We start from the raw sequence: 138,949 nt of genomic DNA on the forward strand, positions 1-138,949 counted from the left end.
CTACTTTATATAGGCTGTGTACTTTTACGCATTATTTGGTATGATTTGGCAGCTTCATAGCTTAAACGTTACTGGAGAGAGTGTTTCTGCCGAGAGCACTTGCGCTGTGTTTCTGCCGAGAGCGCTTGCGTGAGATTTTCACTATGGAGAACAGTGCAGCAATGATTGTAGAAAAGTATTTCTACTTTATATAGGCTGTGGATTTATCATATCATTCCTGCTTTTACTATATGTTACTGTTATTTTAGATTTTATGTGTTATTTAGCATGATTTGGTAGGTTATTTTTTGAGTCTGCGAACGCTCACAAATTTTTTCCATATAAATAAATGGTAATTGCTTCTTCACTTTACGACATTCTGGCTTACGAACCATTTCAGAGGAACGCTCTACCTTCAGATGGTGGGGGAAACCTGTATATTGTTCATGAAAAATCTGATAACGATGAGAGTGACACAGCACTGAGGAGATTTACAAAGTTAAAACTAACAGGAGACAAGGAATATGGCTTACACCAGAAGTGCACAGCAAATTAGTTAAAATGGAACTGGACACTGGCTTAGCCATTTCAGTCATTCCACAAAATAAATTTGAATGGCATTTCAAAGAAACTGAACTGAAGCCTGCAGATATCCAACTAGAACATACTGGAGAAATGGTAAGTCCTGTGGGAATGACATTCATAACAGTGAAATACAGCATCCAACACACCACTTTGAGCCTATATCTGATAAAAAAAACAGGAGGGCCAGCATTGTGGGGCTGTGAGTGTTTGAGAAAACAACTACTACTTGATTGGAGATCAATCCACAATTTGCATGCCACATCCCCTACAGCAGAATCAATCAAAGTGAATCAACAAAGCTAAGCTGAAATGCTGAGGAATGAGGCCTCCTCTACCCAGCATCTTGCTGGAGAATAAAATTGAGGATCTAAGGGCAAGACTGCTGTATCAGACATAGATGAAATTCTGCTCAATTGTTTGCTGTATCGAAACATTATTTATGGACACACTGGATGCAGCGGTCAGACCTGATAGATTTACGATTTACAGAATGGATCAACTTGGGGACTCGGGTAATTCAAAGGGAGTAGGTGTGAGTTTTATGGTCAGTTCTCAGTGCGTCAAAGTTGTGGTTCTGTCGAGTTTGTGTTCCCTCGACTTGGAGTACCTTGGACTCAAAAGCTAACTATTCTATTTGCCTCTGGAGTTCTCAAACATGGCCTGATGGTAGCTTAGATACCACCAGCAGCCAAGGATAATCAAGCACTCGCAGCGCAGGAAAATGTTGTCTGAACACAAGAAACAGCCCATGCCGACGCTTTTCAAATAAGACCTGGAGACCAACCAGGCTTGTTTGAAGAAAACCCTGCCCAATTATCACCAGCATATAACCTGCAGCACCAGAGGTCCCAACACACTAGAGCACTGTTACACTAAGATAAGGAATTGCTCGACCAGATTTTGGTAAATCAGGTCACTTGGCTGCCACCCTCCTACCTGTATAAGGGCGGAGACTAAAGAGCAAGGCTCTAGAATTCAGACTACTAAAAAATGGTCGTGGGAGGCGGAGGAATTGCTTTGAGTCAGTGAACTGGGACGTGTTCACACGCTCATCTAGAGATCTGAATGAGTACACCATGGTTGTAACAAGACTTTATTAAACAGAGTGTGTCCCCATTAAATCATTTAGAGTCAATCGCAATGAGAAACCCTGGATGAACCATGAATCCAGAAGTTTACTGAGGGCTGGTTCAGAGGCATTCAAGTCTGGAGACCAAGAAAGCTACAGGGGGTGCAGGTATGATCTCTGGAAAGCTATCTCACAGGCGAAGTAGAGATGATGGTCCAAACTTGAATCAACGAGGGTTGCTCAACAGCTGTGGCAGGGCTTGAATCTCTTACAAAGTTAAATGAAGCAATATGGGAGACAACAGGGCTTTGCTTCCAGATAAGCTCAATGCTTTCTATGCCCCTATTGAACATCAGAACATGGAGGAACCATCGTGAACTCTGTCAGAGTGATTATTGGGCTTAGGACATATTCTGTACATTTAGCAATTGACTTTGGCTACCAGTCTTCATATCTGAAGATGTATTACAGATTTAATTTGGAGTGCAGCTCTGAAAAAATGGTTCAGAACTGTGAATCCCAGTCCAGGCAATGCTGATTAAAATTCATGTGGATGTCTGGTGTGGATGCGAATCAGGAGGCGTGAAGGTTGTATGTGTTTTCAAAGAAAGCATTGTCCATACTTTGTAAATATGGAGTTATCCTTTGATGTTTGGCACAGAAAATATCAAGTCCATGTTAGGCCAGCAAAACCTTTCCACCAAAGGTGTCTCCATGTTGTGCCTACTGTACCTTGTTTTGTCAAATAAAGAAGCTGCTTTGTATCTTGGCTGTGGAGGCCAAGTCACTGGGTGCTGTTAAGGCAAAGATAGATAGGTTTTTGATTAGCCAGGGCATGAAAGGGTATGGGAAGAAGGCAGGGGAGTGGGGATCACTGGAAGAATTGGATCAGTCAATGATTGAATGGCAAAGTAGACTTGATGGGCCAAATGTCCAACTTCCGCTCCTATATCTTATGGTCTTATCTACCAGTAATTTTCTCTGGTGACTTAATTCACACAACAACAAAGCCCCACATCTCCCGATGTTCCTTTGATCTCAGTACCTGAAGAAAACGTGAGGACTGTTTTCAAGGGGGTGAATCCAAGGGAAGTATCTGGACCAGGCAGGGTCCCTGGCCATGTACTAACGACCTGTGATGACCAACTGGCTGGAGTGTTCGCTGAGATCTTTAACCTCTCACTTCAGCAGTGTGTGGTATCCACCTGCTTCAAGCAGACTTTAACTATACTGGTGTTCAAGAAGAGCATGGTGACCTGCCTTAATGACTATTACCCAGTTGCACTTATATCCATGGTGATGAAGTGTTTTGAGAAGTTAGTGTCAGCTCCTACTTGAGAGGCAACTTGGATCCACTCCAGTTTGCCTACCAGAGCAACAGGGCCACAGCGGATTCATTCTTATTTGCTCTTCACTCAATCCTGGAACATCTGGACTGCAAAGGCACATACTTCAAGATGCTCTTTATTGACTACAGCTCAGCATTCAATACCATCATCCCCTCTAATCAATAAGCTTCAAGAACTTGGCCTCAATACCTGTTGTGCAATTGGATCCAAGATTTCCTCACCTGTAGACCCAGTCTGTTTGGATTGGCAAGAACATCTCCTCCACAATCTCCATCAGCACAGGTGCACCACAAGGCTGTGTGCTTAGCCCCCAGATCCACTGGCTTTACACTTATGACTGTGTGGCTAAACACAGCTCCAACACCATACTGAAGTTTGCTGATGATAGCACTGTTGTGGGCCGAATCAAAGGTGGTGGTATCAGAATACAAGTTGAAGATTGAAAACTTGGCTGACCGGTGTCAAAACAACAACCTCTCAATCAATGTCAGCAAGGCCAAGGAACTGATTGTAGACTTCAGGAGAGAGAAACCAGAGGTCCATGAGCCAGTCATCTTCAGAGGATCAGAGGTGGAGGCAACTTTAAATTCCTGGGTGTTTCAATTTCAAAGGTTCTATCCTCGACCCAGCATGCGAGTGTAAATGCAAAGAAAACACAGCAGTGCCTCTACTAGGAGTCTACGCCAATTCAACATGACATCTAAAACTTTGAGGTTTAGTGGAGACTGTATTGACTGGCTGCATCACCCCCTGGTATGGAAATGTCATTCCTTTGAATGGAAAATCCTACAAAAGATAACTGGATTCTGCCCAGTACATCATGTGTAAAGCCTTCCCAATTTTGAATGCATCTATATGGAGCAGTGTGGTAAGAAAGAAGCATCCATCTTCTGAGATCCCCACCACCCAAGACATGCACTTTTCTTGCTGCTGACATCAGGTAGAAGGTACCAGAGCCTCAGGACTCACACCACCAGGTTCAAGAGCAGTTACTACCCTGCAACCTTGAACAAAAGGGGACAACTATACTCATTTGCCCATCCATTGAGTCATTCCCACAGCCAATGATCTCACATTTAGGGCTCTTTATCTTGTTACTTCGTATTCTCAGTATTTGTTCACATTTGCATTTGCAGTTTGTTGTTCTCTGCATTCTAGTTAATTTTTCATTAATCCTGTCATAGTTATTATTCTATAGATTTACTGAGTACGCCCACAGGAAAATGGGTATACCTACCTACAGGTGGAGATGGAAGAAGAGTTCATAGTGTTTCTCACCATGAAGACTCACAAAGGGCTTTGTTGCTATTATAGGCTTATTTTTGGAGTAGCATCTGCACCTCACTCTGAAAGAAATCTTTGGACCAAGTGCTGCAAGGCTGCTCAGGCACTCAGTGTTACCTGGATGACATCATTGTTACCAGTAAGAATGATAAGGAACATCTCCAAAATCTCAAGACTGTGTTAAAAAGATTGGAAGATTATGTGCTCAGTGCTCAACCTATCAAGTATGACTTCATTAAACCAAACATCACTTACAGTGGTCACGTCATTGACGCATGAGGATTACGCAAGTGTGTTGACAAAATGCAAGCAGTGCATGCCCCATGGCCAAGGGACGTGACACCGTTGTGGTCCTTTCTAGGAATTGTCAATTATTAAACAGGTTCCAGACAAATGTGTCGACTGTGCTGCACCCCTTGAACTCAGTACTGTACTAGAGATCGGGAAGATATGCAAACGGACAAAGCAGTGTGAGGTGGCTTTCAAAAATCATGATCCAATTGTCAAGTGAAGCTTTCCTGTGATGCCTCACATTATGGTATATGTGCAGTCACGTCACATGTTAGGAGTGGTGGAAATAAATGTCCCATATCCTTGGCATCGCATTCCTTTACTGCTGCAGAGAAAAATTACACACAGATTGACAGAGAGGCCTGGAGTATGGCTTGTGGTGTAAAACTTTTTAATACATATTTGTGGGCAAGAGAGTTTAGCCGTATTACTGATCATCAACCACCGATGTCCATTTTCAATCCACAGAAGGGTGTTCCACTAACAACAGCAGCGCGAATGCGGAGATGGGCTGTTTCTTGGAGGACACAATTACGATATCAAATTCAAGAGGACGGCTAATCCTGGAAACGCTGATGGATTGTCCTGTTTTCCCTTGGAAAAGGAAATACCTGAAACATTTAGAAAAGTGGACAATCCTCTTGATGTACTCTCCCTAACAAATCTTAAGTCTCCCTATTATGGCAAATATGATCCAAGGAGAAATCAGAAAAGTCTCAGATCTACAAGGCCACCAAGAATGGTGAAATGTGTAGCAGAAACTCCAATTCCCCCATTTTTTACAAGCACAGGGATGAATTTGCCTTTGACAGATGTTGCCTTATCTGGGTATTGAGAGTAGTTGTACCATCCAAGCTGAGAGCTACAGTGTTGGAGCAACTACATGACTGTGACATCTAGACATAGTGAAAATGAAAGCATTGGCTCAAAACTTTGTTGGGTCCTGGGATAAATCAGCAGATTGAGGAACTTGTCGTACACACTTTGGGTGCCAACATGTCCAGAAGTTACAAAGGGCATCATAAAGAAGAAAGGGGATGAGGTGCCAGAACCACTTCCTGCAGTCCCCGAGTCAACCCCTACAGCTACCACGGAGGTGGCCCCAGATCCACAGTTTCACAGTGACCAGTCTCACCTGCCAAGCAGAGTGACTCTCCCCCCACAACCACCACCACCACCACCACCCCCCCTCCGGTGTATGCCTCACTAAAGTAAGAATGAAGTAGAGGCATTATTCCCAACTCCGTGTTTTTACTTTGATTAGATTTTGCAGTTACAAAACATAACAGATACTTCAAAATCATCAATTACACTAAGGTGAATCATGCCAACATCCGTTGTCTGATGTGTGTGATTCAAGAGGAAATGGTCTCAATCGGGTTAAATAGCCTCAGATGACATCTGCAGTCTTTTGTTCATTTATGCGTTTGTTGGTAAAATGTCGTGTGAAGCTGGCCCTGGTTCTGTACTTGTGCAAAGTTCACACATTCACATTTGTCACCAGAATCCATGAGAAAGGATAAGACTGCATATCATCTCAATACTTCTAGTAATGGTGAATGTGGTAATTCTCTCAGACACTTGAGGTCAGATCAACATTTACACAAACTAAAGGTTAAAATTCCCTCTACTGTACAAAGGACAATGCATAGAACATAGAACATACAATAGTACAGCACAGTACAGGTCCTTCGGCCCACAATGTTGTGCCAACTCTCAAACCCTACCTCCCATATAAGCCCCCACCTTAGATTCCTCCATATACCTGTCTAGTAGTCTCTTAAATTTCACTAGTGTATCTGCCTCCACCACTGACTCAGGCAGTGCATTCCACGCACCAACCACTCTCTGAGTGAAAAACCTTCCTCTAATATCCCCCTTGAATTTCCCACCCCTTATCTTAAAGCCATGTCCTCTTGTATTGAGCAGTGGTGCCCTGGGGAAGAGGTGCTGGCTATCCACTCTATCTATTCCTCTTATTATCTTGTACACCTCTATCATGTCTCCTCTCATCCTCCTTCTCTCCAAAGAGTAAAGCCCTAGCTCCCTTAATCTCTGATCATAATGCATACTTTCTAAACCAGGCAGCATCCTGGTAAATCTCCTCTGTACCCTTTACAATGCTTCCGCATCCTTCCTATAGTGAGGTGACCAGAACTGGACACAGTACTCCAAGTGTGGCCTAACCAGAGTTTTATAGAGCTGCATCATTACATCGCGACTCTTAAACTCTATCCCTCGACTTATGAAAGCTAACACCCCATAGGCTTTCTTAACTACCCTATCCACCTGTGAGGCAACTTTCAGGGATCTGTGGACATGTACCGCCAGATCCCTCTGCTCCTCCACACTAACAAGTATCCTGCCATTTACTTTGTACTCTGCCTTGGAGTTTGTCCTCCCAAAGTGTGCTACCTCACACTTCTCCGGGTTGAACTCCATCTGCCACTTCTCAGCCCACTTCCGCATCCTATCAATGTCTCTCTGCAATCTTTGACAATCCTCTATGCTATCTACAACACCACCAACCTTTGTGTCGTCTGCAAACTTGCCAACCCACCCTTCTACCCCCACATCCAGGTCGTTAATAAAAATCACGAGAAGTAGAGGTCCCAGAACAGATCCTTGTGGGACACCACTAGTCACAATCCTCCAATCTGAATGTACTCCCTCCACCACCACCCTCTGCCTTCTGCAGGCAAGCCAATTCTGAATCCACTTGGCCAAACTTCCCTGGATCCCATGCGTTCTAACTTTCTGAATAAGCCTACCATGTGGAACCTTGCCAAATGCCTTACTAAAATCCATATAGGTCACATCCACTGCACTACCCTCATCTATATGCCTGGTCACCTCCTCAAAGAACTCTATCAGGCTTGTTAGACAGGATTGCCCTTCACAAAGCCATGCTGACTGTCCCTGATCAGACCATGATTCTCTAAATGCCTATAGATCCTATCTCTAAGAATCTTTTCCAACAGCTTTCCCACCACAGATGTAAGGCTCACTGGTCTATAATTACCCGGACTATCCCTACTACATTTTTTGAACAAGGGAACAACATTCGCCTCCCTCCAATCCTCCGGTACCATTCCCATGGACAACGAAGACATAAAGATCCTTGCCAGAGGCTCAGCAATCTCTTCTCTTGCCTCGTGGAGCATCCTGGGGAATATTCCGTCAGGCCCCGGGGACTTATCTGTCCTAATGTATTTTAACAACTCCAACACCTCCTCTCCCTTAATATCAACATGCTCCAGAACATCAACCTCACTCATATTGTCCTCACCATCATCAAGTTCCCTCTCATTGGTTAATACCGAAGAGAAGTATTCATTGAGGACCTCGCTCACTTCCACAGCCTCCAGGCACATCTTCCCACCTTTATCTCTAATTGGTTCTAGCTTCACTCCTGTCAACCTTTTTTGCTTCACATAATTGAAAATGCCTTGGGGTTTTCCTTTACCCTACTCGCCAAGGCCTTCTCATGCCCCCTTCTTGCTCTTCTCAGCCCCTTCTTAAGCTCCTTTCTTGCTTCCCTATATTCCTCAATAGACCCATCTGATCCTTGCTTCCGAAACCTCATGTATGCTGCCTTCTTCCACCTGACTAGATTTTCCACCTCACTTGTCACCCATGGTTCCTTCACCCCACCATTCTTTGTCTTCCTCACCGGGACAAATTTATCCCTTACATCCCACAAGAGATCTCTGAACATCAACCACACGTCCATAGTACATTTCCCTGCAAAAACATCATCCCAATTCACACCCGCAAGTTCTAGCCTTAAAGCCTCATAATTTGCCTTTCCCCAATTAAAAATTTTCCTGTCCTCTTTGATTCTATCCTTTTCCATGATAATTATGAAGGCCAGGGAGCGGTGGTCACTGTCCCCCAGATGCTCACCCACTGAGAGATCTATGACCTGACCCGGTTCATTACCTAGTACTAGATCTAGTATGGCATTCCCCCTGGTCGGCCTGTCCACATACTGTGACAGGAATCCATCCTGGACACACTTAACAAATTCTACCCCATCTAAGCCCTTGGATCTAATCAGGTGCCAATCAATATTAGGGAAGTTAAAGTCACCCATGATAACAGCCCTGTTATTTTTGCACCTTTCCAAAATCTGCCTCCCAATATGCTCCTCTGTATCTCTGCTGCCACCAAGGGGCCTATAGAATACCCCCAGTAGAGTAACTGCTCCCTTCCTATTCCTGACTTCCACCTATATTGACTCAAAAGAGGATCCTGCTACATTACCCACCCTTTCTGTAGCTGTAATAGTATCCCTGACCAGTAATGCCACCCCTCCTCCCCTTTTTCCGCCTTCTCTATCCCTTTTTAAGCACTGAAATCCAGGAATATTGAGAATCCATTCCTGCCCTGGTGACAGCCAAGTCTCTGTAATGGCCACTACATCATAATTCCACGTATGTATCCAAGCTCTCAGTTCATCACCTTGCACTTCTGTTAAAGCGTATTCTAGTTACTGATCAATATAAAATTGTGAAAGCAAATCCAGTCATGGAGACAAATGAGTTCAGCCTATCTTTTATCCTGCAAAAATACTCTTAGCAACCATTTATAAAATAATTTAATGATGTTTTCCTATTATATTGGTTGCTATGTGTGTGGATAAATAGTACATTCTAATACCAGTCTTAAAAATAACTTTATAGTGATAGATCAATTTATCTCCACAGATTTTGCCTCCCTACTGAGTGCTTGAGGTCCTGTTTTATTTTGGATTTCCACCATCAGAGGAGTTTTGATACAGGTATACAAAATTATATAGGATCAATGCAAGCAGGCTTTTTCCACTGAGTTTGAGTGGGACTACAACCAAAGGTCATGGGTTAAGGGCAGGAGATGAGAAGTTTCGGGGGGTCATGAGGGAAAACTTCTTTGCTCAAAGGGTCGTGAGAGTGTGAAATGAGCTGCTAGCAAGTAAGCTCGATTTCAACGTTTAAGAGAAGTTTGCATAGGTACATTGAATTGACTTCATTACTTACGTCCTTCAAATAAATGAGGAGTAAAAATCATTATGTTACATCTCCGTTCAAATGTGCAATGTGTAATTATAGTAGTTTATAATAAATGTTATGTACAACAGGATAGTCAATATAACATAGAAATACAGTTGTGTCAGCGTGAATTAAGCAGTCTGATGGCCTGGTGGAAGAAGCTGTCCCGGAGCCTGTTGGTCCTGGCTTTTATGCTGCAGTACCCTTTCTTAGATGGTAGCAGCTGCAACAGTTTGTGGTTGGGGTGACTTGAGTCCCCAATGATCCTTTGGGCCCTTTATACAAACCTGTCTTTGTAAATGTCCTGAATAGCAGGAAGTTCACATCTACAGATGCGCTGGCTGTCTGCATCACTCTCTGCAGAGTCCTGCGATTGAGGGAAGTACAATCCCCATACCAGGCAATGATGCAGCCAGTCAGGATGCTCTCAATTGCACCCCTATAGAAAGTTCTTAGAACTTGGAGGGGTCATACCAAACTTCTTCAACTGTCTGAGGTAAAAGAGGCACTGTTGTGCTTTTTTCACCACACAGCTGGTGTGTACAGACCACGTGAGATCCTCAGTGATGTTTATGCCGAGGAACTTAAAGCTGTTCACCCTCTCAACCCCAGATCCATTGATGGCTTATAGGGGTTAGTCTGTCTCCATTCCTCCTGTAGTCCACAATCAGCTCCTTTGTGTTTGCAACGTTGAGGGAGAAGTTGTTTTCTTGACACCACTGTGTCAGGATGATGCCTTCCTCTCTGTAGGCTGCCTCATTATTATTTGAGATTAGGTCAATTAGTGTCGTGTCATCAGCAAATTTAATTAGCAGGTTAGAGCTGTGGGTTCCGGTACAGTCATGGGTATTGAAGCACCTTCAATAACTCCAAAAGACTGAGGTTTGGTAAAAATACTGAAAGGCTTTTATTCGCTGTACAATACAACCTCCACGATCTCCACGGTGAGTGTCTGCCCCCGGACTGAGGGGAGGGGCAAGGTGAAACACCTTTATACAGGACTCTGTGGGAGGAGCCACAGGGACAGTCAACAGAGGGGCATGTCCAGACAGTTAACCCAGTCACAACATATATATATGGTTTACCACGGGTATACAGAGAGTGAAGGAGGCTTAGTGCACAGCCCTGAGGGGCACCTGTGTTGAGGGTCAGAGGGTCAAAGGTGAAGAAGCCCACTCTTACCACCTGCCGGGATATGGAGGGCTATTGTCCTGGTGCAGGTCAATGGGAGTAGGCAGTTTAAATTGTTTATTGCATGGACTAGATGGGCTGAAGGGCCTGTTTCTGTGCTGTATTTCTCTATGACTTTGACTATTCTCCTATTTTATTTTGTTTTTATTCATGCCTTAGGCTTTTGGTAGATTTGAGTTTGATCCTTTTTGCCACTTTAATTTTTAAAAAATTTTGATTTACGTTTTCAGTTCGGAAAGCATGCAATTGAATAATCGAATAACAACAGAACAATGCTTAATAATGATCTTAAACCTTCCTTTACAATAATATTAAAAAAGTTAGACACACTAACCTTTTTGAAAAATCAATGTATAAAATTTCAAGGAATTCATATTGAAAGGAGCCAATATCAATGATGTCTTACCGATACAAAATATTTTACAGATATTTTATGAGTAAAATTATGCCAGAAGAACTATGCTGGGCTTTTTCTGTTTTTTTCCTCATCTTTCTCAAGATTGTTTAGCGTCGTTTCTAGTATAAAAGGGTGATGGAAAACAAAATAATTATTAATCCGGATCCAAGACAGCACAAAAAAACACAATGGATATAAATAGATAAGATAGTTTCTATACATCTGAGCTGATAGTATGTTTATAAAGTGACGCCAGGTAGACAAGGTGACTGACAGGAAAAGATAGTGTTGGTGGGATTACCATACTGTGCACATATATACAGCTAGGGTACCTAAGACTTTAACACAGTACTGCATTAATTTTGTTTTGCACTGTACTGCTGCTGCAAAACACAAATTTCATGACATACGTGAGTGATGATAAGCCTGATTCTGATATGGGCCTCCTGTGGACTGAGATTGGGAAGGGGAACCGGAGAGGGGAGGAAGTGAGAGATATTCTGTAATGATCAATAAACCATTTGTTTGGAATCAAAGGACCTTGCCTGGTATCTCGGGGTTGGGTGTGTCTACATTTAAGGACCCCCGTCCCTAGCACTCGTTCTATGCCGCTCGTCCCACACCCCTCCCGCGGCACTCCACCCTCGCCATTCCCAACGTGCTTTGCTCCCGTCAACTTTACAAACTCTTCGCTCCACATTGACAAAATGCAGAACGGTGCAAAAGTCTTTGCACCCTCACTATATACAAGTACCCAAGACGTTTCCACAGTACTGGGCATCCTTGTATTGACCTTCCCTAATTCTTAAAGGAAGGCAACTGGAGGGAGAACTGTGCGTTTAACTATATCATAGGCATCAATTGGTATTTCCCAACATGTTCCGGAGAGTATCGCAAGTGGAACTGTCTCCCCCCACCACCAATACCCAATCGCGTTTTGCTCTGAGTTCCCCAATTCACAGGCGTCATTGAAATCGATCTGAAATGGTCAAAACGCTATTCACGTGTTAATTTGCAGCGCTTAATGCTCTGCTGTGGGTTTTGTAATTTCTAAAGTGGTCTTTAAGATAGTAGGGAAAGACATGGTGCTGTTCGATAACGTGGACAGATGGATTGAGGAGGACAAACCAAATTTTAATCCTCCTGTTTGCAACAAACTCATGTAAATTGTGCAGTTATCTTAATAGAGCAAAGGCTCCGAAAAATGCAGTAAAGACGATGCAAACACGGTTTCATAATTTTTGAACGGTTGCTTTCGAACCATGCTTTTCGTCAATCGGTCCTTAAAAATCGAACATAATTTCGTCTGGAACTGATTCCTGTCTACATTATAGGGAGCTAGGAAGGGAATTGAGAAAAGGACCGCAAAGGTAGTAATCTCGGGATTACTGCCTGTGCCACGCGACAGTGAGAGTAGGAATGCGATGAGGTGGAGGATAAATGCGTGGCTGAGGGATTGGAGCAGGGGGCAGGGGTTCAAGTTTTTGGATCATTGGGACCTCTTTTGGCGCAGGCGTGACCTGTACAAAAAGGACGGGTTACACTTGAATCCTAGGGGGACCAATATCCTGGCAGGGAGATGAGCAGGGGCTACTGAGGTGACTTTAAACTAGAATGGTTGGGGGGTGGGAATCAAATTAAAGAGGCTAGGAGTGAAGAGGTTAGTTCACAACAGGGGGATGGGAACCAGTGCAGAGAGACAGAGGGGTGTAAAGTGAGGGTAGAAACAAAAAGTACTACGGAGAAAAGTAAAAGTGGCAGGCCGACAAATCCAGAGCAAGCATTAAAAAGGGCCACTTTTCAGCATAATTGTATAAGGGCTAAGAGAGTTGTAAAAGAGCGCCTGAAGGCTTCGTGTGTCAATGCAAGGAGCATTCGTAATAAGGTGGATGAATTGAAAGTGCAGATTGTTATTAATGATTATGATATAGTTGGGATCACAGAGACATGGCTCCAGGGTGACCAGGGATGGGAGCTCAATGCTCAGGGATATTCAATATTCAGGAGGGATAGACATGAAGGAAGGGGAGGTGGGGTGGTGTTGCTGGTTAAAGAAGAGATTAACGCAATAGAAAGGAAGGACATAAGCCGGGAAGATGTGGAATCGATATGGGTAGAGCTGTGTAACACTAAGGGGCAGAAGACGCTGGTGGGAGTTGTGTACAGGCCACCTAACAGTAGTAGTGAGGTCGGAGATGGTATTAAACAGGAAATTAGAAATGTGTGCAATAAAGGAACAGCAGTTATAATGGGTGACTTCAATCTACATGTAGATTGGGTGAACCAAATTGGTAAAGGTGCTGAGGAAGAGGATTTCTCGGAATGTATGCGGGATGGTTTTTTGAACCAACATGTCGAGGAACCAACTAGAGAGCAGGCTATTCTGGACTGGGTTTTGAGCAATGAGGAAGGGTTAATTAGCAATCTTGTCGTGAGAGGCCCCTTGGGTAAGAGTGACCATAATATGGTGGAATTCTTCATTAAGATGGAGAGTGACAGAGTTAATTCAGAAACAAAGGTTCTAAACTTAAAGAGGGATAACTTTGAAGGTATGAGACGTGAATTAGCTAAGATAGACTGGCAAATGACACTTAAAGGATTGACGGTAGATATGCAATGGCAAGCATTTAAAGGTTGCATGGATGAACTACAACAATTGTTCATCCCAGTTTGGCAAAAGAATAAATCAAGGAAGGTAGTGCACCCGTGGCTGACAAGAGAAATTAGGGATAGTATCAATTCCAAAGAAGAAGCATACAAATTAGCCAGAGAACGTGGCTCACCTGAGGACTGGGAGAAATTCAGAGTTCAGCAGAGGAGGACAAAGTGCTTAATTAGGAAGGGGAAAAAAGATTGAGGGAAAACTGGCAGGGAAAATAAAAACGGACTGTAAAAGCTTTTATAGATATGTAAAAAGGAAAAGACTGGTAGAGACAAATGTAGGTCCCCTGCAGACAGAAACAGGTGAATTGATTATGGGGAGCAAGGACATGGCAGACCAATTGAATAATTACTTTGGTTCTGTTTTCACTAAGGAGGACATAAATAATCTTCCAGAAATAGTAGGGGACAGAGGGTCCAGTGAGATGGAGGAACTGAGCGAAATACATGTTAGTAGCGAAGTGGTGTTAGGTAAATTGAAGGGATTGAAGGCAGATAAATCCCTAGGGCCAGATGGTCTGCATCCTAGAGTGCTTAAGGAAGTAGCCCAAGAAATAGTGGATGCATTAGTGATAATTTTTCAAAACTCGTTAGATTCTGGACTAGTTCCTGAGGATTGGAGGGTGGCTAATGTAACTCCACTTTTTAAAAAAGGAGGGAGAGAGAAACCGGGGAATTATAGACCGGTTAGCCTAACGTCGGTGGTGGGGAAACTGCTGGAGTCAGTTATCAAGGATGTGATAACAGCACATTTGGAAAGCGGTGAAATGATCGGACAAAGTCAGCATGGATTTGTGAAAGGAAAATCATGTCTGACGAATCTCATAGAATTTTTTGAGGATGTAACTAGTAGAGTGGATAGGGGAGAACCAGTGGATGTGGTATATTTGGATTTTCAGAAGGCTTTTGACAAGGTCCCACACAGGAGATTAGTGTGCAAACTTAAAGCACACGGTATTGGGGGTAAGGTATTGGTGTGGGTGGAGAATTGGTTAGCAGACAGGAAGCAAAGAGTGGGAATAAACGGGACCTTTTCAGAATGGCAGGCGGTGACTAGTGGGGTACCGCAAGGCTCAGTGCTGGGACCCCAGTTGTTTACAATATATATTAATGACTTGGATGAGGGAATTAAATACAGCATCTCCAAGTTTGCGGATGACACGAAGCTGGGTGGCAGTGTTAGCTGTGAGGAGGATGCAGGGTGACTTGGATAGGTTGGGTGAGTGGGCAAATTCATGGCAGATGCATTTTAATGTGGATAAATGTGAAGTTATCCACTTTGGTGGCAAAAATAGGAAAACAGATTATTATCTGAATGGTGGCCAATTAGGAGAAGGGCAGGTGCAACGAGACCTGGGTGTCATTATACACCAGTCATTGAAAGTGGGCATGCAGTGATAAAGGCGAATGGTATGCTGGCATTTATAGCGAGAGGATTCGAGTACAGGAGCAGGGAGGTACTACTGCAGTTGTACAAGGCCTTGGTGAGACCACACCTGGAGTATTGTGTGCAGTTTTGGTCCCCTAATCTGAGGAAAGACATCCTTGCCATAGAGGGAGTACAAAGAAGGTTCACCAGATTGATTCCTGGGATGGCAGGACTTTCATATGAAGAAAGACTGGATGAACTGGGCTTGTACTCGTTGGAATTTAGAAGATTGAGGGGGGATCTGATTGAAACGTATAAGATCCTAAAGGGATTGGACAGGCTAGATGCAGGAAGATTGTTCCCGATGTTGGGGAAGTCCAGAACGAGGGGTCACAGTTTGAGGATAGAGGGGAAGCCTTTTAGGACCGAGATTAGGAGAAACTTCTTCACACAGAGAGTGGTGAATCTGTGGAATTCTCTGCCACAGGAAACAGTTGAGGCCAGTTCATTGGCTATATTTAAGAGGGAGTTAGATATGGCCCTTGTGGCTACGGGGGTCAGTGGGTATGGAGGGAAGGCTGGGGCGGGGTTCTGAGTTGGATGATCAGCCATGATCATAATAAATGGCGGTGCAGGCTCGAAGGGCCGAATGGCCTACTCCTGCACCTATTTTCTATGTTTCTATGTTTCTATTGCAGTTTCAGGCCACTGGTGATATTGCTTCTTTTTGAAGTGAAATTTATCAGAATTGTTAAGTTGATTTTTTAAAGCAAATACACGAAGTTCTAGAAGTGATCTAGCAGTATTTAAGGCAATGACATTTGTTGTAAGTGAAACTATTCTTGTTCTTAGCCTTGGCTTATTTCTGTTTTGCCGATCCTTTGTATCACAAACAGGATTTTCTCTTATCACAGACTAAAGTGTAAAGATTCAGAACTAAGGTTTTGAAATGTTGTTAACTGCGAATCATGTCTTCAAAATTGTTCAAGTTTTTGTTAATACTTTATTCCAAAATAATGTCAACAGGCACTTTGGTCAGCTGAAAGTCATGTTTGTTGGAGGACCCAATGAAAGGAAAGATTATCATATTGAAGAAGGAGAAGAGGTAAAATGTAACTACTTGGTGGTGTGTATATATTTGGAAATATGTTTAATGTAACTGGACCATTTGCCCCAAAGGGTTTTGCTCACGTTTGTGTTGGAGACAACCGTCGTCCTTTTGCATTTACCCCATCAAAGCCATTCTGTGTATCATTCTATCCAGCCTTGGAATACTATTTTCTTTTGAAGGCAAAGCAACCAATTACATCAACTCCTGTGGTAAGCAGTTTAATTCTAGTTAAAAGAGCACTTACTCAGTATCAGGAACAGCTTCTTGCCCTCTGCCACAAGACTTATAAATGAATACTGAACCCATGAACACTACCTCACTAACTTTTTATTTCTGTTTTTGCACTATTAATTTAACTAATACACATTCACTGTAATTCAGTTTTTCTCTGTGTTTGTCATGTATTGCATTATATTGTTGCAAAGTTAATAACTTTCACAAAATATGCTGGTGGTTCTAGATCTGAGAATTGTGTGTTGAATGTATAATATAGTTTAGGGTGTCTGAAACAGCATTGTGTATTTTTTTATCTTTTGTAGAAACTTAAACATTACAGTTGTGATTTGTAGAGCCTTTTGGACTGCACGGTTTGATCAACAGCAAAATTCCTGTAGCTGCAGGTGCTAAGCGCAGCAATTGTAATTTTGGCAGCAGCCCAAAAGAGAGAATTCGTAATACACTCTGCCCTATAATGGTACTTGGAAAAATGTTGTCAAGCCTACTTACAAAGTCAAGAATCGAAAGGTTGAGCATGGTGTGAATAATGTTCTCTAATTTGTGTGTATTTCACTGCAAGAAGTATTGTTGGTAAGGTGGATGAGTTTAGGGGATGAATCAGCATGGGAATTATGGTATTGTAGCTATTAGTGAGACTTGGTTGCAGGCGAGGCAGAACGTTCTGAACAATGTTCCAGGATTGTGTTTTGTACAACAAGATGGATCGGGGGGATTAAAAGGGGGAAAGGTGGAATTACTAGTCAGGGAAAATGTCACAGCTGTACTCAGACAGGACAGACTGGAGGCCTTATTGACTGAGGGTGTATAGAGGAACTGAGGAACAAGGAAGTGATGACCATGTTAATGTGACTATATTTGACCACCCAAAAGTTAGCGGGATTTAGAGGAGCAAATTTGTAGAGATAGCGGCAGTTGTAACAAAAAATAAGCTTATGATAGGTGATTTTAACTTTCCACATATTGACTAGGATTTTCATTCTGTCAAAAGCTGGATGGGATAGAGTTTAGCAAGCGTGTTCAGAAAAGATTTCTTAATCTGTATGTAGAGATCAAAGATAGGGAGTGTGTGATACTGGAACTGCTATTAGGGTTCAAGACAGGGCAGGTGACAGAAGTGTGTGTAAGAGAACACTGGATCTTGTGAACATAATTAACTTGAAACTCATGAAATTATGGAGAAGGATAGGTCTGATCCTTGGGTAGAAATTCTAAATTGTAGAAAGACCCATTTTGATGATATCAGAAAGGATCTGGCAAGTTTGGATTGGCGTAGGCTGTTTTCTGATGGCAAAGTTTCCTTGCTAACCGCAAAGCATTCAAAAGTAAAATTTTGAGAGCAGAGTTTGTATGTTCCTGTCAGAATAAAAAGCAAGGCTGCTGAGTTTAGCTTTCAAGGAATATTGAGACCCTGGTAAAGAAGAAAAAGGAGGTGCATAACAGCAAACAACAGGAATTCTGCAGATGCTGGAAATTCAAGCAACACACATCAAAGTTGCTGGTGAACGCAGCAGGCCAGGCAGCATCTCCAGGAAGAGGTGCAGTCGACGTTTCAGGCCAAGACCCTTCGTCAGGACTAACTGAAGGAAGAGTGAGTAAGGGATTTGAAAGTTGGAGGGGGAGGGGGAGATCCAAAATGACAGGAGAAGACAGGAGGGGGAGGGATGGAGCCAAGAGCTGGACAGGTGATTGGCAAAAGGGGATACGAGAGGATCATGGGACAGGAGGTCCGGGAAGAAAGACAAGGGGGGGGGGGACCCAGAGGATGGGCAAGAGGTATATTCAGAGGGACAGAGGGAGAAAAAGGAGAGTGAGAGAAAGAATGTGTGCATAAAAATAAGTAACAGATGGGGTACGAGGGGGAGGTGGGGCCTAGCGGAAGTTAGAGAAGTCGATGTTCATGCCATCAGGTTGGAGGCTACCCAGACGGAATATAAGGTGTTGTTCCTCCAACCTAAGTGTGGCTTCATCTTTACAGTAGAGGAGGCTGTGGATAGACATGTCAGAATGGGAATGGGATGTGGAATTAAAATGTGTGGCCACTGGGAGATCCTGCTTTCTCTGGCGGACAGAGCGTAGATGTTCAGCAAAGCGGTCTCCCAGTCTGCGTCGGGTCTCGCCAATATATAAAAGGCCACATCGGGAGCACCGGACGCAGTATATCACCCCAGTCGACTCACAGGTGAAGTGTTGCCTCACCTGGAAGGACTGTTTTGGGGCCCTGAATGGTGATAAGGGAGGAAGTGTAAGGGCATGTGTAGCACTTGTTCCGCTTACACGGATAAGTGCCAGGAGGGAGATCAGTGGGGAGGGATGGGGGGGACGAATTGACAAGGGAGTTGTGTAGGGAGCGATCCCTGCGGAATGCAGAGAGAAGGGGGGAGGGAAAGATGTGCTTAGTAGTGGGATCCCGTTGGAGGTGGCGGAAGTTACGGAGAATAATATGTTGGACCCGGAGGCTGGTGGGGTGGTTGGTGAGGACCAGGGGAACCCTATTCCTAGTGGGGTGGCGGGAGGATGGAGTGAGAGCAGATGTACTTGAAATGGGGGAGATGCGTTTAAGAGCAGAGTTGATAGTGGAGGAAGGGAAGCCCCTTTCTTTAAAAAAGGAAGACATCTCCCTCGTCCTAGAATGAAAAGCCTCATCCTGAGAGCAGATGCGGCGGAGACGGAGGAATTGCGAGAAGGGGATGGTGTTTTTGCAAGAGACAGGGTGAGAAGAGGAATAGTCCAGATAGCTGTGAGAGTCAGTAGGCTTATAGTAGACATCAGTGGATAAGCTGTCTCCAGAGACAGAGACAGAAAGATCTAGAAAGGGGAGGGAAGTGTCGGAAATAGACCAGGTAAACTTGAGGGCAGGGTGAAAGTTGGAGGCAAAATTAATAAAAGTCAACGAGTTCTTCATGCATGCAGGAAGCAGCGCCAATGCAGTCATCGATGTAGCGAAGGAAAAGTGGGGGACAGATACCAGAATAGGCACGGAACATAGATTGTTCCACAAAGCCAACAAAAAGGCAGGCATAGCTAGGACCCATACGGGTGCCCATAGCTACACCTTTAGTTTGGAGGAAGTGGGAGGAGCCAAAGGAGAAATTATTAAGAGTAAGGACTAATTCCGCTAGACGGAGCAGAGTGGTGGTAGAGGGGAACTGATTAGGTCTGGAATCCAAAAAGAAGCACAGAGCTTTGAGACCTTCCTGATGGGGGATGGAAGTATATAAGGACTGGACATCCATGGTGAAAATAAAGCGGTGAGGGCCAGGGAACTTAAAATCATCGAAAAGTTTAAGAGCGTGAGAAGTGTCACAAACATAGGTCGGAAGGGATTGAACAAGGGATGATAAAACAGTGTCAAGGTATGCAGAAATGAGTTCGGTGGGGCAGGAGTAAGCTGAGACAATAGGTCGGCCAGGACAGGCAGGTTTGTGGATCTTGGGTAGGAGGTAGAAACGGGAAGTGCCGGATGTGGGAACTATAAGGTTGGTAGCAGTGGATGGGAGATCCCCTGAGCGGATAAAGTCGGTGATGGTGTGGGAGACAATGGCCTGGTGCTCAGTGAGGTCACGATCGAGGGGTAAATAAGAGGAGGTATCCGCGAGTTGTCACTGTGCCTCGGCAAGGTAGAGGTCAGTACGCCAGACTACAACAGCACCCCCCTTATCGGCGGGTTTAATAATAAGGTTAGGATTAGTGCGGAGGGAGTGGAGAGCAGAGCGTTCGGAAGGAATGAGGTTGGAATGGGGACAAGGTGCGGTGAAGTCGAGACGGTTGATGTCCCGTCGACAATTAGCGATAAAGAGATCCAGAGCAGGCAGAAGACCAGAGCGGGGTGTCCATGAAGAAGAGGAGGGTTGAAGAGGTCATCGGTGGGGGTGTAAGAGTCCTTGCCGAAGAAGTAGGCTCGGAGACGGAGACGGCGGAAGAAAAGTTCCGCATCGTGGTGAACACGGAACTCGCTGAGGTGTGGGCGAAGGGGGACAAAGGTGAGGCCCTTACTGAGAACAGAGCGTTCTGCCTCCGACAGTTGAAGGTCAGAGGGGATGGTAAAGACCCGGCACGGATGAGAGCTGGGATCAGAGGGGGGAGGCTGGGGGTGTCAATGGAGAGGGGAGGGTTGGGGTGAGAGGAAGATGGAGCCTCCGAGGGCCCAGGAGTTGACAGTGGGATCTGAGGAAGACAGGGCTGCGGAGTGGTGGTGGGGGAAGGGGAGACGGGAGTCACAACAGCAGCACATAAAGACCCGGCCTGGAGTTCAAGGCTGGAATCTTGAGAGCTGGGATCAGAGGGGGGAGGCTGGGGGTGTCAATGGAGAGGGGAGGGTTGGGGTGAGAGGAAGATGGAGCCTCTGAGGACCCAGGAGCTGACGATGGGATCTGAAGGAGACGGGGTTGCAGAGTATTGGTGGGGGAAGGGGAGACGGGAGTCACAACAGCAGCACTTGAAGACCCGGTCTGGAGTTCAAGGCTGGCGTCGCAGTTGGTGGTTGCGCAATCGCTGTGAAGGTGTCCATGGTCGTTGCTGGAGTCCGGGTTTTGAATATGCCCTGAGGTGTTGGAGCCGGCGAGATCAATGGCAGGGGCCGCAATCTGAAGTTCATGCCTGCTAGTGTCAGGGCCGGCAGGCTCTGGAGTCCGTAGATGTAGGATCTTGCGATCTTTGCCTAACATGACAAAGTCAAAAAAACGGCGATTGCAGGCGTGAATCCGATGGAGGATGAAATAACGGGTAGGACCATTACAGACGGCGAAGAAAGTGTCCCGAAGGTGTGGAAGGGTCTGGGATAAGGACACCATAACAGGTACAGGCAACAAGAAACAAATGAGGTACTTGAGGATATGAAATGCAAGAGAACATTTAAGAGGGAAATTGGGAGGGCTGAAAGAAGTCATGAGGTTGCTCTAGCAGACAAGTTGAAGGAGAATCCCAGGGCTTCTACAGATATATTTAAAGCAAAAGGATAGCAAGGGACAAAATTGGATGCCTTAAAGGTCTGTGTGATTACTTATGCATGGAACCCAAAAGAAATGGGTGTGATCTTAAACAGATTTAATGTATCTGTATTTACTGAGGAGGCAGACAGAGCATGGAGAACTAAGGCAAAATGGCAGTGAGGTCATTGACCATATATGGATTACAGAAGAGGAGGTGATTGCTGTCTTGAGGCAAATTAGGATGGATAAGTGTCCAGGATGGAACAAGGTCCCCTCAGACCTTGTAGGAGACTAGTGCAGAAATTGCAGGGACCCTAACAGAAGTATTTAAAACATCCTAAGCAAGAGGTGAGGTCCTGGAGAATTGGAGAGTAGCTGATTTTCCGTTGTTTAACAAAGGCTCTAAGAGTAAACTGGGAAATTGTAGACCAGTGAGCCTGACATCAGTAGTGTAAGTTATTGGAACGTATTCTAAGGGACCAGACAAAGAAGTATTTCAATAGACAGGGCCTGATCTACATGGTCACTCAAAATGGCTGGAATGTGCAGGAGAAGTACGCAGACCCAGTAGCTTGTCATCGTAGTCACGAGGAAATCTGCAGATGCTGGAAATTCAGCAACACACACAAAATGCTGGTGAACGCAGCAGGCCAGGCAGCATCTACAAGAAGAGATACAGTCAACATTTTGGGCCGAGACCCTTCATCAGAACTAACTGAAAGAAGAGATAGTTGGAAATTTGGAAGGGGGAGGGATGGAGCTAAGAGCTGGAAAGTTGATTGGCAAAAGGGATACAAGGCTGGAGAAGGGAGAGGATCATGGGACGGGAGGCCTGGGGAGAAAGAAAGGGGGAGGGGAGCACCAGAGGAAGATGGAGAGCAGGCAAGGAGTTATTGTGAGAGGGACAGAGAGAGAGAAAAAAATACTAAATAAGGGATGGGGTGTGAAGGGGAGGAGGGACATTAATGGAAGTTAGAGAAGTCAATGTTTATGCCATCAGGGTGGAGGCTACCTAGATGGAATATGAGGTGTTGTTCCTCCAACCTGAGTGTGGCTTCATCTTGACAGTAGAGGAGGCCATGGATAGACATATCAGAATGGGAATGGGACGTGAAATTAACATGTGTGGCCACTGGAAGATCCTGCTTTCTCTGGACAGAGCATAGGTGCTCAGCGGAACAGTCTCCCAGTCTGCGTCGGGTCTCACCAATATATAAAAGGCTGCATCAGGAGTACCAGATGCAGTATATCACTCCAGTCGACTCACAGATGAAGTGTTGTCTCACCTGGAAGGACCGTCTGGGGCCCTGAATGATGGTGAGGAAGGAAATGTAAGGGGATGTGTAGCACTTGTTCCACTTACAAGGATAAGTGCCGGGAGGGAGATCGGTGGGAAGGGATGGGGGGGGACGAATAGACAAGGGAGTCGCATAGGGAGCGATCCCTTCGGAAAGCAGAAGTGGGGGGGGGGGGGGAGGGAAAGATGTGCTTGGCGGTGGGATCCAGTTGGAGGTGGCGGAAGTTACGGAGAATTATATGTTGGACCCGGAGGCTGGTAGGGTGGTAGGTGAGGACAAGGGGAACCCTATCCCTAGTGGGGTGGCAGGAGGATGGGGTGAGAGCAGATGTGTGTGAAATGGGAGAGATGCGTTTGAGAGCAGAGTTGATGGTGGAGGAAGGGAAGCCCCTTTCTTTAAAAAAAAAGGACATCTCCCTCATCCTGGATTGAAAAGCCTCATCCTGAGAGCAGATGCGGCAGAGACGGAGGAGTTGCGAGAAGGAGATGGCATTTTTGCAAGAGACGGTGGGAAGAGGAATAGTCCAGGTAGCTGTGAGAGTCCATAGGGTTATAGTGGACATCAGTAGAAAAGCTGTCTCCAGACATAGAGACAGAAAGATCAGGAAAGGGGAGGGAGGTGTCGGAAATGGACCAGGTAAATTTGAGGGCAGGGTGAAAGTTGGAGGCAAAGTTAATGAAGTCAACGAGCTCAGCATGTGTGCAAGAAGCAGCGCCAATGCAGTCGTTGATGTAACGAAGGAAAAGGGGGGAACAGATACCAGTATAGGCTTGGAACATGGACTGTTCCACAAAGCCAACAAAAAGGCAGGCATAGCTGGGACCCATACGGGTGCCCATAGCTACACCTTTAGTTTGGAAGAAGTGGGAGGAGCCAAAGGAGAAATTATTGAGAGTAAGGACTAATTCTGCTAGATGGAATAGTGGTGGTAGAGGGGAACTGGTTAGGTCTGGAATAGAAGGCCAGGTGCAGCCTTTTTTATATTGACGAGACCCGACACAGACTGGGAGATCGTTTCGCTGAACACTTACACTCTGTCCGCTAGAGAAAGTAGGATCTCCCAGTGGCCACACATTTTAGTTCCATGTCCCATTCCCATTCTGATATGTCTATCCATGGCTTCCTCAACTGTCAAGATGAAGCCACACTCAGGTTGGAGGAACACCACCTTATATTCCATCTGGGTAGCCTCCAACCTGATGGCATGAACATTGACTTCTCTAACTTCCATTAATGCCCCTCCTCCCCTTCTTACCCCATCCCTTATTTATTTTTTTCCCTTTTTTGTCTCTGTTTTCTCTCTCAATAACTCCTTGCCTGCTCTCCACCTTCCTCTAGCGCTCTCCTCCCCCTCTCTTTCTCCCCAGGCCTCCCGTCCCATGATCCTCTCCCTTCTCCAGCCTTGTATCTCTTTTGCCAATCAACTTTCCAGCTCTTAGCTCTATCCCTCCCCCTCCTGTCTTCTCCTATCATTTGGGATCTCCCCCTCCCCCTCCTCCTTTCAAATCTCTTACTATCCCTTCTTTCAGTTAGTCCTGACGAAGGGTCTCGGCCCGAAACGTCAACTGTGCTTCTTCCTATGGATGCTGTCTGGCCTGCTGCGTTCCGCCAGCATCTTGTGTGTGTGGCTCGTCGTCGTGCAAAGCCGCTTGGTGGTGGTGGCATCCGTTAGTCTCGCGAGACCGTGGATCTGTGCCTGGAAGGTCTTGCTTCAGTCTGTGTTAGAGCAGTGTCTGTTGGGACTGTAGAGACCCACACGGGAGTGACAGTCTCAGCTGCATCGACTGCTCATGAAGTGTTTCTACTGACAGAAGAAGGGGCGAAGGCGTATCCTGGCGCCTTAAAACCAGTGCTTCAGGTAGATGGAGCTCGTCAGCCTGGGAAGGCAGTCCATCTAAGAGAGGGAACCTCTGATTTCAAACCTCCGCTGCCTTGCAGCCATACCCACTGATGGGAAAGGCTTCGGGAGTAAACCCTGAGGACAAATCCGGAGCTGGAGACCCTAAGGCAGTCCGACGTTGCTTTCAACCTCGTTCTGGCAACTCCTGCGATGACACTGGTGCCAAGCTGCATTGGCCCTTCCCTTGGACAACATCAGCATCGTGGAGAGGGGAGACTTGCAGCATGGGCCACTGCCGGTCTTCCATACAACCTTGCCCAGGCCTGCGCCCTGGAGCGGGCGCTCCAGCGTCGCCTCACCGCGACGGCACAAGGCCGCTTAGAAGATTTAAAAAGCAAGGAAATATGATTGGGAGAAGTGTGCAGACACAGTCACTCATCCTCGTGCAAGGCCACTGAGAAGATTGAAAAAGCAGAGTTTCTTTTAGCAGGCGATTTGTTTGGGAGAAGTGGATGGAAATAGTAGCTCATCATCGTGCAAGGCTGCTGAGAAGATTCCAGGATAAGGGAGACACTGCCGAGTGGAGCGGTCATCGAAGGAACGTGAGTCAGTGTAGTAGGGCTTTGGCTAATCGGGGCTTCGGCGAGGATGGGCCTAGGTGAGGTAAGTTAATTTCATATTTCTTTTTTTTCTCTAACTTAAGAATAGTGGGTAGGACTGCAAGGCTGGTTTTCTGCTCTGGGTGTCAGATGTGAGATATCAGGGAGACTTCCAGCCGCCCTGAAGGCCATGTCTGTACCAGGTGCATCAAGCTGCAGCTCCTTGGAGACAGGAGTTAGGCATCTGGAGCTGCAGCTCGATGACCTTCGGCTTGTTAGGGAAAGTGAGGAGGTGATCAATGGGAGCTACAGGCAGGTAGTCACACTGGGGCCACAGGAAACAGATAAATGGATGACTGTCAGTAAAGGGAAGGGAGACCATGTACAGGAGAGCATCCCTGTAGCCATCCCTCCTAACAATAAATACTCCATTTTGAGTACTGTTGGGCATGTGGCCAAGTGGTTAAGGTGTTCGTCCAGTGATCTGAAGGTCGCTAGTTCAAGCCTCAGCTGTGGCAGTGTGTTTGTGTCCTTGAGCAAGGCACTTAACCACACATTGCCCTAGTGTCTGTGCAAGGAGTGGTGCCCCACATACACAGCCCCACATGGGACATGAAAACGACCAACACAGGCCTCTTATGGTCTGAGTCAATGTTTCTTCCCCTCCCTGGGTGTTGGGGGATGTGAAGCTTACCTGGGGGAAGCAACAGTGGCTGTACCTCTGGCACTGAGTCTGGCCCCATGGCTCAGAAGGGTAGGGAATGGAAAAGGATGACAGCAATAATAGGGGACTCTATAGTTAAAGGGACAGATGAGTGATTCTGTGGGCACGAAACAGAAACAAGGATGGTAGTTTGTCTCTCAGGTGTCAGGGTTTGTGCTGTTTCTGAACACATCCACAATATCCTGAAATGAGAGCAGCCAGAGATCGTGGTACGTATTGGTACCAACAACAGGTAAAAAAAGGGAGGAGGTCCTGAAAGCAGAATACGAGAAGTTTGGAAGGAAGGTGAGAAGCAAGACCTCAAGGATAGTAATCTCAGGATTGCTGCCTGTGCCATGAGACAGTGAGTATAGGAATAGAATGAGGTGGCAGATAAATGCGTGGCTGAAGGATTGGAGCAGGGGGCAGGGATTCAGATTTCTGGATCATTGGGACCTCTTCTGGGGCAGATGTGACCCGTACAAAAGGGATGGATTGCACCTGAATCTGTGGGGTCCAATATCTTGGTGGGGAGGTTTGCTAATGCTGTTGGGGAGGGTTTAAACTAGATTTGCAGGGGGTGGGAACGGAAGTGAAGAGGTAGAGGATAGGGTGGTTGGAACACAAGTAGAGAAGGCTTGTAGGGAAAGTGGGAGCCTCCCACTTTCAAATCTCTTACTAGCTCTTCTTTCAGTTAGTCCTGACGAAGGGTCTCGGCCCGAAACGTCGACTGTACCTCTTTCTAGAGATACTGCCTGGCCTGCTGCGTCCACCAGCAACTTTGATGTGTGTAGAAAATCTAGTTAAGAAAAGAAACGCTTATGAAAGGTTCAAGAAACTAGGTACTGATAGAGTTCTAGAAAATTACAAGGTTTCCAGGAAGGAGCTTAAGAAAGAAATTAGGAGAGTTGGAAGCGGCCATGAGAAGGCCTTGGTGAGCTGGATTAAGGAAAACCCCCAAGGCATTCTACAAATATGTGAAGAGCAAAAAAAAACTGTGATAGTGGAAATGTGTGCATGGAGTTGGAGGGGGTAGCAGAGGTACTTAATACTTTGCTTCAGTATTTACCAGGGAAAAGGACCATGGCACGTGTGGGAATGACTTACAGCGATCTGAAACACTTGAGCATATAGGCATTAAGAAAGAGGATACACTGGAGCTTTTGAAAAGCATTAAGTTAGATAAGTCGCCAGGCCTGGATGATATACCCCAGGCTACTGTGGGAAGTGAGGGAGAAGATTGTTGAGCCTCTGGCGATGATCTTTGGATCATCAATAGGAATGTGAGAAGTACCGAAGGATTGGAGGGTTGCAAATGTTGTATCCTTGCTCAAGAAAGGGAGTAGAGATAACCCAGTAAAGTATAGACCAGTAAGTCTTACTTCAGTGGTGGGCAAGTTGTTGAAGATCCTGAGTGGCAGGATTTATGAGCATTTGGAGAGACATAATCTGATTAGGGATAGTCAGCATGGCTTTGTCAAGGGCAGGTCGTGCCTTACAATCCTCAATGAATTCTTTGAGGATGTAACAAGACACAGCTGTGACGATAGGGCAGTGGATGTAGTGTATATGGCTTTCATTAAGGCATTTGATAAGCTTCCCCATGCAAGGCCCATTCAGAGAGTAAGGAGATATGAGATCCATGGACCTGAAAGAGGTGTATAATATGAGAGGCATTGATCGCTTGGATAGCCAGAGGCTTTTTTCCATGGCTGAAATACCTAACACTAGGGGGCATAGTTTTAAGGTGCTTGGAGGTAGGTACAGAGTGGATGTCAGGGGTAAGTTTTTCACACAGAGTGGTGGGTGCATGGAATTCACTGCCGGTGACGGTGGTGGAAGTGGACACAATAGGGTCTTTTAAGAATCTTTTAAATAGTTACATGGAGCTTAGAAAAATAGAGGGCTAAGTGATAGGGTAATTCTAGGCAGTTTCTAGAGTAGGTTACATGGTCGACACAACATTGTGGGCCGAAAGGCCTGTAATGCACTGTAGATTTCTCAAACTCCAGTCCCCCATTTTTCCCAGCGCCGGGGTGAACTTGCTCTTGACAGGGTTGCCTTATGTGGAGATTGAGAGCTATTGCACCATTCAAGGATTTTGGTAGATTTGAGCTTGAACCCTTTTTCTTTGCCATTTTACTTAAAGTTTTTTTTAAAAAATGTTCATTTACATTTTCACTTCTGAAAAAGTATTTAGTGAATTCCTGTAAAGATTAAAATGTTATGAAAGATAACCTCAGAAACCTATGTTTTACAATGTAAATCTCTTAACACAATCAAATTAACAGCTCTTTCCCAAACCATTCAGTGCTTAAATATCTCCGATGTGCCTTGTTGACCACTTTTGAATGTCGTGTTAAAGGTGTGTTTTGCAGAATGTTGTACAATTTTTACACAAATTTTACTGTTTGTGTCTTTATTTGAAGTTCAGTATTCTGTTAGACATGTGACTTGCTATTCCAAAGTTCAAAGCCCAAAGTAAAATTTATTATTAGAGTGCATCCTTGTCACCACATACAACCCTGAGATTCTTTTTCCTGTGGGCATACTTAGCAAATATCTAGAACAGTAACTGTAAACAGGGTCAATGACAACAAACTGTACAAATACAAATATAACTAAGTAGCGATAAATAACAAGAGCATGGAGGAGCTTTGTAAGTTTTGTATCTTCTAGAGTACTTTCATATTTTCTGATAACACCTGTAGAGAAGTGTTATCTATTCCTTTCCCATGTCCATTACTTTATATTGAACCGTAATTATTTTTTCATCTGCTGTTGATTTGTGCAACTTACTCCATCATTCTTCCATTCTGCCAGTTTTTTGTTATGCAAAGTTTTTGAGTCATAACCAGTCATCTGAAAAAGAAAGATGTGGCCCAACTCTGAGCTGTAAGATAATCCTCCAAATACTTTGCTCAGTTAACAAGAATTCCTCTTCAAAGTACTTTTCTTACAGTTAGTTTGTTATCCTTGTCCACTTTTATCTTGAATCTACACTATTGAGATAAACTAGTAGCCTTTCATGAAACTAAAATTGTTTTCTCTTGCAAGTTCATGATCCAGTGTGTTTTCCTTTGCTTTCTAGTTGTTTTACCAGTGGAAAGGTGACATGTGCCTGAAGATTCTAGAAAAAGGAAAGCATAAAGATATACACATTCGAGAAGGAGAGGTCAGTGGAGCCTTAACAAAACTCTTAAGAATATTTATTGGAATTTCCAGCAGTTATTTTTCAAACTTGGCACTTAGAAACCATAGAAAAACTACAGCACAGAAACAGGCCTTTTGGCCCTTCTTGGCTGTGCCGAACCATTTTCTGCCTAGTCCCACTGACCTGCACACGGACCATATCCCTCCATACACCTCCCATCCATGTATCTGTCCAATTTATTCTTAAATGTTTAAAAAAAGAACCTGCATTTACCACCTCGTCTGGCAGCTCATTCCATACTCCCACCACTCTCTGTGTGAAGAAGCCCCTGCTAATGTTCCCTTTAAACTTTTCCCCCCTCATCCTTAACCCATGTCCTCTGGTTTTTTTTCTCCCCTTGCCTCAGTGGAAAAAACCTGCTTGCATTCACTCTATCTATACCCATCATAATTTTATATACCTCTATCAAATCTCCCCTCATTCTTCTACGCTCCAGGGAATAAAGTCCTAACCTATTCAACCTTTCTCTGTAACTGAGTTTTTCAAGTCCCGGCAACATCCTTGTAAACCTTCTCTGCACTCTTTCAACCTTATTTATATCCTTCCTGTAATTTGGTGACCAAAACTGAACACAATACTCCAGATTCGGCCTCACCAATGCCTTATACAACCTCATCATAACATTCCAGCTCTTATACTCAATACTTTGATTAATAAAGGCCAATGTATCAAAAGCTCTCTTTACAACCCTACCTGTGACGCCACTTTTAGGTAATTTTGTATCTGTATTCCCAGATCCCTCTGTTCTACTGCACTCCTCAGTGCCTTGCCATTAACCCTGTATGTTCTACCTTGGTTTGTCCTTCCAACGTGCAATACCTCACACTTGTCTGTATTAATCTCCATCTGCTATTTTTCAGCCCATTTTTCCAGCTGGTCCAAGTCCCTCTGCAGGCTCTGAAAACCTTCCTCACTGTCTACTACACCTCCAATCTTTGCATCATCAGCAAATTTGCTGATCCAATTTACCACATTATCATCCAGATCATTGATATAGATGACAAATAACAATGGACCCAGCACTGATCCCTGTGCCACACCACTAGTCACAGGCCTCCACTCGGAGAAGCAATTCTCTACTACCACTCTTCGGCTTCTTCCATTGAGCCAATGTCTAATCCAATTTACCACCTCTCCATGTAGACCTAGTGACTGAATTTTCCTAACTAACCTCCCATGCGGGACCTTGTCAAAGGCCTTACTGAAGTCCATGTAGACAATATCCACTGCCTTCCCTTCATTCACTTTCCTGGTAACCTCATCGAAAAACTCCAATAGATTGGTCAAACATGACCTACCATGCACAAAGCCATGTTGACTCTCCCTAATAAGTCCCTGTCTGTCCAAATGCTTGTAGATTCTGTCTCTCAGTACTCCCTCCAATAACTTACCTACTACCGACATTAAATTTACTGGCCTATAATTTCCCGGATTACTTTTCAATCCTTTTTTAAACAACGGAACAACATGAGCCACTCTCTAATCCTCTGGCACCTCACCTGTAGACAGCAACATTTTAAGTATTTCTGCCAGGGTCCCTGCAATTTCAACACTAGTCTCCTTCAAGGTCCGAGGGAACACCCTGTCAGGTCCCGGGGATTTATCCACTTTAATTTTCCTCAAGACAGCAAGCACCTCCTCCTTTTCAATCTGTACAGTTTCCATGATCTCACTACTTGTTTCCCTTAACTCCATAGACTTCTTGCCAGTTTCCTTAGTAAATATGGATGCAAAAAAACCTATTTAAGATCTCCCCTTCTAGTAACATCTATATTTGATATCTCAGTTCCCGTTCTGAGCAAAGGGTGGGTGGGGGGGGGATATTAACTGTAATGAACACACTTGCACTGTCCACACCACCACCACTGCTTCTGTCATTCCGTCTCTCCTGGCGCCATATTTATTCTCTCCAACTCCTTCCTACCTTTTGCAGCTTAAAATGTTCCCATTTCCTGAATTCTTCTAATTTAAAAAATCAGCTAGCTTAATTATTGCTTTAACTCTGTTCCGCCCTCCATTAGATTTTGGGTTGATATATCCTCTGGCTTAGGGAATGAGGGACCAGATATTGCAGTCTCAAAGTATTGCATCACATTGCATCGTGCATTCAGGACCACTATGACAGATGTTTTTTGTTCATTTAGGTGGTAGGGAATCTTGTATTCTCAATACTCCGGGGTCTCAGTTGCTGAGTACATCTGAGACGGTGATTAATAGATTTTTTTTTTTAAAATACACATTCATTCAAGGGACGTTGGCTTTACAGGCTGAGCCATGACCTAATTGCCCATCCAGAGTTGCCCTTGAGAAGGTGATGGTGAGTGATGTTCATGGACTGTGACAGTGTTGTTGGTAAACCCACCACTCAAGGGCTGTAAAGGACAGAGTTCAGCATTTAACCCAACAATGCTGAAGGAACAGCAATCGATTTCTGGAGGGAAGTTCTTGGCATACTTTACTGGCCTTTTCCTTCTAGCTGGTAGAGGTCGTAGGTTTGATAAGGATTCTTGGTGAGTGCTTGCAGTGCATCCTTTAGGTAGTATAGACATTTGTTACTGTGCATTGGTGGTGGAGTAAGTGTATGGTTGTGAGGATGATGTCTCAAGTGAGCTGCTATGATGTTGAGCTTCTTGAGTGTTACTGAATCTCTGCCCCTCCCTGTGAATCTCCTTGCTGACGTGAGCCTTGTAGATGATCGGCAGCATTTGGAGATGAATTACTCACTGCAGGATTCCTATTCACTGACCTGCTCTTGTAGCCAAATTGTGCAGATAGTTGCTCCAGTTTAGTGTGTTTTCATGTCTTAAAGAAAATTGAGGAATATCAATTTCACATAAGAAAGTTATGCTGTGATGAAAGATTACAGGTGTCCCCTGCTTTTCGAATGTTCGCTTTACAAAACCTCACTGTTATGAAAGACCTACATTAGTTCCCTGTTTTCACTAACAGAAGATGTTTTCACTGTTACGAAAAAAGGCAGCGCGTGGGGAAAAGGTAGCGCGCGATAAAAGGCAGTGTGCGGGGGGGAAAAAAAGCAGTGTGCGCCCCGAGCACTGCTCTCCCCTGGACTCGGAACGGCATTCTCGTCGGCATTGCTTAAACACATGCCTGTGAGCAGCCATTTGCAAGATGAGTTCTAAGGCATTGAAAAAGCCTAAAAGAGCTTGTAAGGGTGTTACACTTAGCATAAAACTAGACATAATTAAGCGTTTTGATCGTGGTGAACGAAGTAAGGACAAAGTGAGTTTGGCTTGTGGAAGTTGACGAAGATGATGTTGAAGAGGTTTTGGCATCCCATGACTAAGAACTGATGAAGAGCTGATGCAACTGGAAGAGGAAAGGATAACAATCGAAACCGAATGAGTAATAATAAAGTACGACTTTAATTTTGAAAGGGTACGTCGGTTTAGGGCATATTTGCGAGATGATTTGAGTACTTACAAAGAACTGTATGATCTAAAAATGCGCAAGGCTAAGCAGTCAAGCAAGCCTTCCACATCAGCCACAGCAGATGACGAACCTCGACCTTCGACATCAAGGCAGGCAGAAATAGAAGATGAGCTGCCTGCCCTCATGGAAACAGATGACGATGAGATGACAGCCCAGTGTCCCACCACCCCAACCCCCAGACTGTGGACAGATACTGATTCGTGGAGAATGCAGCGGTAGCCGGGAGGCACACAGCACATCTTTAAGAAAAAAGCCGAAATAAACATGCTAATTAATTAGGTGCTGCCCGGTACGTAAGTGTCAGCCCAGATCAGAGGCGATGTGCTGGGTACGTTCCGACTACCACTGTACCCCTGTATGCTTCGCGGATCGGTATCGGTTTGCTGCCTGGAGGGTGGGGGCCACTGCACCACCCCAACCTCCGACAACTCAGCCTAACACACCATCAGTGTGCTCGGGCTGTCTTCCCGATTCCCGTAAGTGATACTACACTGTACATACATTATTTCTACCTTATATCGGCTGTGTATTTTTGTGTTATTTGGAATGATTTGGCAGCTTCATAGCTTAAAGGTTACTGGAGAGAGTGTTCTTGCTGACGGCGCTTGTGTGAAATTTTCGCTACGGAGAACAGTTCAGGCAGTGATTGTGGGAGAAGTATTTCTACTTTATATAGGCTGTGTATTTATCATATCATTCCTGCTTTTACTATATGTTACTGTTATTTTAGGTTTTGTGTTATTTGGCATGATTTGGTAGGTTATTTTTGGGTCTGCAAACGCTCACAAAATTTTCCCATATTAATAAATGGTAGTTGCTTCTTTGCTTTACGACGTTCCGGCTTACTGTTTCATAGGAACACTCTATCTTTGGATGGCGGGGGAAACCTGTATTCATGATTGCTATAGAACAGTATGACAGGCACACGACCAAATGGCCTACTCTTTTACTACTTGTGCTTTTGTGCTGAAAGCATCTGTGCAAAGAGCTGAAGGTACATACAGCACTCAGCTGAGGCTGGATTAGATTGTAGAGTCAAGGTATTAGTTTGATATAATCTGCCAATGATTGCAAAAATGTTTTATTCAATTTCATTGAAGCAGCCTGACTGGGGTGTAAGAAGTAACGTAGTTACTGGAACTAAAGACAAATTGAGGCTGGATAGTGAAAGAAGCTGTAGCACACTAGATGTTATGTGCATGGTTTTGTTTCTTTATTTTGTGAGTTTCTGGAATAATTATGAACTTCAAACGAAGAACTGTTATCTATAGGTGACATTTTGATGAAGGGTCTCGGCCCGAAATGTTGACTGTTTACTCTTTTCCAGAGATGCTGCCTGGCCTGCTGAGTTCCTCCAGCATTTTGGTGTGTTACTGACGTTTTATAATTTGCTTTGCAGAAAATGATGTTCTCATTTCCAATTTAATACATCATGCGTCAGCAGTTTATATGTACTACATAGTGTAGAGCAGAAGGTCAGAAGGAGGTGGATGACAAAAGATAAACTGGAACTTCATCAATCCAGTGAAGTATCTCAATGGAAGGACCAAGGAAGGCCAGGAGATTAAATGAAAAAGATGTTTTGATCAATTGAGTTCTTAAATCCAGAATGTCAAATAGATTTTCTTTATTCCCTGTCCCTCCAACCCATTATCCAATTCAGATGTTCTTGTTGCCAGCACGAATTCCCCATTCTCCACAGCGTCAGGCAAACACAGTTGGGCTGGTTTTTGAAAGGACTAGACTGAAAACAGAACTGGATGCCCTCAGGTAATGTAGGAACTGCAAGATTCAAAATGTGGTGTCTCAGCTTTTTGTTTTATCTAAGGCAGGGGTCCCCAAACTGTGATCCATAGATCCCTTGCTTAATGGTATTGGTCCATGGCATAAAAAAGGTTGGGAACCCCTGATCTAAGGTAAGAGTGAATGCAGAGGTTATGCTAAATAATGGACTTTGCCTCTTATGAAAATTGATTAATTTTTTAATTAAGATCTTTTCATATATTGGTAACAGTTTTATTTCAATTTATTTGAAATTATTTCTAATTTTTGAACCACTGTCTTGAGATTTGATGCTGGCCACTAGATTGACGATAACAAAAGATAGGTACACTGGCATGCAAAAGTTTGGGCACCCCGGTCAAAATTTCTGTTACTGTGAATAGCTAAGCGAGTAAAAGATGACCTGATTTCCAAAAGGCATAAAGTTAAAGATGACACATTCCTTTAATATTTTAAGTAAGATTACTTTTTTATGTACATTTTTTTTACAGTTTCAAAATAACAAAGAAGGAAAAGGGCCCAAAGCAAAAGTTTGGGTGCCCTGCATGGTCAGTACTTAGTAACACCCCCTTTGGCAAGTGTCACAGCTTATAAACGCTTTCTGTAGCCAGCTAAGTCTTTCAGTTCTTGTTTGGGGGATTTTCGCCCATTCTTCCTTGCAAAAGGCTTCTAGTTCTGAGAGATTTTTGGGCTGTCTTGCATGCAGTGATCTTTTGAGGTCTATCCACAGATTTTCAATGATGTTTAGGTTGGAGGGCCATGGCAAAACCTTCAGCTTCTGCCTCTTGAGGTAGTCCATTGTGGATTTTGAGGTGTGTTTGGGATCATTATCCTGTTGTAGAGGCCGTCCTCTTTTCATCGGCTTTTTTTTTACAGATGGTGTGATGTTTGCTTCCAGAATTTGCTGGTATTTAATTGAATTCATTCTTCCCTCTGTCAGTGAAATGTTCCCCATGCCGCTGGCTGCAACACAAGCCCAAAGCATGATCGATCCACCCCCGTGCTTAACAGTTGGAGAGGTGTTCTTTTCATGAAATTCTGCATCCTTTTTCTCCAAACATACTTTTGCTCATTGTGGCCAAAAAGTTCTATTTTAACTTCATCAGTCCACAGGACTTGTTTCCAAAATGCATCAGGCTTGTTTAGGTGTTCCTTTGCAAACTTCTGACGCTGAATTTTGTGGTGAGGATACAGGAAAGGTTTTCTTCTGATGACTCTTCCATGAAGGTCATATTTGTGCAGGTGTCGCTGCACAGTAGAACAGTGCATCACCACTCCAGTCTGCTAAATCTTCCTGAAGGTCTTTTGTAGTCAAACAGGGGTTTTGATTTGCCTTTCTAGCAATCCCACGAGCAGTTCTCTTGGAAAGTTTTCTTGGTCTTCCAGACCTCAACTTGATTTCCACTGTTCCTGTTAACTGCCATTTCTTAATTACATTACGAACTGAGGAAACGGCTACCTGAAAACGCTTTGCTATCTTCTTATAGCCTTCTCCTGCTTTGTGGGCATCATTTATTTTAATTTTCAGAGAGCTAGGCAGCTGCTTAGAGGAGCCTATGGCTGATTGTTGGGACAAGGTTTGAGGAGTCAGGGTATTTATAAAGCTTTGAAATTTGCATTACTTGGCTTTTCCTAACGATGATTGTGAACAAGCCATAGCCCTAACAAGCTAATTAAGGTCTGAGACCTTGGTAAAAGTTATCTGAGAGCTCAAATCTCCTGGGGTGCCCAAACTTTTGCATGGTGCTCCTTTCCTTTTTTTCCACTCTAAAATTGTACAGAACAGAAATAATACCCCAATCTTGCTTAAAATGTTGAAAAGAATGTTTCATCTTTAACTTTATGACTTTTGGAGATCAGGTCATCTTCTACTCACTCAACTATTCACAGTAACAGAAATTTTGACCGGGGTGCCCAAACTTTTGCATGCCACTGTATATACTTAATTGATGCCAAAGGAAATTACAGTATCACAGTAGCATTACAAGTGCACAGATATACAAATATGAGAAGTAAGAAAGAATTTAAAAACAAAGAATACCTCAAACAGTTTAACGGGGTTGGGGGGGGGGTGGTTGTCACTCCCCCGGCTATAGGTTGACTCATTATAGAGCTTAATGGCAGAGGATGAGAATGACCTTGTATAGTGCTCTTTGGAGCAGCACAGTTGTCAGTCTATTACTAAAAGTACTCCTCTGTTGAATCATGGTGGCAGGCAGAGCATGAGAAATGTGGTCCAGAATTATCAGGATTTTCCGTAGAGTTCTTTGTTCTACCACAGCCTCCAGTGTGTCCAGTTTCTCTCCTATGACAGAGCCAGCCTTTCTAATCAGTTTACTGAGCCTGTTGGCATCACCCGTGTTGATGATGCCTTTGCCCCCCAACACACTACTGCAATGCAGATTGTACTGGCGACAACAGACCAGTAGAACATGTGAAGGAGAAGGCTGCATACTTCAAAGGACCTCAGACCCCTCAGGAAGTAGAGGCAACTCTGGCCCTCCTTGTACACAGCCTCTGTGTTGGTGCTACACTCAAATCTGTCATCCCGGTGCACTCCTAGGTACTTGGAGGTCCTCACCACATCCATGTCCTCACCATCAATAAGAACAGTGAGCAATGCAGGCTTAGTCTTCCTAAAGTCCATCACCATCTCCTTTGTCCTATTGATGTTAGCTGCAGATGACTCAGCTTGCACCATTTGACAAAGTACACCATCAGAGCCCTGTACTCATCCTGCCATTCTCCCTTTATACACCCAACTATTGCTGAGTCATCAGAGAATTTCTGCAGGTGATGTGACTCAGTGTTGTATCAAAACTGTTACAAATCCATAAGTTTTCCATCTTGTTGTAGCCTGGAAGAACCTCTATGTACCACCCAGTCAACAGTCATTGAACCTTGCAGAGCATGAGTTCGAAGCTCAAGAGAGATGGACAAGGTCTATCTCCTGATTTTAATCAATTGAAAAACAGAGACTAGAGAGTGGGAAGGAGGAAAAAAAGCTTAAGGAGAAAGGAAACAAAAAAGACAGGTAGGGGGTGGGGGGGGCGGAGATGGTGGAATATACATTCAAGTGTGGGGCTTTTGACATTAATTCCATACACCAGTAGAGGGCAGAGGTGTTGCTCCTGTATCTTCAATTCCATTCTGCTTCCAACTAGTTGGAAATGATTTGGGCGCCATGGTAGTGTAGTGATTTGCGCAGCACTGTTACAGCTCGGGGCATTCCAGAATTCAGTTCCCAGCGCCATTCTGTAAGGAATCTCTATGTCCTCCCTGTGGAATGTGTGGCTTTTCCCCTGGTGCTCCTGTATCTTCAATTCCATTCTGCTTCCAACTAGTTGGAAATGATTTGGGCGCCATGGTAGTGTAGTGATTTGCGCAGCACTGTTACAGCTCGGGGAGTTCCAGAATTCAGTTCCCAGCGCCATTCTGTAAGGAATCTCGATGTGTCCTCCCTGTGGAATGTGTGGCTTTTCCCCTGGTGCTCCTGTATCTTCCCACAGTCCAAAGATGTACTGGTTAGGTTAATTGGTCATTGTACATTATCCTATGAGTAGATTAGGACGAATCAGGGTTGTGAGTTTCTAGGGCGACATGGCATGAAAGGCCAGAATGGCCTCCTCCATGCTGTGTTGCTAAATAAATAAATAACTTTGGCCGGAGGGTGTATCTTGTCCTGCTTCTTGCCGAAATAGAGTTGAAATACTACAACTTTATTCCAGTTTTTCCTGTGAAATCAAGTCACAAGATGAGAAAATTGAGCAAGCTACCATGCAGTAAATTTGATTGATTGTGTGAACAATATTTGCTTTTAATGTTTATAAATCTCGGACACTGAAGAACTTTCATCTTTGATGTCTGGCAATGAAAGACATGGTTCTAATATTAGAAACTCCCAACAATTCACACCACAGATAAGTCGTCATTTGCTTCTGATCAGCATTTACCAGCTTGGTAGCATTGAGAAGTTATAAGTATGACAGCTTTGAGTCGGTCTGTAGATAATTTATGGTCCTGGTTCATCCCCCATTCTAGTTGTTAAGAATCATCTGCCATGATGTGGGTGGGTTTAAGGCATCAATGCTGATGCAGTTTTAATTTGTTTGTGGAAAAGTGTAATTGAAGAATGTTTATTATAATTCTTTTGACAGATATTACGTAGAAAATTCTACTGAGGTCCTGTTTGAGAAATGGTTCTACTGTGACGATCTGGGTACCCAGCTGGCACCGGTTATAAGAGAGTAAGAGTTCTATGATTTTAGTTTTTGGGATCTAGGAGTGAAATGTACTGCTGGTATTTGCTGAGTTGGCACGTAACTATTGCCCTTTTATTTAAAGCCAAAAATTTGGCAAATTTAATTAGCAGATTATAGCTGTGGATGGCAACACAGTCATGGGTATACAGGGAGTAAAGGAGCGGACTTAGTACGCAGCCTTGAGGGTCTCCTGTGCTGAGATTCAGAGGGGTGAAGCTGAGGGAGGCCACTCTTACCACCTATCGGTGATCTGACAGGAAGTCTTGGATCCAGCTGCACAAGGCAGGGTCAAGTCCAAAGTCTCCAAGTTTCCTATCGAGCCTGGTTGGAATGATGGTGTTGAATGCTAAACTGTAATCCAGGAACAGCATTCTCACATCATAAAGAGAGGAGGTAGATCTGCAGTAATAATTGATACCCTGGAGGGCAGGACAATGAGGGGAGATTTGATAGAGGTATACAAAATTATGAGGGGCGTAGACAGATATCCGCGGGCTTTTTTGCACTGTGGTTGGGTGAGACTAGAACTAGAGATAATAGGTTAAGGGTGGAAAGTAAAAAACGAGGGGGTACTTATTCACTCAGAGGGTGTGGAATGAGCTATCAGCAGAAGGAGTGGATATGGGTTTGATTTGAATGTTAAAGAAAAGTTTGGATAAGTACATTAATAGGTGGGTTTTGGAGAGCTATCGTCCAGGTGCCGGTCGATGGGATTGGGCAGAATAATAGTTCAGCATGGACTAGATGGGCCTAAAGGCCTGTTTCTGTGCTGTACTGTTGTGTGACTCTACAAGGGGCTTCCATTATGTGGATAAACTTGCAGGTTGTTCTCCCACCTGACAGGAGTGATGTGAGAAAATCTGACAGCCACAGAGGAACTGTTTCCAGTTCCAGATGCCATCCACTCCCACTGACAGACTTTGTCTGAGCTGGTTACTCACACGGACTCTATTGAAATTAATGGTCCTTTGTATTTTACACCAGTTTAGATCTAGCTCAGCGTCTGAAAATGAGGAATCCTAGCGAGACTGGGGCCCATTACTGTTTTCAGCAGCTAAGACATCCAAAGGATTTCTTTGGTTACAGACAGCCAATATAACTGGGCTGAAATTCATTATTTGGCCAGGTGAGGGCTATCCCTTGCTGTTCTGCAGTCTCAAGAACTTTTAAAGAGATTGGGCAATTCTTGTAGAATTTGCTAAAGCAAGATGACATGAAAAAGGATCTAGTGCTTTCCCTGCGTATATTACAAATAAACTCTTTTCAGGCTTCCTTCAAGGTACAGGTATTAATTTTAACCAACATTTTGATGACAGACTCTGCCACCTTCACCAGAGGTGATGCCTGGTCATGACTGGTCTGGTGGTATTCATACCCCGGTCGTCTGTCCCTCCTGACGTCCAACGTCCAACCAGGTTCTGTAGTCCCAGCTTGCTTACAATCGAATTCCAGTTAAAATCCTTTTTCTCTAGTTTTATTACACTGGCCGCGTTCTCCAGGCGATCCTAAAAGCCTGGTGAGAAAGGGGGATGGATGATGGGGGTATAAATACCACCAGACGAGACATGCCCAGGCATAATCCCTGATGAAGATGGCAAGAGTTTGTCATCGAAACGTCAGCAAAAAATCGATACCTGTGCCCGGATGGAAGCCTGAGAGGAGTTTATTTGTCAAGAGACATGATTTCATTTAATTGCAGGTTGCTTGTTTCCTGTCTCCAGGCAAAATGCGTTCCACCTACAATCACTTCCTGCCTTCTGTGGGAATGCCAATTTTTAATCCTAGTCTTATTGTCAAGATCCCTGCCTGATTTTTGTTTCCTGAACCTTAAGTATGCTTCCCCCCCTTTCTCTCGACTCTCCCCCCCCCCCCCACTTGTCAACTGTAGTTCCTTTCCCCACCATATTTTCCCCCATCTCCATGGAGCAAACCTATCCACAACCCCATGCAAGTGCTCCTGGAACAACTTCCATATGTCTACTGTGCATTTCCCTGAGAACATCCGTTCCGAATATGCACCTAAGTTCCATCACGATACCACCCTCCCCACATTAAATACTTTCCCATATCATCTGTTCCTATCCTTGTCCATGGCTGTGTTTAAAGGTCAGGGAGTTGTGCTCACTATCTCTGAAAAGCTTGCCCATTGAGAGGTCTGTCATCTGACCTAGATTAGTCATCTTACCAGACCCAGTATTGTCCCTCCTCCAGTCGGCCTGTTGACATACTGTGTCAGGACCCCTAACAAATTCTGCCCCATCTAAACCTTTAGCATTAAGGAAGTACCAATTCATAATAGAAAAGTAGAAGTCATCCATGACAACCCTGTTATCGCGTACCTTTCCAGTGTCCCATGGCTATTGGGGGCCTATGGAATACTTTGAATACAGCGATTGCTTCCTTCCTGTTTCTGACTTCTACCCACACAGACTCAGTAGGTAATGCTTCTACAGTGTACTCCCTTCCTGCAGCTGTGATGCCATTAGTGATTCCTCTAGCCCCCCTACCCCTTTTACCTCCCTCCTTGTCCCTTTTGAAACATTTAAACTACAGAATGTCAAGCAGTCAGTCCTACTCATGTGACAACCAAGATTCAGTAAGCATCATAATTCATAATTCCATGTAGTGATCCATGCTCCAAGTTCAACACCCTTCTTAATACTACTTGCATTAAAGTAAACACGTTTCAACTCATCTAACTGACTGCATTTATCTCCAGCCCTCTGCCAACACACTGACAATACTATTGACTTCCCAATGGCCAGGAGGAGATAGAGGAACAGATACACAAGTTGTTCATTGAAAGATGTAAAAAAGCAACAGGAGAATACTGCAATCTCCCAATATTGGCTGTTCTCCCTTATTGCCAGGGGCTTAGATGGGGTAGAATTTGTCAGCTGCATCCAGGAGGGTTTCCTAACATAGTGCGTAGATAGTCCAACCACAGAAGACAATAGTTTCGGAAAATAAGCCTGGCCAGGTGATCAGAGTTTCAGTGGATGAGCAGTTTGGGAAATGTGATCGTAAATTCCATAAGTATTAAGATAGTTATGGATAAGGATCAGACAGGACCTCAGAGGAAAGTGGTAAACCAGGGAAAGTCTAATTACACCATTCCTAGGGATGAGCTGGGGAGAGTAGATTGGGAGCAGCCATTAATGGGTTGCTCCACATCTGGCACATGGTGTTGTTTAAAGGAGAGCTGGTCAGAATTCAGGACCAATTTGTTCCTGTAAAGAAGAGAGACAAGGAAGGTAAGGACCAGGAACATCAGATGATGATAAATAATACAAATTTAGTTACAAAGGAGAAGTATATAACATTAGGGATGCTGAAATCGGACAGTGCCCTTGAGGATTATAATGGAAACAGGAAAGAATTTAAATAGAGAATCAGGACTGCTAATAAGGGAGTGAAATGTCCCATGAAGTGTCAGTAGGATTAAGGAGAACCCTGAGTTATACAAGGTATTATGTAGAATGTTATACTTTATCGACAAGGGGATAGGATAGGATGAGAACACACAGACACACTGTGAAATGAAACAATGTTCCTCTGGACCACGGTGCCCCCCAAAACATTTTACACACAACACCTTAAACCAAAATATTACCATAAATACATTAATAAAATATAATTCAAAATGCATGTAATGCACAGTACTGGTAAAGAATAGACAGTAAATAGCTCTCTGTCCTAGTGACGAGACCTCAGTGGTGGCAAGGTACTCATTAATCTCACAGCTGGAGGGAAGGAGCTGTTACTCAGTCTGGCAGTCCTAGTCCTGATACTTCTGTACTTCCTTCCTGATGGCAGTGGATCAAAGAGATTGTGGGATGGATGGGCGAGAACCCCAAAAATGCTTTTGGCCCTTTGTCTGCAGTGCTGCAGTAAATTTCACAAATAGGGGAGCGGGAGACCCAGATGATCCTCTCAGCAGTTTTTACTGTTCTTTGTAGGGCCTTGCGGTCCAATGCCTTGCTGCATCAATACCACATCATCATGTAGTCAGAAGGGACAATCTCAATGGTGCTCCTGTACAAAGTTGTTAGAATGGGGGTAGGGAGGCTTGCGCGCCTCAATTTCCTCAATGACCTCTTGACTCGTGAGGTGTCGTTGTGGATCCAGGAGAGACCAAGGAACTTCATTCTCTCCATGGAAGAATCATTGATGTGCAATGGAGAGTAGTCGACCTTTGCCTTCCTGAAGTCACAATAATCTCTTGCCTTGTTCCTGTTGAGACTCGGGTTGTTATTGTCGCACCATTTAATGAGCCTCTCTTTCTCTTCTCTGAATGTTGACTCACCATTGCTGTTCATGAGGCCAACCACTGTAGCGCAGTTGTGAGTCAGCAGCGGACTGAGCAGTAAGTCCTGGGGGGGCACCAGTGCTCAGCATGATGGAGCTTGAGATGTTGCTGTCAACTTGGAATGACTGAGGTCCTTCGTCAAAAAAGTCCAAGATCCAGTCACAGAGAGGGCTGTTGAGTCCCACCGAGGATAGTTTACCCATCAGCCTCTGAAGGCTGGTCGTGCTAAATACTTGAGCTGAAGTCGGTGAACGACATCCTAGCGTATGAGGCATCATACTCCAACATAGGAGGAGGCTATGACATCATTGGTGGATATTTGAGCGGCAGGCGAACTGTAAAGATTCAAATGTAGCTTCAAGATGGGATTTTATACAAACCATCGCTAGCCGCTCGAAGTACCTTATGATTGTTGAAATGTGACACTGTCAGTAATGGTTTAGGCCAGTTACTGTCACTCTCTTAGGCACCGGAATTATGGTTGTGGCACTGAGGCCTACAGGGAAAGTGGACTGTTTCAAAGAGAGATGAAAGATGTCCTTTAGGACCTCTGTTAGGTGGATGCACAGACCCTCAGCACCTGACCAAGTATGTATTCCGGCCATGTAGTTTTGCGTGGGTTTACCCTGGATAGGATCTTCCTTACCTTGGCTGCAGACAGAAAGGGTGCCTGTTCCTCAGGGAGAGAGGAGGCTTTCCTCGATGTCACATCATTCAATGCATTAAATCATGCACAGAAGGGATTCGCCCTATCTGGAATGGGAGACGTTGCTATTGTTGGCATGCAGGGTGCACTTGTAATCAGTTATGTTTTTTATTCCTTGCCACATGCGCCACATGTCCATAGTGTCACAAAGGTGTCTGTGAATTTTCTGTGAGTACATGCGCTTTGCTTTTCTGATGGCACAGGAGTGCGCAGCTCTCACCGACCTTAGAGTCGTCCTGTCCCCCAATCTAAAGGCAGCATCCCAATCCCTAGGTAGTGTACAAAACTCTGCAGTGAACCATTGTTTCTGGCTTGCCCTAGCTGTTGTTGTGTGAGTGAAATCACTGGAGAGAGTGACTGGTAGTTACAAAGCAGCTTCTTTATTCGACAAAACAAGGTACAGCGGGCATTGTACGGAGACGCTTTTGGTGGAAAGGTCTGCTGGCCCATCATGGGGCTCGACATTTATTTGCTAAACACAAAGGACAATTGCATATTTACAAAGTATAGACAATGCTTTCTTTTGAAGCTACGTACAAACATCACACCTTCTGATTCGAATCCATCCCGCAGATGCCAGCAGGTCTGTGGACTGGGATTCACAACTTCTAGGAATGCATTGTTCCAAGTTAAATCCACAATATATTTAGAAGGAACAGAAGACTGGTAGCCAAAGCCATTTGTTCAATGTAAATGACCGAAACCCAAAAATCCCTCTTAACAGTCCCACCTCTTGGCCCTTCTGGACCAAAATAAATTTGTACCAGGAAAGGCCAATCTAGGAGGATCTACTCAAATAGGGCTGCAAAAATGCCCTGCCTCAAAATTCTCCCCCAATTTTTGTGTGCCTCGATATCTACCCTAGCATTCTCTAATCGCTACCTACCAAATGTTAAGAAGAGAGGCTGTTCCAGAAATTTGAACAAGTCTTTAGAAATGTGGCTGCTTTTGTGTGCCTGTCGCCTCTTTCCCTGCAGGTTGATTGCAGCTTAATCACATTCCTTTGTCTTCTCCCCTTCATGTGATAAGACTGCTGAACGGATCCTGACCCGGATCTGGGCCGTACCCTCCAAATATACGGACCTGCCTCTTGGTTTTTTTGCTCTACCTTACTTTCCATTTTTCTATTTTCTATTTATGATTTATAATTTAAATTATATTGACTAATTTTTACTATTTTTAATATTTAATATTTGTAATCCAGGGAGCAGGAAGCGCAGAATCAAATATCGCTGTGATGATTGTACGTTCTAGTATCAATTGTTTGGTGACAATAAAGTATAAGTATTCTCTGGTCGCTGAAACTCTCTTTCCAGGAACACCCACAGGCCCTCTCATCAATGTACGGGAAGGGGTTGGGGTGGCCTCTATGTAAATGTCTGCAAGTACCTCTCCCCGATGCACCCCCTTCCAAACTGTCCATTCGATCACTGGCCCGACAGCTGAAAGGGCCCAGCTCCTCATTCAGACTGAGGGTGACTGCCTTCAGATGCCATGTGCAGTCTGAAATGTCATTGAAGTTGTGGAACTTGCTGTCTCTGCTTTAACTTAAAATCCCTCCCCATCTATTTTCCAATCTTTTCTATTCTATGCTACGAAACTAGTCATCTACCTTCAGCTACCAGCCTTCATTACAGAGTGCCATCATCATCACAATTTAACATGCTATTCTGGGTTTTCTGTCACGCTGTCAGTGTCTTCTGCCATGCTGTCTGGGTTTTCTGCCTTTGTGTTTCCTCCGGGTATGTTTTCATCAGCTGTGGCCAGGTCTGGCATGGCAGGCTGGTGTTTCTCTCTTAGTTTCTCTGTAATTACATGGTTACTGGGTACACTTGATTCCCCGCTCTGTCTGTGGGAGCAACAAGAGGGTGAGTTGTATGCTTTAACCTGGGTCTGGTGTTTCCACTGGCTGCCTCGCCGAGTCTGTACACAGACACGCGTATCATTGGTTAAGAGTACCATCTATGGTCCTATCCACCTGGGGGCAAACCCCGGCCTTTTCGGCAGCACCTTCACCATGACTTGGTCGCCGAGCTGTGGAAGAACCATCTCCTTTCCCTCTGGCTCTCTCTGATTAGGGATTCGCTGCTGTTGTTTCGCTTCGTCCTTTAAGTTGGTTTCAAAGATCTTTCACATACTTTGTCATTCTATCCCTGTAAGCCCCAGGCTCCCCGCAACTCGTAATTACCCCATAATTACCTCAGGATTGTTGCAGGGCCCACCATTGTGGGATGCAATCTCAGCTTGGTCTTAAGGGTGGTATAGCCTGTTGTTAATGGACATGATCCACTGGGCTTTACTGGCCATGCAGGCAAGTTAGTAGTGGCCATAGTCTCTCTGAGTATCCCCTGGTGTTTTTGTTCCTTCGCTATACCCAGAACAGCAGTCAGTGCATCAGTTTTTATAGGGTACTGCTTATAGGGTTTATACAGACCCTCCTCTATTTTAACTGGCAACACACATAAAAGTTGCTGGTGAACGCAGCAGGCCAGGCAGCATCTCTAGGAAGAGGTATAGTCTACGTTTCAGGCTGAGACCCTTCGTCAGGACTAACTGAAAGAAGAGCTAGTAAGAGATTTGAAAGGGGGAAGGATGGAGCCAAGAGCTGGACAGGTGATTGGCAAATGGGATATGAGAGGATCATGGGACAGGAGGCCCAGGGAGAAGGAAAAGGGGGAGGGTGGGAACCCAGAGGATGGGCAAGGGGTATAGTGAGAGGGACAGAGGGAGAAAAAGGAGATTTTTTAGACCTGATGTGTGACAGCTGTGAAGCAGTTTTGTGCATATACCTATGGAAGCAAACCACCTATGCACCAGTAGTAATTCCACCTCTTGCGAATGAGGCTGTTGTCAGCAAAGGAATTTGCTCAAGTATAAGCCCAGACTGCAAATGTCTACCATCCCCACCCCAGCTAACAATGGAAAAAATGTTTTGATGCAACACTGTTCCAAATAGGTTTTGTACTTTAATCTGTTTTTTTGCAGCAGATTATGATCAATGAACATGTATTATAAGTTATGAAGAACAATATTGGAATAAAAATTATGGACAGGTAACAAATTCTTATATTGCTGGCAATACCTGCACCCCATGAAAGAATTTAAGCAAAAATAATTTCTTTCCAGCTGGGTGTCAATGTGCAAAAATTAGATGCAGAAAACCCACTTGATTATTTTTCTTCTCTTACCTCAGGCTAACTCCAGGTAAATTGTTACCATCCTGCTGTCACCTTGGCTGAAGACTGTTAACTCAGAGGGATTAGGAGGTTTTCAAGATCCTATTCCTGCTCCACATTCCAGAAATAAAACCATAATGCTGCTGGGGAAAGAAAATGCATGCGTATTCAGTTTAAGCCTGCTAACATTTTGTTTATATTCCAGGTACACTTGGAAAAGGGCTGAAGGAACCGTTGCACTTCGTGTCATTCAGGACCCAGCAAGGAAGAGACCCTGTAATAAATAAGACACCTTCATCACAGAGTAACCTTTATCTAGTTTACTTGAATAATTGGAAATTAATATTTAAGATTCCAAATACAAATTTTGGATAGATAAATCCATTAATACCAAGGGTTTAAAATTATGAAAAGGAAGAGAAACAATTACATTATTCTATCAATCATGTTGTGAACAGAATTAAAAATATTTCAAACAAATTAGATCTAACTCAGTTTGCAATCAAATATCTTAATTGCGAGTCGTTGCTTTGTTGTAATACTGTAGTATGTAATTTGTTATAGCTAATTGCATCATATGCAAACTATGCAAGTAAACTTCTCTCAATTGTAAAATAAAAATCACAAGGTCTGAAAAATAAAACAACACTGCAACTATGAAGAAGCTGAAACAAAACAGGCAATGCTTAAGGAATTCTCAAAAGGTAAGGCAAAATCTGTAAGGAAGAAATGAGTTACATAACACATCAGTTTGATGGTCTTTCATCAGCTCCAAACAAGGAAAAGATCCTGTGATCAGTAAGTTCTTAAGGCCCAGCTGGTCCTTCATCAAATTAGTAAATGAATCGAGAAAAAGGTTCTTTGAAAACTGAAAGATCTGAAGGTAGGCAGGTCACTTGGACCAGATGGTTTAGATCATATATGCCTATATGATATAGGAGCAGAAGTAGGCCATTTGGCCCATTAAGGCTGCTTGCCAGTCAATCATGGGCTGATCCAATTCTTCCAGTCATCCCCACTCCACTGCCTTCACCCCATACCCTTTGAGGCCTTGACTAATCAAGAACCTATCTATCTCTGCCTTAAGTACGCCCAATGACATGGCCTCCACAGCCGCTCATGGCAACAAATTCCACAGATTTACCACCCTCTGACTAAAGGAATTTGTCCACATCTCTGTTCTGAATGGACGTCCTTCAATCCTGAAGTCATGCCCTCTTGTCCTAGACTCCCCTACCATGGGGAATAACTTCGCCACATCTAAACTGTTCAGATCTTTTAACATTCAGAATGTTTCTATGAGATATCTCCCCCCCCCCCATTCTCCTGAACTCTAGGGTATACAGCCCGAGAGCTGCCAGATGTTCCTCATACGGTAACCCTTTCGTTCCTGGAATCATTCCTGTGAATCTTCTCTGAACCCTCCCCATTGTCAGTATATCCTTTCTAAAATGAGGAGCCCAAAACTGCACACCATACTCCGTGTGGTCTCACGAGTGCTTTATAGAGCCTCAACATCATATCCCTGCTCTTATATTCTATACCGTACTTTTCTATGACTCTGGAAATGAATGCCAACATTGCATTCACCTTCTTCACAACAGAGTCAACCTGGAAGTTAACCTTTAGGGTATCCTGCACAAGGTCTTCCAAGTCACTTTGCATCTCTGCATTTTGAATTCTCTCCCCATCTAAATAATAGTCTGCCAGTTTATTTCTTCTACCACAGTGCATGACCATACACTTTCCAACATTGTATTTCATTTGCAACTGCTTTGCCCATTCCCCTAAACTATCTAAGTCTCTCTGCAGGCTCCCTGTTTCCTCAACACTACCTGCTCTTCCACCTATCTTTGTATCATCGGCAAATTTAACCACAAATCCATTAATACCGTAGTCCAAATTATTGACATACATCGAAAAAAGCAGCAGTCCCAACACCGACCCCTGTGGAACTCCACTGGTAACCGGCTGCCAGCCAGAATGGGATCCCTCTATTCCCACTCTGTTTTCTGCTGACCAGCCAATGCTCCACCCATGCTAGTAACTTCCCCTTAATTCCATGGGCTCTTAACTTGCTAAGTAGCCTCATGTATGTCACCTTGTTAAAGGCCACCTGAAAATTGAAGTACACCACGTCCACTGCATCTCGTCTACTCTGCTTGTAATTTCCTCAAAGAATTGTAGGTTTGTCAGACAGGATTTTCCTTTCAGGAAACCATGCTGGCTTTGGCCTATCTCATCATGTGCTTCCAGATACTCCATAATCTCAGCGGACCTGAGGGACCGGGAAGTAGAATAAGGGGTTAGGAGGTCTGTGATGTGGGGGGTGGGGGCAGCCCATTTAGGACTTTATAAACAAACAGGACAACCTTAAAATCAATTCTAAACAGTACTGATAGCCAGTGGAGTGAGGCCAGGATAGAGGTAATATGGTCCCTCTTCTGGAGCCTGGCGGCAGCGTTCTAAACCAATTTCAGGTGGGACAGGGACGACTGACTAATCCCAGCATACAGGCAGTTGGTATTGTCCAAGCAGGAGGATATAAGGGCGTGGATGACTTTCTCGAGAAGGGGAGTCCACTTCAGCTTGCGTGGCTGAATTGAAGGGATTGTCAGTTCAAAGATGCACATAGACCGTTTAGTTTGTGGAATCTTACAATCAGTCAAAATGGCTCCAAACTGTGGGCTGCAGAAAATTGTTCCAATATTCCCCCTAAATATTCTTTTAAATTACATCAGTGATTGATCTTCAAATCTCAGGCTGTTACCTGGACCAATCAGGTGCGGTGGCTTTACAGCTCATAGCTAGGCTGAAAGGTTGGCAGCAGGGCAAGCTAAGCCAGGCTGAAACGCTGAGGACCGAGGCCTCCTGTGCCCAGCATCTTGTTGGTGAATGTCAAGCACTGGCAGCGCAGGAAAGTGTTGTCTGAACACAAGAAACAGCCCATGCCGACGCTTTTCAAATAAGACCTGGAGACCAACCAGGCTTGTTTGAAGAAAACCCTGCCCAATTATCACCAGCATATAACCTGTAGCACCAGAGGTCCCAACACACTAGACCACTGTTACACTAAGATAAGGAGTGCCTAGACTACATTTTGGTAAATCGGATCACTTGGCTGCCACCCTCCTACCTGTATAAGGGCGGACCCTAAAGAGCCAGGCTCTAGAATTCAGACTACTAAGAAATGGTCGTGGGAAGTGGAGGAATTGCTTTGAGTCAGTGAACTGGGACGTGTTCACACACTCATCTAGAGATCTGAATGAGTACACCATGGTCGTAACAAGACTTTATTAAACAGAGTGTGTCCCCATTAAATAATTTAGAGTCATCCGCAATGAGAAACCCTGGATGAACCATGAATCCTGAAATTTGCTAAGGGCCAGATCAGAGGCATTCAAGTCTGGAGGCCAAGAAAGCTACAAGAGGTGCAGGTATGATCTCTGGAAAGCCATCTCACAGGCGAAGTAGAGATGTTGGTCCAAACTTGAATCAACAAGGGTTGCTCAACAGCTGTGGCAGGGCTTGAAACTCTTACAAAGTTAGATCAGGTGACACAGGAGACAGCGGGCTTCAAATATACCGATGCCCAAGAAGAGCATGGTGACCTGCATCAATGACTATTGACCAGTTGCACTTATATCCACAGTGATGAAGTGTTTTGAGAGGTTGGTGATGAAGCATATCGGCTCCAACTTGAGAAGCAACTTGGATCCGCTCCAGTTTGCCTACCAGAGCAACAGGTCCATAGCGGATTCATTCTCATTTGCTCTTCACTCAATCCTGGAACATCTGAACTGCAAACGCACATACTTCAAGACACTCTTTATTGACTACAGCTCAGTATTCAACAGCATCATCTCCTCAAAACTAATCAATTAGCTTCACGAACTTGGCCTCAGTATCTCCTTGTGCAATTGGATCCTAGATTTCCTCACCTGTAGACCCAGTCTGTTTGGATTGGCAAAAACATCTCCTCCACAATCTCCATCAGCGCAGGTGCACCACAAGGTTGTGTGCTTAGCCCCCAGATCCACTCGCTTTACACTTATGACTGTGTGGCTAAACACAGCTCCAACGCCATATTGAAGTTTGCTGATGATAGCACTGTTGTGGGCCGAATCAAAGGTGGTGGTGAATCAGAATACAAGACGGAGATTGAAAACTTGGCTGACTGGTGTCAAAACAACAACCTCTCAATCAATGTCAGCAAGGCCAAGGAACTGATTGTAGACTTCAGGAGAGAGAAACCAGAGGTCCATGAGCCAGTCATCTTCAGAGGATTGGAGGTGGAGGCAACTTTAAATTCCTGGGTGTTATAATTTCAAAGGATCTGTCCTCGACCCAGCATGTGAGTGTAAATGCAAAGAAAACACAGCAGTGCCTCTACTAGGAGTCTACGCCAATTCAACATGACATCTAAAACTTTGATGTTTATTGGAGACTGTATTGACTGGCTGCATCACTCCCTGGTATGGAAACATCATTCCTTTGAATGGAAAATCCTACAAAAGATACTGGATTCTGCCCAGTACATCATGTGTAAAGCCTTCTCAACTATTGAATGCATCTATATGGAACGCTGTCGTAAGAAAGCAGCATCCATCTTCTGAGATCCCCACCACCCAAGACATGCTCTTTTCTTGCGGCTGACATCAGGTAGAAGGTACCAGAGCCTCAGGACTCACACCACCAGGTTCAAGAGCAGTTACTACCCTGCAACCTTGAACAAAAGGGGACAACTATACTCATTTGCCCATCCATTGAGTCATTCCCACAGCCAATGATCTCACAGTTAGGACTGTTTAGCTTGTTACTTCATATTCTCATTATTTGTTCACATTTGCATTTGCAGTTTGTTGTTCTCTGCATTCTAGTTAATTTTTCATTGATCCTGTCATGGTTATTGTTCTATAGATTTACTGAGTACACCCACAGGAAAGTGAATCTCAGGGTTGTAAATGGTGACATATATGAACTTTGAATTTCAGCTGAGGTCTACCTACAGATGGATATGGAAGAAGAGTCCAAAGTGTTTCTTACCATAAACACTTAGAAAGGGCTTTGTCGCTATAAAAGGCTTATTTTTGGAGTAGCATCTGCACCTGTACTCTGGCAGAAAGATATGGACCAGGTGATGTAGTGCTGCCCGGCACTCAGTGTTACCTGGATGACACTGAGCATGAGAAGGAACTTTATAGTGATAGATCAATTTATCTCCACAGATTTTGCCTCCCTACTGAATGTTTGAGCTCCTTTTTATTTTTCATATCCACCGTGAGAGGAGATATTATGGAGGTATATAAAATTATGAGGGATATCGATAGGATAAATGCAATATGGCTTTTTCCATTGAGTTTGGGTGGGGCTACAACCAAAGGTCATGGGTTAAGGGTGAAATGTGAGAAGTTTAGGGGGAACATGAGGTGAAACTTCTTCACACAGAGGGTTGTGAGAGTGTGGAATGAGCTGCCAGTACAAGTAGTGCATTTAAGAGAGGTTTCGATAGGTACATGGATAGTAGGGATATGGAGGGCTGTGGTCCCAGTGCAGGTCAATGGGAGTAGGCAGTTTAAATGATTTCGGCATGGACTAGATGGGTCGAAGGGCCTGTTTCTGTAATGTACTTCTCTATGACTCTGACTATTCTCCACTTTTCTTTTGTTTTTTAGTCACATCTAAGGCTTCTGGTAGATTTGACGATACTTTTTTTTGCCTTTTACTTTAATTTCAAAAAAGGCCTATTTACATTTTCAGTTCTGAAAGCATGCATCTGAATGACAACAGAACAATGATTAATAATGATCTTAAATCTTCCTCGCCAATAACGTTAGAAAAGTTAGACACACTAACCTGATAAAAAAATTGATGTATAAAATTTGATGTATAAAACAAAGTGACTGACAAGAAATGATAAAGTAGTGTTGGTGGGTTTACAATACCGTGCCAACATCTTAGGCACATATATACAGCTAAGGTGCCTATGACTTCAACACAGTACTGTATTAATTTTATATTCTGTACTGTACTGCTGCAGAAAAAAAATCAAATTTCATGACATATGCGACGATAAACCTGAGAGGGGAAGAACTGAGAGACACTCTGTAATAATGAATAATCCATTTGTTTGGATTCAAAGGATCTTGCCTGGTGTCTCTGGGTTGTGTGTGCCGGGATCTCACGACCGTCGTCCCTAGCATTCTATATCTGGCACCCCACCCTTGCCATTCCCCACACGCTTTGTTCCCGAAAGATTTACAAGCTCCCTCTCCGCTGCACATTGACAAATACAATACGATTCTCCACAGTACTATACATGTTTTTATAGACCGTTGTTTAACTCTTTAGGAAGGCAAGTGGAGAGAGAACTGTGCGTTTAACAGAGGCATCGATTGGGTCTTCCCAACATGATCCAGACAGTATCGCAAGTGGAACAGTCTCCTCCCACCACCAATACGTAATCGCGTTTTGCTCTGAGTTCCCCAGTTCACAGGCGTCATTGAAATCGATCTGAAATGGTCAAAACGCTAATCACGTGGTAATTTGCAGCGCTTAATGCTCTACTTTGGGTTTTGTAATTTCTAAACTGGTTTTATCAGGGCAAAGACATGGCGCTGTTCTATAACGTGGACACCTGGATTGAGGCGAACAAACCACATTTTAGTCCTCCTGTTTGCAGCGAACTCATGTAAGATTTGCAGTTAAGTCTTCATGCAGCAGGGGCTAAAATTCCTCCGAAAAATGCAGTAAAGACAACGCAAATACGGTTTGATAAACTTTGAATGGCTGGTCGCGAACTATGTGTCCCGTCGTCGATAGTAAAATTCCAACATAACTTTGTTTGGCACAGATTCATCAACTGGCGATAATGCTTTTTTTTTCCCAAGTGAAATTCCTCAAGATTGTTCAATTGTTTTTTTAAAGCAAATGCACCAAGTTCTAGAACTGATCTAGCAGTCTTAAAGGCAATGATTCTAAACTATAAGGTTTGCAAATGTTATTAACTGTGAATCACCTCTTCAAAATTGTTCAAAGTTTTGTTAATAATTTATTCCAAAATAATATTATGCAGGCACTTTGGTCAGCTGTTGGTGATGTTTGTTGGAGGACCCAATGAAAGGAAAGATTATCATATTGAAGAAGGAGAAGAGGTAAAATGTAACTACTTGGTGGTGTGTATATATTCAGAAATATATTTAATGTAACTGGACCATTTGGCCCAAAGGGTTTTGCTCATGTTTGTGTTGGAGGCAACCGTCGTCCTTCTGCGTTAACCCTATCAAAGCCATTCTGTGTACCATTCTATGCCTCCAGCCTTTGAGTACTATTTTCTTTTGAAGTCAAGGCAACTGATAACATCAACTCCAGTGGTAAGCAGTTTAATTCTAGTTAAAAGTGCACTTACTCAGCATCAGGAACAGCTTCTTACCCTCTGCCACAAGACTTATAAATGGATACTGAATCCATGAACACTACCTCAGTACATTTTATTTCTGTTTTTACACTACTTATTTCATTTAACTATTTAATATTTGCATATATTTACTGTAATCAGTTTTTTCTATGTTTATCATGTATTGCATTTGCACTGCTGCAGCAAAAGTTAGCAAATTTCACCACATACGCTGGTGATATTAACCTTATTCTGATTCTGTGGGTCGAACTTAATTTATACACATTTTAGGGCGTTTAAAGCAGCATTGTGTATTACCTTTTTATCTTTTGTAAAAATTGCTTAAACATTGCGTGTGATTTGTAGAGCCTTTTGGACAGCACTGCTTGATTGATCAACAGCAAACTTAAGACCATAAGATTGGAGCAGAAGTGGGCCATTCGACCCATCGAGTTTGCTCTGCCATTCAATCATGGGCTGATCCAATTCTTCCAGTCATCCTCACTCCCCTACTTTCACCCCATACCCTCTGATGCCCTGGCTAATCAAGAACCTATCTATCTCTGCCTTAAACACACCCAGTGACTTGGCCTCCTCAGCTGCTCATTGCAACAAATTCCACAGATTTACCACCCTCTGACTAAAGGGATTTCTCCTCATCTCAGTTCTAAAAGGACATCCTTCAATCCTGAAATGGTGCCCTCTTGTCCTAGAATCCCCTACCATGGGAAATAACCATAGACCATAAGACAAAGGAGCAGAAGTCAGCCATTTGGCCCATCGAGTCTGCTCCGCCATTTTATCATGAGTTGATCCATTCTCCCATTTATTCCCACTCCCCCACCTTCTCACCATAACCTTTGATGCCCTGACTACTGGGATACCTATCAATCTCTGCCTTAAATACACCCAGTGACTTGGCCACCACTGCTGCCCGTGGCAACAAATTTCATAGATTCACCACCCTCTGACTAAAAAAATTTCTTCGCATTTCTGTTCTGAATGGGCGCCCTTCAATCCTTAAGTCATGTCCTCTCGTACTAGACTCCCCCATCATGGGAAACTACTTTGCCACATCCACTCTGTCCATGCCTTTCAACATTCGAAATGTTTCTATTAGGTCTCCCCTCATTCTTCTAAACTCCAAGGAATACAGTCCAAGAGTGGACAAACGTTCCTCATATGTTAAACCTCTCATTCCCGGAATCATTCCAGTGAATCTTCTCTGTACCCTTTCCAACATCAACACATCCTTTCTTAAATAAGGAGCCCAAAACTGCCCACAGTACTCCAAGTGAGGTCTCACCAGCGCCTTATAGAGCCTCAACATCACATCCCTGCTCCTATACTCTGTTCCTCTAGCAATGAATGCCAACCTTGCATTCGCCCTCTTCACCACCGACTCAACCTGGAGGTTAACCTTAAGGGTATCCTATACGAGGACTCCCAAGTCCCATTGCATCTCAGAACTTTGAATTTTTAAATAATAGTCTGCCTGTTTATTTCTTCTTCCTAAGTGCATAACCATACACTTTCCAACATTGTATTTCATTTGCCACTTCTTTGCCCATTCTTCCAATCTATCCAAGTCTCTCTGTTTCCTCAGCACTACCAGCCCCTCCACCTATCTTCGTATCGTCAGCAAATTTAGCCACAAAGCCATCTATTCCATAATCCAAATCGTTGATGTACAATGTAAAAAGAAGCGGCCCCAACACAGACCCCTGTGGAACACCACTGGTAACGGCAGCCAACCAGAATAGGATCCTTTTATTCCCACCCTCTGTTTCCTGCCAATCAGCCAACGCTCTATTCACGTATGTAACTTACCCGTAATTCCATGGGCTCTTATCTTGTTAAGTAGCCTCGTGTGGTACCTTGTCAAAGGCCTTCTGAAAATCCAAATATACAACATCCACTGCATCTCCCTTGTCTAGCCTATTTGTAATTTCCTCAAAAGATTGTAATAGGTTTGTCAGGCAGGATTTTCCTTTAAGGAATCCATGCTGAGTTCTGCTTATCTTGTCATATGCCTCCAGATACTCTGTAACCTCATCCTTGACAATCGACTCCAACAACTTCCCAACCACCGATGTCAAGCTAACAGGTCTATAATTTCCTTTTTGCTTCCTTGCCCCCTTCTTAAATAGCGGAGTGACATTTGCAATCTTCCAGTCCTCCGGAACCATGCCAGAATCTATCGACTTTTGAAAGATCATCGCTAATGCCTCCGCAATCTCCAAAGCTACTTCCTTCAGAACACGAGGCTGCATTCCATCTGGTCCGGGAGATTTATCTACCTTTAGACTATTCAGCTTCCTGAGTACTTTCTCTGTCGTAATTGTGACTGCGCACACTTCTCTTCCCTGCCACCCTTGAGTGTCCGGTATCCTGCTGATGTCTTCCTCGGTGAAGACTGATGCAAAATACTCGTTCAGTTCCTCCACCATCTCCTTATCTCCCATTACAATTTCTCCAGCATCATTTTCTATGGGTCCTATATCTACTCTCACCCGTCTTTTACTCTTTATATACTTGAAAAAGCTTTTAGTATCCTTTTAGCTTCCTTTCATAGTTAACCTTTTCCCTCTTAATGACCTTCTTGGTTTCCTTTTGTAAGCTTTTAAAAACTTCCCAGTCCTTTGTCTTCCCACTAATTTTTGCTTCCTTGTATGCCCTCTCCTTTGCTTTAACTAAAAAGCAGTGGTCCCAACTCTGACCCCTGTGGAAAATAATGAGTGCAGTGGATCGAGGGGAACAGGTGGATGTTGTGTACTCGGATTTCCAGAAGGCGTTCGATAAGGTGCTGCACACGAGACTTATAAATAAGATATGGATACACGGAGTTGGAGGAAATGTGTTGGCATGGATAGTGGATTGGTTAACCAATAGAAGGCAGAGAGTTGGTATAAATGGGTGTTTCTCCAGTTGGCAGTCAGTGTTGAATGGGGTGCAGTCGGGATCAGTGCTGGGTCCACAGCTGTTTACCATATAAATTGATGATTTGAGTGTAGCGTAGCAAAATTTACTGATGACACTAAATTGAGTGGAAAAGCAAATTGCACGGAGGATGTGGAGAGTCTGCAAAGGGATATAGATAGGTTAAGTAAGTGGGCCAAGGTCTGGCAGCTGGAATATAACGTTGGTAAATGCAAGATCATCCACTTTGGAAGGAATAGTAGAAGAGCAGATTATTATTTAAATGGTGAAAGGTTGCAGCATGCTGTTGTGCAGAGGGACTTGGGAGTGCTTGTGCATGAATTGCAAACAGTTGGCTTGCAGGTACAACCGGTTGTTAAGAAGGCAAATGGAATGTTGGCCTTCATTGCTAGAGGGATTGAATTAGACAGCAGGGAGGTCATGCTGCAACTATACAGGGTACTGGTGAGGCTGCACCTGGAGAACTGTGTGCAGTTCTGGTCTCCATACTTGAGGAAGGATATACTGGCTTTGGAAGCAGTGCAGAGGAGGTTCACCAGGTTGATTCCAGGGATGAAGGGGTTAATCTATGAGAGATTAGTCCCAGGCGACTCATACTCTCTGGAGTTCAGAAGAGTGAGAGGGCATCTTATAGTAACATACAAAATTTTAAGAGGGATAGATAAGATAGGAGTAGGAAAGTTGTTTCCATTGGTAGGTGAGACTAGAACTAGGGGACATTGCCTCAAGATTCAGGGGAGAAGATTTAGGACGGAGATGAGGAGAAGCTGTTTTTCCCAGAGAGTGGTGAATCTGTGGAATTCTCTGCCCAAGGAAGGAGTTGAGGCTTCTTTACTAGATATATTTAAGATACAGTTAGATAGATTTTTACATTGTAGGGGAACTAAGGGTTATGAGGAAAAGACAGGTAGATGGAGCTGAGTTTACAGACAGATCAGCTATGATCTTGTTGAATGGTGGGGCAGGCTTGATGGGCCGGATGGCCTACTCCTGCTCCTATTTCTTATGTTCTTATGTTCTAACTCCACTGGTAACCTGCAGCCATCCAGAATAGGATCCCTTTATTCCCACTGTCTTGTTTTCTGCCTACCAGCCAATGCTCCACCCACGCTAGTAACTTGCCTGTAATTCCTTAGGCTCTTACCTTGCTAAGCAGCCTCGTGTGGCATGTTGTCAAAGGCCTTCTGAAAATCCAAGTACACCATGAAAGCGGCCAGTGCGTGTGTGGGTCAGTGAAGGAGTGGAGCTTTGAGGTTTCGACGAGAAGAGGCGGAGGACAAGCTAGCTTGCAGTTAGTTTTTACAATGTCTCCTGAGACGGTGATGTGCCTCTCATGTGAGATGTGGCTGTCTTGGGGGAACGCCCCTCTCCTGCAGAGTCACATCTACCAGAAGTGCATACGGCTGGGCGATCTGGAAGACCGTGTAAGGAATCTGGAGCAGCAGCTGGATGACCTTCGACTAATAAGGGAGAATGAGGCAGTCATAGATGAGAGCTACAGGGAGGTAGTCACACCTAGGCTGTCGGAAGCAGGTCGCTGGATGACAGTCAGAGGGGGGAAAGCAAAGGTGAGCAGACAGGTAGTGCAGAGCACCCCTGTGGCCATTCCCCTGAATAATAAGTTTACCGTCCTGGATACTGTTGGCGGGGACGACCGACCAGGTGTGAGCCACAGTGGCAGGGCCTCCGGCACTGAGTCTGACCCTGTGGTGCAGAAGGGTGGGACGGAGAGGAGGAGAGCTGTCGTCATTGGAGACTCTATAGTCAGGGGAGCAGACAGGAGATTTTGTGGACATTAGAAGGACACCCGCATGTTTTGTTGCCTCCCGGGTGCCAGGGTCCAGGATGTCTCTGACCTGGTGCACGACATCTTGGTATGAGAGGGAAAGCAACCAGAAGTCGTGATACATGTTGGGATCAATGACATAGGCAGGAAGAGGGATGAGGTCCTGAAGTGTGAGTTTGGGGAATTAGGCAGAAGGCTGAAGAACAGGACCTCAAGGGTGGCGTTCTCAGGATTGCTGCCAGGGCTACGTGACAGAGATGGTCAGAATTGGAGGAGATGGCAGTTGAATGCGTGGCTGAGGAGTTGGTGCAGGGAGCAGGGTTTTAGATTTTTAGATCATTAGGATCTCTTCTGGGGAAGGTGGGACCTGTACAGATTGGATGGGTTGTACCTGAACTCGAGGGGGAGCAATATCCTTGCAAGTAGGTTTGCTAGCATGGTTTGGGAGGGTTTAAACTAATTTGCGAGGGGGATGGGACCCAGAGTGATAGAGCAGTGAAAGAAGTGCATGGAGTAAAGCCAGATCTAACATACAGAGAGGCTTTGAGGAAAGAGAAGCAGAATAAACGGTGTAAAGACAGTAAGGTAGAAGGGCTGAAATGTGTGTACCTCAATGCAAGAAGCATCAGGAACAAAGGTGATGAATTGAGAGCTTGGATACATAGATGGAATTATGATGTAGTGGCCATTACAGAGACTTGGCTGGCACCAGGGCAGGAATGGATTCTCAATATTCCTGGATTTCAGTGCTTTAAAAGGGATAGAGAGGGCGGAAAAAGGGGAGGAGGGGTGGCATTACTGGTCAGGGATACTATTACAGCTACAGAAAGGGTGGGTAATGTAGCAGGATCCTCTTTTGAGTCAACATGGGTGGAAGTCAGGAACAGGAAGGGAGCAGTTACTCTACTGGGGGTATTCTATAGGCCCCTTGGTGGCAGCAGCGATAGAGGAGCAGATTGGGAGGCAGATTTTGGAAAGGTGCAAAAATAAAAGGGTTGTTATCATGGGTGACTTTACCTTCCCTAATATTGATTGGCACCTGATTAGTTCCAAGGGTTTAGATGGGGCAGAGTTTGTTAAGTGTGTCCAGGATGGATTCTTGTCACAGTATGTGGACAGGCCGACCAGGGGGAATGCCATACTAGATCTAGAACTAGGTAATGAACCGGGTCAGGTCACAGATCTCTCAGTGGGTGAGCATCTGGGGGACAGTGACCACCACTCCCTGGCCTTTAACATTATCATGGAAAAGGATAGAATCAAAGAGGACAGGAAATTTTTTAATTGGGGAAAGGCAAATTATGAGGCTATAAGGCTAGAACTTGTGGGTGTGAATTGGGATGATGTTTTTGCAGGGAAATGTACTATGGACATGTGGTCGATGTTTAGAGATCTCTTGTGGGATGTAAGGGATAAATTTGTCCCGGTGAGGAAGACAAAGAATGGTGGGGTGAAGGAACCATGGGTGACAAGTGAGGTGGAAAATCTAGTCAGGTGGAAGAAGGCAGCATACATGAGGTTTCGGAAGCAAGGATCAGATGGGTCTATTGAGGAATATAGGGAAGCAAGAAAGGAGCTTAAGAAGGGGCTGAGAAGAGCAAGAAGGGGGCATGAGAAGGCCTTGGCGAGTAGGGTAAAGGAAAACCCCAAGGCATTTTCAATTATGTGAAGCAAAAAGGGATGACAGGAGTGAAGGTAGGACCAATTAGAGATAAAGGTGGGAAGATGTGCCTGGAGGCTGTGGAAGTAAGTGAGGTCCTCAATGAATACTTCTCTTCGGTATTCACCAATGAGAGGGAACTTGATGGTGAGGACAATATGAGTGAGGTTGATGTTCTGAAGCATGTTGATATTAAGGGAGAGGAGGTGTTGGAGTTATTAAAATACATTAGGACAGATAAGACCCCGGGGCCTGACGGAATATCCCCCAGGCTGCTCCACGAGGCAAGAGAAGAGATTGCTGAGCCTCTGGCTAGGATCTTTATGTCCTTCTTGTCCACGGGAATGGTACCGGAGGATTGGAGGGAGGCGAATGTTGTTCTCTTGTTCAAAAAAGGTAGTAGGGATAGTCCAGGTATTTATAGACCAGTGAGCCTTACATCTGTGGCGGGAAAGCTGTTGGAAAAGATTCTTAGAGATAGGATCTATAGGCATTTAGAGAATCATGGTCTGATCAGGGACAGTCAGCATGGCTTTGTGAAGGGCAGATCGTGATAAACAAGCCTGAGAGAGTTCTTTGAGGAGGTGACCAGGCATATAGATGAGAGTAGTGCAGTGGATGTGATCTATATGGATTTTAGTAAGGCATTTGACAAGGTTCCACACGGTGGGCTTATTCAGAAAGTCAGAAGGCATGGGATCCAGAGAAGTTTGGTCAGGTGGATTCAGAATTGCCTTGCCTGCATAAGGCAGAGGGTCATGATGGAGGGAGTACATTCAGATTGGAGGATTGTGACTAGTGGTGTCCCACAAGGATCTGATCTGGGACCTCTACTTTTCGTGATTTTTATTAACGACCTGGATGTGGGGGTAGAAGGGTGGGTTGGCAAGTTTGCAGACGACACAAAGGTTGGTGGTGTTGTAGATAGTGTAGAGGATTGTCAAAGATTACAGAGAAACATTGATAGGATGCAGAAGTGGGCTGAGAAGTGGCAGATGGAGTTCAACCCGGAGAAGTGTGAGGTGGTACACTTTGGAAGGACAAACTCCAAGGCAGAGTACAAATTAAATGGCAAGATCTTGGGGTACGTGTCCACAGGTCCCTGAAAGTTGCCTCACAGGTGGATAGGGTAGTTAAGAAAGCTTATGGGGTGTTAGCTTTCATAAGTCGAGGGATAGAGTTTAAGAGTCGCAATGTAATGATGCAGCTCTATAAACTCTGGTTAGGCCACACCTGGAGTACTGTGTCCAGTTCTGGTCACCTCACTATAGGAAGGATGTGGAAGCATTGGAAAGGGTACAGAGGAAATTTGCCAGGATGCTGCCTGGTTTGGAAAGTATGCATTATGATCAGAGATTAAGGGAGCTAGGGCTTCTCTCTTGGGAGAGAAGGAGGATGAGGGGAGACATGATAGAGGTGTACAAAATAATAAGAGGAATAGATAGAGTGGATAGCCAGCGCCTCTTCCCCGGGGCACCACTGCTCAATACAAGAGGACATGGCTTTAAGGTAAGGGGTGGGAAGTTCAAGGGGGATATTAGAGGAAGGTTTTTTACTCAGAGAGTGGTTGGTGCGTGGAATGCACTGCCTGAGTCAGTGGTGGAGGCAGATACACCCATGAAGTTTAAGAGACTACTAGACAGGTATATGGAAGAATCTAAGGTGGGGGCTTATATGGGAGGCAGGGTTTGAGGGTCGGCACAACATTGTGGGCCGAAGGGCCTGTACTGTGCTGTACTATTCTATGTTCTATGTCCTATGTCTACGGCATCTCCTTTGTCTACCCTGCTTGTAATTTCCTTAAAGGATTGCAGTAGATTTGTCAGGCAGGATTTTCCTTTCAGGAAACCATGCTGGCTTTGGCCTATCTTGTCATGTGCCTCCAGGTACTCCATAATCTCATCCCTAACAATCAATTCCAACAACTTCCCAACCACTGACATCAGGCTAACAGGTCTATAGTTTCCTTTTTGCTGCCTCCCACCCTACTTAAATAGCAGAGTAACATTTGCGATTTTCCAGTCAAGTGTTACAATGCCAGAATCTATTGATTCTTGAAAGGTTATCGGTAATGCCTCTACAATCTCTCCAGCTACTTCCTTCAGAGTTCCTGTAGCTGCAGGTGCTATGCACAGCAATTGTAATTTTGGCAGCAGCCCAAAAGAGAGAATTCGTAAATACACTCTGCCCTATAATGGTACTAGGAAAAATGTTGTCAAGCCTGCTTACAAAATCAAAAATCAAAAGGTCGGGCTTGGTGTGAATAATGTTCTCTAAATTGTGTGTATTTCACTGCAAGGAGTATTGTCGGTGAGGTGGATGGGTTTAGGGCATGAATCAGCATGGGAATTATGGTATTGTAGCTATTAGTGAGACTTGGTTGCAGGCGAAGCAGAGCATTCTGAACAATGTTCCAGGATTGTGTTTTGTACAACAAGATGGATCGGGGGGATTAAAAGGGGGAAAGGTGGAATTACTAGTCAGGGAAAATGTCACAGCAGTACTCAGACAGGACAGACTGGAGGCCTTATCGACTGAGGGTGTATAGAGGAACTGAGGAATAAGGAAGTGATGACCATGTTAATGTGACTATATTTGACCACCCAAAAGTTAGCTGGATTTAGAGGAGCAAATTTGTAGAGATAGAAAAATAAGGTTATGATAGGTGATTTTAATTTTCCACGTATTGAATAGGATTTCTGACAAGTTAGTCCCAAACCAGCATGGTTTCATGAAGGGAAGATCCTGCCTCACCAACCTATTGGAATTTTTTTGAGGTAATCTTAAATAAGATTGACAAGGGAGAGGCTGTGGATGTTGTGTGTTTGGATTTTCAAAAGGCCTTAAACAAAGTGCCGCATAAGAGGCTGCTCAATAAGATGAGAGCCCATGGAATTACAGAAAAGATATTGGAATGGGTGGAGCATTGGCTGATAGGCAGAAAGCAAACGGTGGGAATAAAGGGATCCTATTCTGATTGGTTGCCGGTTACTAGTGGTGTTCCGCAGGGATTGGTGTTGGGACCGCTTCTTTTTACAGTGTATATCGATGATTTAGGTTATGGATTGAATAGCTTTGTGGCTAAGTTTGTGGATGACACCAAGATAGGTGGAGGAGCAGGAAGTGTTGAAGAAACAGAAAGGTTGCAGACAGACTTGGTCAGTTTAGGAGAGTGAGCAAAGAAATGGCAGATGAGATATAATGTTGACAAATGTACGGTTGTACATTTTGAAAGAAGAAATAATCAGGCAGATTATTATTTAGGTGGGGAGAAAATTCAAAAATCGGAAGTGCAAAGGGACTTGGGGGTCCTCGTGCAGGATACCCTAAAGGTTAACCACCAAGTTGGATCGGCGGTAAGGAAAGCGAATGCTATGTTGGCATTCATTTCAAGAGGAATAGTGTATAAGAGTAAAGAGGTGTTGATGAGGCTCTATGGGGCATTAGTGAGACCTTATTTGCATTACTGTGTGCAGTTTTGGGCCCCCTATCTTAGAAGGGATGTACTGATGTTGGAGAGAGTTCAGAGAAGATTTACGAGGATGATTGCTGGAATTCAGGGGCTAAGATATGAGGACCGTTTGTCGGCTCTTGGACTGTAGTCGTTAGAGTATAGAAGAATGAGAGGGGATCTCATAGAAACTTTTCGAAGGTTGAAAGGGTTGGACAGAGTAGATGTGGAAAGGTTGTTTCCCTTGGTGGGTGAGTCCAGGACAAGAGGCCACAGTCTTAGAATTAGAGGGTACCCATTTAAAACAGAGATGAGGAGAAATTTTTTTAACCAGAGGGTCGTGGATTAATGGAATTCGTTACCACATACAGCTGTGGAGGCCCGATCATTGAGGGTGTTTAAGGAGGAGATTGACAGGTATCTAATTAGTCAGGGTATCAAGGGATATGGGGGAAAAGCTGGAAACTGGAACTAGATGGGAGAAAAGGTGGAGTGGCGGAGCAGACTCGATGGGCCGAATGGCCTACTTCTGCTCCTTTGTCTTGTGTTCTTGTGATTTCCATTCCATCAAAAGCTGGGTGGGATAGTGTTTGTCAAGCGTGTTCAGAAAAGATTCCGTAATCTGTCTATAGAGATCCCAAATAGAGTGAGTGTGGATTAGGGTGCAAGACAGGGCAGATGACAAGTGTGTATAAGAGAACGTAATTAACTTGAAACTCATGGAATTATGGAGAAGGATAGGTCTGGTCGTTGGGTAGAGATTCTAAATTGTAGAACAACCAATTTTGATGATATCAGAAAGGATCTGGCAAGTTTGGATTGGTGTAGGTTGTTTTCTGACGGCAAAGTTTCCTTCCTAACTGCAAAGCATTCAAAAATAAAATTTTGAGAGTAGAGTTTGTATGTTCCTGTCAGAATAAAAAGCAAGGCTGATAAGTTTAGGGATGCTTAGCTTTCAAGGGATGATAAGGCCCTGGTTAAGAAGAAGAAAAAGGAGGTACATAGCAAGTACAGGCAACAAGAAACAAATGAGGTGCTTGAGGAATGAAATGCAAGAGAACACTTAAGGATGAAATCGGGAGGGCTGAAAGAAGACACGAGGTTGCTCTAACAGACAAGTTGAAGGAGAATCCCAGGGCTTCTACAGATATATTAAGAGCAAAAGGATAGCAAGGGACAAAATTGGACCAATTAGAGGCCTGCGTGATTATTTGTGCATGGAACCCAGAACACATGGGTGTGATCTTAAACAGATTTTATGTATCTGTATTTACTGAGACACAGACAGATTAGGGAACTAAGGCAAAACAGTAGTGAGGTCAGAGGTATTTAAAACATCCTTGGCTATAGGTGAGGTCCCAAAGAATTGGAGAATAGCTGATGTTGTTCTGTTGTTTAACAAAGGCTCTAAGAATAAACCAGGAAAATATAGACCAGTGAGCCTGACATCAGTTATTGGAATGTATTCTAAGGGACCATACATACAAGTCTTTGAATGGATTGGGCTTGATCTGCATGGCCACTCAAAATGGCTGTAATGCTAAGTAGAATCTCCAGTTTCCCCATCTTTACCAGTGCAGAGATGAACTTGCCCTTGATGCCTTTTGCCTTATGTGGGATTGAGAATCGTTGTACCATCCAAGCTGAGAGCTAAAGTCTTAGAGCAGCTACATGATGGTTATCTTGGCATTGTCAAAATGGAAGTGTTGGCTTGAAGCTTTGTCTGAGGCCTGGGATAGATCAGCTGATTGTGCAACTCACCATGTACTACTCGGGATGTCAACCTGTCCAGAAGATATGAAGAGCATTTTGAAGAAGAAAGGGGAAGATAGGTGCTCAGAGCTGCCAGAACCACTTCTTGGAGTCCCAGAGTCAACTCTTATAAGCACCTAGGAGGAGGCCTCAGGATCTGAGATTGTTTCACAGCCACCAGTCTCACCTGCCAAGCAGAGTGACTCTGCCCCCATCCCCCCACACCCATCAGGAAAGACATCCCACAAGAGTAAGGTATATGAAACCTGACAGCAATATGTTACATTTGAGTTGAGATATGTTATACATTGAGTTGAAGTTTATAGCTAAGTTGGGAGTAGTGTGTATTCAATATTTCAGAAATATTGTAAATATACTGTTTGATTAAGCATTATTGTTTATATAATTCACTATGGGTGATAGGTAAGTTTCTGAGCTCAGATCAGCATTTACACAAACTAAAGATTAAACTGCCAACCTTCCTCTACCGTGCAAAGGCCAATGTACTTATTGTCAAAAGGTATTCTAGTTACTGATCAACATAAAGTAATGAAGGGAATTCCAGTCATCGAGGAAAATATGTTCAGCCCATCTTTATCTGTGCCAAAATACTCTTGGTATCCATTCATTAAATAATTTCATGATTTTCTCCTATTATATTGGTTACTATTTGTATGGAGACATGGTTCATTCTGATATCAGTCTTAAAAATATTTTTTGAGTGATTTATCAATTTATCAGATTTTGTCTCCCTACTGAGTGTTTGAGGTCCTGCTTTATTTCAAATTTCCACTATTCTCATATTTTCTTTTGTTTTTTTTTTTATTCACGTCTAAAGCTTTTGGTAGATTTGAGTTTGAACCTTTTTTTGCCACTAAAAAAAAGTCTTCATTTACATTTTCAGTTCTGAAAGCACGTAGTGAATTCCCGTGAAGATTGTAATGTTATGAGAGATATCTTAAAAACTATATTTTATAATGTAAATCTCTTAACACAATCAGGTTAACAGCTCTTTCCCAAACCATTCAGTGCTTAAATATCTCCCATGTGCCTTGTTGACTACTTTTGAATGTCATATTAAAGGGTGTTTTGCAGAATGTTGTGCAATTTTTACACAAACTTTACCGTTTGTGTCTTTATTTTGAAGTTCAGTATTCTGTTAGACATGTGACTTGCTATTCCAAAGTTCAAAGCCCAAAGTAAAATTTATTATCAGAGTCCATCCTTGTCACCACATACAACCCTGAGATTCTTTTTCCTGTGGGCATACTTAGCAAATCTATAGAACAGTAACTGTAAACAGGATCAATGACAAACTGTACAAATAAAAATATAACTAAGTAGCAATAAATAACAAGAGCATGGAGGAGCTTTGTAAGTTTTGTATCTTCTAGAGTTCTTTCATATTTTCTGATAGTGCCTGTAGAGAAGTGTTATCTATTCCTTTCCCATGTCCATTACTTTATACTGACCCGTAATTTTTCAACTGCTGTTGATTTGTGCAACTTACTCCATCATTCTTTGAACTTGCATTCAGCCAATTTTTTGTTATGCAAAGTTTTTGGGGGATAGCCAGTCATCTGAAAAAGAAAGACGTCGACCAACTCTGAGCTGTAAAATAATCCTCCAAATACTTTGCTCAGTTAACATGAATTCCTCTTTGAAGTACTTTTCTTCCAGTTAGTTTGTTATCCTTGTCCACTTTTATCCTGAATCTACACTATTGAGATAAACTAGTAGCCTTTCATGAAACTAAAATTGTTTTCTCTTGCAAGTTCATGATCCAGTGTGTTTTCCTTTGCTTTCTAGTTGTTTTACCAGTGGAAAGGTGACATGTGCCTGAAGATTCTAGAAAAAGGAAAGCATAAAGATGTACACATTCGAGAAGGAGAGGTCAGTGGAGCCTTAAAGATGTCAGAGTTAACAAAACTCTTAAGAATATGTATTGGAATTTCCAGCAGAGTTTTTTAACTTGGCACTTCTAGTAACATCTATATTTGATATCTCAGTTTCCGTTGTTTGGAACAAAGGTTGGGGGTGGGAATCTCCCTGTTTATTCCTGCAGTGAGATTAACTGTAATGAACACACTTGCACTGTCCACTCTCAGCCAACACCACCACTGCTTCTGTCATTCCATCTCTCTTGTCACCACATTTATTCTCTGCAGCCCCTTCCTACTTTCTGCAGCTTAAAACATTCTGGTTTCCTGAATTCTTGTAATTAAAAAAATCAGCTAGCTTAATTATAACTCTGTTCCTCCTTCCATTGGGTTGATAGATCCTCTGGCTTGGCATAGGAGGAACTGGAAATTGCATCACATTGCATTGTGCATTCAGGACCACTATGACAGATGTTTTTTTGTTCATTTAGGTGGTAGGGAATCTTGTATTCTCAATACTCCGGGGTCTCAGTTGCTGAGTACATCTGAGACGGTGATTAATAGATTTTTTTTTAAAATACACATTCATTCAAGGGACGTTGGCTTTGCAGGCTGAGCCATGACCTAATTGCCCATCCAGAGTTGCCCTTGAGAAGGTGACGGTGAGTGACGTTCATGAACTGTGACAGTGTTGTTGGTAAACCCACCACCCAAGGGCTGTGAAGGGCAGAGTTCAGCATTTAACCCAACAATGGTGAAGGAACAGCAATCGATTTCTGGAGGGAATCTCTTGGCATACTTTACTCGCCTTGCCCTTCTAGCTGGTAGAGGTCGTAGGTTTGATAAGGAGTCTTGGTGAGTGCTTGCAGTGCATCCAGTAGGTAGTATAGACATTTGTTACTGTGCATCGGTGGTGGAGTAAGTGTATGGTTGTAAGGATGATGTCTCAAGTGAGCTGCTACGATGTTGAGCTTCTTGAGTGTTACTGAAGTTCCGGCCCTCCCCGTGAATCTCCTTGCTGACGTGAGCCTTGCAGATGACCTGCTCTTATAGCCAAATTGTGCAGATAGTTGCTCCAGTTTAGTGTATTTTCATAAAGAAAATTGAGGAATATCAATTTTGCATAAGAAAGTTACGCTGTGATGAAAGATTATTCATGATTGCTATAGAACAGTATGACAGGCACACGACCAAATGGCCTACTCTTTTACTACTTGTGCTTTTGTGCTGAAAGCATTTGTGACAAAGAGCTGAAGGTACATACAGCACTCAGCTGAGGCTGGATTGGATTGTAGGGTCAAAGTATTAGTTTGATATAATCTGCCAATGATTGCAAAAATGCTTTATTCAATTTCATTGAAACTGACTGGGGTATAAAAAGTAACGTAGTTACTGGAACGAAAGACAAATTGAGGCTGGACAGTGAAGGAAGTTGCAACACACTAGATGTTATGTGCATAGCCTTGTTTCTTTATTTTGTAAGTTTCTGGAATAATTATGAACTTGAAACAAAGAACTCCCATCTATAGATGACATTTTGATGAAGGGTCTTGGTCCAAAACACCGACTGTTTACTCTTTCCCAGAGATGCTGCCTGGCCTGCTGAATTCTTCCAACATTTTGTGTGTGTTACTGACGTTTTATAATTTGCTTTGCAGAAAATGTTGTTCCCATTTCCAATTTATGACATGATACGTCAGCAGTTTATATGTGTTACATAGGCAGAGGGTTAGAGGGACAAAAGATAAGCAGGAACTTTATCAATCCATTGAGTATCTCAATGGAAGGACCAAGGGAGGCCAGGAGATTAAATGAAAAAGATGTTTTGATCATTGAGCTCTTAAATCAAGAATGTGAAATAAATTTTCTTTATTCCGTATCCCTCCAACCCATTATCCAATTCAGATGTTCTTGTTGCCAGCACGAATTCCCCATTCTCCACAGCGTCAGGCAAACACGGTTGGGCTGGTTTTTGAAAGGACTAGACTGAAAACAGAACTGGATGCCCTCAGGTAATGTAGGAACTGCAAGATTCAAAATGCTTTGTGTCTCAGCTTTCTGTTTTATCTAAGGCAGGGGTCCCCAAACTGTGGTCCATGGATTCCTTGCTTAATGGTATTGGTCCATGGCATAAAAAAGGTTGGGAACCCCTGATCTTAAGGTAAGAGTGAATGCAGAGGTTATGCTAAATAATGGACTTTGCCTCTTATGAAAATTGACTAAATTTCACAAGATCTTTTCATACACTGGTAACAGTTTTATTTCAATCTATTTGAAACAATTCCTAGTTTTTAAACCACTGTCTTGAGATTTGAGCACAGCTCAATGTTATTACTCCAGGCCACTAGATTGGCGATAATAACGGATAGATAGATAGATACTTCATTGATCCCAGTGTCACAAGTGCACAGATATACAAATATGAGAAGAGATGTAAGAAAGAATAAAAGACAATAACTTGCCTCAAACAGTCTAACAGGAGGGAGTCATCACTTGCCTGGCTATGGGTTGACTCATTATAGAGCCGAATGGCTGAGGATAAGAATGGCCTCATACAGTGCTCTTTGGAGCAGTGCAGTTGTCTTCGTCTATCACTAAAAGTACTCCTCTGTTCAGTCACATTGGGTGAGAAAAATTGTCCAGAGTTACCAGGATTTTCTGTAGGGTCCTTTGTTCTATGTCAGCCTCTGTGTCCAGTTTGACTCCTGTAACAGGGCCAGCCTTTCTAATCAGTTTATTGAGCCTGTTGGCATCACCCATGTTGTTGCCATTGCCCCAGCACACCATCACATAGATGAATGTACTGGCGACAACAGACCGCTAGAACATGTGAAGGAGAAGGCTGCATACGCCAAAGGACCTCAGACCCTTCAGGAAGTAGAGGCAACTCTGGCCCTTCTTGTACACAGCCTCTGTGTTGGTGCTACACTCAAATCTGTCATGCCGGTGCACTCCCAGGTACTTGGAGGTCCTCACCACATCCATGTCCTCACCATCAATAAGAACAGTGAGCAGTGCAGGCTTAGTCTTCCTAAGGTCCATCACCATCTCCTTTGTCCTATTGATGTTAGCTGCAGATGACTCAGCTTGCACCATTTGACAAAGTACACCATCAGAGCCCTGTATTCATCCTGCCATTCTCCCTTTATACACCCAACTGTTGCTGAGTCATCAGAGAATTTCTGCAGGTGACATGACTCTGTGTTGTATCAAAACTGTTACAAATCCATAAGTTTTCCATCTTGTTGTAGCCTGGAAGAACCTCTATGTACCACCCAGTCAACAGTCATTGAACCTTGCAGAGCATGAGTTCGAAGCTCAAGGGAGATGGACAAGGTCTATCTCCTGATTTTATTCAATTGAAAAACAGACTAGAGAGTAGGGATGAGGAAAAAAGGCTGCAAGTGAAAGGAAATAAAAAAGACAGGTAAGGGGTGGCGGGGGGGGGTTGGAGATGGTGGAATATATATTCAATTGTGGGGCTTTCAACGTTAATTCCATACACCAGTAGAGGGCGGAGGTGTTGCTCCTGTATCTTCAATTCCATTCTGCTTCCAACTAGTCAACTAGTTGGAAATGATTTGGGCGCCATGGTAGTGTAGTGATTTGCGCAGCACTGTTACAGTTCGGGGCATTCCAGAATTCAGTTCCCAGCGCCATTCTGTAAGGAATCTCTGTACATCCATCCTGTGAAATGCATGGGTTTTCCCTGGGTGCTCTGCTATATTCCCACAGTCCAAAGATGTACTGGTTAGGTTAATTGGTCATTGTACATTCTCCCATGATTAGAGTTGATCAGGGTTGTGGGTTGTTGGGACAAAATGGCTTAAAGGGCCAGAATGGCCTCCTCCATGCTGCGTTGCTAAGTAAATAAATAACTTTGGCCAGAGGGTGTATCTTGTCCAACCTCCTGCCAAGATAGAGTTGAAATACTACAACTTTATTCCAGTTTTTCCTGTGAAATCAAGTCACAAGATGAGAAAATTGAGCAAGCTACCATGCAGTAAGTTTGATTGATTGTGAGAACAATGTTTGTTTTTAATTCTTTATAAATCTCGGACACTGAAGAACTTTCATCTTTGATGTCTGGCAATGAAAGACATGGTTCTAATATTAGAAACACCCAACAATTCACACCACAGATAAGTCATCATTTGCTTCTGATCAGCATTTACCAGCTTGGTATCATTGAGAAGTTATAAGTATGACCCCTTTGAGTCAGTCTGTAGATAACTTATTGTCCTGCTTCATCCCCCATTCTAGTTGTTAAGAATCATTTGCTGTGATGTGGGTGGATTTAGGGCATCAATGATGATGCAGTTTTAATTTAACATAGAATAGTACAGCACAGTACAGGCCCTTCGGCCAACAATGTTGTGCCGACCCTCAGACCCTGCGTCCCATATAACCCCCCACCTTAAATTCCTCCATATACCTGTCTAGTAATCTCTTAACTTCTCTAGTGTATCTGCCTCCACCACTGAGTCAGGGAGTGCATTCCACGCACCAACCACTCTCTGAGTAAAAAAAACCTTCCTCTAATATCCCCCTTGAACTTCCCACCCCTTACCTTAAAGCCATGCCCTCTTATATTGAGCAGTGGTGCCCCGGGGAAGAGGCGCTGGCTATCCACTCTATCTATTCCTCTTATTATCTTGTACACCTCTATCATGTCTCCTCTCATCCTCCTCCTCTCCAAAGAGTAAAGCCCTAGCTCCCTTAATCTCTGATCATAATGCATACTCTCTAAACCAGGCAGCATCCTGGTAAATCTCCTCTGTACCCTATCCAATGCTTCCACATCCTTCCTATAGCGAGGCGACCAGAACTGGACACAGTACTCCAAGTGTGGCCTAACCAGAGTTTTATAAAGCTGCATCATTACATCGCGACTCTTAAACTCTAGCCCTCGACTTATGAAAGCTAACACCCCATAAGTTTTCTTAACTACCCTATCCACCTGTGAGGCAACTTTCAGGGATCTGTGGACATGTACCCCCAGATCCCTCTGCTCATTCACACTACCAAGTATCCTGCCATTTACTTTGTACTCTGCCTTGGAGTTTGTCCTTCCAAAGTGTACCACCTCACATTTCTCCGGGTTGAACTCCATCTGCCACTTCTCAGCCCACTTCTGCATCCTATCAATGTCTCTCTGTAATCTTTGACAATCCTCTACACTATCTACAACACCACCAACCTTTGTGTCATCTGCAAACTTTCCAACCCACCCTTCTACCCCCACATCCAGGTCGTTAATAAAAATCACGAAAAGTAGAGGTCCCAGATCAGATCCTTGTGGGACACCACTAGTCACAATCCTCCAATCTGAATGTACTCCCTCCATCACCACCCTCTGCCTTCTGCAGGCAAGCCAATTCTGAATCCACCTGGCCAAACTTCCTTGGATCCCATGCCTTCTAACTTTCTGAATAAGCCTACCATGTGGAACCTTGTCAAATGCCTTACTAAAATCCATATAGATCACAACCACTGCACTACCCTCATCTATATGCCTGGTCACCACCTCAAAGAACTCTATCAGGCTTGTTAGACATGATCTGCCCTTCACAAAGCCATGCTGACTGTCCCTGATCAGACCATGATTCTCTAAATGCCCAGAGATCCTATCTCTAATAATCTTTCCCACCACAGATGTAAGGCTCACTGGTCTATAATTACCTAGACTATCCCTACTACCTCTTTTGAACAAGGGGACAGTATTCACCTCCCTCTAATCCTCCGGTACCATTCCCATGGACAACGAGGACATAAAGATCCTGGCCAGAGGCTCAGCAATCTCTTCCCTTGCCTCATGGAGCAGCCTGGGGAATATTCCGTCAGGCCCTGGGGACTTATCCGTCCTAATGTATTTTAACAACTCCAACACCTCCTCTCTCTTAATATCAACATGCTCCAGAACATCAACCTCACTCATATTGTCCTCACCATCATCAAGTTCCCTCTCATTGGTGAATACTGAAGAGAAGTATTCATTGAGGACCTCTCTCACTTCCACAGCCTCCAGGCACATCTTCCTACCTTTATCTCTAATCGGTCTTACTTTCACTCCTGTCATCCTTTTTTTCTTCACATAATTGAAGAATGCCTTGGGGCTTTCCTTTACCCTACTCGCCAAGGCCTTCTCATGCCCCTTCTTAAGCTCCTTTCTTGCTTCCCTATTCCTCAATAGACTCATCTGATCATTGCTTCCTAAACCTCATGTATGCTGCCGCCTTCCACCTGACTAGATTTTGTACCTCACTTGTCACCCATAGTTCCTTCACCTTACCATCCTTTATCTTCCTCACCGGAACAAATATATCCCTAACATCCTGCAAGAGATCTCTAAACATCGACCACATGTCCATAGTACATTTCCCTGCAAGAACATCATCCCAATTCACACCCGCAAGTTCTAGCCTTATAGCCTCATAATTTGCCCTTCCCCAATTAAAAATTTTCCAGGCCTCTCTGATTCTATTCTTTTCCATGATAATGCTAAAGACCAGGGAGTGGTGGTCACTGTCCCCCAGTTGCTCACCCACTGAGAGATCTGTGACCTGACCCGGTTCATTACCTAGTACTAGATCTAGTATGGCATTCCCCTAGTCGGCCTGTCCACATACTGTGACAGGAATCCGTCCTGAACACACTTAACAAACTCTGCCCCATCTAAACCCTTGGAACTAATCAGGTGCCAATCAATATTAGGGAAGTTAAAGTCACCCATGATAACAACCCTGTTATTTTTGCACCTTTCCAAAACCTGCCTCCCAATCTGCTCCTCTGTATCTCTGCTGCTATCAGGGGGCCTATAGAATACCCCCAATAGAGTAACTGCTCCCTTCCTATTCCTGACTTCCACCCATATTGACTCAAAAGAGGATCCTGCTACATTACCCACCCTTTCTGTAGCTGTAATAGTATCCCTGACCAGTAATGACACCCCTCCTCCCCTTTTCCCGCCCTCTCTATCCTTTTAAGAGCACTGAAATCCAGGAATATTGAGAATCCATTCCTGCCCTGGTGCCAGCCAAGTCTCTGTAATGGCCACTACATCATAATTCCATGTATGTATCTAAGCTCTCAGTTCATCACCTTTGTTCCTGATGCTTCTTGCTTTGAGGTACACACACTTCAGCCCTTCTAATTTGTTTGTGAAAAAGTACAAATGAAGAAACAAAGAAATGGCAGATGAACTTAATGGGTTCTTTGCATCTGTCTTCATTGTGGAAGACACTAGCAGTGTGTCAGAGGTCCATGAGTGTCAGGGAGCAGGATTGAGTGACAAATGAAAAAATGCTTGGCAAACTCAAAGGTCTTGTGGTGGATAAGTCACCTGGGCCAGATGGACTACATCCCAGAGTACTGAGAGAGGTTGCTGAAGAGATCATGGATGCATTGGTCATGATCATTTAAGAATCACTGATTCTGGCATGGTCCTGGAGGACTGGAAGATTGCAAATGTTACTTCTGTCTTTAAGGAGGGAGGAAGGCAAAAGAAAGGAAATTATAGGCGAGTAAGCATAACTTCAGTGATTGGGGAAAGTGTTGGAGCCTATTATTAAGGATGAGGTTTCAAGGTACTTGGAGGCTAATGATAAAGTAAGTCAAAGTCAGCATGGTTTCTGTAAAGGGAAAACTTGCCTGACAAATCTGTTGCTCGAGTTCTTTGAGGAAGTAACAAGCAGTATGGACAAAGGAGAGGCAGTGAATGTCATTTACTTGGATCTTCAGAAGGCATTTGATAAGGTGCCACACATGTGGCTGCTTAACAAAATAAATTCCTATGATGTTGCAGGAAAGATACTGGCATGCATAGCGGAATGGCTGACAGGTAGGAAGCGGCTAGTGGGATGAAAAGGCCTTTTCTGGTTGGCTGCCGATGACTAGTGGTGTTCCTCAGGGGTCAGTATTGGGACAGCTGCTTTTCACATTGTTTGTCAGTGATTTAGATAATGAAATTGATGGCTTTTTGGCAAAGTTTGTGGATGATATGAAGAGGGGTACGTACTGCTGAGAGAACAATGCGATTGCAGCAGAACTTAGACAAATTGGAAGAATGAGCAAAAAAATGGCAGATGGAATACAGTGTTGGGAAATATATGTGTAACGTTCCGTTATATTGGCTCGTGTATGTCTAGGGGAAATCCCGCCCAGCATCTGCCTCAACACTCCCCTCAGGGTCAGTCGCCGCTGGAATCAATCACAAACATCAATCATCAGCCAGCACACCCAGTAAATTTTAACAAATACACTTTATAGATATTACTAATTCTATGACATTAATATGCATTCGATACAGAGAGGAAAGTAATGGAAACAAAAGGTGCCAACACTTATCAAAGTCCAAGTTCTTCGCGCGCTACAGTTGGAGCTCAATTCGATGTCAGACGACCACCCGAATTCCGTCGACTCACGGCTCGGGACCACCCTGAGTGATCAACCGGAACCTCTCCGCACGTCCACGGTCCTCTTCGTCTCTCCTCCGACTCCCCGCCAAAACTCAGTCCACAGTCATATCATACAGCATGGCATCCAAAAACAAAACGATACATAACCACCCATTGGCTAATAGAAGGTGGCTTATCTACTTTAAAGTAAAACAAACTGCTAGCACAAACTCTCTTCAGTGTTAAAGCACCACAAAGCCGCATTCCCCAGATTAACATAACAAAGGCGCCATTTTAAATGTAACAAAAGAAAGACCCCGTACATATGATTGTGCAGTTTGGTAAAAGGAACAATAGTGCAGACTATAATCTAAATGGGGAGAGGGTTCAAACATCAGAGGTGCAGAGGGATTTAGGAGCCCTCGTGTAAGATTCCCAGAAGGTTAATTTACATGTTGAGTCTGTGGTGAAGACTCAAAGGCAAATGCAATCTTGGCATTTACTTCAAGGGAAATAGAATATAAAAGCAAGGAGATAATGCTGAACCTTTATAAGAGACTAATCAGAACGAACTTGGAGTATTGTCAACGATTTTGGGCCCCATATCTCAGAAAGGACATCTTGTCATTGGGGACAGTCCAGAGAAGTTTCACGAGGAAGATTCCGGGAATGAAGGGTTAACATACGAGGAGTGTTTAGTAGCTTTGGGCCTGTACTCACTGTAATTTAGTAGAATGTATGGGGATCTCATTGGAATCTACCAACTGTTGAAAGGACTAAATAGGGTGGATGTGAAAACGATGTTTCCTATGGGGGTATCCAGACTAGAGCGCAAAGCCTCAAAATTGAGGGGCGACCTGTTAGAACGAAATATGGAGAAAATTTTTTAGCCAGAGAGTAGTGTATCCGTGGATGCTATGCCACAGACTGCGATGGAGGATGTGTCTGTGGGTACATTTAAGGTGGAAGTTGATAGTTTCCTTATTGGTCAGGGTCATAAATGGATATAGCAAGAAGACAGGTATATGGGGTTGAGAGGGATCCAGGATCATCCATGATGGAATGGCGGAGCATACTCGATGGGCTGAATAGCCTAATTTTGCTCCTGTGTCTTATGGTTAATAAAGGTATTTCTTTTGACAGATATTATGTAGAGAATTCTACCGATGTCCTGTTTGAGAAATGGTTCTACTGTAAGGATCTGGGTACCCAGCTGCCACCGATAATGAGAGAGTAAGAATTCTATGATTTTTTTTTGTTTTTCGGATCTAGGAGTGAAATGTACTGCTGTTATCTTCTGTTACTACTCTTAACGATGAAACGTTTGCTGAATTAGCATGTAACTATTGCCCTTTTATTTATAGCCTAAAATTTCATTTAACAGATTCTCAGATTTCAAAATGTGAATACTGATTCGTCTCAACTTTACGGATAACACTGAATGAGAGTGCATGAATTTATTCAAGTGGACTCTTCCCACTGTGAACTTTCTTGTTTGCTGATAACAGTAGTAATTCAACTGCACCATATCGGTTGTCATTGCCCATATACAATTGGCTATTTGTCTTTTAAATTGGAGCAGATTCTCTCTAAGATAATGCATTTTGTTTACGCATTTTAGGAATGGGCAAGTAGATCCAATAGATACCTAGCTGGTATTTATTTTGCCAATTACGTTTCATCAGTTTAACAAACACAATAGTGTAAATTCATCTGGCTATTCATCGTATGAGAAATATTATTCCTTTTTTTTTTCTGCAGTTTGTCTTATCGTCATGAGATTAATTTTGCTGTTGCATACATTCCAAGAGTGGTCAGTCCAAGACAGGTTGTAGTTTGTGTGTCTAGTGGTGAGGCGATCTTTCCCTGTAACCTTTGTTGTGTCTGCTTCAAGCTTTAGTGTGTCTTTGGCATGTTGTCCTTGACCTTGGGATGTATCAGCCTGCATGATGACACTCGTTAGGTGAAGTGCCCCACACACATGTTCTCCAACCTTTGATTGCTTCATGCTATTCTGCAGTGTAAAGCAAAAGGTTCTGGGTCCTATTAACTAGCAAGGTTATTTTTGCTACAAAACAATTTAAAAGTGATCTTTCCATTTCAGATTTTTCAACTCTGAAGAATACAGAACTGGAAGGCCAAACCCAGGTTCGGAAAGCATGCATGATTCAAATTGAAGCTGCTAATGACATTGTGTTTGTTAATGACCTGAAGTTTGTTAAAAATTATGCTTAGCATACTGTCATTAAAGGAAGACAAACATCTATACACACTTTGCCTAGTTAATGCTGCTAAGCGCTGCGTGTTAACACTGGCCTCAAGTTTCCCGTACTCTGAGATGATAGTTCACAGTTATATGTGACAATAGAATGAATGTTATCTATCCTGTGTTGACGTTTCATTTATTTCAGACAATTTACGGAAAGAACTTCCATTTTGTATAAATAATGTCAGTACTGTGATGGAGCCCTTCTTGTTAAGGGACTGGATCAGCACCCACCGTCAGGATATTAAAATAAAGCAGGTTGTGGACCTGTTTGGTGACTACTTTGAAACTCAGGTGAAAAGAATTGAAATGAATTTGTTTCTAATTAACATTTTGTACTATTTATTTGTTGAAGAGTTCATGTCTTCATAATTAACGTAAATGTGTTAATTTACCAAATGCCTTTTTGTGTTGTTCTGACAGACAGCGGTATTTGGTTCTGGACAAAGTGAAGACAAGGGAACTGCAGACTCTTGGATTTGGCAGTTGGTGAGTAATCACTGTTACCTCTAATATTTTGCCAATGTATGTAATCTTAATCAAATTTTACTATCTTTGTATTCTTAAAAGTACGGTTTACGGCAGATAAAATGACTGCACCAAAAGCAAAGTTTCCCTGTGAGGTAGAGGTCATGGGTTAAGGGTGAAAGATGAAAAGTTTAAGGGGAACGAGGGGAAACTTCTTCGCTCAGAGGGTTGTGAGAGAGTGGAATAAGCAGCCAGCACAAGTGGTGCACGGGAGCTCAATTTCAATGTTTAAGTGAAGTTTGGTACATGTATGAAGTTCATTACATGTATGTTCGGGGTATGGAGCGCTATGGTTCTGGTGCAGGTCAGTGGGAGTAGGCAGTTCTAATGGTTTTACTATGGACTAGATGGGCTGAAGGGCCTGTCTCTGCTGTGCTTTTCTATGACTCTGCAGATATTGATGGAATAAACAGTTTGCTGGTAGCAGGTGGTCCGGACACAATAAAATTGTCATTCCGCAAACATTTGCTCTTTAAAGTGAAGGTCAAATTCTGCCTCTGCTCTTCAACACCACTGAGACCGAGGGATGGAAAAACTGAGTAATTCTGAGGTATGCTCTTGCCGGGTTTCCAGTGCCCACAGTCTGTCATCATTTTGAAGGCTTGACGGATGGTCAGCGTTCAATATCAGCTCTTTATTCCTTCCGTAGACGTTGTCTGACCTGCTGATTTCCTCCAGCATTTTAGACAATAGACAATAGATGCAGGAGTAGGCCATTTGGCCCTTCAAGCCAGCACCACCATTCACTGTGATCATGGCTGATCATCCACAGTCAGTATCCAGTTTCTGCCTTATCCCCATAACCTTTGATTCCGCTATCTTTAAGAGCTGTAGCCATCTCTTTCTTGAAAGCATCCAGAGACTTGGCCTCCACAGCCTTCTGGGGCAGAGCATCCACCACTCTCTGGGTGAAAAAGTTTTTTCTCAACTCCGTTCTAAATGGCCTACCCCTTATTCTTAAACTGTGGCCTCTGGTTCTGGACTCACCCCTCAGCAGGAACATGCTTCCTGCCTCCAACGTGTCCAATCCCTTAATAATCTTATATGTTTTCAATAAGATCCCCTCTCAGCCTTCTAAATTTCAGAGTATACAAGCCCAGTCGCTCCAATCTTTCGACATATGACAATCCCGCCATCCCGGGAATTAACCTTGTGAACCTAGACTGCACTCCCTCAATAGCAATTTTGTGTGTGTTATTCCAGAATCTGCACAATCTCTTGTGTATATGCTCACTGTTCATTTCCCATTGGACTTTCCATGGGTTCTGTGGGCCATTTATCTTATTAACTGAGTGCAGTGAAATGAAACTCAAGCAATGCTTTTTACTTGTTTATTTCATAACAACAAAAATGATCCTGTTCTTAAATGTGTGTGTAAGGAGTATAAACAGATTCAAATGGACCACGAGAATGGAGTGGGGAAGGGAGAAGGACTAGAGCTGCATATGGAAGGAAAATTGGACAGGACGTTAGTGGAATCAGGAGACAGTAGAATGGGAAAATCAACCAGTAGATGGTAGAATCATTTGGACCAGAGGAACTGCATCCTAGGGTTCTGAAAGACATAGTGTTAGAGATTGTGGTGGCATTAGAAATGATCTCTCAAAAATCATTGGACTCTGGCATGGTGCCAGAAGACTGGAAGATTGCAAATGTTACTCCACTCTTTAAGAAAAGAGGAAGGCAGCAGAAAGGAAGTTACAGACCAGTTAGCCTGACCTCAGTGGTTGGGAAGGCGCTAGAGACTATCGTTAAGGATGAGGTGATGGAGTACCTGGTGATACAGGATGAGATGGGACAAAGTCAGCATGGTTTTCTTCAGGGAAAATCCTGCCTGATGAACCTGTTGGAATTATTTGAGGAGATTACAAGTAGGGTAGATAATGGGTCTGCAGTGGAAGTTGTATATTTGGACTTTCAGAAAGCCTTTGACAAAGTGCCACACATGATGCTGCTTACCTAGTTAAGAACCCTCAGTATTACAGGAAAGTTACTAACATGGTTAGAGTGTTGGCTGTTTGGTAGGAGGCAACGAGTGGGAATAAAAGGATCCTTTTCTGGTTGGCTGACAGTGACTAGTGGTGTTCCACAGGGGTCGGTGTTGGGACCACTTTTTTATGCTGTATATTAATGATTTAGATGATGGAATAGATGGCTTTGTTGTCAAGTTTGCAGATGATATGAAGACTGGTAGAGGGGCCGGTAGTGTTGAGGAAACAGGTTGCAGAAGGATTTAGACAGATTAGGAGAATGGGCAAGAAAGTAGCAAATGAAATACAATGTTGGAAAACGCATCGTCATGCATTTCAGTAGTAGAAATAAATGTGCAGACTATTTTCTAAATGGGGAGAAAATCAAAAAATCTGAGATGCAAATGGACTTGGGAGTCCTTGTGCAGAACACCCTGAAGGTTAACTTGCAGGTAGAGTCAGTAGTGAGGAAGGCAAATGCCATGTTAGCATTCATTTCAAAAGGTCTAAAATACAAGAGCAAGGATGTACCACTGAGGCTTTATAAGGCACTGGTGAGGCCTCTCCTTGAGTGTGAGGCCTCTCCTTGAGTATAGTGAACAGTTTTGGGCCCCTCATCTTAGAAAAGATGTGCTAGCATTGGAGAGGGTCCAGAGGAGGTTCACAAGAATGATTCCAGGATTGAAAGTGTTATCATTACAAGGAACGTTTGATGGCTCTGGGTCTATACTCATTGGAATTCAGAAGGATGAGTGGGGGGCGGGGGGGGGGGGGAGTCTCATTGAAACCTTTTGTATGTTGAAAGGCCTAGACAGAGTAGATGTGGAAAGGACGTTTCCCATGGTGGGAGAGTCTAGGACAAGAGGACAGCCTCAGGATAGAGGGGTGCCCTTTCAAAACAGATGTGGAGAAATTTCTTTAGCCACAGGGTGGTGAATTTGTTGCCACATGCAGCTGTGGAAGCCAGGTCGTTGGGTATATTTAAGGCAGAGATTGATAGGTTCTTGATTGGACATGGCATCAATGATTATGGGAGAAGGCCGGGAACTGGGGTTGAGGAGGAGATAGAAAAAAAGGATCAGCCATGATTGAATGGCGGAGCAGACTCGATGGGCCAGATGACCTAATTCTGCTCCTATGTCTTGTGGTCTTATGGTCTATGGAAAAGAACGTGAGGTGCAAATTGAAGAATGTGAAGGTGAAGTATGATTTAATAAAGAGAGAAAGTAGATCTGCAGTAATAATTTATTCCCTGGAGTGCAGGAGAAGGAGGGAAGATTTGATAGTGGTATACAATATTTTATGTGTGTAGACAGATACAAGCAGGCATTTTCCATTGTTTTAGAGTGAGCCTAGAACTCAAGGTAATAGGTTAAGGGTGGAAAGTAAAAAAATGAGGTGGTACTTATTCACTCAGAGTGTAGAATGAGCTGTCAGCAGAAGGAGTGGATATAGATTCGATTTGAATGTTAAAGAAAATTTTGGATAAGTACATTAATAGGTGGGTTTTGGAGGGCTATCGTCCAGGTGCAGGTCGATGGGATTGGGCAGAATAAAAGTTCAATATGGACTAGATGGGCCGAAGGGCCTGTTTCTGTGCTGTACTATTCTGTGATTCTACAAGGGACTTCCATTATGTGGATAAACTTGTTGAAGCAGGGTTGTTCTCCCATCTGACAGAAGTGATGTGAGAAAATCTGACAGCCACAGAGCAACTGTTTCCAGTGGCAGAGGGTTAACAGCTGATGACCTATAATATGATCAATGGCAAAAGGTCCAAAGTGACCTGAGGAAAACCTTTTCTCTCCAGCAAAGGTTTGGAATGCATTGCTGGGTCCTGTGGTAGATGCACATTCAGCAGTAAAATTCAGCGGGGAGTTGGTTAAGAACCAAAAATGGAAGTATTTGCATGACTTTCAGGAAAAGCTCACGGTGAGCTGGATTAGTCTTGCATGAGACCATTGTGGAGAAAGAAAGTGTCTGTTTTGGCCCATCATTCAGTAACCATATTTCACTTAATGCAATAAAATACAAACCAGTGAGGGAAATAACAATCAATTAATTTTTATTAATGAGACAGAATTTAACTGATTTTGTTTTTTAACCTGTTTGGTTAGTGTTAATGCCTTCACTTCTATCTTCCTCTGAAAGCTCCCTACCACCTCTCCCATCACCCTTGCCACCTGTTTGTGTCCACATTACGATTGTCCAATAACACATTACCAGATGCCATCCACTCCTACTGATTTACTCACACAGACTCTATTGAAATGAATGGTCCTTTGTATTTTCCACCAGATTAGATCTAGCTCGAAGTCTGAGGATGGGGATTCCTAGCGAGACTGGGGCCCATCACTGTGCTCAGCAGCTGTGACATCCAAAGATGGGATTTCTTTGGTTACAGACGGTCAATATAACTGGGCTGTAATTCTTTAATTGACCACCAGGGGCCAGTCCCTCACTGTTCCACAGTCTCAAGAATTTTTAAAGAGATTGGGCAATTCTAGTAGAATTTGCTGAAGGAAGATGTCATGAAAAAGGATCCAGTGCTTTTCCTGCGTATATGACAAATAAACTCTCCAGGCTTCCTTCAGGGTACAGGTATCAATTTTAACCAACATTTTGATGACAGACTTTGCTACCTTCATCAGAGAAGATTTATACTCTCATCATCTGTCCCTCCTGACTGGTTAGTCCTCATCCAAGCAGGTTCTGTAGTCCCACCTAGTTTACAATCGAATTCCAGTTAAAATTATTTTTCTCTGGTTTTCTTTACCAGGCGGTCTCAAAAACCTGGTGGAAAAAGAGAGACAGATGACGGGTATAAATACCACCAGACTAGACATGCCCAGGCATTATCCCTGATGAAGATGGCAGAGTTGGTCATCAAAATGTCAGCTAAAATTGATCTCTGTGCCTGGATGGAAGCCCGAGAAGTGTTTATTTGTCAAGAGGCATGATTTCAATTAATTCCAAATTGTTTGTTTTCTAGATAAAATTAATTAATTTAGGTTTTTTCATGAGTAAAAGATCTATGGCATTCATAAACACTGGTTGGAGTTAATCAGTGCCTTGTTGCGATTACTACTGTTGATAATCCTGGCCTTTGTTTTACTTTTTTTTCCTAATGCATTCTCTTTCAGGAGGGTACATCTGTGGTGGTAATGGACGGCAAAAGTACCAACCTAACAGCAGGAGACAGCCTTCTCGTGCCAGTACAGACTAAGTAAGTGTATTACAGTATGACAGGAGACCCTTTGCCCTGTGAGTTCTGACTGGCTATCCAGCTATCTTACCCATTCCCATTCTTTCTCCATAAACCTACAAGGATGGCCTAGCAATGTAGTGTTTAATCATGGTAACATCCTCAATGCATTTTCCTTTTTCCAGTGTAGCCAGTCCCCACATGTTCATCAATGTTCACAAAGGAAAAAGACACGAGGGATTGTGAGGGAACGGTATGCTGATATTCTGAGGAATTTGGATATCAATAAGTGACAGTTTGGGCCTCTTGAAGAACAGTGGGGTTGAAAAGTCCCCAGGGACTAATGGAAGCTATCCCAGATTACTGAAGGAAGCAAGAGAGGAGATTGTGGTTTTGATCGAGATCTCTATAGCCTGGAGGATATAGATATGGTAGAAATGGGGGTTAGGAAGTGGCACAAGGAGTTGGTCCTGACAGGTATGAAGCAAGAGAATTAAATAGTCCAGAAACAGCCTGTTCAGCCCATCTCACTCACGCTGACCAAGTTGCCTGCATGAGTTCGTCCTCCTTGCCTGCATTTGGCCCTTATCCCTTGGACTTTGTCATGTACTCATCTAACTAGTCTTCTAAATGCCTCCATCACTACTTCCAATGATCAACATCTGTGTGGAGAAAGTTGCTCCTCAGGTCCTTGTAAATATTTTCCCCTCTCACTTTAAATCAATGCCCTCTAATTTACTGTGGGGGATAATGACTCTGACTACTCACCATATCTGTGACCCTCATGATTTTATGTACTTCAATAAGGTCAACACTCAGCCTTCAATGTTCCTAAGGAAATAGTCCCAGCCTATCCAATCTCTCGTATTAGCTCAAGCCCTCTAGTCCTGGCAACATTCTTGTGATTTTTTACTCGTGATGTACTGGGCCAAGTTCCCTGCCTTTTGTAAGATTTTCCATTCCAGGTCCTGATGCAACCAGTCAATATACTCACCCGTACACATCTAAAGAAGTTGTAACATAACATACCAACTCTTGTACTCAGTGCCCTGACTGTAAAAGGCATGCATGCCAAAAAGAATTAAAAACCCTTTCTACTTGTGTTGCTGCATTCAGGGAGCTATGCACGACTTGGGCCATTGATCTCTCTTCTATAACACTCCAGGCACTGCCATTCACCACCACCCTCGACTCCTGCCACCAAACCAAATTTGTATGCTGTTGACAAGCTCACCCTAGATCCCATATGGGACATTGTTAGAGGCCTTGCCAAATTCTGTATAAATGTACTACACTGCACTCAACAATTATGTTGGTCACCACCTAAAATAAAAACTCAATCAAATTCAAGATACGATTTCCAATGCACAGAGCCATGCTGACTATCTCTAATGAGGTCTTTCCTTTCCAAATGCAGGTAGTTTCTGTCCCTCAGAATCCCTTCAGTAAATTTCACACCACTGGCTCACTGTAGTTGCCTGGGTTGCCTTTGAAGCCCTGTTCAAATAAAGGCACAATATATCATCGTAGATACAAATATCTCTGCCAAGGCCTCAGCATTTTCTTCCTTTACTTCCCACAATGTCTGAGGATGTACTTGGTCAAGGCCCCAGAGATATAGTCACCTTTATGCACTTTAAGACCTCCAATGTGATGTTACAATGCATCATTATTCTCTCACCTGAATTCCCTAGCTTCCAAGATCTTCAACTAAATTCAGATGGTAAATAATAATTTAATTTTAATTTTTTTGCCTCATACACCAACAACCATGTTGATCCTTAAGGGGACCTATTCCCTCTCCAGTTATTCTTTTGCTCGTAATATATTTATAGAATCTCAGGATTGTGCTCTGATATCTGCCAAATCAATCTGCCCCTCTTTTGCCCTCATGATTCCCCACTTAAGTTTACTCCTACATTCATTTGGGACATCGTGCAAGTGGAAAGTATAGAGTAAATGGCGGAATTCACAAGATCACTGATGCATTGGAGGCTCGTGGTGCATCCATTACTCCTGGCATAGGCAACACCTGTAAATAGACTGGCAAAGAGGGTGTATCACATTAATCGGAGCACTGAGTATAAAGGTTGGGAAGTTTTGATGCAGCTCTATGCAATTTAGTGGTGGGTGGCCACCTTTGGAGTAATCAGTGCAATTCTAGTTAATCCTATGGAGATTAGGGAGGGTTTTGCCTGGATTGGAGTATGTTAGCTGTACGGAGAGGTTGGGAGAAATTGGATTGTTTTCTCTAGAGCTTTAGAGGTTGAAGGATGACTTTATGGAACTGTATAAAAATTGAGACACTTGAGGTAGATACAGACCTTTTCCCAGGGTGAAAATATCAAATAATAGAGGGAAGAGCTTTAAGATGAGAAGCGAAAGTTTAAAGGAGATTTAAGGTTTTATTCCACACAAAGTGTGGTCGATAGCTGCCAGATGACCTGGTAGAAGCAGAGATGATAGAAATGTTTAAGCAGCATTTAGACAGGCAAATGAACAGGTACAGCATATCAACCATGTGAAGACAGATGTGCTGTTTAATTCTGCAATTTGGTCACCACGGCATTGATGGATGAAGGGGCCTATACCCGAGCTGGGCTGTTCTGTTCTACATTCCACAAAAATAGAAAAATTCTTTTTCTGGAATCAAGACCCATTTTGCTGCCTTCCCTGCTGGGCTGGAAATGTGCTTTTCAGAATCCCATCACCCTCTTTGTCCTGATATTACTGTTAACTCAGTTTATATTCTCTCATAAAAACTCTTGCATATCCTGCACACTTAGACCATAAGACATAGGAGCAAAATTAGGCTACTTGGCCTATCGAGTCTGTTCCATCATGGCTGATTTTTTTTATCCTTCTCAATCCCATTCTCCTGCCTCCTTCCCATAAACCGTTGATGCCCTGGCTAATCAGGAATCTATAAACGTCCACTTTAATTATACCCCAAGTGACTTGGTCTCAACAGCCATCTATGGCTGTAGGTTCCCCAACTTCTGACTAAGGAAATTCCTCCTCATCTCTGTTCTAAAAGAATGTCTGTCTGTTCTGAGGCTGTACTCTCTGATCCTAGACTCACCCACTATAGGAAATATCCTGTCCATATCCGCTCTACGAAGGCCTTTCAGTATTCGATAGGTTTCATGAAATCCCATCTCATTCTTTTAAACTCCAGTGAATGCAGGCTCAGAGCCATCAAGTGCTCCTCATTCGTTAACTCTTTCATTCTTGGAATCATTGTCTATCACTTTCTCTCAACACTCTCCAATGCCAGCACACCTTTTCCTTGATCAGCGGCCCAAAACTGCTCACAATACTCCCCACTGTGGTCTGATCAATGCCTTGCAAAGCCTCAGCATCACATCTTTGCTCATATATTCTAGTTCTGTCAAAATAAATGCTATCACCGCATTTGCTTTCCTTACTGCTGTTTGAAGCTGTAGATAATTTTGCACAAGGACTCTCAAGTCCCCTTACAGTTCTGATCTTTGAATTTTCTCCCTGTTTAGTCATTCCTTCTGCCAAAGTGCATGGCCGTGCATTTCCCTACATTATATTGCATCTGTCACTTCTCTGCCCATTCTCCCGGTCTGTCCAAGTCCTTCTGCAGATTCCCTGCTTCTTCAGCACTACTTATCCCTCCACCTGTCTTTGTATTTTCTGCAAACCTGGCCACAATGCCAACAATTCTATCATCCAAACCATTGACATATAATGTAAAAAGAAGTGGTCCCAATACAGACCCCTGCAGAACACTTCTAGTAGCCAACCAGAATAGGCCCCCTTTATTCCCACTCCTTGCATTCTGCCAATCAGCCAATTGTTTATCACTGCTAGAGTTTTCCCTGTAATACTATGGGCTCTTATTGTTAAGCATCCCCATGTGCGGCACCTTGTTAATAGCCTTCTGAAGATCCAAGTAAGCACCATCCTTTGACTCCTCCTTGTCTAGTCTGCCTGTCATTTCCTCCAACAGAATTGTCAAGCAAGATTTTCCTTAAGGAAACCCTACTGACTTTGGCTTCTTCTATCATGTGCCTCCAAGTATCCCAAATGGGACGTATCTATTCTGCGTCTTCCAATTAACCCCCCAGAAATTCCAGCTACAGCTGTTCTGCCATCATCCCTGCTAGTGTCCCCTTCCAATCAACTTCAGCAGCTCCTCTCTGATGCCTTTAAATCCCTATACTTCACTGTGATACTGATACTTCTGATTTTAGCTTCTTCCTATCAAGCTGCAGAGTGAATTCTACCATACTATGATCACTACCTTCTAAGGATTCCTTTACTTTAAGCTCCCTAATCAAATCTGGTTCATTACACAACACCGAATGCAAAAATGCCTTTTCCCTAGTGGGCTCAACAACAAGCCTCCTGGATGGTACGGAGTGTATCCTGCTCCAGCTCCAGTTTCTTGCACATTGTCAGTCAAGAGCAGAAGTTGGGACACCTCCCACAGATGTAGTCATCAGGAAGACTATTAGGTACCCTGAGAGCACAAGAGGAGAATTCTGCTGCCTGAACTACAATTTTAATACCTCTAATTTCTCAAATTTCAGTTCTAGCTTGCACCTGTTCTTGCCTTAGTCTGTTGAACCAAAGCCTGACCACTGTAGCATTGTCCGCTCACACAATGGTAACTCTGCTTAAACTTTGCTTTTTATTGGCCCCTGATAAGTCACGATTAACCCAACGAATCTCCCGCTATGCAAATTAGTTTCCAGAGGTCCTGCTCGCTTTTTAAAAACGGGCACATAAGGTCCACAAGGAAGTGTCACCATCTCACTCTATGATCTCCTGCTACAGACTCACTACCCTAACAGATCAAGTTAAGCAGGACCCATACCTTCTTCACTACCCAGTTTAGCTGAATTACCACTTTCAGAGAACAATGTACCCTTTTGCTTTGCTATTCTACAACAGTCCCAGGATCAAAGTGGACTTCTCTCACCCCACTCTTAGAACATAGCCTCAAGATGGCATTTGGTAGAGGAATCTAAAACTAGGGGGCATAGATTTAGGGTGAGAGGGGAAAATATTTAAAGGTGACCTGAGAGACAAGTTTTCCCACACACAGGTTGATGGGCATGTGAAACAAGAGCTCACTAGGATTTTTTTAGTCCTGATGTGTGACAGCTGTGAAGCAGTTTTGTGCATATACCTATGGAAGCAAACCACCTATGCACCAGCAGTAATTCCATCTCTTGTGAATCAGGCTGTTGTCAGCAAAGGAATTTGCTCAAGTATAAGCCCAGACTGCAAATGTCTACCATCCCCACCCCAGCTAACAATGGAAAAAATGTTTTGATGCAACACTATTCCAAATAGGTTTTATACTTTAATCTGTTTTTTTGCAGCAGATTATCGCCTTATTTAAGGCATCCGTTAGTCTTGCGATACCATGGATCTGCACCTGGAAAGTCTTCACTCTCCAGGGTGCAGGCCTGGGCAAGGTTGTATGGAAGACCAGCAGTTGCCCATGCTGCAAGTCTCCCCTCTCCACGACACCAATGTTGTCCAAGGGAAGGGCATTAGGACCCATACAGCTTGGCACCAGTGTCGTCACAAAGTAATGTGTGATTAAGTGCCTTGCTCAAGGACACAACACGTTCCCTCGGCTGGGGCTTGAACTCACGACCTTCAGATCGCTAGTCCAATGCCTTAACCACTTGGGCACGTGCCCACACCGATTATGATCTACGAACATGTATTATAAGTTATGAAGAACAATATTGGAATAAAAATTATGGACAGGTAACAAATTCTTATATTGCTGGCACTACCTGCACCCCATGAAAGAATTTAAACAAAAATAATTTCTTTCCAGCTCAGTGTCAATGTGCGAAAATTAGATGCAGAAAACCCATTTGATTATTTTTCTTCTCTTACCTCGGGGCTGACTCCAGGTAAATTGTTACCATTCTGTTGTCACCAGGCTGAAGACCGTTAACTCAGGAGGTTTTCAAGATTCTGTTCCTGCACCACGTTCCAGAAATAAAACCATAATGCTGCTGGGGAAAGAGAATGCATGTGTTTTCAGTTTAAGCCTGCTAACATTTTGTTTATATTCCAGGTACACTTGGAAAAGGGCTGAAGGAACTGTTGCACTTCGTGTCATTCAGGACCCAGCAAGGAAGAGACCCTATAATAAATAAGACAGCTTTAAGCACAGAGTAATCTTTACTTGAATAATTGGAAATTAATTTTTAAGATTGCAAATACAAATTTTGGATAGATAAATCCATTAATACCAAGGTTTTAAAATCACGAAGAGGAAGAGAAACAATTACATTATTCTATCAATCATGTTGTGAATAGAATTACAAAAATATTTCAACTTATATCTAAATCAATTTGCAATCAAATATCTTAATTGCAATTCATTGCTTTGTTGTAATACTGTGGTATGTAATTTGTTATTGTTAATTGCATCATATGCAATCTTTGCAAGTAAAAATCTCAAAGTCTGAAAAATAAAACAACACCACAGCTGTGGAAAATCTGAAACAAAACAGGAAATGCTTATATAATTCTCAAAAGATAAGGCAAAGTCTGTAAAGAAAGAAACAAGAGTTACATATCAGTTTGATGATCATTCATCAGCTCCTAGCAAGGAAAAGATCCTGTGGTCAATAACTTCTTAAGGCATAGATGGTTTTGTTTGGAAGTGATCCTGGCTAATCAACTTAATGGAATTTTTCAAAGAGGAAGAAGACATGTTATTGCGGGCAGTATGGTTGACAGAGCCTAATAGACTTCAGTAAGGTATTGTATAAGAGAGAAGGTTTGAGCACATTTCATGAAGGGCTTGTTAATAGAAGGCAGTGGTTAATGATGGAAGTGAAAAATAAAAAAAAACAAAGAATAGATGCTGGAGTTCTGAAATAAATTGGAAAGTGGTGGAGGATTTTTGTGGTAAACCAATGGAATTGGTACTGGGACCCTTGCAGATAAGTGGATGACCATTAACATAAATTTTAATAATATCTGTGTTTATAAATAATAGGCCGAGTCGCACTGCCCAGCAACCCCCTGAATTTAATCCCAGCCAAATCACTGGACAATTTACAATGACCAATTAACCTACCAACCAGTACATCTTTGGACTGTGGTAGGAAACCTATGCGGAACAAAAAAACTCCTTGCAGGCAGCAGCAGGAATTCAGCCTGGGTCACCTCTACTGTAAAGCATTGTGCTAGCCACTCCACTACAGTGCTGCCTTAATGGTTGAAGGTTGCTAATTAATAATTACCTTTTTGGGTTTACCACTGTCCATAATCTTGGCCTCTGCTTAAATATGAATACTGAAGATATAATCAGTAATCTTAAGATTATACAAAAATTCATACTGTTCAAAGAGGGTAATGGGAAGTTACAGGAAGATATCAGAAAGTAAAATTTGCAGACCAAAGGCAGATGAAACTGATAAGGTGTGAGGTGGACATACACAATATATGACAGGGCCATAGGGAATACTGAGGAACAAGTCTAAGCATGCCAAAGGTGGCCACACAGGTGAGGTGAAGAAGCTGTAAGGGATGCTTGCTGGGCTACAGCAGGGACATTGGTGGTTGTCTGTCATATCCAACCAATGTGGGAGAGTTTTTAAAGTGGAAAATCTGCTGCACTGGGGCAGTTTCACTCTCCGCACCTTGGAAGTCTGGGTCCGGAGGTACGAGTAGCCGTAACGACTGAGGCTTTCCTCGATTGCAGTGGATGACCACAAATTCTCCTGTGCTTTGTCATTCCCTTCGTTCTCCATGAAGTGTTGTAGCAATGCCTTCCTGGCCATTGGATCTCACTGTAGGTTTCAGCCGCCTGGTCCACTGGAGCCGACTTCACATGCAATAAGACCATAAGTGGAGCAGAATTAGGCCACTTCGCTCATCGAGTCTGCTGTGGTTGATCCAATTTTCCTCTCAGTCCTTCTCCTGCCTTACCCCCCCCCCCCCCGGTATTTCTTCATGCCCTGACCAATTGACCAATCAAGAATCTATCTACCTTTGCTTTATGCCTTATATATACTTCGATGCTGCCTGTGGCAAAGAATTCCACAGATTCACCACTCTCTGGCAGAAGTTCCTCCCTATCTGCGTTCTAAAAGGACACCCTCTATTCTGAGACTGTGTCCTCTGGTCTGAGATGCTCCCACCATAGGAAACACCCGTTCCGCATCCAGTCTCTCAATTGCTTTTCACCATTCGATAGGTTTCAATGAGGTCATGCCTGATTCTAGTGAATACAGGCCCAAAGCCATCAAGTGTTCTTCATATGACAAGCCATTCAATCCTAGATTCCGATTAACCTACTGATCCTAGATTGATTTTTGTGCTCCTCTCTTGAACCCTCTCCAGTTTCAGCACACCCTTTCTTAAGATAAGGGACCCAAAACTGCTCACAATACCCCAAGTGAGGCCACACCAGTGCTTTATAAAGACTCAACATTACATCCTTGCTTTTATGTTCTAATCCTCTTGAATACTAACATTGCATTTGCCTTCCTCACCACAGAATCAACTTGCAAATTAACCTTTAGAGAATCTTGCACAAGGACTCCCAAGTCCCTTTGCACATTTTTGTATTTTTTTCTCCATTTAGAAAATAGTCAATCCTTTCACTTCTTCCACCAAAGTGCATGATCATACACTTCCTGAGACTGCATTCCATCTGCCATATCTTTTCCATTCTCCTAATCTGTCTGTGTCCTTCTGTAGCCTCTCTACATCCTCAAAACAAGCTTCCCCTCCACCTATCTTCATATTCTGGAAACTTTGCAACAAACCCATCAAGTCTATCATCCAGATCACTGACATATAACGTAAAAAGAATCAATCCCAACAGCACAGACACATCCCTATCTCAGCAGGGTGTGAGATCCACTGGTTACTCTCACCTGGTTTGGGCCACCTTTCGAAGCAGTGCTGTGGGGTGTGGCCGCTGTCACATGCAAACAGCTACTTAGAGACACAGGTGAGAACCGAACGCCGGTGGGGACCAAACATGAGTACGTCACCCTAGAGTGGACAAAACAAGGCCCTTCACCAGAAGTGCTAGCTCTTTCTGGACACCCCATTCACCTTTATTCACATTGGATAGCTCATAACTGGAGTATCAAGTGCAGTTCTAGTCATAATTGTACTGTAAAGTGAGCAGATGAGATATTGTGTAATTTATGTTTCTCTGGTGAGTGTTGTATATCTGTTGCTTAGTGCCTACAATGCTGCTGCAAATAAGTTTTTTATTACAGCTGTGCATATATGAAAGGATAAGGTTTGTTGAAACACATGATAAAATAGGCTGCGGTCAACATGGTCTCCTCAAGGGAAGAGCTTGCCTGACAAATCTGTTGGAATTCTTTAAAGACGTAACAAGCAGGATAAATAAAGGAGAATCAGTTGATGTTATGGATTTTACAAGTTACGAGCCTATGGTATTATAGGAATGATTCTCGCATGGATAAAGCAGTGGCTGATTGGCAGGAGGCAAAGAAGAATAAAAGGAGCCTTTTGTGATCGGCTTCTGGTGACTAGTGGCGTTCCACAGGGGTCTGCACTGGGACCAATTCTTTTTACAATATTTGCCAATGATTTGGATGACAGAATTGATGGCTTTTTTGCAAAGTTTTCAGACAATACGAAGATAGGTGGAGGGGCAGGTATTTCTGAGGAAGTAGGCTACAGAAGGACTTAGACAGATTAGGAAAATGGGCAAAGAAATGGCATATGGAATAGAGACCAGAGGACACTGCCTCAGAATTGAGGGGCGCCCTTTTAGAACAGAGATGAGGAGGAATTTGTTTAGCCAAAGAGTGGTGAATCTGTGGAATTCTTTGCCACAGGAAGCTGTGGAGGCCAAGTCTGTATGTATATTTAAGGCCGAGGTTGCTAGATTCTTGGTTGATCAGGCCATGAAGGGATATGGGGAGATAGCAGGAGACGGGCTGAGAGAAACATTGGATCAGCCATGATGAAATGGTGGAGCAGACTTGATGGGCCAAATGGCCTAATTCTGCTCCTGTACCCGGGTCAATGGTCCTATTTACAAGGACTAACTGGATAGGCAGAGTTGGTTCATCTTAGAGTTGAAGAGGATGACTGGCAAAATAATGAAGGGTTAGGCAGAGTATATAGTAAGAAAAGTAAAGGACCTAAGTCTAAATTGAGGAGGGTGAGGTTTCGAGGGGATCTAATGAAGAAACAAAATGTCCTCCAAATCTGGAATGCACAGACTGGGCACTCTCACCATGTTTAAGAAATATCTGGTCAAGCATTTGGATCTACAGGGTATAGAAGGCTATGGGCCAAGGGCTGGTAAATGGGGTAGATGGTGATGGGTATTAGATGGTCACAACGGTTATACTGAACCAAAGATTTTTGTACAGGGATAGTTTCAAACTGTGTAGATTAACAAAATCTGGAAGTAAGTTGAACTCCAAGGAACATAAAAACATATTTCAAGAGGATTTTGATTGGAAGTATTGGCAGATGAAATACAGAAAAGCACAAGGTGATAAAGTAGAAAAGAACAATGCAACATTCTAAGCACCTATAAATCCCTGAGTGAAAAAAAACTTGAACATAGAATAGTACAGCACAGTACAGCCCATGATGTTGTGCTGACCCTCAAACCCTGCCTCCCATATAAGCCCCCACCTTAAATTCCTCCATATATCTGTCTAATAGTCTCTTAATCTTCACTAGTGTATCTGCCTCCACCACTGACTCAGGCAGTGCATTCCACGCACCAACCACTCTCCGAGTAAAAAACCTTCCTCTAATATCCCCCTTGAACTTCCCACCCCTTACCTTAAAGCCATGTCCTCTTGTATTGAGCAGTGATGCCCTGGGGAAGAGGCGCTGGCTATCCACTCTATCTATTCCTCTTATTATCTTGTACACCTCTATCATGTCTCCTCTCATCCTCCTTCTCTCCAAAGAGTAAAGCCCTAGCTCCCTTAATCTCTGATCATAATCCATACACTCTAAACCAGGCAGCATCCTGGTAAATCTCCTCTGTACCCTTTCCAATGCGTCCACATCCTTCCTATAGTGAGGTGACCAGAACTGGACACAATACTCCAAGTGTGGCCTCACCAGAGTTTTATAGAGCTGCATCATTACATCGCGACTCTTAAATCTTTCTTAAACTTTCCCCATCTCACTTTAAAACCGTGCCCTCCAGTATATGACATTTCCACCCTGGGAAAAAGTCTCTTGACTATCTACCCTATCTATGATCTCTCATAATTTTACATATTTCCATCAGGGCCCTCCTCTGGAGCCAGGGAAAACAGTCCAAGTTTCTCCAACCTTTCCTTATAGCTGAACTTCAATAATCCGAGCAACGTCATGATGAACTTCTACAAAGTCATCTTTCCTTTAATAGTACAACTAGAACTATACACAATACTCCAAATGTGGCCTACTCAAAGCTGCAACATGAATTCCCCAACTGTCAGACTCAGAATCAAGTTTAATATCACAGTCATGTTGTGAAATATGTTGAATATAGTGCATTGTAATAAGAAATTACAATGAGAATATATATATAAAAATTTAACACCCTAAACAATAAAGACAAACATGCCATATATTTTCTTTACCATCCTATCCAGTAGCATTACCATTTTAAGGGAGCAACGGCCTTGCACCCCAAGATCCGTGTGTACATCAATGGTCATAAGAATCCCGCCATTCACTGTATAATTCCCTCTTACATTTGTCTTCCAAAAGTGCCACGCCTCCACTTGCCCAGATTAAACTCCATCTGCGATTTTCTGTCCAGATATCCAACTGATCCATATCCGTTAACAACCTTTCTCACTATTCACAATTCTGCCAATTTATGTGTCATCTGCAAAATTACTAAGCCACCCACCTACATATTTATCCAAAATAGTCAGAAGAACAAGGAGAGGCATTATAATGTAGAAGCCACATTTCTAAAGAGAGTGCAGAACTTGGTGTATGTGTGCTCAAGGCTTTGAAGATGGGGCAATTTGAAAAAGTGACTTTTGCAAAATAACACAATATACTGGGCTTCATAAACTGGAGCAAAGTATACAAAAGTAAGGCAGTTCTGATGAACCTTTTCCACTTGGTGGTGATTCACAGGGGCCATCTCCACTGTAAATTATGACTTGGGTTCTGTATTCTGACATGACTGGAGAACAATAGCAAATCCCAGTCAGCATGCTTTAAGATCAATGTGAAACCACTGGGGCAAGCTGCCTGGAAAGACGAGTGAAGCTGGGTTTTCCTACTTAATGTAGTGAAAACAGAGAGTAGAATGAAGTATCCAAATTGGATTCAATCGAGTGAAACTATTTCTATTGATAGCAGGTTATGAATCAGAGGATGTAGCTTTAAGGTGAGATGGCAAATTCTTTTTTTTTTTACATACAGCAAGTGGAACATATGAAATGTGTTGCTTGATAGAGTGATCCTGTAACATTCAGTTTGGGCTTTCACAAGAATCAGTGGTTGGAGATTGGGGCTGACAATATGGGGAGAAATAGTGGTAGAACCAAGTGGAATAGAAGCTAGAAAATTGAGCTGGCTGCATTACTCTTCCAGAGCAACAATTCAAAGGGCCAAATGGTCATTTTTACCATTTTGTGATTCTTTACATTGCTGGCTTATCTTGGGTATCTAGTGCTAAGATAGTTTACTTTGATGTTCAAATGACACTCAAGTGTCTGTGGAAGACAAACTGCATGGTGATTGGGTTCACCACAGTTGAGGTAAAGGTGTTCTTCATTTTACTGGCTCCAGACTCCCCTGAAACCATACCCAGTACTGGAATTGTAACCCACCACACCACTTAATACTTTACACACATCTCACCATGCAAGCCACCGGCCTTCACCTGTGAGTTGCCTCACTGAAGATCCTCAGCCGAAGCAGAGCATCAGTGTAGCCTCACCCTGCAGGTTGGCACTTGGACTATTCTTACCCCTTAACCTTACCACAGATGCTGCCTGACCTTCTGAGTTCTGCCGGCATCTTGTATGTTGCTCCAGATTTCCAGCATTTTGCAGTCTCTTGTGCTTTCTGTGTTCCCAATGTCTCTCCTTGTTCATACTCTGCATCACTTCAGTCTCTTGGTGTCTCCAGCGACCCTCACAACACCTGCACTGACGACTGTGATTTCTTCAAGGCTGTACTGCTGGGTATCCAGGTCCTGGCTAGATGTGTATCTGTAAGCAGAAAAGCACTGCTTCCTCCAGGCGGATGCATGTTTCCAGTCCATTGTCCTTCACAGTTGTTGTGACAACCTGTATTAAAGTAGGAGAGATGACATTATACCAGAGACATGAAGAACTACAATACAGAGGCAAGCCCTTTGCCCATTTAGTCTGCGCAAAGCTGAGCTTCTGCCTAGTCCTTTTTACCTGCAGCAGGTCCATAGCTCTCCATACCCCCCTCATCCACGTACCTATCCAAATTTTTCTCAACCATTACAATTGAACCCACTTTCAGCACACCCACTGGCAACTTGTTCAAAACCACAACACCCTCTGACTGAAGAAGCTGCCCTCAGGCCCCCCTTAAATATTTTACCATTCACCCTAAACCTATCACCTCTAGTTTTAGTTTCATCCAATATGAGTTAGAGAGATTTTTACATGGTAGGGGAATTAAGGGTTATGGGGGAAAAGGCAGGTAGATGGAGCTGAGTTTATGGACAGATCAGCTATGATCTTATTGAATGGCGGGGCAGGCTCAATGGGCCAGATGGCCTACTCCTGCTCCTATTTCTTATGTTCTTATGTTATGCCCTTATGAGGGGAAAAAGCATGCATGTGTTCAACCTATCTAAACCCCTCACAATTTTGTATATCTCCATGAGATCTCACTTTATCCTCCTGTGCTTCAGGAAATAAATATTCAACCTTTTCCTATGCTCAGGTCCTCAAGACCCATAATATCCTTATAATTTTTCTCTACAATCTTTCAATCTTATATCTTTCCTGTAGGTAGGTGCACAATACTTCAAATTTGGCCTCACCAGTATCTTATACAACTTCAAATAACATCTTAATCCTGTCCTCAATGCCACAATTTAAAATATGAAACTAAAGAAAATCTTCAAAAGGATATTCCAACATAATTCTTTGCGATTTACAAAAAAAGTTATTGCTATATACTTGTATAAGAAACAGCGAAGTATTTTAGAACATAACCAAACAGCAGCATCATTTTGGAATGCACACGACATTTTCAGACTTTACACAGATAGGAAATGCTGTGCACTGAAATATTCTGCAAGCACTCACTGCCTTTTAAAGTAATTAAACATGAGAAAATAGTTTAAAAATTTTCCACTCACTGCCAAACTGCCCTCTGATTCCTCCAGTGAAATGAGGACATTTCCAGACTCAGGCAGACTTTATACAAAGTCTTCTTTATGCTTTTATGCTGCAATGGATGATTAAATTAACAAAGTAATTTTGACTTCCTGTCTTTCCAATAATTGCCCTATCAGACAATGGCAACATAAGATCGATGTGAAGCAATTTTAGTCACGGTTCTGTGAAGATCCATCACATAAACAAGGGAAAGTGTCAAATTTCTTTTAGTTATTCATGAGATGGGAATATAGCTGGGAATTCATGCCCTTATACCCTAGAGTAAGAAGGAGAGCTACCTTTGGGTTTTGAAATACCATTCTTATTCAGTTTTTAGATTAGCATTATATATGCTGAGAGTTAGGTAAATATTTGACAAAGAAAAACAATCCAGAGCTAAAGTAAAGGAGCAAGGGAGATCTTCCAGTGATTGAACATGGGGTCAATAAGTAGTATAGGCAGTTAAGTGATTTGCATCAGTGTCTGGTTTGTTTGTACCTGTGCATATGGAGATGCAAACCTGAAGATGAACATCCCTTAAAAGAGGACACGGAGGACAAGAAGAAAGACCAATTTGCAGGATTTTTTTTTCATTTTTAACTCAAGTCTGTGATAATTCGGCCTGAAATTTGCAACTTTCCTCTAGCTTCTTCCTAAACATTAGCATTAACATTTCATATTAGTGAGATTTCTTACAGACTCTAGTTTCTTAACTTGATCCACTGTCATTCCCTTTTGCCTTGCATGACTATAAGGTTGACTACTAATCTCCCATAGTTTGACCCTATCACACTTTGCCTTTTGTTCTTCTTCACCAACACCCTTTCCTCAGCTGAGCCTGCCAAAAACTGTTAACTCTCCAGCGTTTTACATTTCTAATGAAGGTCACAGCTGAAATGTTTTTCTCTTTCCAATATCATCTGATGTATGGAGACTCCAGCATTTTAAAAAATTGTAGTGCATTATTATTTTCAGAGATTTCTTGAACTTGTTAGAGTTTACCGTTAGGTAAATAAAATGAAATTATCCATATGAATAATTCTCTATTCTAACATTGTGACAAATGCTAATAGATTTGAATGAATGAAACAGACATAGAATTATACTGATGATTAAAATATCTAGTAAGCTTTTCATTTACAGTACTGTGCAAAAGTCTTAGGTACCCTAGCTAAATATATGTGCCTAAGACTTTTGCACAGTACTGTACGCTCATTTATAGTATACCTCCTTTTCACAGGGAGTGCCTTAGGATCATGGGCAACTTGCTTCCACTCATGTCTGGTGGGTGAGATGGTTGATGAGCCTAGTGCTGGACCTACAGGTCAGAGGCAGGGCAGGAGATGGACAGTTGTGATGTGGTTCTCTCCTTCTGCAACTGACACTGGGCTTCTGTGCATGGCTCCAAGATTCTCAATGTCATTCTGAAAGCTCCCTCATCATTTTGGATCGACACAAGACAGGAATTTCTACAATTGACTGGAAAATGACTTTTTTTCCCCAAGAAGGCCTTAAGGACATCCTTGTATCTTTTCCTGCTTTAACCTGGTCTTTGCCTCCTGTAACAGAGCTCAAAAGAACTCTTTTGCTCTTGGAAATTCTAGAGCTGTGCAGATGAATAATGTAGCCTCATAACATGGAAATCTATTGTGTGTGTGTGTGTGTGTGTGTGTGTGTGTATGTATGTATGTATATGTATATGTGTGTATATATATATATATATATATAGTTACGTAACCGGCAACAATGAATATTAATCGAGACTGGTTTTATAAAAACAACCGAACATTTATTAAACACGTATAAAGGATAAGGAGAAACAAACAAAGGAAAATTTTAACCGGAGGTTAAACAGGTACGCAGCCGTTCATCAACCCCACTCAGCTCTGGTTCTTAAAATGTTAAATGCAGAAACAGTTCTTAAAGCGATACAGTCAGATATAGTTCTTAAAGCGATAACTTCGGAAGTCCAACAGTTTTACACATTCAATTGGGAGAGACTTCTCTGGAGAAGGGTTTCTTCACCGACTTCACCTGCTGGTTCTGTCTACAGGATTCCCGATGCCAAAATTAAACAGTTTAAATCGACTGACCTTAAATTCCTTTTAGAGAGAGAACCTTTTTGCATGAACTCATTGCACTATTGCAAGAGTTATCTCAATGCAGGTTCTCTTCAACGAAGACTCAATAAGGTCAATCCTTTATTAAACTGCCAAACAATGCCGACTTCTCTCAGTCCTTCACTTCGATGAATTCTTCACTCTCCCTTCAAAACTGTCGGAATTGAGTAAATTGGCACTTCCAGCCACAAATTTCCAGCTCAAATACAAAATCTTGTAAGAGAACGCACCTTCCGTTTTAAAAATGAAACTGCGTCACAAAAACAAACACGCAACAGAAACGGAGGCACAACACATTCTACCTGGAAATCTACAAACTCAAAAAAACCTACTGCATCACCTGAGTCGACCCTTATATAGTCACGGGACACGTCATCACATGACCTCACATCGGCGGGAAAATCCCATCAGGTGACCTCCAAAAGACCATTACAGCATTCTCACAAAAAAAAACAGATCTCCTTGAGCATGTAACTATATATGTGTGTGTGTGTGTGTGTGTGTGTGTAGTCTGCCTATTGTGGCTGCTTCACTGTAATTTCTGCTCGACAGTTCAGATGTTAGACGAAAAGAAAATGCTAACGTCGTTTCATTTGACAGAGGCAGTTTTGATGGGATCTTTCCAGTGCTTCGAGATGCTTACCATCAGTCGTGCATTTCTTAAAAGATAAAGAAGGGCAGACAACATGCTGCCAAGTAGACCATGAGCTTTGTGTTAGTTAAGGCCCTGGTCATCAAACACTTTTTTTTCTCAAGCATCAAAAGGTCCTGCTGAAAATCTGAACCCAGTGGTGAATTTCATCACCCCTGTCTACCTTCTCTAACAAATGGTTCCTGAAGTATGAGAGGTGGCCCGTGTGTTCTAAGTGGCTATGTGTTCAATGGAACAGGTTGGTAGAGGACCCTTGCTTTACAAAACTTAGATGACTTGGAACTTGCTTCCATATATATACATCAACTGCATACTGAAGCTGAATAAATAACATTTGAGTTTGGCTTGACCATGGTTCTATGATCGAGGTGACATAGATTGAAATAATTGTCCCACAACTGTCAGAAGTCCCCCTTTCTGACTTCCTTTATAACTCTTGTGATTTTAATTACATTTAATACTCAAGTTACCATGGTGACATGTTGGTTCTATTTTCCGTTTTATTGATCTATTCAAGGCCGGAGTGTTCATGTATAATCTGTGACTAGAATCCAATCATAAAATACAATTATCTTTTAAGATGTATTAATACAATACTATTAACTTTCTGAAAGAAGCTATAGCAGTAAGTACAATTTCCATAAATATAATTTCCGTTGTAAAATGAACTAGTACAAAGCCCTTCTATTCCAGGCTCCTGCCTTCAAGTTCAGCTCTAAAAGTTCTTACTTCCCGCTTGAAAATTCTTTTGACTTGAGAAGTCAGAATAGGTAACTGGCAATTAATCAGCCGAGAAGAAGTGAGAAGTTGTTACTGACTAAAGTAATTTAATTTAATTTGACACTTGGGGTTTTATTTGCTACACATTGAAGAGGGTAAGGTGACACAGGACCTGCCTTTGGGTTGTGTAGGTCTTCTCAAAGCACCCATATTTTACGAACAAGTTTATGCAATATGGAAAGCTGCTATATAAATGCAAGTTTGTTCATTCATTATGTGCTTTGTCATATGAAATGGGCAATCGTGGTCTTTCCATGACCATGATTGTTCTTGGCAAATTTTTCTGCAGAAGTGGTATGCCATTCCCTTCTTCTGGACTGTGTCTTTATAAGATGGGTGATCCCAGCCATTATCAATACTCTTCAGAGATTGCCTGGCGTCAGGGGTGGCATAACCGGTGCGTGATATGCGCCAGTTGCTCTTACAACCATCCATCACTTGCTCCCATGACTTCACGTGACCCTGATCAGGGGCTAAGCAGGTGCTACACCTTGCCCAAGGGTGACCTGCAGGCTAGTGGAGGGAAGGAGCACCTTCCATCTCCTTTGGCAGAGATGCATCTTCATCCTGCCGCCCAATAAATGCAAGTATCTTTCCTGAATTCTGTGCTTAGAGAGCAATACCTGATTGTGATATTTAAACTTGTTGAGTCCTGTGTAATGACTGTAGAGAAAGATTGGTTTTGTTTCAAATAGTAACATGATACTTGTTCTGTTAATGAACATCCAGTATTGGTTCAGTAAACAGAATGCAGTCATAATAAACCTGCTTTCAAACAATTGGAAGGATGAGACATGTGTTTTGGCTAAAAGCCATGATGTTCTTCATCAGTGCTAAAAGCCATCTTAAATGAGAGAGTGAGTGAGGCCTCTGTCAGTCAAAATTGACCATGGAGATTGCATCCTAGCCGTCTAGATATGCAAGTAAGGGCAGTACGATATGGAGAGCAAGCTGTTGCCCATGTAGCAAGCTCCCTCTCTCCACGCACCTTTTGAACCCAAAAGAACGGCAGAGACAGACACAGTTTGGTACCAGCAGCATCACAGGAGTTGCCAGTCAGCATTGAACTCAATGAAGGACTGCCTTAGGGACTGCAGCTCCAGATTTTTCCCCGGGGGTTTACTCCCGAAACCTTCCCCATGAGACAGTATAGCCACAAGGCTCCCCTCCCCACTTCTCTTTCTCCCCAGGCTTCCCGTCCCATGATCCTCTCCCTTCTCCAGCCTGGTATCCCTTTTGCCAAATCACCTTTCCAGCTCTTAGATCAACCCCTCCCCTCCTGTCTTCTCCTATCATTTCAGATCTCCCCCTCCCCCTCCCACTTTCAAATCTCTTACTATCTCTTCTTTCAGTTAGTCCTGACGAAGAGTCCCAGCCCGAAACGTCAGCTGTACCTCTTCCTAGAGATGCTGTCTGGTCTGCTGCGTTCACCAGCAATTTTTATGTGCGTTGCTTGAATTTCCAGCATTTGCAGATTTCCTTGTGTCTGCGTTTTTAAAGGCAACAGAGGTTTGAGATCAGTTTTCCTTCTCCTAGATGAGCTGCCAACCAAGGCCGATGAGCCCTATCTGCCCAAAGTGACCGGTTTTAAGGCGCCAATAACCCGACTTTGCCCCTTCTCCTGTGAGTGGAAGCAGTTCCACCGGGCTTAGTAGCTAAGCCACACGTGAAGGCCAGAAGCTGGACTTGGTTTTCAGAGGCTATTTGAGGCGCAAGCCATTGGAGCATTTAATAGGTAGTGGAAGTTTGTCCCCGTTACCACCCCCGGCTATAACAACCTCTACTTGGTGATACTGTATGCTTAAATTCAGTGGGTCGCCACACCTAAGCCACCTTAAATGGCTCTAGAAAATAAATGACTCAGCATAGATGAGCACATCACATCTCAAAAACAGACATAACTTCAGTGATAGTCATACAAGGGACAAGTTCCAGGGAAGCAAGATATTAAAAGAATTTTTGGATTTTGTTTTGAAGAGTTAAGATTAATTTAAATATATTGCAGTAAATTCAGATCTGAGCATCCATTTTGCTTCACAGTTACGGCAAGTCATGCAATTAAACAATGAAATAAAATCAACTATTCATTTATATACTTCTAATCACTTTCAGATTACCCTAAACTCTCAGAGAAAAATGTGTTTAAAGAGGTAAAAGTAAGCAGTGATTGATTTTTGCAGTTAATTCTGTTGTCTGAAAAAGAAATTAGAGATATTTGAGATGAATTTGGGGACCACATAAAATAATTGCAGAACACTTCCTGTTTTGAGTAGTGTAGGACAAGGCGATAAAGCAGAAGTTAGATGTCCAATACACAGCAATTTAATTTGTCACATCCATTTGAGACATTTCCAGAAAATGTGAAATAAGGAACCCAGCAAAATTATTACTGCTGTTTGCAACTGATCTTGCCCACTGAAACGTATGTGGACGTAAGGTTAAAACAGAATTAGAACCATTTGAGATACCTTCCAAAGGTTAGAAGAGAAGGGGGCAAGGTTTATACAAGGATTATTTCATGGCTGTCACAAATACATAATGGAATTCGAACTAGAAATGATAATTTCAGGAATCGAAGTGAAAACTGGAAGCAAAGAAAAAACAATGTTAAATAAATCCCGAAAGGGAAATCCGTTGTGGACATTGCGTATGAAAAATTAATCAAACCAAATTCATTTACAAGTATTTTTTCAGTGTCAAATAGTCTTTCCATCCATCCTGATTTGAAGATGGGTTTTGCTGTATGTCGAGACGTAACCTCAGAATGTTCTTAATCACCATTTGCTCCGCAACTATTGAAGCAAGGAACCAGGGCAATGCATATTCAAGTGTAATTAGACCCATAAAGTTCCCCGGGAAAGAGGAATAATCCCACGGACAAGCATTAAACTGTTGCAGAATAAAGCCTGTTGTAAATTCCCAGGCATATGTCCAGAGCATATAAATAAAGGCCCTTATTAGAATGTTACACTTAGTCCGAAGGTGAAGGTACATTTTTTCCACAATGAGGATTGAAGTGCCATAGATAAAAAGGGACCACACGCTGGTGACCCCTCGGAATTTCCAGTTTGCATTCTCTACAAAGTCCCATCCAGCTGTAAACATTACTTCACAAAAGTACCCATGTATGGCATATAAATACCATCTGGAAAATGTAGTGAGGGCCGCCATGATGTTCAGTTGTTTCTAATTGCTGGAACTCTCCTTTTCTGTCACACTGCAAGAGAATATTAATAACGTTAAGACCAACTTGAACAGGGCCTGTTTGCTCTCTGAAAGCCAATAGAGCAAAATTACAACGATTCTGACATACATTAACCAGAAACACTACAAGTGGAGCAGGGAATCTTGGAACTGGAATCTGTGCAAAGAGCTTGGGAAATAAGAAAGACAGTAGAGAGAGTTCGTGAAGTTCACAATAGGATGGGACTGATAATTTCCTCATTGATATCTATCTGTGACTATCTAGTATGATGAAAGCACTATCAATGGTTCTATAATTGAATCTCCTTTTAATCCAGCAATTCTTGAATCAACATCCCTATTCCTCTTTTGTGAATTTTGCTTAAGATCTAGAAGCAATTCAGTTTAAAGATGTAATTAATAAAATGCATCCTTATATAATACTGAGGAAATAAAATTTTGTTTGCTGCAAAAAGTACAGTAATTGTTTATTCTTCTTGTTTCATACTTAATTCACTCCAATAGGGTATATATGTACACACTCTGACTGTAGTATGTTTTGGTCCATCTATTTGTGTTGATTCTTTATGAATTTTCTCAGATTCATTTCTTAGATTCTGTCTCTGTGAGAGTTCAGATACAATCACAAATTGACAATTGTACCAAATATGTGATAATTCCAAAACTTTTCCTTGTTATTTTTGTAACTCTAAGACTAAACATCCTGCTTGATTAACATGTCCTCATTCACTCTAAGAATTCACTTCCTTCACCATGGCTGCAGTGAAGAGCATTCACGGAAAGCATTATGGCTGCTACATATTCTGATAGCACCTCCCAACTCTGCACTACTACCAAGGACATTAAGGGAACAGTTTCATAGGGAACATACCACCTCCAGATTCTTCTCCAAGTGACAACCCATTGCAATTTGGCAATCATATTGTAACAATCCAGCTGTTAATTCTAACTTAAACATTTTTAATTCAGAAACAGGAGAAAATCTGCAGATGCTAGAAATCCAAGCAACACACACAAAATGCTGGGTTTTAGCCCTAAAGGCCAGCTGTACTCTTTTCCATAGATGCTGCCTGCCCTGCTCAGTTCCTCCAGCATTTTGTGTATTTTTAATTTGGGCCTTGGAGATATCCAAGTTGTTGACCAGTGGGAAATAGTTTTTCCTCATTTATTTCCAGAAGCGTTCAGAATTTTGGACCCTTTGTTTGCAACTTCATTCTTTCTTCTAAGAGAAGAATGCTCGTTGTTTTCATTTTAAATTTGTTGGGAAATAACATTAAATCTGATCACAGCCATTCCAAACCCAAATAGATGTTAGGCACCATAATTACTTTGATACTCAACTTGATCCTAATGATTTGCAGGGAGCAGAAAACTGTGCTCCAAAGAAGATACTGAAACACCCTGCACTGGTTTAAAATGCTCTGGCCAGGCCCTATCTAACACAGTCTGAGGACCTACAAGTTTTGTTTGAAATTCAGTCTAGTTGAAACTTCACATAGATCATGGATCCTGGAGACACAAGAAAGTGCAAATGCTAAAAATTGGAGCAACACACAAAACATTGGAGGAACTCGACGAGTCAGGCAGCATCTATGGAGAGAAATAGACAAATGATGTTTCGGGTGAAGATGGGTCCCTGTTGGGTAGTCTGGTTCAATCAACGTTAACCAATCTTATAAACTTATGACAGCATCAGCTCTAGAATCATAAAGCATTTTTTAAAAAAGTCAACATGAATTCATGTCTTATCTAAAATCATTGTCCAAAAGAAATACAATTTTTAGAAATTTATAATTTCTCATCTATTTTAGAAATTTTATTCAATATTGTTCAATAAAAGGATTTTACTACTATCTTCTAGGAGGTTTTCTCTTTACTTATTATCAAAGTTTCTTGCACAGATTATCACAAGCTTCTAATTTGCCTGCTCGGTAGTCACACTGACACACTGAAGTCTGGAGCAGAAAACAAATGCTGGAGAATCTCAGTGGGTCAAGCAGAATCTGCGGAGACCAAAGGATGGTCGATGTTCCTGATACAGTCTTGACCCAAAACAATGGCTATCCTTTTGCTTTCACACGTGCTGCCTGACCCACTGAGATCCTCCAACAGTCTGCATACTGGTAGAGGTGTGCAGACTGGAAGCACTGCCTCCAGCCTGCCAAATCCACACTGACCATCAATCATACATTTGCGACAATCCCATTTTATCCTCCCAAGTTCCAATCCCCCTCCCTCCTCATTGTGATGCTCACATACACACTCAAGGCAATTTACAATGGCCAATTTAGAGAGTATGGATTATGATTAGAGATTAAGGGAGCTAGGGCTTTACTCTTTGGAGAGAAGGAGGATGACAGGAGACATGATAGAGGTATACAAGATATTAAGAGGAATAGATAGAGTGGACAGCCAGCGCCTCTGAGCACCACTGCTCAATACAAGAGGACATGGCTTTAAGGTGAGGGGTGGGAAGTTCAAGCGGAATATTAGAGGAATGTTTTTCACTCTGAGAGTGGTTGGTGCGTGAATTGCACTGCCTGAGTCAGTGGTGATGGCAGATACACTAGTGAAATTTAAGAGACTGCTAGACAGGTATAGGGAGGAATTTAAGGTGGGGAGTTATATGGGAGGTAGGGTTTAAGGGTCAGCACCACATTGTGGGCCGAAGGGCCTTACTGTGCTGTACTATTCTATGTTCTATTAACCTACCAACCGACACATCCTTAGGATGTGATAGGAAACTCATAAGGTCACAGGAGAATGTTAACTCTCCATACACTATGCGCTCAAGCTTTGAACCCTGGTCTCTAGTGCTCTGATACAGCAGATTTATCAGTTGCACCACTATTGTCAGGCCACATTATTAGCAGTCTTTAGAGAACTTCTCAACCTAAACCTGTTCTCCAGCATAGCCAGCAGAGGACAGATCAAATAAACTAGTGGGTATTTTACTGTCTCGCTTTTTGCTACAGCCAATTAAAATACACTCTCGTTTTCTTCAGCACATTACCAGCACTTACTCTTTTTATCTCCAGCATGAGTACACAAACCTAGTGCCTCCACCGCAGACTTTTCAGCGTATAGTCCTCCAGTTCTGCACACAGACAACAGACAACCAGTACCTTTTCTTTGACGCAGCTCCTTTGACTCCAACAGGACTCAGCTTCACTACCTATCTGTTCCTTTCATAGCTCTACATTAAAGGCTTTACCTGTAACACTGTCACCTTTTCTTAGTAAGGGACAGGTACCTCTGTAAATCATTAATATGACGTTTATAAACATTGACTTCCCTTCAGCAAACATCAGATCCCCTCACGAGATTACACCAGGCCTAGAGTCAAGAGAAAATCAAGCACATCCAGTCAAACAAGGGATGGTCCACAGCTTAAGGGATTTTCCCTTTTTTTTAAGCTTCAATTTTTTAATTGTGCACACTTATATTAAAAAAAAGTTAATCAAAATAAAAGCTTACAGATTCTGAGGGGTTGCAAATGGGCATATAATATTTTGGATATGCCTTCAATTTTTAATGCTTCTTTCCCGAAAATTCTAACTAATTCTGGGCTCTTATGGGTATCATTTGCCTCTGTTGATATTCTGCATGTTTGGATTTATGCCATGCAAATCAAGGAGCCGCAGGAAATTGCAGATACAGGAACATAGAAGAACAAACTGATGGAGGAACTCAGTGTGTCAGGCAGCAGTTGTGGAGAAAAATGGATGGTCTGGATAGATAAGCATTAAAACATCACAAAAAAGTCTGCTCTTTGCCAAGCTCAACATTTCATATCTTTTGAAAATAAATCTCTGGAAGATAAGTAAGAAAATATTTGGCTGAGTTTCCAACCTCCTCCTCAACCCTGGGAATTCTGGATAATTGGGTCTGATGAGGTGAACTTATAAAGCACCATTAAATGGCAGGAAACCAAGCTTCCCACTCAGATATAAGACCATGAGATGATAAGACACAAGAGCAGAATGAGGCCATTCAGCCCTTCAGGTCATGTCTGACATTCCATCATGGTTGATTTATTATCCCTCTCAACCTCATTCTCCTGCCCTCACCCCATAACCTCTGACACCCTAAGTAAGAACCTATCAACCTCCACTTTAAACATACCCAATGAATTGGCCTCCACAGATATCTATGGCAATGAGTTCCACAGACTCGCCTCCTTCTGGCAAAATAACGTCCTCCTCCCTTCTGTTCTAACAAGGTAGAATGAAATTCCTAGTTATCCCATTCTAAGTAGATGTTACTCTACTCTGAGGTTCTGTCCTCTGGTCCTAGACTCACCCACTCTTGGAAACATTCACTCCACATTTATTCCAACTAGGCCTTTCAATATTCAATAGGTTTCAATGCAATCTCCCCTATTCTTCTAAGCTCTAGCAATTACAGGCCCAAAGCTGTCATTCATCATGCTGTATTGTTAACAATATCATTCATGAAGTCATTCCTGTGAACCTGCTCTGGCCCTTCTCCAACGCCAGCACATCTTTTCTTAGATAATAGGCTCAAAACAGCTCAAAATATTCCAGGTGTAATCTGACCAATGTCTTATAAAGCCTCAGTACTACGTCCTTACTTTTATATTCTAGTCCGCTTGAAATTAAGGTTAATATTACATTTGCTTTTCTACCACTGACTCAACCTGCAAGCTAACCTTTAGGGAATCTTGCACAAGGACTCTCAAGTCCCTTTACAACTCTGATTCTTGAATTTTCTTGCCTTTTTGAAAACAGACTATGCCTTTATTCTTTCTACTAAAGAGCATAGCTATACACTTCTTTACGCTATATTCCACCTGTCTCTTCTTTGATCATTCTACTAATCTGTCAAGCCCTTCTGCAGACTCCCTGCTTCATCAATACTACCTGTCCCTCCACCTATCTTTGTATTGCTTGCAAACTTGGCTACAAAGCCATCAATTCCATCACCCAAATCATTGACATAAAACATGAAAAGAAGTGGTCCCAATGCCTGACACCTACGGAGCACCACTCATCATTGGCAGCCAACCAGAAAAGGCTCCCTTTATTCCCACTCTTTACCACCTACCATTTAGCCAGTCTTCTATCCATGTTAGTATCTTTCCTGTAATACTATGAGCCCTTATCTTATTAAGCAGCCTCATGTGCAGCACTTTATCGAAGATCTTCTAAAAATCCAAGTGAACAACACTCACTGACTCTCCCTTTTGTATCCTACCTGTTATTTCCTCAACAAATTCCAACAGATTTGTCCGGAAATATTTCCTCTTAAGGAAATGATGTTGATTTTAATGCAGTTTTTCATGTAGCTCCAAGTCCCCCAAAACCTTATCCTTAATAATGGACTCCAGCGTCTTCACAACCACTGAAGTCAGGTTAATTAGCCTATAATTTCCTTTCTTCTGTCTCCATCCCTTATTAAAAAGTGAAGTGACATTGCAATTTTCCAGCCCTGCAGAACCATTCCAGAATCTACTAATTCTTGAAAGATTATGTATTACTAGTGCCTCCACAATCACTAGGACATAGTACTTCTAGTCCAGGTGGCCTATGTACTTTCAGACCTAACAGCTTCCCAAGCATCATCTCCTTAGTAATAGCAACTACACTCACTTCTGCTCCCTGACACTCAAATTTCTGGCATACTGCTGGTGTCTTCCATATTGAGGACACAAAATACTCATTTTGTTCATCCTCCATTTCTTTGTCCCTCATTACTACCTCTCCAGCATAATTTTCCAGTGGTCTGATATCTTCTCTCACCTCTATGTCACCTCAGTCTAAGGATTTGTTTAAGTCTCTAATAGCCTAAGCATTTAATGAACTGACTGAAACATGTACTGAGCTAAAAACAAGACTGTAAAATTAAATCCTAATATTCATAGTATTGCTGCTTTTCCAAAAGAAAAAGCATGTTTTTAAAACTTGAGGAATACTAATTTGTTTTACACAATTTTTCAAAATAACTTTTTGACAAGGCATGATCCAATGACAATAGTTTGCTAAAATTTTTGATTCTAAAACTAATTTTCATAGTTTAGTACTTTTATCTTCTTAGATTTATTTCAGTTTCAGTTTGTTTTAGTTTTGGTTCAATGCCACGCCTCACAAATCAGAAGGAAAATTACAGACAAAAGGAAACAGTGCCTAATTGCCTGTTAATCTTGACACTAATTCTTAAAACACCAACTGACATTAAACAGGAAAATAAATTCTGAATGCTTTGGAACATAGAACAGTACCGCACAAAAGCTGGCTCTTTGGCCCACAATCTTGTGCTGATCTAATGACACCTAATTAAACCAATCCCTTCTGTCTGCCTTTGGTCCACATCTCCACGATTTCTGCATATTCATGTATCTATCTAAGAATCTCTTTAGCACCTTCATTGTATCTGACTTCAGCACCACCCCTGGCAGTGTATTCCAGGCATGCTCTACTCTGTGTGGACAAACGTGCCCCTCACACCTCCTTTCAACCTATCCCCTTTCACCTTAAATTCATGTCCTTCGGTATTCAATATCTTGACCCTGGGATAAGATACCAGCTGTTTACGTATGCCTCTCATGATTTTATAAGCCTTTATCAAGTCTGCTCTTATCCTCTCATGTTTCAAAGGAAACAGTTCTAGCTTGTCCAAACTTCTAGTGCATGCCCTCTAATCTAGGAACCATACTGGCAAACTCTTCTGCATCCTCTCCAAGGCCCCACATGCTACTGGCAACTAGTATTGAATGCAGGTCAACTTCCTGATTCTTCAAACCAATGCATTGGCTCATAAAGGCAAGTTTATCTCAATCACCATTCAGTCTCAGAGCAATCTGACTTTCAAACATCACACTTTAAAGATTATAATTTTGTGTTCCATCCATAACTGGGGTTCCCAACCTTTTTAATGCTATGGACCCCTACCATTAACCAAGGGATCTGTGGACCCCAGTTAGGGAACCCCTGACCTATAAAGGTGAGGACGAAGATAGGAATGTAGATCCTCGGATTACAGCTGCTTCAGAAATATTTCTGATAAAGAATGCAAATATCAAACAATGCTTGCGAATCCTCTGAAAGTATTCCTCATTAAAGATTATTTCAGGCCATGGTCACAAATGGCATCACACACAAAAGATCAGTACTTTTACAAATTTGTCCCTACAGTCATTACTCATTAACTAATATTGACAATGTCGTAATTTGTCTTGGCATCAGTGCTGCCAGATTGAGACAGAAATATTGTTCATCATTATTGAATTTGTTTACCCTCAGTGGTCAAGCATGTGCATACATTGGCAGAAAATAAAGGGGGGAGTAGCTTTTCACTGTGGGGCTCTCACACTACAGCAGTGATTGTAGAATGGTCACTCAGGGTGTCTGATATCCAGCAAACCAAAACATCCTGGTGGCATGGTAGTGCATACTTACAGGGTCAGAGACCTGCGTTCAATCCCAACCTCAGGGGCTGACAGTGTGGAGTCTGCATGTTTTCACTTTGGGTTTTCTATATCCCAATGACTTATAGGTCAGTAGGTTAATCAGCCACAATAAATTGCCCCTAAGTGCTGATGGTGCGTGGGAAGAAGGTAATGAGAATATGGACTGAATAAAAATGAGACTAATATAAATGGGTGGTCAATGGTCAGGTCAGTGCAGACGACATATTTCCATTCTCTATCTCCCAATGACAACATGAATCAACATATTTAAGAAAATATGGCAAGGATTAAAAACACCAACATTAGATTAACACCAATAGTACAACCTTTTGTATGTTTCCCCATATTTGCTGTCACCAGTCAGATTAAGATTCAGATTCATTACATGGAAATGGAAAGGTATTGTGAAATGCATCATTTGCATTAACAGCCAACAGTACCAAGGATATACTGGGGACAGCCACAAGTGTCATCACACAGCCCAGTGCTAACATAGCATGCTCACAACAGAACCACACAGAATTCAGCAGGACAGAACACAACAAACAACAAAGCAACAACAGCAAAACAAACCCCCTTCCTCCCCCTCACCCACCCATACAGTCTTCCAACACCTGAATCTTCATATTACCTTTCAGTGCTGCCTTGCCAAAATCACAAAGGTAAGTCTTGAAATCAGAACGGAGAGATTTTTTAAACTCAGTCCTAATTTATAGATTTTCCACAAATGAATTTATAAATTCCTTTCTCTAAATGAAACAAGGCACATACACTAGCCCACTTTAGAAACAGCAATCAAACATGCTTTATTCAGTTTCTTACCCTATTCAATGTTTTAGGTCAATAAAAATGCCTGCTATTCAAATACGCAATTGTTGTAATTAGCAGAAGTAATGGGTGTTTTGCTTCCCCATTTCATTACAAATATTAAATTGCTAATCTTTGATGATAATAGAACTAGTATTCCTAATTACTAACAGGCGATGAATATATGATTCATTAACTTCCTGCACTATTAAATTTGTTGAGTTTATATCCTGGATTCAATTAAATTGTTCTTTTCTAGCCACATTTTTCAGTGGAAGTGGCATGCACTTTAACTGTAAGGGAACTCCGATAAACCAAGGAGAGTGCATAAAATGGCCTTTGACAACACTATTGCTAGTCTACAGCATGATGTATCCCAAGATACTATGTTACGAGTATATGGACCATCATTTCTCGTATTGGTTAGACAACCAGTAAAGGCACTCTGCACAAAGGGGAAGGAAATAACATGGAGAATTACAGGACAATTACGTGGCAATGATACTTCAAACATTGGGATGAACATAAACTTCCAACTTTTGTCAAGAATGAACTGTTAAAATAACTGCATAATATCTGCACCCCGGTTGCATTTCTACCACTTTGTTTGTTCCCTTTGTCAGATTTCCACTCTCCCTTTCTATTGTAAATATTTCTTGTATCTTTCTATCTCATAGCTATTATTGAATGATATATGAGGAAGTTTTCAACTCACCTCGTCAGACCAGTTTGATCTTCTTGACACAAACATGAGGAATTCTGCAGATGCTGGAAATTCAAGCAACACACATCAAAGTTGCTGGTGAACGCAGCAGGCCAGGCAGCATCTCTAGGAAGAGGTACAGTCAACGTTTCAGGTCGAGATCCTTCGTCAGGACGAAACGTCGACTGTACCTCTTCCTAGAGATGCAGCCTGGCCTGCTGCATTCACTAGCAACTTTGATCTTCTTGAACTAGTTCTTGAATGCCGTAATTGAACTGATTAAAAATCTCACTAACATTACTTCTGTAAATAATTATCTCAATGTTCAATATTGTCCAATAAATTTGTCTTTGGAAATTCGTAAGCATTGGTACAAGCCAAGTTCCCACCAAACATTGCATTCCATTGAACTAAAGGAATGCTAGGTGTAGCCTAACCTTCTGTGGCAATATTGTGAGTTACCACTCCACTCTGATATGCCTGAACATCAGGATGTTAGCCTCCACTTCTGCATGGAGAAGATGCCTGCCAAAACGAAGCTAAGGATTGTCTTGGTCTGGAAAAATGACAATTTCAAGCTGAAGAACATCAACATCTCTGCTCATGATATCAACAATAACCTTTGCATACACTGTTGAGTACGGCACTTTTTTGTTTTCAGGGTGGCTGGAGTCCTGTCAGAGTCCATGATCTACTGCTGCAGCTCAAATTACGGGTCCTCGGTCTCAACATACAGCTTAATATTTAAATATCTCCATGGTCAGACTGGAAGATGTGCATCTAGGCTGAGTACAGGGCTATGGTAGGAAACTTTGTCACATGGTGTGAGCAGAATTATCTGCAGCTTAATGTGAAAAAGACTTAGGAGCTGGTGGTAGACCTGAGGAGAGCTAAGGTACCGGTGACCCCTGTTTCCATCCAGGGGGTCAGTGTGGACATGGTGGAGGATTACAAATACCTGGGGATACGAATTGACAATAAACTGGACTGGTCAAAGAACACTGAGGCTGTCTACAAGAAGGGTCAGAGCCATCTCTATTTCCTGAGGAGACTGAGGTCCTTCAACATCTGCCGGACGATGCTGAGGATGTTCTACGAGTCTGTGATGGCCAGTGCTATCATGTTTGCTGTTGTGTGCTGGGACAGCAGGCTGAGGGTAGCAGACACCAACAGAATCAACAAACTCATTCGTAAGGCCAGTGATGTTGTGGGGATGGAACTGGACTCTCTCACGGTGGTGTCTGAAAAGAAGATGCTGTCTAAGTTGCATGCCATGTTGGTCAATGTCTCCCATCCACTACATAATGTGCTGGTGGGGCACAGGAGTACATTCAGCCAGAGACTCATTCCACCGAGATGCAACGCAGAGCATCATAGGAAGTCATTCCTGCCTGTGGCCATCAAGCTTTACAACTCCTCCCTTGGAGGGTCAGACACCCTGAGCCAATAGGCTGGTCCTGGACTTATTTCATAATTTACTGGCATAATTTACATATTACTATTTAACTATTTTATGGTTCTATTACTATTTATTATTTATGGTGCAACTGTAACGAAAACCAATTGCCCCTGGGATCAATAAAGTATGACTATGACTATCTTCGGGGTGTGGCCCTGTTGTCAACATGGCTCCTCGCTGATGTCTGCAACTGAAGTGTCATAGGAGACTTAAATATCGAGACAGCAGACAGTGTGTACTGCGGATGGAAGAAGGCCCCCTGCTCTCGAGCAATCCTCTCTCTTTCTTTTGATGGTGAGAGAGAGCATGCCGGTCCTCGAGTCAGGGGACTCGAAGTGACACAGAAGATTGTCACATCAAAACAACGAGCTGCAGGTCTCCCGCATTCATTTGTTGCAGGAGCAACTCTCTCCCTCTTCTAGAGCCTGCCTGAGATAGCAAAGTGCTGGGACGGGCTGTAGTTTTTTGATAGACTCTAGATCATCACTTCTTGGCAGCTTTTGTAATGCTAGGATGGTGAGGGGAGAGGGGGGAGGGGGGAGGGTGCTTTGGGAGCTCTGACATTTCTGTCATTCACCCTTTGGGGTTTTTTTCTGTTTTGTGGATGCCTGCGAAAAGTAAGAATTTTAGGTTGTATCCTGTCCAAATTCTTTGATGTTAAATTGAACTTGAAATCCTCAGCTAATGCTGGATTGCCCTATTCCTCTGCCCATTAGTCTGTAGGAATTCCAGCTGATTACAAATATTTTCTCATCAACAAGGAACTCAGTGCCCATCACTGGTGCTTAAACTACAGAATCCTTTCTGCTTACAGAATGACTTCAGCTCTGAGGAGGTTTGGAACATGGAATGGAACTCACAAGAAGAATTACTCAAGTAGATCATTACAGATCACACAGAAAGAAAGGGCCTTGATTTCCAAGACATACATCACAACTTTTAATTGTCTCTCCAAACAAAAACATTGGGCAATACTGATTCTCAAGGCACAATTGGAAAATTTTAAACTTTCTGATAAGCATTAACTGGAATAAGCCATACAACATTTAAAAATTCAGGTCCCAAACTGTAAATATGACAGAGGTCATAATGATACATTCTGCTGCTTCAAACTATCTAAGTGTAAAATTATGGTCGATGTTGCACTTGGAACAGCCATATGAATATCAAAGATAGTGAAATTAATTTAGTATCCAGTACTGATTAAATATCCAGTAAGAATTGCTCACACAGATTATGTTGTGTACAGGTATAGTCTGGACATCCCAAATAGTGAAACACTTAGAGATATTAGAATGGCAGTATGAGACCAGTCAGTATGTCTGAGCTTCAGTTTCAGTTTTTGCAACTTTGAGGGGTATTTGCTTCCGGGCAGATAAAGTGCCTGTATGTTTCTGCTGGAGAGCTCATTTTAATTTGCAAAGTTGGGTCCTTTAATGCTTATAGAGCATAATGCAGTGAAAATACAGTATTGTATAGTCATAGTGCCTCAGCAATATTGTATTTCAATACTAAATATTATTCTGAAAGGCTAGAATGTAATATTAACAGTAAGGTTAAACAAGATAAGCAAAAATGATTCATGGAAGAAGATTGCATAAAAGCAACAAGGTCAGTGCTGGGATTTGTGTGATCCGAAATGACATTGAGTAAATTGATTTTTGAAATGTTTAGACAAATGAGTAACATACATGAATCTAATTTCAGTATGGACTCAAAGCACAAACCTAAAGCTAGGACTCTCAAAACTGGGTTGGTGGTAAGATTTGTTATGTGCTGGTGGGAAGGTATTCCTTCTGAACAAAGGATGGTAGTGGTGGTGGCATCCGTTACTCTTGCGAGACCATGGATCTGCGCCTGGAAAGTCTTTGGAGTGTCCTCTCCAGGGCGCAGGTCTGGGCAAGGTTGTATGGAAGACAGGCAATTGCTCATGCAGCAAGTCTCCCCTCTCCATGACACCAATGTCGTCCAAGGGAAGGGCAAGGGCTGATACAGCTTGGCACCAGTGTTGTCGCAGGAGTTGCCAGAATGAGGTCGAAGGCAACGTCGGACTGCCTTAGGGACTCCAGCTCCAGATTTGTCCTCAGGGTTTATTCCCAAAGCCTTTCCTATGAGTGGGTATGGCCGCAAGGCAGCGGAGGTTTGAAATCAGAGTTTTCCCTCTCTTAGATGGACTGCCTACCCAGGCTGACGAGCTCCATCTACCTGAATGAACAAAGGATATACTTGCAATAAGGGGTGTGCAGCCAAAGGTAACCATTTGGCTCTTGGCATGACAGAATGTGGTATGAGGAGAGATTAAACAGATGGACATACAAGTGGATAATGGGTTAACACAAAACAGTGTCCATTGGCTGGCGTGGACAGGTAAGGTTGAGTCCTGCTGTATAAGTCTATGATTCTAAACGTACTCTTGAGTCTGGAAGAATGAGAGGTGGTCTCTTTAAAACCTACACATTGTGGTTTGATAGGATAAATTTTAAGTCACTGTTTCCTCCAGCTAAAACATCTATAATCGAGAACCACAGTGTCACAAGAAAGGGTGGCTATTCACAAAATTAGATGACAAGTTTCGTTACCTAGAGATCTTTGAAAATCTCTCCCTAAAGGGTCCGTGGATGTACAAGACAGGAAAGAATTGCTGAGGCAGAGCATCAGTATTGAAAGGCAGAGCTGGCAGAAAAGGCTGAATGGACAGTTCCTGGTCTTATTCTTTCTGTCCTTTCACTGACTTCCATTCAGATAATGAGCGCTGAATTCATTAACTTGGAGGGATGATACAAGAAAAATTAATTACCACTGACAGTAATTTCTGTTTAGAGTTTGGTTATGTGACACAGTGCTCTCAGTTTAATCATTGTATCTGTGATGATAATTTGTCCCAATCACTCTATGTTGGTAATAGCAATTTACAACTGATTTTATTAAGGAGTACTGTTGATGATTAATGGTTTAAGTCTGAATTATTTTGCAGGTGATTTTCTCAGTGGCTTCTTTGATCACCCTGTGCTGAATGAGCATAAGCATGCTAACCTTTCATTTCTCCTTGTTCAAATTGAATCCTCCATTTATGGATGACTCCTGGCCTCAAGGATTTTAGAGTCACAGAGCAATACAGCATGGATACATAACACCTGAGCTGGGCTGATTTACTGAAATGTATTTGCTCACTCTTCAGCCCTCTTCCCTAATTGATCAAGATCACCTTATAATCTATGAAAACCTTTTTTCACCTTCAATAAAACCTCATAATTTTGCATTGTCTTCAAGCTTACTGATCAAGCCTTGTACATTCACATCCAAATCATTTATGAAAACAATAAATAACAACACAAATCCCTGCAGCTCAACATTAGTCACCGGCCTCCATTCTGAGAAACCATCTTCAACCGCCACCCTCTGCCGCCTACCTCCAAGGCAATTTTGAATCAACCCCACTAGTTCTTCTTGGACTCCATGGAACCTACACTTCTAGACTAGTCTACTTTGTGGGACCTTGTTGAAGGCCTTGCTAAAGTACAAATAAACAATGTGATGGTGCTGGTTCTAAACTCAAACAAAGAACTTAAGCCCTATCGGATATAAAGAGCCATGGGTACCCTCACTAATGGGAGGTTATAGTGTAACTCTCTAATCTTCTCTGACTCGTTCTCTTCCCTGTTTTGCCTCCATAGTGACTTTAGCTGCCAATACCCACATACGCACTATTTGAGCAGTGGTCTCGAGACCACCACACCACACTACCAAGGAGAAGATACTTCCAGCTAACAAATTAGTTTAAACACAGTTCATTTATTTACAGCAATGCATGTTTAAATCCACACAACACTCTTACAGACGATTTCTACCTCATAAAATATTTCCAAATTATAAGCCATTTCTAATACTCAAAGGATTTCCAAAACAATTCCTATAAGCTAAAAAAAACATACCAACAAGCCACAGATGTACCAATCATCTGTCACAGAAATCAAAGACAGAGGAATGGATTCTAGTTCACCTCATCTTTCCATCATAATTCTTATTGTTCCTTTGCCATTCCTAATAAGCATGAACTTCTCTCTACATTTATACTATATTTTTGCTACTTGGGTGACTTCACAGACGTATGATATTTTTCCAGATACTTTTAAACACAAAAGCTTCTGGAGATAGAGATCCCAGGATCCCACAATTAATGCTGTGAAGCTGACTCCATGAGTAGGCACTCCAACTTATTAATATATCAGCTATTGATATGCTAAACGATATTATGCTGCAAACTTCCTTGAACTAAACAACTGAGTCAGCGTTGTCTATTTTGAAACAAGCCAAAATTAAAAATCTCGTTGACTTATACTGCACCTCTTCAGCAGTTAGCACAGGTGCTATGGGACCAGCATCGGCTCTATAGACAGTGCGTGTTTGCAGAACTGTCAACTTCAAACTGATTATCGCTTGCCATTTACGTTAAGAACTGAAGACTGACTTGCATTTACAACTAGAAGCTAAACAAAGGATATTAGTTGGAAGGTTAACTTGTTCAAAGACAACTGCTTTATCTTTACAAATGGTAGCTGCTGCTGTGTCTAGACAGCTGAGCTTGGCAAAAAAAAATAAGAGCTTCCCTGGACAGTGAATATCTACTATAATAACAACCTACCCTCATCTACCTTTCTGGTTACTTCTGTAAAAAACTCTAAAAGGTTCATTAAGCACAGCTATCCTTGTATAAATCTATACTAACTCCTCCTAATCAGATTCTGACTTTAGTGGTAGATTCTGTCCCTCAGAATTCCCTCCAATAACTTCCCCACTTAACATAGTGGTTAGAGCTGTGCTATTACAGCTTGGGGTGTTCCGGAGTTTGGAATTCAATTCCAACACTGACTGTAAGGAGGCCATGAGAATCCTCCCAGTGGAATGCATGGGTTTTCCAAAGGTGCTCCAGTTTCCTTCTGCAGTACAAAGACATACTGGGTAGGTTAATTGGCCATCATAAGTTGTCTTGTGATGAGGTGAGGGTTAGTCAGGTTTGACGGAGGTTGCAGTGGTGGCGTGGATCAAAGGGCCGGAAGGGCCTACTCCAGACTGTCTCACTAAATAAATAAATACTGATGTCAGGGTGATGTCAATGGAACACTCAAGTCTTTGGGAACTTCACCAGTGGCTGACAATAAAGAAAATATCTCCTCAAGGGCCTCCAAAACTTTCTCTCTAGCTTCCCTAAGGTCTAAGGATGTACTAGGTCAACCCTCAGGGATTTGTAGAAAGCAAGAACAGAGAACAGAACATCATAGTACAGGCCCCTCTGTCGTCAATGTTGCGCCAACCTTCCAGTCTTCGGGAATTTCACCAGTAGATAACAATGAAGCAAGATTTCGGAGGACAGAGCAAAGTAAAGATGACACTGAACGGCAACTCCTTTGCTTGCATCTTCGGAATTAGCTCTATTTCTATCTTTAATATCTCTTTTTCCCTTCTCAAGGCTCTTTTGAAGACCCTGACCTGGAGTTTCACTCTGACTTCAGTTCTTTGTGGGGATGGGACCCCCTCTCAGGGTCTCACAACCGGCTGCTTTTTCATATCCCAAGGATGCAGCCTGGAAGACTAGCGTGCCTTCAGGGCGCCAGATTTCGTGACTCTGGAGATGGGTGATTCTAGGCCAGTGCCCCTGACTGAGGCATCACGGGAGAACACGGAACATTGGGAGCAGGGGGTTAGCTGACGGCTGTGTGTCCAGAGACCTGAGCCTTTCTAGGGTCGTTCTTTGGGTGCACAGCTCAGGAAAAGTGGCACAACAGACTTTTAACAGCATAAATTGTTTGTTATGTCACCCCTCTTGCTGTGAAACAGAGGCACCTCTTTTTCCCTTAATAGGGAGAGAGACAGCCTGTGGTATGTTGAATTACCAGGTGAATGAGTAGTTTCTGGGGTACCGCATGTCCCTGTCTTTATTAATGCACACATGAATGCCTGGTGGAGGGTGCTGATGCTCTTTTGCTGGTGGGGGAGGGGGGGTCATTGCCTTGATGCTGCTTATGTGTGGGAGGGGGGAGTTGGGGGGCTTTGGGGTTCTAATATTTTAACTGTCATTCAATCTTTGGGGCACTCTTCTGTTTTCGTGGATGTTTGCGAAGAATAAGAATTTCAGGATGTATATTGCATACATTTATCGGACATTACATGTACCTATTGAACCTGCTGAGAATTCTCCTCTTCTAAGATCAACTTAACTCCTCCCTCCCACATTGCCCTCCATTTTTTTTCATCTATATGCTTACCTCGGAGTCTCTTAAATGTCCCCAAAGTATCTGCCTTTACCATCACCCCAGCAGCCCGTCCCATTGTGTAATAAACCTACCTCTGACATATCCTCCTGTACTTTGCTCCATTAAGATCATATCCTCTCATATTAGCCACTTACATCCAGTAAAACTTCTCTGGCATGATGCATCTGGAATTATTAATCTCCTCCAATACACTTATTCATTATTTATTTATTGAGATACAGCGTGAAATAGGCCTTTCCGGCCCTTCAAACCACACTGCCTAGAAACCCCCAATTTAACCCTAGCCTAACCATGGGACGATCCACAACGACCAATCAATCTAACAACCGGTACATCGTTGGACTGTGGGAGGAAACCAGAGTACCTGGAGGAAACCCACAGAGAAAACATCTGCACTTATTTTCCTTACTTCTTCAGCCACCATGATTTCCTCCTCAGTAAACACTGAGCAGAAATATTCATTAAAAATCCCACCCGTCTCATGAGGCTCAGGTGGTAGGCAGCCCTGCTCATTGCTAAGTGGGCCTACTCTCTTGGTATGTACCTTTTTACTACATAGAGCCGTAGAGTCTTAGGACTTTCTTAAGCTTTGTGCTCCTGATTTCCCTCTTAAAAGTATCTTAATCCTTTTATAGTTATTAAGGGAGTCACGTCCTCGACCTCCTAAACCCATTGTTAGTTTCCTTCTTTATATTAACCAGAACCTCAAAATCTCAAAATCATGGTGTCAGCTAAGGTTCCTTAACTTGGCAGGTTTACCCTTCTCTGTAATGGAAACATACTGCCTCTGCACATGTGCTACCACAATCTTACAAGCCTGCCAATCATCATTTGTTCCTTTCCCTTCAAACAGACTCAGTCAGACTTTGCTACATCCTGCTTAATTCCCTTAAAATAAGACCTGCTCAAGTTTAGGATCCTAATCTGTGGATCGGTCCTATCATATTAAATATAAAGCACTTCTCCCTGCTTAACTGTAAACTTATATACATTTGTATGTACAGTATGCTATATAACTAGTATATAGACATCCACAGCTTTGGAAATTTTAAATTGTCCCATTCAAGCCAAAAGATTTAATTGCTGTGGAGGATGTCTTACTCTTGTGGGAAAACACCTTTCTTGATGGGGTGGGGTTACTCCGCTTGGCAGGTGAGAATTGTAGCTGGGAAACAAAGAAGTGGTTCTTTTAGTTCTGGACACATTTCTTCTCTAACAATTTTCTTTGTGCTCCTCAACCGATCGGTGTGTTGCCTCCAGATGACATCAGATGCAGTCTCCACTATGTGGCAGAGTGATCAAGTTCTGTCCTTAATAATGCCAAGTATGCACCTGTTTAGCCCCAGGTCAGGATCACTTGTCCAGGAGAGAAACATCAAAACTCCTTGTTTGAGGAGGCCCCAATTTGTCTCAATCATTTGCCTTCCATACTCCTTCTGAGATTGGGTTTGAGGAGATCCAAGCATGAACACAGGGGACAGCCCAGGAACAACTTAGCTGGTGGTTCAATCACAAATAAGAGAAAATCTGCAGATGCTGGAAATCCAAGCAACACACACAAAATGTTAGAGGAACTCAGCAGGCCAGGCAGCATCTATGGAAAAAAGTACAGTCAACGTTTCAGGACTGATGAAGGATCTCGGCCCGAAACATCGACTGTGCTCTTTTCCATAGATGCTGCCTGGCCTGCTGAGTCCCTCCAGCGTTTTGTGTGTGTTAGATGGTGAGCTGTTGGTTGCAGAGTGTGCTGCATTATGAGACGGGTGAAGAGGTACTGCTCTTGCATCTTCCAGAGGTTTTGGGATCCAGAACAGTGCATGGCAAGCTGCTCGATCTGCTGATCTATCCCAGGGCTCCAGACAAAGCTTCATACCAACGCTTTCATTTTGATCACTCTTAGATGACCGGTAGCTCCTCCAACACTACTTCTCAGCTTGGATGGAACAACAACTCTCAATCCCCACATAAGTTAACCCCCGCCAGGAGCCACTTCATCCTGATGATTTCTGCTGCACATTCCAGCCGTTTTAAGTTGGCATGTAAACCTGAGACAGTGTGGGTTTTTTTCTGGTTTTCCTTTGGATTATCTCTGCCCTAAATAGGGAGACTTTCGTTTTGAGTTAGGAAGAATATGTCAAAAGGAATTCCTTTGTAATTTTTTCAGGCATTTCCTTTTTCAAGAGTAAACAAGACACATCAATTGTTCTCTTGAATTCAATATTGTAATCTGCTCTAAGAAACCGAGCCCATCTCTGCATGCGTACTGCAGCTGTTAGTGGAGAACCTTTCTGCAGATTGAAAATGGACATTAGTGGTTGATGATCATTAAAGAGGGTAAACTCTCTGCTATACAAATAGTGGTTGAAATGTTTTACACCCCAAACCAGACTCAAGGCTTCTCGGTCAATATGTGGAAAACTTTTTTCTGCAGTGGTAAGAGAACATGATGCAAAGGCTATGGGGCATTCATTTCCATCACTCAGACATGTGACATGACTGTACATATACTATGAAGCATCACAGGCAACCTTCACTAGATGATATGCACCATAACATGTGAGTACAGGGTCTAATGTCATCATTTTTACCTTTTTGAAAGCCATCTCACACTGCTTTGTCCATTGCCTATTCTTCTCGATCTGTAGCAATGAGTTCAAGGGGTAGAGCACAGTAGCCAGGTTTGGCAGGAACCTGTTATAGTAATTGACAAATCCTAAAAAGGACTGGAACTGTGACACATCCTTTGACCACTGCTTGAATGTTTTCAGCACAGTTGTGTAATTCTTGTGTGCCAATGGTTTGACCACAGTAGGTGACGTTTGGTTTAAAGAGTTCACACTTGTTGCATTGTACTCTGACCCTATAATTTTCTGGTTGCTTTGACATGGCCTTGAGATTTTAGAGATGTTCCTTGTCATCCTTAAAATGATATCATCCAGGTAACACTGAGTGCCTGTGCAGTCTTGCAGTACCTGGTCCATAGCTTTCTGCCGGGGTGCAGGTGCAGATGCTACTCCAAAAATAAGCCAATTATAGCAATTAAGCCCTTTGGGAGTGTTTAAGGTGAAAAACACTTTTCTTCCATCTCCAACTGTAGGTCGGCCTCAGATAAATCCACTTTGCTTCCCTCCAGAAAGGTTTGCAAAGGAATCCTCAATGCTGGGCAGAGGATATTGATCTACTTTCAGTACTGTGTTGATGGTGATCTTAAGATTACCACAGATCCTGACAGATCCATTCTTCTTGGCTACTGGAACCATTGGCATTGCCCATGGGCTCCACTCAGCCTTGGAATGAATTCCTTCAGCCTCCACACAATCCAGCTCACTGGCTACTTTATCATGGATGGTATAAGGAACCAGACGGGCTTTGTAAAACTTGGGTGTGGCATTTTCATTTAACACTATTTTACCCTTGATACGTTTGACTTTTCCAATGCCACCCTTGATCACCGCTGTGGCATCATCCTTAATTCACTTTAAGTTGACGCTATTGCAGGGATGTGGCATGTATATTGTGGACAGATCCCCATCCACCACTTTCAACCCCAAAATGCTAGCCCTCCCACTTTTACTAGATAAAAGGCCTACATTGGTTTTTATATTTCACTGTTATGAATGTTATTCCCACAGGAGTTATCTTTTCTCCAGTATAACATCTTAGTTGGATATCTGCAGGCTTCAGTTCAGTATCTTTGAAATGCCAATGTCACTGGCAGCCAACCACAAAAAAGCTCCCTTTATCCCCACTCCTTGCCTTCTGCCAATCAGCCACTGCTTTATCCATGCTAGAATCTCCCCTGTAATATCCCGGGCTCGTAGCTTGTTAAGCAGCCTCATGTGTGACACCTTGTCAAAAGGCCTTCTGCAAGTCTAAGTACATGATATCAACCAATTCTCCTTTGTCTATCCCGCTTGTTATTTCTTGAAAGAATTCCAACAGATATGTCAGACTTCCTTTGAGGAAAACATGCTAATGGCAGGAGGAGAAGATGGCGGCACGACGCAGCGCGCACAGCTCTCGGTGAAATGATATCGTATTTGTAAGTAGGATGCCATGCACAATTCTGATTTGATGGAGACAGACGTGAGAAGCAGAGGAACATCTGGAGAAATTTCTGAAATGCCTGGTTCGCTGCCACTGCTACTGTGCGATCGAGAATCTCCGGAGGGAAGGCCCCAAAATCCCCAGCTTTGCCTGCTGCTGGCAACCAAGGCTGAGGTCGAAGCGTTCGGCAGAGATCGTGCTCGGTACTCGGTGTCGGAGGGCTGATCGCAGCTCGAAGTTTTCGGATGACTCAGAGTCGGATTGTGGTCAGGCATGGCAGGGAGAGTTTTCTTCCTTCTCCCGTCTGCGTGAGATGTGGGACTTTCGAAAGACTTTGAACTTTTTTACTGTGCCATGGCCTGTACTTCATCAAGTTATGGTATTGTTGCACTGTTGTAATTATATGTTATAATTATGTGGTTTTTGTTAGTTTTTCAGTCTTGGTCTGTCCTGTGTTTCTGTGATATCACACCGGAGGAATATTGTATCAGTTCTTAATGCATGCATTACTAAATGACAATAAAAGAGGACTGTGTGTCCTCATAATCTAATCTAATCTAACTCTGGCCTATTTTATCATGCACCTCCAAGTACCTCAAAAACCACCCTCTTAACAATCAACTCCACCATCTTCCCAACCACTGAGGTCAGACTAACTGGCCTATAATTTCCTTTCTTCTTCCTCTCTCCCTTCTTGAACAGCGGAGTGACATTTGCAATTTTCCAGTCTTCTGGAACCATTCCAGGATCTAGTGATTCTTGAAAGATCATTACTAATGTCTCCACAATCTCTCCAGTCACCTCTTTCAGAATCCTGGGGGGTATGCCATCTGATCCAGGTGACTTATCTACTTTCAGACTTCTCAGTTCACCAAGAACCTTCTCCCTAGTAATGGCAACACACACTTCTGTCCACTGACACCCTCGAACTTTTGGCATACTGCTAGTGTCTTCCACCATGAAGACCAATGCAAAATACTTATTCAGTTCGTCTGCCATTTCCTTGACCCCGTTACTACCTCTTCAATATCGTTTGCCAGCGATATGATATCCACTCTGACTTGTCTTTTACACTTTTGAAACCTAAAGCATTCTCCAATCAACAATGGGTTCGGTTCTAAAAGTTCCTGCAAAACTTTCACAATATCAGCAAAGCTCATTTCAACTGGTTTGGTTGGTACAGTTAAACTCCTAGGCAAACTGTAAGCTCTACCTCCAACAGCACTCAGCAAAACTGGAACTCGCTTTTCATTAGCTATTTCATTTGCTTTAAAATACAGCTCAAGTTGTTCTGTATGCAGCAGTGGTGTATCATTTGTGCAATTGAACATGTCTGTCTTTCCAATGTAGCCAGCCATTTCTGATTTTTTTAAATATTTATTATTATTATCACCAGGTCCTCACTGTCCACAAATCTGTGAATTTCTCTATTTCCTACCTTTTTGAAAACTTGATTGTCTCTGTCCCTTCTTAACGAAGCATGGGCAGTGCTGTTCTATTACTTGATTGTTTCTTTGTGTGCTTCTTTTAAAATTCAAAAGTCTTGCTGCGCTTTAACAAGTAGGTAGTCATCTGGGGTTAATTTAAAATTTCCTCGTTGTCACTGTTATGTTTTGTAACCTTAAAACATTAATCTAATTAGAAGGAAATATGGATCCAGAAATTTGTGTCTTTGTTTTGTATTTACTTTCAATGAGGCGTACAAATCTGATGTGGTAGCATGATGACATATAACCTGCAATGCATTATGTAAACAATAAAGAATGCTTTATCAAACAATATATTTACAATATTTCTGAAACATTAAGTACACACTATCCTTTTTTGTCATTATTTAAAAAACAATAGAACACTTAAATATTAAATTTGAGTGTTTACTTAAGTATTGACTCTATCAACATTTTAAAATCAATGTTTCTAAAGCATTTAATTCATCAATGTTTTTCTTCCAAACCAACTCTCCATTTGTTGGTTTTCTTCCAAGCCATCTCTCACATCTCTCCATCAGACATATAAATAAATGTCACCCAGTAAATGATTATCCTTGTCACCAGCTTAACACCAGTATTTTCAATTGCTTTCTTCTATACCTTCAAGTTAGCAACATGATTAGTTTTCCCTTTGTTTATTATTTTTAACTTCATTATCTTTGACTCTGTGTATTAGTCAAAGGTAATATTTAATCAGGAAATTGATTTTAAGCCATCTTATATAAAAGTGAAATAAGACAGATGCTGGAAATCACAAATTTTAAGGAAACAAATTAAAACATAAAATCTGATGGAAGCATTTAGCCAAAGAGGAAGAAAAACGGCTAATGTTTTAGTTTCTGTAGGTGTTGCCTGACAACTAAGGATTTTCAGTGTTTTCTGTATTCATTCTATACTCTGTTCTTCTTTCACCTTCATTTACATGACCAACCTCAGAAGTTTGACAGTTATCTCCATCAAACTTTTAAAAAGGTCGCAATAATGACTGTTGAATTATAGGAGACAATGAGAAAAAAGTACACTGGTGCCTCTGAAATCAAAACCCAGCAAGAAAAGGAGCAAACCAGAAGAGTCCGTAATTAGTATCTGCCTCTCAGGTTTTTTTGCACTACCTTACTTTCCATTTTTCAATTTTCTATTTATGATTTATAATTTAAATTTTTAATATTTACTAATTTTTATTATTTTTAATATTTAATATTTGTAATCCAGGGAGCGGGAAACACAGAATCAAATATCGCTGTGATGATTGTACGTTCTAGTATCAATTGTTCGCCGACAATAAAGTATAAAGTATAGTAAGCCCTTACGACATGTTGTAACCATACAGGGAGTGTACAGGTCAAAATGATATGGTTTACAGCTCAGGAAAGATCTCTCCCTAGATTTCCGCAATATATTAACAATTCATAGATCCACAGAGAAATACAACATGGAGTTGCAACATGTTTCAAATGAGGAAAATTGTAGAAGTGTGATATCTGAAAGCATATTCTTTTTAGTTTTACCCTAGGCCTCAGTGACTGATGTCAGTAAGGTTTTCATTTATGAGAATCTCCCAACTGCAAATAATTCTCCTGACTTACATCATCCATCAAGATTCAAAGCTCCTATTAAGATCATTCGATATAAAGCAGGCTTCTAATTTTCCTGAATTTTAATTCTCAAATTAATGTCATGCTCTAACAGTTTTCCATTTTGAAGTTAACAACATTGCCAAATACAAAAGTGTTTTACTCAATATAACATTCCCTATATAATGGAAAATTACACTCTTTACTTTGCAAGCTTGATGTTTCACTTAGAATATGAGAACTTAAATTACGACTGTCTTCCTGGAAAAATAAGTAGAAAGTTAATAGTCACTATTCTTACTAGTTCAAAATAAGTCATAGATTCATCATAGTTTAAAGACTTAGTCAATTTTTGAGTCTACATGGGTTAGTTAAAGGTAATATTTAATAGGCAATTGATTTTAAAAATTACACAATTTTAAAATGACACAATCAACTTTAGCACACCTGTCAGGGATGGTAGTGGCTTTCCTGTACCAGGTACAAGCAATATAATCATTAAAGGAGGTCATAAAATGTAACTAACTCCCTGTGTACCCAGATACAACTTAACTCATTCATGACTCACCAAATGTCAGCACACCATGTAAGCAAGTTGTGCTGATAGCTGTGACTTTTTCCAGTATGATCTTTGAGAATGAATTTCATTCATTCAAAGAACCACTGAAAATCAGTTGATTTGGGAAATGCATTAAGTAATATATAATACCTAATGCATAAGCTGTGTGGTGAAAAAGGCAAAACAGTGCCTCTTTCACCTCAGACATTTGAAGAAGTTTGGTATGGGACACCCAAATCCTAAGAACTTTCTACAGGGGCACAATTGAGAGCATCCTGACTGGCTGCATCACTGCCTGGTATGGGAACTGTACTTCGCTCAATCGCAGGACTCTGCAGAGAGTGGTGCGGTCAGCCCAGAGCATCTGTAGTTGTGAACTTCCCCTGATTCAAGGACAGGTGTGTAAAAAGGGCACGTAGGATCATTGGGGACCCAAGTCATCCCAACCACAATCTGTTCCAGCTGCTACCATCTAGAAAGCAGTACCGCATCATAAAAGCCAGGACCAACAGGCTCTGAGACAGCTACCTCCAACAGGCCATCAGACTGATGAACTCACACTGATTTGAGTGTACTCTATATTACATTGACTTTCTATTTATTATAAATTATTATAAATTACTATGGTTGCACATTGCACATTTAGATGGAGAGCTAACATAAAGATTCTTACTCCTCATGTATGTGAAGGATGTAAGAGATAAAGTCAATTCAATTCAATTCAAATTCAATAATGCAGATAAAACAAACTGAAATGAATGCAATTTGGTACAGGCATTTAACACAAAGTTGTTATTGAAAGCACTAGTAATCCGATCACAGTGAGACCATCACACGCATTAACCGTAATATGCACATGAATTGGACTAAACTGTTTGTCTTTTTTCCACCTTAATCATACTTTACCACTCTGTTGTGAAGAGGCTACTTCACTTTTCAGTTCCATTTTTTTTATTCTGTTGATAGATCTATCAAATTAATCTTTTCTTCTCTCAATGGGTTCTTTCACAGGATTCATCAATGATGTAATGGAACTATTACTAAGATTAAACAATTAAGCTTATATCAAGCTTTTCTTTGGATAGCACTTAGATAAGTTTTATCCAAGTTCACACAAACAGAACTGTACCAGAAACATTAGAGATAAGCTCAACTCATTAAAGGTAAAGAGCAAAATACTGGCATGTATACTTCTAAGGTACAGGGTACTAACACGTTTTCATTTGTCCCAGCAGATATTCTCCCAGCATTTAGATCGACACTGTTGCTCAATTAATTGTCGGTACTGCAGAGCAAAGGTAGTTTCGCATTCATTCGGGTAACTACCTGCAACCAATACAAACATTCTAATTGCTTCTATTGACAAATATTTTAAAAATATATTTAGAAAGTGAAACTTTCAGAATTGTAACTGGAATTCAGCATGGATTAATGGTATTTCCAATTGTGTAGGCATCCAAAATCAAGGTCTTTGTAAGGGTTAGGAAGACTGGCAACAGATTCAGAATGGATTTCTTTCTGAGGGCAGAGAGTATAGAAACTAATTTGAAATGAAGCAGTCCTATGAAAAAGAATTGAACATTCAATTTATTGGCAGGTTGAGGTGAACTCAGAAGAGGCCAAAATTTGAAAACAACACGTTGCGTTCTTATTACTGTGCCTCCTGTCTGTAACTTCGAGAAAATGTTCCTATTCAAACAGAGTGGAACTGTCAATATACAGTGACTCACTGTTCAACCCTCGTGCCCTCAATGATCGGCAGGAAGGTAGACAAAAATTTCATTCTGCAATGTGTTCCAACTTTTTGGATTGGAAAAGGCCAGGAGAGAATTAAGTAAAAGAAATAGGTTGCGTGTGACCACTGTTCTGGAGGAAGTAGAGAAGTTTCCTGCACTCCAGTCATCCCACAGATCCAAACCAGATTTTCATTATCTTGGAACTCTGTTTTCTTTACAGCAGAAAGCACTGCTGAAAGGTCCAAAGCATAAGATCTGAAACCATCAACTTGTAACACTATGACAGAGGCAGCACACAGCAAAGCTCTAATTTGTTTGCAGGTCCTTCTTTGTCTGACTATTTTCAGGACCTCTTTCAGGTTTTTCACAGTACTGGTATAGCAATCATTTCCTGGGTGGAGATTTAGTTGTGATGTGGGAACGCCCTAACACACCATTTCAGGTGAATATAAAAGATGTCTTAAAGAACAGCTCAATTTACCACGAATGAAGACAACGATGTGAATCCCATCTAAACTGAGTTCTGTGATAAACCACATGACTTTTGGGAGTCCAGTCCACACTACAACTTGACCACTCCTGCTCAAAGCTAGGGTCAAATCTTCTAAATATGGCAGTTATAAAAGAGGTGGATTCCTCTCTAAATGGTAACAGAAAAAAATCAAAAATAAAATAACTTCAAAGGCATGATTTCAGTCAATTTAAAAAAAAAATCAGAAAATGCCATTTCATGCTGGATTGCAAGAGCTGGCATTTTGGTTAAAAGCTAAGAACAAAATCAACTTGGAATCTCCCTCTGTCTTTATTGAAAACAAATAAGAGCAAGCAAAACTCGATTTCCACGGGAAAATGCAGCTGGCTATATAATCTGTAAAAATGTATAGCCTTTAAGGACACACATAATTTGTTCCCAAAGTTGTCCAATTCAAATTTAGAAGTATAACATTCCGTGCCAGTACAGTTCTCTAGAAATTCTATGGCATAAGAAGAGTGTTTTAGCAATGCTGTGTAATGAGAGCTACCAGCTATTTTGCTCTTTAGATCCTAGCTATAAATTTCAATTTCATTGGAGGATTATGATAGAGGCTCTGTATAGAGGAAGAGGGTCTTTGACCACCAACCCTATCTTGGCCTTAGGTCAAAGCCAGGTTATCATCATTTGGGACATGGATGAGGTTTAATTAAGATCCTGCAGGTGAGAATGTCCATGGACAGAGTTGTGGGGGTAGATATTATAAATTATCAGGAAGGTTGGAGGATTGCAGTTGGAACAGTTTGCACGTGAACGATGACAGAATTTTGAATTTTGTGTCAGGGGCTGTCAATCATGAAAGTGGCTGAGAGTACAGAGAAGGAAGAGATCTCAGAACTGAAGGAGTATTAGAAGGTAGAGCAGACTCAATGGGGTTTAGAGTTGTATCAGAGCAAAGAGGTTTTAGGGAAAATTGGGGAAAGTGCATAGGGTAGCACTTGCAATGTTTAGATGACCACAGATAGTCATGGGAATAAAAGTGGCCTTGAGTTGGAGGTTTGGCTTTTGGGCAAAAACAGAAGGCCTTAGTGTGGGTTAGAGCCAGCCACAAGATCGGCGGGATGGGTGTGAGATAAAGGGTGGGTGCTGTGTGGGTGGGTCTCTGCAGGATCTGAGGTAAGGAAGCTATTTAGCCTTCATGGTCCAGTGCTCCTCTACTAAAAATTAATTGGTCCTGGGGGTACCAAACAATTGATGCTCTGAAGACAATGATTCAGCCGCAATTCATCTGGCCAGGAAGTGACATCATTCTGTGTTTGACTTATATCGTGAGGGAATAGCTTTCTTTTGTCTGAGAATGCCCAGTTGAATTTCCAGGTAGATATCTTCCAAAAGATACCCTTTTCACATTTTATTCTTGGAAGGAGAGTAAATATTATTTTATCTGTGAATTCTAGGCAAATGGTTATTAATTTCTAGTGCATGCATGTATAATCTATGCAGGTTACCAGGTTTAATTACTGTCAGATTTCTATCAGAATTTTGTACAGATTTGGTTTGGATGGTCTGAATGGACAAAAATTTGATCCAGCATAACTTGGTGTTGAATTGGAATTTCATTCAAAGTAGTTTTAAAAATAAAGCATCAAAGCTCCATACATCATGGGTATTTTTCAGATGGAAGACAGTATTCTCAGCTAGTCCGTTAACCACTGACACATCCCAGTCAAACTCGAATCTTGTTCAAAATATGTTTTAATGAACTTTCCGAACTACTGTACATAAAATGACTGAACAACAATTCATTGTGTTACTAGTCCTCCCTAGTAAAGCAATAATGGCAGTGAATATCAAGCTAGCTGTCTAATTAACTACAGTGCCAGTGCCCTCAGTAGAGAATCAGGCAGCAGAATTGGACAGTCATTGAGATCCAAGAAACCATGATTGAATCAAGTGATGGGACCAAATCAGGACCTCTCCATCTAGTGAGATGCTGAACCAGCATTTATTACTACCAGTGCAATACAGTAAAGTCATAGAGCACTACAGCAGACCCTTCAACTCATCTGGACCATGCTGGCCTGGTTTTCTGCTTGGTCCCACCTACCTGCACCTAGGCTATTGCCTTCCACACCACTCCCATTCATGTACCTATTCAAACTTCACTTATATATTCCAACTGAATTCACATCTACCACTTCCGATGGCAGCTTGTTCCACAGTCACACCACACTCATAATGTAAAAGGCCCCCCCTCAGATTCCCCTTCAATATTTCTATGATCTCTGGTTGTAGTGTCACCCAACCTGAGGGGAAAAAAAACCTGTCTGTATTCCTCATCATTTTGCATCCCTCTGCAAAATCTCCGCTTGTTTGCCTACGCTCCAAAGAATAAAGTCATGACCTATTCAACTATTCCCTGCAAGTCAGGTCCTCAAGTCCTGAAAATATACTTCAAAATTTTCCCTGATATCTTTCCTGTAGTTAGGTGGCCAGGCCAGGCTGTATCTATCGACTGTCGATTCCACTTTTAAAGAATTGTGGACTATATTTGCATGTGCTTTTGTTCTTTCACACACCTTAGTGCCCTACCATTCACAGTGTAAGTCTTACCTTGGATTGTCCTGCCAAAGTGTAACACTTTACACTTATCTGCGTTAAATTGCATATGCCATTTTTCAGCCTAATTTTCCAGCTGGCCCAGATCACTTTACAAATTTTGATAGCCTTCCTCACTCTCCATTATGCTTCAATCTTGGTGTCATCGGCAAATTTTCTGATTCAGTTTACCACATTATTGATAATAACCAACAATGCCAATCCCTGCAACAGGCCCTTATAAGGAAGGTAATTTGCTAATGTAAAAATATGGAATCTCCAGAGATAAAAAAAAAAGATTTAAAAAATACTGGAAATGCTCAGCAAGTCAAGCAGCTTATGTGGGGTCAGGTCAGACACCCAATAGCACAAGTAGAAAATAGTTCTGACAAAGTTTCTCTGGCCTGAAAAGTTAACCCTGTTTCTACCTCCACATTTGCTACAAACACAGAACCTCCAAAATGCAGGTTGCTAAGCATTTTCTGCTTTTATTTTAGATTTCCAAATTTTAATTTTCAATCTTCTGAGCCAGTGTTGAATACATTCTGAAGAGAGGTGGAAAAAAATCAATGAAAAGAGAGAGAAGATAATTTGAATAAATTGAAGATGTTTTTTAGTGGCAGCAGTTCTCACAGAGCATATATTTGTCTCAGTGATTCAATAAACAAGTGGAAACTGTACACTTGCTGAAACGGTCAGAGGTCATGACCTTACCTATCTACAATAGGCTGGAAAGACTTGTGAAAGGTCAATGGATGCAATCACTGCAGCATGAACCTGGTGATGTGGTAAGTTATTGCAGCAGTTCAGGCAAAATGGACTGAGCAACGTCCTTCTGTGACCTAACAATTCTATGACTCTTAACTGGTATCTAACATCTCAGTGCAATGCACAAATTCGTTTGGGTCAGAAATCTTTTGTACTTTAATGAAATTATTGAGATGATCCTGCTTGAAATCAGCAAAATTAAACAAATATGGAAGGAGACAAGAGAAACTGCAGTTGTTGGAACCCAGAGCAGAAAAAAAACAATCATCCGGAGGAATTCAGCAGGCTGAGCAGCGTGTGAGGGGGAAAAGGAGTTGTCAACATTTTGGGCTGAAGCCCTGCATCAGGACCAGAGCTTTCTCCAACCCACCGCCCCAATACATACATACATACACACACACACACACACACACACACACACACACACACACACACACACCCACCCACCCACCCCTTATTTTAAGTGAAGTAAGATGTTATTCATTTGATAACATCTTTTATATCTTCAAGACAAATCTGAGAGATACTGAAGACATTGCAGGAAACTCTAATTTAAACCTGTAACGGATTAACAGCCATTTTTAATCTGTTTTAGTGTTTATTAAAAATTAATCAAGGGATTGCATGATCAGACATCTCTTAAAGCTTTTAATACAGACTCAAAAGGGTGTTGAAATTCAACAAGACCTCCAATCAAGAGAATATTGTCAAATATGTAATGTTAATAGATAATAGGAAGGTTTGAGGAAATATCAAATAAAAAGAACGCAGATGAACACATCTCAATGATAAAACAAACCACTTAATATGGATTTTATATAAATTATGCAATTCTGCATTCCATGAAGTTTTGAAGAATGAGAATCTTTAATTTCTAGTAGCTCATGTTGGAAAGACAAGTATTCTTCAGAGCAAGACAATGTATCAGCTAGTAGCGTTGCTTTGACTTTAAATTTCAGCAATTAGCTAGCCTGGGTGGAGTACACTGCATGCACTTGATTGACAGTGTAAACAGTGCACCATACTGCAGAAACTAACTTCGAGAGTCTGGATTTACATTCACCACAATTGAATATAACTAATTCAAAATACTACTTAACATTTTCTCTTTGGAGATGAACATGTTTAAGATAAATGAAGAATTACAGTTGCTATTGTTATAAACTTTTCACACTAAGATTGCTCTGTGTTGCTAATAATACATCTGGTCACATTTATTGCTGCAATCAACAGTGTGGACAGGATCTCTGCAATTCGAGCCTTACGTCTGTGGTGGGAAAGCTGTTGGAAAAGATTCTTAGAGATAGGATCTATAGGCATTTAGAGAATCATGGCCAGATCAGGGACAGTCAGCGTGGCTTTGTGAAGGGCAGATCGTGTCTAACATGCCTGATAGAGTTCTTTGAGGAGGTGACCAGGCATATAGATGAGGGTAGTGCAGTGGATGTGATCTATATGGATTTTAGTAAGGCATTTGACAAGGTTCCACATGGTAGGCTTATTCAGAAAGTTAGGAGGCATGGGATCCAGGGAAGTTTGGCCAGGTGGATTCAGAATTGGCTTGCCTGCAGAAGGCAGAGGGTGGTGGTGGAGGGAGTACATTCAGATTAGAGGATTGTGACTAGTGGTGTCCCACAAGGATCTGTTCTGGGACCTCTACTTTTCATGATTTTTATTAACGACCTGGATGTGGGGGTAGAAGGGTGGGTTGGCAAGTTTGCAGATGACACAAAGGTTGGTGGTGTTGTAGATAGTGTAGAGGATTGTCAAAGATTGCAGAGAGACATTGATAGGATGCAGAAGTGGGCTGAGAAGTGGCAGATGGAGTTCAACCCGGAGAAGTGTGAGGTGGTACACTTTGGAAGGACCATCTCCAAGGCAGAGTACAAAGTAAATGGCAGGATACTTGGTAGTGTGGAGGAGCAGAGGGATCTGGGGGTACATGTCCATAGATCCCTGAAAGTTGCCTCACAGGTGGATAGGGTAGTTAAGAAAGCTTATGGGATGTTAGCTTTCATAAGTCGAGGGATAGAGTTTAAGAGTCGCAATGTAATGATGCAGCTCTATAAAACTTTGGTTAGGCTACGATTGGAGTACTATGTCCAGTTCTGGTCGCCTCACTATAGGAAGGATGTGGAAGCATTGGAAAGGGTACAGAGGAGATTTACCAGGATGCTGCCTGGTTTAGAGAACATGAATTATGATCAGAGATTAAGGGAGCTAGGGCTTTACTTTTTGGAGAGAAGGAGGATGAGAGGAGACATGATAGAGGTGTACATGATAATAAGAGGAATAGGTAGAGTGGATAGCCAGTGCCTCTTCCCCAGGGCACCACTGATCAATACAAGAGGACATGGCTTTAAGGTAAGCGGTGGGAAGTTCAAGGGGGATATTAGAGGAAGGTTTTTTACTCAGAGAGTGGTTGGTGCATAGAATGTACTGCCTGAGTCAGTGGTGGAGGCAGATACACTAGTGAAATTTAAGAGACTACTAGACAGGTATATGGAGGAATCTAAGGTGGGGGCTTATATGGGAGGCAGGGTTTGAGGGTCGGCACAACATTGTGGGCCGAAGGGCCTCTACTGTGCTGTACTATTCTATGTTCTATGAATGTTCTTTGAGGTGTTACAAGAAATATTAATCATACATTATTATTCACATTTCTATGAGGCTGAGTTGCAACAGATTCAATACTCCAGTGGACAAGTGTGGGCCAGCAATGGGGTGAACTTAATTTAGTTCTTTGCAATTCCAAAAGTAGAAAGTGGTGCTACTTCTATGAAATATAAATGGAAGCAATTTAACTAGAGATTCCACTCTCAAAATGGTCATATTTATCATCTTTCAAATTCTAAATTAGCTACAGAATAATTTGGCAGCTTTATTGATAGTTAACTTATTTCTCTGTTAAAGCCTAATGAGTTTTATGGTCCTAGCATTGAGTACCTGATGTGCAAGTGTTAATGCATCCATATGATATACAAAGAAAGTGCAAAGCATTTGTTTAATTAACAAGTTTAATCTTGGCTGTAAAGTAGCATGGCCCCCAGAACATTCAGGCCTTGATATTTGAGTACAAATGTTGGCTGGGTTGCAAGTATTCCTTTCTTTATTGTCAGAGTGGAATGCACCACTGATCTGGACTTAACATAAGGGATAGGGTGGGAGTAGGCCATCTGGCCCATTAAGTTTGCTCTGTCATTCAGTATGATCATGGCTGGTCTGGCCATGGACTTAGCTCAACCTACCCCCCTATTTCCCATGAACCATAATTGATCTGCAATGCTAAAATATATCTAGCTGTGTCTTAAATATGTTGAAAGTGATTTAACTGTGTCTTAAATGCTTTTAATAAGGTAGCCTCTACTGCTTTGCTGGGCAGAGAATTCCACAGATTCACCACTCACTAGGAAAAACAGTTTCTTCTCATTTCCATCCTAAATCTATTCTCTGAAATCTTGAGGCTATGTCCCCTAGCTCTAGTCTCACTTACCAGTTAAAACAACTTTCTTGCCTCTGTCATACCTATTCCCTTTCATAATTTTATATGTTTCTATAAAATCCATTTCACTCTTTTGAATTTCAATGGATATAGGTAGTCCCAAGCAAAACAATATCTCTTGATAGGTTAACTCCCTTACGTTTGGAATCAACCTGGTGAACCTCCTCTGCATTGCCTCCAAAGTCAGTATATCTTTCCTCAAGTAAGGAGATTAGAGCTGCACACAGTACTCCAGGTGTGGTCTCACCAGTACCCTGTACAGTTGCAGCATAACCTCCCTGCTCTTAAATTCGGTCCCTCTAGCAATGAAAGCCAACATTCCATTCAACATCATGATAACCTGTTGCACCTGCAAACCAAACTTTTGTGATTC

The 138,949-nt window shown here is 42.5% G+C and overlaps 2 protein-coding genes across 3 annotated transcripts; both read left to right on the forward strand.

Moving 5' to 3' along the window:
• The first annotated feature begins 1,054 nt into the window (after positions 1 to 1,054).
• Positions 1,055 to 47,107, forward strand: LOC140201994 (3-hydroxyanthranilate 3,4-dioxygenase-like). Its single transcript, XM_072266861.1, has 7 exons — positions 1,055 to 1,076; positions 12,232 to 12,337; positions 16,232 to 16,310; positions 29,013 to 29,096; positions 34,249 to 34,355; positions 38,525 to 38,614; positions 47,026 to 47,107. Exons 1-7 carry the CDS (start codon positions 1,055 to 1,057, stop codon positions 47,105 to 47,107), a joined length of 570 nt encoding a protein of 189 aa, XP_072122962.1.
• Positions 47,108 to 53,287: 6,180 nt separating this feature from the next.
• Positions 53,288 to 90,881, forward strand: LOC140201241 (3-hydroxyanthranilate 3,4-dioxygenase-like). 2 transcript variants are annotated; one of them, XM_072265017.1, is made up of 10 exons: positions 53,288 to 53,361; positions 53,896 to 53,974; positions 67,615 to 67,698; positions 69,591 to 69,697; positions 77,225 to 77,314; positions 78,186 to 78,229; positions 78,493 to 78,641; positions 78,771 to 78,836; positions 83,989 to 84,071; positions 90,127 to 90,881. In XM_072265017.1, exons 1-10 carry the CDS (start codon positions 53,339 to 53,341, stop codon positions 90,206 to 90,208), a joined length of 807 nt encoding a protein of 268 aa, XP_072121118.1. In that variant the 5' UTR covers positions 53,288 to 53,338; the 3' UTR covers positions 90,209 to 90,881. The 2 variants fall into 2 exon arrangements, with proteins under 2 accessions (XP_072121118.1, XP_072121117.1); XM_072265016.1 differs by lacking the exon at positions 53,288 to 53,361 and adding an exon at positions 53,401 to 53,511.
• Positions 90,882 to 138,949: the final 48,068 nt, after the last annotated feature.

This window comes from Mobula birostris, chromosome 8 (assembly GCF_030028105.1).
Source record: "Mobula birostris isolate sMobBir1 chromosome 8, sMobBir1.hap1, whole genome shotgun sequence".
Taxonomy (NCBI): Eukaryota; Metazoa; Chordata; class Chondrichthyes; order Myliobatiformes; family Myliobatidae; genus Mobula; species Mobula birostris.

Excerpts from the sequence above, each read along its gene's own strand:
- LOC140201994 (XM_072266861.1), top strand. The coding sequence starts at position 1,055 with ATGGATCAACTTGGGGACTCGG. Across the intron at positions 16,311-29,012 it reads ATATTGAAGAAGGAGAAGAG|TTGTTTTACCAGTGGAAAGG; the intron begins GTAAAATGTAAC and ends TTTGCTTTCTAG. Across the intron at positions 34,356-38,524 it reads ACAGAACTGGATGCCCTCAG|ATATTACGTAGAAAATTCTA; the intron begins GTAATGTAGGAA and ends TTCTTTTGACAG.
- LOC140201241 (XM_072265016.1), top strand. The coding sequence starts at position 53,432 with ATGGCGCTGTTCTATAACGTGGACACCTGGATTGAGGCGAACAAACCA. Across the intron at positions 53,512-53,895 it reads CCTGTTTGCAGCGAACTCAT|GCACTTTGGTCAGCTGTTGG; the intron begins GTAAGATTTGCA and ends AATATTATGCAG. Across the intron at positions 67,699-69,590 it reads TACACATTCGAGAAGGAGAG|ATGTTCTTGTTGCCAGCACG; the intron begins GTCAGTGGAGCC and ends TATCCAATTCAG.